This window comes from Esox lucius, chromosome 19 (genome assembly GCF_011004845.1).
Source record: "Esox lucius isolate fEsoLuc1 chromosome 19, fEsoLuc1.pri, whole genome shotgun sequence".
NCBI classification, from domain to species: Eukaryota; Metazoa; Chordata; class Actinopteri; order Esociformes; family Esocidae; genus Esox; species Esox lucius.
In genome coordinates, this window is record NC_047587.1 from 15806422 (window position 1) to 15912349 (window position 105928).

General features: G+C 40.7%; 2 protein-coding genes across 2 annotated transcripts in view; both read right to left on the reverse strand.

Annotated features, from left to right (window-relative positions):
• Positions 1-1310: 1310 nt before the first annotated feature.
• Positions 1311-72613, reverse strand: trim44 (tripartite motif containing 44). The gene is made up of 6 exons (XM_010883674.3): positions 72235-72613; positions 66446-67063; positions 63344-63421; positions 45281-45562; positions 31478-31503; positions 1311-2587 (listed from the first exon to the last, which is right to left on the reverse strand). Exons 2-6 carry the CDS (start codon positions 67019-67021, stop codon positions 2509-2511), a joined length of 1041 nt encoding a protein of 346 aa, XP_010881976.1. The 5' UTR covers positions 67022-67063; positions 72235-72613; the 3' UTR covers positions 1311-2508.
• Positions 72614-103371: 30758 nt separating this feature from the next.
• The window catches only part of fjx1 (four-jointed box kinase 1), a 3040-nt gene continuing 483 nt past the window's right edge, over positions 103372-105928 (reverse strand). The window contains exon 1 of the mRNA XM_010883673.3: positions 103372-105928. This exon is cut by the window's right edge and continues 483 nt beyond it. Coding sequence (XP_010881975.2) covers positions 104161-105462 — 1302 coding nt within the window. The 5' untranslated portion in view covers positions 105463-105928 and the 3' untranslated portion in view covers positions 103372-104160.

Genomic DNA, 105928 nt, shown 5'->3' on the forward strand with positions numbered 1-105928 from the left:
ACAAGGTTCTATTTTTTCACACTAAATTATGCCTGTTCACTCAGGCTGCCCTCCTCAGCTGAGCATGCATACCTGCATACACACACACACACACACACACACACACACACACACACACACACACGTAGGATGTGTAGTTCTATTTAAAACCTCTTGGTTCTTTGAATCAGATTAAAAAACATCTACTAAAAAGATTATATATATACCAAGTGAAGGCAATACAATAGAGACTTCTATTCCTATACCCAAGAGTGTAGTGGGGATTTCAGCTTAGAAAACAAACCAGTCACATTAATCTTTGTGCTATGTTAATAATTTAGGTATGACATGTCATTGGGACCTGAGATGATAAATCCCAAAACAGTCAAAATGTACATATGGTAATATGTAAATATTATTATTTTCCCCATAATTCATTGAAATTAATGAAAACGTTTGCTAGGTAAAAAGTTGCGAATAGGCCTACTTTAGTAAAAAAAAAAAAAAGAATCTGGCTTGATCTGGGCCTACTGTACCATGCCCAAATAAATATGACTTTGGCCCTTTCCATAAGACTGAAGTTGTCAGCTCACATGTTCAAAAGGCACATCGTTCCACCATCAAAAGAAAGTATTTTCTTTACATTTTAGAAAACAGCTGTTGATGCACATTTGGTCATTTATTCACACTGTACACGTATGAAGACTGACTGTTATCATGGTGGAAGCTAACGGAGATCCAAATGAACAAACATACATGGTCTTTTTCTCTTCATTGATTGACTGTGTCGCATTATAAAATCTTTCCTGAATGGCTGATACCATTCCATGCGTATCAAGGGATTGGTAAGGAACTTAATAGAGTGGTAAAGGGACAATAATGCTTTTTCACTTTTTTAGGCTCTATACTTAACATTTTATCTGAGGGTATTTGTGCATATGTTAATGCTCTTATCTTCGCAAGGGGAGTCTGCGCAAAGTACGAAATAATGGAGTGCTAATTCTCGTGAACAAATTTTGGGATAAAGTGTGTATTTCTTAATAAACCTTTTTTTGTTTAGTTTTTTACAATTTTACCTAAATTAAAGGTTAGATTTCTCTCATATTGGAAAATGAAGCTAGTGAGTGGAAGATAAAGCTAATAAACAAACCAAAAATTGCATAGCCAGTTTGTTCATATTTACCAAAGGTGTGACAAGAATGACATAATATTATCAATATTTACTCGTTATCATCTTAATTTCAGCAGTCACATTACATTATGACTCCTCTAAACTTATTGAGCATGTTAAATCACAAGCAATCAAAAATAATTGCAGGCCATTTTCATATAATTTTAGTAGCAATTACCTTTAGTAGACACTACTGGTGACATTATTAAAAAGCAAAGTGAATACATTCTGACGATCATCAGAGATGCATACAAGTGGTGTGCTCAGCATATCAATAAATGATGACATTGCAAAACATTTATATTTTGCAACGCCAACATTGTCCCTCATCGTAACATCTTACTGGAACTATCTTGCTACGTATCTAACATTCATTTATAAGCTTGTTTTTTGCTTTACGATTCAAGACACAATTCTTACCAAACCAGTTTGATTTAATGTATGAATTAGTTTCACTCATTCACATGCGTTCGGTATGTGATCATTGAAGGACATCATGGAATAAAACATGGTATTGCAGTTGGTCAACCGGACTGTGCTGTCTGTGGTACACTGCAGCGCGTCTCAGAATAATGAGGCATGATATTTCAGTGAATGCTGACACTGCACTGAGAGCTAGTACATAGACATTATACACTTATATTTCCAGCTAACATGTGCGCTACAGTTCTAAATCAATAAGGCGTCAACACATCAACTAATGATACATCTGTCACGCACAGAAATACACACACACACACACACACGTGAACACACACTAAACACACAAATAGGGAGGGGAGAATTTGGTGGTGAGGAAAAAGAAGAGATGATAGCTACAGTAGGGTATTCTTACATGTCAAGGCATATTTTCAAGACACTTGTGAAACATTTTCCTTTTAACAAGAACAGCCACCTTGACCTGTGCACCCTCTGCATTCCTTCTCTGATCTCAGACAATGTCACCAGAATACGTCTCCACCCACTCTTTGGTCAAGGCTGCTTCCCTAAAGAAAATAATTCATGTACTGTAGGAGAAAGATACGTTTAGCACAGAGTGTCACATTCAGGATCCATATCTGACATCTGTTGAGTTTAGGCAGACACTCAGCCGCTCCGACTCGCAGTCTTCTCTGAGCAGAGCCCCCAAGCATCGGATCTGATTGGGTGTGAAAATTGAACCAAACTAAATAATTGCGCCTCAATTAAAAAATAGTTAAAAGAGTTTTAGAAGTTCTGAAAGTAGAAAGGAGCCATCCCCTTTGTTCCATCACCATCAGCCTCATTCAAGGTCACTGCAATGTTCTGTGCAGTGCAGAGAATAATAAGACTCTCTCTGGTGTTGTTGAGATGAGTGGTAGGTGACTAGGCAACTGATGTCAGGGGGCGTGCCCCATTGAGGATCTGCTTTCTCCATGGTCCCTGGGGTCCCGAGGGTCTCGTCTCGGCTCTGGGAGTCTGAAGGAACGAGACACACAAGAATATCGGGGTGAGAAGAAGATTTGTCTTTCTCGCTTGCTTTCTTACGCTCTGTCCCACGGACAGACTACAAACATGGTACTTATCAAAAGCCTTGGCTAGTAACATTTTGAGAATGGAAGTAGATCTCCTTTCTTCTACTCAGTGGTTGCCAGTAGGGGTGTCGTGATGTACCGGTACTGACGATAACCATGATATTTAAAAACTGAAATACTGACATCATGTTAATAATACACATATGATGATATCGTATTCACTAGGCAAAAATGACTTTGTATTTCTCCTCTCGGTGTTAGGCCTTGTGGGTCTTTTGTTCATCAGATCATCTGGTTGCCTTTTCACCATCTATTAAGTGTAATTGATCATTTTATATGCTTTTTATACTTTTTATTTGTCCAGTTATAGTAACAGACTTTCTCTCCACCTCCCTGCAATCGTATTTGGAGTGTAATTCATTTGCCAAAAAAGAGAGAAAACACACAAACAAAGCTTAAGATGAATTTGACTGATAGCAGCATTTATATTTTTTCACATGTTTATAGATACCGCGATAATATTGTTATTGTGAATTCTTTCAGATAATTGTGTAGTGAAAATCTGATATCATGACAGCCATAGTTGCCAAGTGATCTAAATGAAGTGATTGCTAAATCAGCGGAGCCTATAGCAACTTGAGACAGGGTGATGTATTCCGTTCCACTGGGGACAGGCTACACTAATCATATCCCCTAATTGGACGTTCTGTGGGGGACAGAACGGCAATCCACCATGAGAGAGAAGGGGGAGCAAAAATACTTTTCCATCCTCCTCTTTCCTCACCCTGACCTAAACCAGAGCGAGAAATGACCTAAACCTGGCATGATGCATACAGTGGGGGGGAGCCAAAGCACCTCTAGAGGTGTGTGACTGTTTAATATTGGGTGTGAGTGCATAGGGAATAGTATTACTACCGTATATACTAAATACTGGGTATGACTTGTTGTCCAATTATTTGTATTGTATTTTCAGACATTTTACTACAATGGTAGGAGACTACGATTGATGTACATTGTATAGACATGGGATGCATTTGCATTGTACATCTTTCTTTTGGTTACTGTCACTTTAAGACAGGTGGTGATTGGACTTAACAGCTGTGTGTTCAACTGTAACAAAGTGGGTGCCTGGGGTTTTGGACGGCAGAGCAACAAAGCATTCTTACCATAGTTGCAGGTTCCTCACTCAAAACCTTCCTTTCCAAAATTTTTGGAAATGAAAGAAAAAAGGTGCAGTTGTCTAAGAAGATTTCTTTAATGTACTCTGTTAACTGTGAAGCAAATGGAATAAACAGCATACACTTCATAATTCGTAACTACGTGGAGTCCTGTGGAAGTCTGTTCTTTATGTTAGCATGCACACCAGTCAAGGAGCTGTTGCCAGCACGCTACCACCAAAGCCGAAGGCACCGTCAGCTCTTAGAAGTGAAATTCACTATTTGATGGAAGACTGATACCCTCTATAAGAAATGTGCTAAAGGCCAGTCTAAATGTTTTTAATGCTAAGTCTTGACTTTGTAAATCTCAACATTAATGAATAACTTAAAATAAATATAACTAAAATATACATTAACCACTTCAATTAAATAAATTAACATTATCATCTATAGAATACTATAGGATGTTTGAATTATTGAAATGGATTTAATCATTTTTCTTTTTTTCATAATAATTAAAAAATATATATATACCACAGACCCTTTGCAATTATGTCATTATGTCATTCAGCACAATGCTGCTCACCTCCTTCTGTTGGGAATAGGGCTGGTTCAGGGGGATAGACAGACAGGGAGTAGGGCTGGTTCAGGGGGATAGACAGACAGGGAGTAGGGCTGGTTCAGGGGGATAGACAGACAGGGAGTAGGGCTGGTTCAGGGGGATAGACAGACAGGGAGTAGGGCTGATTCAGGGGGATAGACAGACAGGGAGTAGGGCTGGTTCAGGGGGATGGACAGACAGGGAGTAGGGCTGGTTCAGGGGGATAGACAGACAGGGAGTAGGGCTGGTTCAGGGGGATGGACAGACAGGGAGTAGGGCTGGTTCAGGGGGATGGACAGACAGGAAGTAGGGCTGGTTCAGGGGGATGGACAGACAGGGAGTAGGGCTGGTTCAGGGGTATAGACAGACAGGAAGTAGGGCTGGTTCAGGGGGATGGACAGACAGGGAGTAGGGCTGGTTCAGGGGTATAGACAGACAGGGAGTAGGGCTGGTTCAGGGGTATAGACAGACAGGGAGTAGGGCTGGTTCAGGGGTATAGACAGACAGGGAGTAGGGCTGATTCAGGGGTATGGGCAGACAGGGAGTAGGGCTGGTTCAGGGGGATGGGGATGACATGGGTAACAGGTTAATTTCCAACACTCACGGACTACACCCACCTTCCTTTTTGAAAAATAGGGTAACATACTATCGCCCTTTCTTTTATCTCTTCTATCCTCTCTTTTTGTTTTAGGAAAACCAATTTTTCTTTAGTAAACGGAGACATCCTTGATGCCCCATCAGCACTCCTTACTCGCAATTTAGTGCTAACAAATACCATTCGCACCTGGTTTGGAGACAGGAACGAACCATTTAATGTGGAGCGGGTGTGGGGGGGTGCAGAATGCACCACACAAGGGCTCTCTGGACATTAACTTTTTGCCAAAAACAAAAAAATTGGATAGGTTAATAATTTTGTTTTAATTAATAATTTAATATTTTTATATATATATTGGTACCTAATGTTGTAATAATTGTTTTGGGCCCCTGTCAGTCAGGGGCCCTTAGAATAGTGCTTGATTGCATAATATGTACATGGTGGTCGGGGGTGTGTGAAATGGCTAAACACTCAAAAAATCTCTGCTCCAAAAACTTCCAATATTTTCCCCTCAGCCCACACCTCTTACTCTGTCACAATCCCATCATCCCCACTGCCTCTCTCCTCAATTTTCTCCCTTCTCTTCTTAGGATCAGCTCAAAGACCCTATTCCTCTGTTCTCCCCTTTAAAAAAAGACCAACTACTTATTCCTCTGGCCTCCCTCCCTCTCCTCTGGCCTGTCTCAGCCAGCAGAGCAGCACATTCATTAATCAGGAGGCAGGTATCTGTGTGCTCCTTGAGTCCTACTGAGCTTACCTCTGTGTCAGTGTGTTGATGTGTGTGTGTCTGTGGTTATGCCCAAAATTGTGTGTGTGCTCTCTTGTGTGCTAAAACAATTTGTACGTGTATGTGTGTATGTGTGTGCGGGATGCTCTCGGAGCGCTACAGAGCCCACCTCCCTGACACATTTTCTCTTCTGGCTGCAAATACAAAGATCTGCTTCCTGCACCTCCATAGGAGCACAGAACCTCAAGACACCTGACAGCCAACAAGGGCACCTAATCAAAGAGCAGACACACATGGAGACACACGCACACATACACACACAAATGTACATACTATGTGTGTGTTGCATCCATATTTTACTAGGTAGGCTACAGTACTGTATGTCACACAGAACATGTTGTCATTTACAGCACCAACACGGGGAATAGTTACATTAGAGAAGATGTGATGTCTCCAACAGAAGATGGAGGGGGTCCCTGCTTCTGCAAGAGGCTCCATATAAGACACACACACACACAAACATAGAAGCACACGCACACTGTACACAACACTCACACATTGAACACACACATTGTTCCTCGTATCTGAATTTAGGGGGAAAACCCATGCGTTGGGGGCTAACTCAAAAAGGGTATTTTGTGTAAGTCGGTTCCATCTTTCATCTCCAGTCAACCAAAACTTCTCCCTGCTGTTTGATATCACAATGTAATTACAAATATATTCACATGGCTCCTCTGCGGGAAAAATGAACTATTTCCATTGCGATAGTCCTGGCAGCCTTAGGACACATGAATGTAATAAGTATTTTATTCCACCCACAGCAGAGGTCAATACAGGACAAATGTCAGAATAACGAGAAAAACATTCCCCACGTGGTTAAAATACCTCTTCTTACTTCTCTCTCAGCAAGCACAAAAATGCAAGAAAGCACACTCACCTACCAATCCCCTCTGTCTCTCTCTCATTCTCTCTTCTTCCACCATCACATCTCTCTAACTCCACCATCACATCTCTCTAACTCCACCATCACATCTCTCTAACTCCACCATCACATCTCTCTAACTCCACCATCTCTTCCTCCACCATCACATTTTTCTAACTCCACCATCACATCTCTCTAACTCCACCATCACATCTCTCTAACTCCACCATCTCTTCCTCCACCATCACATCTCTCTAACTCCACCATCTCTTCCTCCACCATCACATCTCTCTAACTCCACCATCACATCTCTCTAACTCCACCATCACATCTCTCTAACTCTACCATCTCTTCCTCCACCGTCACATCTCTTTTCCTCCACATCTCTTTTCCTCTACCATCACATCTCTCTAACTCCACCGTCACATCTCTTTTCTTCTACCATCACATCTCTCTAACTCCACCGTCACATCTCTTTTCCTCTACCATCACATCTCTTTAACTCCACCATCACATCTCTCTAACTCTACCATCTCTTCCTCCACCGTCACATCTCTTTTCCTCTACCATCACATCTCTCTAACTCCACCGTAACATCTCTTTTCCTCTACCATCACCACTCTCTTCCCAAACCATCTGGTTGTCTTGATTGTCTCTCTCTGTCATGACCCCTCTTTATTTGCCATTCTGTAACTTGTTCTCTTCACTTCACTCTGACTGCCCTAAACAGACCACTGTGGTTATTGAGAAGTGCTCTCTTACTGAGGCCTTTCCAGGTTTTTACCAGCCATCACTTATATTATTATGGGTTTTAATGTAGTCCTTGTATAATTGATCGCCACCAATAATTTCCTCCTCCCCTGGCCCCTTACTATGTGCCATGGAAAGGGACCAGCTAAGCAGAAACTGTGGAGCTCACTGTCTGGGCTCCACAGATGATGGATGGAGGGATGGGTTCCAAATGGATTGGATGTGTATGTTTTTTGAAGAGAGAACACTGTGAAAGGGGGAGTGGAAGAAAGAGGGAGAGAAAGAGTTCTCTGGGGGAAAAGGAGCTGCAAGTTTTGAAAAAAAAATCTCTAAATAGTACTAATATCCACTGACTGGGTAAATTGGAAATGTCTCGCCAATCTCACCCTAAAACGAAGCCATTGCTCATTTTGGAAAACTACCTGACCAGAGGGTAGGATCAAGCACTGTGTTGCATTCCGTCTCTAACTTTCCTCTCTCTGCTCTTTTCAGGCCTCGCTGCTGAGGCCTAAAGAGACAGACAGAGATTGAGGGAAGGAGAAAGGCAGGAGGGGAGTGTGATGTGCCCTGATTGAATTTGAATTCCCTACTCTTGGCAGAGAAACCGCAGGGCTACTAAATCATCATCCTGAAATGTACCCATTGCACCTCAGCCTCGCTGCCTCAATCTGGCCTTACTGCTCCACGCATAATCAGACTGTGCTACTCCTGATGGGTTGAATGTGACAGGTAATGGAGAGGTTGGGGTTGATGATTAATGTAGGGGGTGACGTCGTCTGGTTCCACAGCGCCTCAGAATGTAACTTAAATGGAAGCCAATGATTGGAGCAGATGAAGCAGCTACTGGTTGTAATTGGCAGATTTTTTATAGACGTATCAAAGTTCCACCAAAACTCCCTCTCCTGCCTCAATAACCACCCCTGTTCCAAGTCCCACTCTGAAGCACAGTGTTTTAAGCCTCTACATGCTCATGCCGGGTTGACAAGGTTACATCCTTCCTGATTTAGCTGTGCTTTGGTGCTGCAGGAGACGCCAGGAGATAAGGTCTTTCATGATTAAGCGCAGAGGTTGTCTAAGGGAACACATCACCAGAGCACCAGAGCAGAGGCACTCATGGTAGTCATCTGTGTGGTAAATAAATATCCCCTATTTGCATTCCCAAACAGCGGTGATGCTGCCGAGACCTACTCCATCACATTAGCCAGGAAGAGAGGAGGGCCCATTTCTCAGCGCCCCTGGGGACTTGGAGAGGGGAGGGGCCATAATGAGAGAGGATCCTTAATAGTTATTGATAGGGCCCCCAGGACTTCCTCTTACCCTGGCTCTATAAGCACTACAGTCTGTCGCTACTTAATGAAGTAAAACTTGTAGCTTCTCCAGGGCAAGTTGATTTAACATTGCAAACAGCTCAAAGACATAGACCGATCAAGAGAGAGTGAGTGACTGATGGAGTATAATGGATGAAGAATGAGGGTTAGCGAGTGAGAGAGAGAGAGAGAGAGAGAGAGAGAGAGAGAGAGAGAAAGTTTGTCCAGATGGTGGTCCCTTGTGAGATAATCAATATGATGGATAATGTATTTGACTCATCATAGTGAACACCCTACTGGGTCTAAGTGACCATTGTCATGCAGGGTGCTCAACCCCATGCTTTCTCACCCACTTTCTGTCTTTCCCTTCCTCTCTCTGAATGTTTCCCACTCTTCTTTTGTCTCTGTCCCTCCCTCCCTCCCTCGCTCCATCTCCCTTCTCTCATCCATATCTTCCTCTTTCTCTCTCGCTCTCTCTCTTGTCTCTCTCGCTCTCTCTCCTGGTAAATGCCAGTAGATCTGTCATCCCTTTTCATCTGACAGCTGCTCTGTGTGTAATGTGTAATTTAGAAATGGCTGATGCTCATCCACCTGGTCCTGGGAGACCATGTGCCATCCCCCAGTAGTTTGTACTGCAATCATCCTGTCACAGAGGATCTGACTTGGGGATGGAATATGATCAGAGGAAATACAGGGCGCATAGAGGGGAACCAGGGTGAGAAAAGAGGGAGGAAGAGAAGGTAGGGAAGAAGAGGAGGGGGGAGGAGGGGGGAGGAGGGGGGTGGAGGGAGGGAGGGTGAAGGAAGAAGAAGACATCAGTGCATCAGCGTCTGAGCACAAAAAGCATTCTCTGTCAGAGTGATGCAGAGGAAGAAAGAGAACTACTATTATGTAAATTGGATTTTGTGTTTGTGTGTGTGTTTGAGGACTAGTCGCTATCATTTCATAGTTTAAATGGGAAGATACATTTTATTAATGTACGCTTTAACCACGATGCCTCCAGATAAGAGCTGTAAATAGTACAGTTAACTGGTTGATGGTGGATATTCTTTCTATACAATTACTGATGTTGGAGTGTCTATTATAAACTGCAGTGGCTGGCTGATGCAACCTAGCCTGACCTGAGAGGGAGTTAATGCCTGCCATGCTCGTCCACCCATCATCATCAGAATCCTTTTCACTTCATACAAGCCACCCACGCACCACAATAGAAGAATAGAGACAGAAAGAGGACAGTCTAATGAAGCAATGAAACAATGCCTCCACAGGGAGAAACCGCTGGAGTAAAGGGACTATTTTTCCATCAGAAATTATTCCCAGAATATTTTTTGAAAACAATTCCTTAGATACAGCTACCGGAAGAAGCAGATGAGGCGGGTGGAGATGGTGGAGGTGGAGGAATACGTCCTTCCACATGCTTTTCTACATCAGTCTACAGCCCTACAGCTAAGTATACAGAGAGTACATTCCCTCTCATCCATCTATCTATTACATATACAGGACTAAACTAGGGGGAAAATGGAGCCTAGTGGTCAAAAGCCTGGGGCCAGTAAACAAAGTTCCCCAAGCCAACAAAGTAAAAAAAAAAAACCTGTTGTTCTCTCCCTGAGGAATACAGTGAACCCTAGTTGCTCCCAGGTCATTGCTGTAAATAGGAATGTGTTCTTAGCATACTTGCGTAGGGATTCTTTTTTTAATAACAACTGCCAAAATACCACAGTTCCTCCACTCACAGAACGTGGCTATCATTTTTTCACAGCAAAAAGACGACACTGTCGTGCTTGAAAGATATCGACTGAGGGCAGAGAGATAGTGTTCACCAAAGGGAGATGTGACGTTACCGGCCAGAAAAAAAGCCAGGGTAGCTGATGCTTCAGAGTTTACATTGCATATGATTGATGTGAGCAAAACAGAGCTCAGCACAGTAGGGGAAGAAGAATCCATCTCATTAGTTTACTGACCCAGTGCCTCCAGCCACCCAGGTTCCAGCTCATGTTCATGAATCCCATTATGTTAAAATGTACATTATGAAAATCACAGGATACTACCACTCACCCTCAGAAATCAATGCAATCCACCCACCATGTGCACTGTAGCATACAGTACATCAGCCTGGAGATGCCTCTGTGTACTATCGGCTCTGAGATACAACATAAAAACACACAAGGGCAGCGAAGTGGAATGAAAGCAAGCAGTGACGTTCATGTAAATCAGAGTTGACGAGAGAGCCTGCGTTACAGTTTATACTGTAATCCACCTAACTTCCAGCGCGTGTTGAGTACATACGCAACCTGCCTTAATTACGGGAACGAACAAAGAGCCATTCAGATGAGCGTATTAACCATGGTAAAGAGTCAGTCTGACACAGGCTCATTTATTGCTTATACAATCACTTTTGCCACAGGGGCAATTGGAGAATTAATTGAGGAGAGTTGAATAAAGCCACGCCAACGCCACCTGCACAACCAGCAAAATAGAAAATCACTCATTAATTAGCAGTGCAGAATTTAAACTGGGGCTAAACATAAAGGCACAAAGCAGCCTCACTGTTGGCGCTTCGGGGAGGGCATCTCGTGTAACACCCCATCACGTGATGGATAATTCCCCTATAAAGCTGTTCTTCACAGAGATGTAAATAGACGAGAAACAATTAGAAATGCACTCAGCAACATCCTGGGCTCAGTCTGCCTTCTCCACTAATTAAATAGCTATTAATAAGCAATTAACCTGGATGATTGTCCTACAGAAGTAAGAAGAGGGAGAGAGAAGAACAAATTTAAGCGGAGGGACAGTTACAGAAAGAGGAAAGGCGGAAAGGAGGATAAGGCGAGATAGAAAGAGGGAGCGAGAGCAACAGATATATGGAGAGAGCAAGAGAAATAGAGAGCAAGAACAGTCATCTCCTCTAGTGGAAGTGATGGAGCAGCCTTGAAAGGCAGATAAGAGTTGTTTTATTCTCCATTGTTCTATTCAGGGCCAGATGGAGAAATGGAGCATATCATTGCCTCTAGTAATACTGTCTGTGTAATGTAGGACAATGTGTCGGGCAGGATCCCCCCCAACAAGCAGCCTGCAGAATACACCAGGCAGGAAATGGGGAAGGCTTTGCATAGTCCTGGAGACCTCTGATGCACTAAATAGACAGTGTTGCAATACCATTTGGACCTGGGTTTCATTGGTACTGAATAGTAACTCCTGGAGCAGTAGGGTACTGCAGCACTCATCACCTCTCAGATGAAGACTGCTTCCTGATAAAACTGACTGTATTTAGATTTTTTTTTTTACAGGGATGGAACAAAATCACACCCATTTAGCACTGCAGGAGTGTTGGTCATCTCTAAAATATGTATTTTGTGAGTGCAGCACTGCTGAAATGTGCGGCAGAAGGTATTATCCTTATCAGGAATTAAAATAAGGTATTTTGATGTGTTTGTGGTTTACTGTGGCATTTCAGTTTGGATAAACCTTTAATGTTTCTTTCCAGCTTTTTGAAATGGATCCAAACTTTAAACGGTTTATTTTTTTCCTACGTTTAAAAAGCCTTTTTCTTCACCGGAGTTTACAGTACATATTTAAGTACCCTTATAAAAGAAGGGATAGGAACTTTTATCTGTCCCTCTATTCAACAACACCTCTGGTGTGCTGAAATAAACATGTTGATAGCTGACGGGATAAATTACAGTGCAAGTTTCTCCTTCCCTGCTTCCCACATTTTGCTCTATTATAAAGTTTTCCCATATGAATGGCAGAATTTTTGCAGTATTTTGTTTTTGATGTTTGCACCAATGTTTGTGGAATGCACATTTAAAATAGAGATTTTGGTAGACAGAAAATCTGAGATGCTGGAAGACTGCTAGCATGTTAATGTATTGAGTAACATAACCCAGTGCTGATGAGCAAGTCTTATTCATGCAATTTTACATCAAGCTTCAGAGTCTTGTTCAGAATGGTCATGAAGTTAGACAATATCTCAAACAGTAAATTATGTTTTAAAGTTGCTAGCAAACATTTGGTTCTGAGTTTTCCGGAATCCAGCTGCCTCAGATGACACTGCACCTGCAGAAATCTCAGTTGATTATTGCCATAACATCATAGAGAAATATTTTGATCTACAACCCTGTTTCCCAAAAAGTTGGTAGGCAATAATTTTAATGTTAATGGTTAACAGAAGTTTCTGTATGGTGTGAATGCAGAGACAAAATGTTTGCTTTGTTATTGCCTAGCTTGCTTACTTCTTGAGATAACACCACTCTCTCATATGAGATGGCCCCAGAACAGATCGGAATGTGTCCCTAATTGATGAGGGGTCTATTCTTCAGGACTAGTTTTGTTATCCTTACAGTAGACAGTAGTTAATAAACCACAGTAGTCAGTAAACCAACCCCCATGCCTTTAGTTTTAGGATATAAACCAGTTCGGGGTTCAGGGAAGCTCTCTCTTGCATTTTCCTCACTTCTGCTTGCATCTTGAATCTCCGGAGAACTTTTATCCATGATACTTGTACTGTCATTGTAATACTCTCTTTATATATTGAATTAATTTGTTTAATTAATTCATTGACTATTTGGAATTAATCTAAAAGGGGTCAAAATCCAATTCCTTCACAAGCTTGAATGAGATCATGACACAAAGTAGGCTAATTAGTGTAGATATAGGCTAGTATTTAACTCTTACAATGTTTAAATTGGTATAGCAACTACATATGAAAAAAGTTTATTTGGTCTTTCCAGCTTGATTGGTTCTGGAGATACTGGCTATTTAATACAGTCATAGTCAATAAGTGTTTAACACTAAGCCAAATGCCTATGGGAATTGACATTTCAGTTTGTAATTAAAATAGAACTGCCATTTTGAAAGCTACACCCTCCTCCTTACATGAGTTTTCCTAAATGGGCGTATATTACATTGCTCCGCTGTCAGAATTCTAAACTCACAAACGGAAACCTATTTAGAGGCTATTTACCTGTTTGGTTTACCCTATTTTGCGACTTCATCAGAACTTATTTTGCGACTTACACAGAACTTAATGTTGGTACCAAGGCAGCCCGCTAACGGTACCCAGGCGCTTATCACCCCTCACTGAATGTAGGACGTCAATGGATGAATGCACGATACTCCCAGATGAAGGATAGTCTTGGTTGAATTTGAATGAACTTACAAATGATTTCCATGTCCATTCAACAAATTAATTAGGCTATTATTGAAACATAATACAAACGATTATCACCCGTTACCATTTTTCAATAGGTGATTCAACTTCTTGTGTAGGCTAATTCATCAAATACATTTCTAAAATGTTCATGTAAATATACCAGACATTCTTTACCAATAGCCACCTACCAATTCAACAAAGGTAAAACATGTTACTGTTCAACTTAGGAGACAAAGAGAAACAAAATCGCATACACATCCTATCATCTCCCTTTTAATTTTCTCTTCAGATTTTACTGAAGATTAAGATTCTACAAATGTATTACGGTATATAATTATTCACTAAACGATATATTAAATAATTATTCACGACACAAAATGCCACTGCGAAATGGTACTGTAAGTTATCCTTTGATCATCCTTTTACTCTGCTAATCGAATTTACATTTTTAAATTTCCTTATTCATGTATGTCACGGTGTGGTAAGAAAGGATCCCAGGCGCCAGATGAAAGGTGAAACAAGGGTTTACTAAGCTGAAAAGCATAATGGGTAATAGAAACAATGAAGGTAGAAACGGCTAGAACTGATAGAAAGGAACAAGCACACTAGGCGAGAAAAAAAATGAAAACACTAGGGCTGTACGATTTGGTGTTTGTGCTATTGCCATAGCTGGTTAGGCAAAGATTCTCAACCCTTGAGGTAAATTGTCTTCCACATTAATTATTTTTCTAGGCATCGACATTGAAGCTGAAACTTTCAGTAACCATACTGTTGTTTACGTGGGACAATACTGTATCTTGGTTCCTCTCGCTAGCTTGAAGCAGATGTCTTCGCTAGCAGTTTCAGTGTTAACTCAATCTAACATTGAATATAAATTAAGTATTTAAACCAAATTAGTCCAGGTATTTAAGTCATCTTCAAAAATACCTACAGCACCAGCAAGAAAAACTATTATGGACGAACAATGCATGCTCATTTCGTCGCATGAAGCGCATCTCATTCACCTTTTTTTTTTAGCTGAAAACCGGGCAAGTTGGCGTTCTGGATATTGCATATGATAATATCGCAATTTCCATCATAATTTGATTAATCGTGCTGCCCTAGAACACAAGCGGACCACGAGCAGACAATACTCCACAAAGACTCCAACAAACACAAGGGCAGTAATAGGTTGTAGTAGTGAGGTAGAGCCTGGGGTGTGGCGTGAATGCGGTGCTAGTAGAAAGAATGGAGAGTGGTGGCCAATAAGCCGCCAACACGGAGCGATGTGATCATCCTTTTACGCTGATAATCAAATCTAAAAATAAAATTAATTGAATAATACACTGCACTGTCTTGACTTGAAGAGAGGCTACATATCCTTGGATCTAAAGGAAAACTAAATTCTAATGGATTCATTTTGAATAATGTAAGTGTACATTTGTAGAGGCTAACAAACGAATGAACATACTATAGCATGTGTTCTTAGAAATAATCATTCTATGTAGTCTTATTAGTTTTTTTTCCTATGATAAGACCTTCAGTACAAACACATTCTTGTCTTTTCCAGATTCATTAACCATTTAAAACAAACAAATTCTGTAATTCACAATTTTTTTGACTATTCTATATAGTTGATGACTACCCAGTAGATGAACTGATGCTCTGGCTGGTTGGTGATGCTGTGAAGGAGAATGTGCATGCTAATAGGGCCGATTCAGATGCAAATGACGAGAAATGGCGTTTGGCTCTGGCTGATACTGTTTGTCTGAAAGGCTTGGTGGTTCTAGTGTTAACCCTAACCCTTGGTCTACAAGCATGTCAACAAGCTGGCTGGATTTGCTAAATCTCTATGAAACTTTGTGTTTGGTTCACCCAAGTAAGCGTCCTGCTTAAGACTTGAGAGTAGTTTCTAAAAAATGCAGTATAGGGATCTCTACTCCTTTCATATTTAACAAAAACATAATTACTCGTTGCTGGAAAATAATGTTTTACCTTCACAGTCATCCATCCTTTCAAGTACAACACATTTAAGAAAGGTTGGCATATAAAAGCACCCCCCCACTCTCTCTCTCACACACACACACTCACACACACACACACACACACACCAGAACACAGGCTTGCACAGCTGCTCCCTCCCTTATTTGTCTTCCTTAATGGCTGACTACTGGCTCCACTGCCATCAGAGAATCACCCAGGTGCCGAGTCAAGTTGTCTGGGAATGCTTTGGAATGCTGTGTCTGTACGTGCTGTTTCTCAAAGCAACGCTATGGACATTTCTTTCTCCCTTTCTCTCCCTCCATCATCGATGGAGAGATGGCAGACACACATGACGGAGGAGAAGGAGAGACAGACAGGAAGTGAGTAAGAGAGTGTGGGAGAAGAGACAGCCAGGCTATTAGGCAAAGCTTTCTGTCAATTGATTGCTCCCCCCCATCCAAGTCCTGTCATCTACACATATATGGCTCCAGTCTGAAGGACACACAAGAAGCCTAGAGTACAGCATTCTATATGCCTGCAAGCCTTCGTGCTGCTGTTGCCACCATATCATTTCCTAAATACAAAAAATTATCAACTGACAAAATTACAAAATGTGCCCCGAATGACTATCACTTTAATATCCTTTAGAACAAATCTAAGCATACGATTCTATCCTCATCATGAAGCAAAGTAAAAAAAACGTAATAAAAAATAAAATTATATTTGATCTGAATAGAATAAAAGGGAATAGCTCTGATAATGTGTGTATGTCGACAGTCCCTGTGGCTGTCTGTAGCGGCAGTAGACCAAATGCTGAGTTGAGAGGACCAGAAAGAGAAACGGGCAAAAACAGTGTCACTGGGGCCTGACAGTTCCACAGAGCTAGCTGCTAGCTGGATGAGTAATAAATTCTTATTTGTGTCTATGTATCTTGTAAAATGTCTGTCATGAAAGTCTCCCAGCTTCTGAAGAAAATACCCCCCCCCCCCCCCCCCCCCCCCCCCCCCATGATATTTAATCATAACACAAGACAATTTCAGCATTTGGAACACTGGCAGCCTGTCCATCTTTGCCTTTTAGGTAAAACACATCCACATCAATCAGTGATACGATGCTATTAGTGAAATTAGGACCAAGTCCACGAACCATCAAAACAACATAAATCTGTACAAATGAACAAACTACCAAGACAAGCTACTTTTCAACTATTAATAGAAAGCCAGTACATACCTTCAAAACCATGCCCCATCCAAGTGCAACTGGCATATACATTGAGGAGAACAAGCCAATTTTGCAGGTTCACACACTTACAAAGCATGTAGAAGTCTGTAATTGTTTTATCATAGGTACTCAACTGTGAGTGATGAAATCTAAAACAAAAATCCAGAAAATCACATTGTATGATTTTTAAGTAATTAATTTGCATTTTAATGCATGACATAAGTATTTGATACGTCAGAAAAGCAGAACTTAATACTTGGTACAGAAACCTTTGTTTGCAATTACAGAGATCATACGTTTCCTGTAGTTATTGACCAGGTTTGCACACACTGCAGCAGGGATTTTGGCCCACTCCTCCATACAGACCTTCTCCAGATCATTCAGGTTTCAGGGCAGTCGGTGGGCAATACGGACTTTCCACTCCCTCCGAAGATTTTCTAATTCAGGTCTGGAGACTGGCTAGGCCACTCCAGGACATTGAGATGCTTCTTACGGAGCCAATCCTTAGTTGCCCTGGCTGTGTGTTTCGGGTCGTTGTCATGCTGGAAGACCCAGCCATCTTCAATGCTCTTACTGAGGGAAGGAGGTTGTTGGCCAAGATCTTGCGATACATGGCCCCATCCATCCTCCCCTCAATACGGTGCAGTCATCCTGTCCCCTTTGCAGAAAAGCATCCCCAAAGAATGATGTTTCCACCTCCATGCTTCACAGTTGGGATGGTGTTCTGGGGGTTGTACTCATCCTTATTCTTCCTTCAAACACGGCAAGTGGAGTTTAGACCAAAAAGCTCTATTTTTGTCTCATCAGACCACATGACCTTCTCCAATTCCTACTCTGGATCATCCAGATGGTCATTGGCAAACTTCAGACGGGCCCTTGCGTGCGCTGCAGAATCCATGACGGCGTAGTGTGTTACTAATGGTTTTCTTTGAGACTGTGGTCCCAGCTCTCTTCAGGTCATTGACCAGGTCCTGCCGTGTAGTTCTGGGCTGATCCCTCACCTTCCTCATGATCATTGATGCCCCACGAGGTGAAATCTTGCATGGAGCCCCAGACTGAGGAAGATTGACCGTCATCTTGAACTTCTTCCATTTTCTAATAATTGCTCCAACAGTTGTTGCCTTCTCACCAAGCTGCTTGCCTATTGTCCTGTAGCCCATCCCAGCCTTGTGCAGGTCTACAATTTTATCCCTGATGTCCTTACACAGCTCTCTGGTCTTGACCATTGTGGAGAGGTTGGAGTCTGTCTGATGAGTGTGTGGACAGGTGTCTTTTATACAGGTAACGAGTTCAAACAGGTGCAGTTAATACAGGTAATGAGTGGAGAACAGGAGGGCTTCTTAAAGAAAAACTAACAGGTCTATGAGAGCCGGAATTCTTACTGGTTGGTAGGTGATCAAATACTTATGTCAATTAATTATTTAAATATCATACAATGTGATTTCCTGGATTTTTGTTTTATATTCCATCGCTCACAGTTGAAGTGTATCTATGATAAAAATTACAGACCTCGACATGCTTTGTAAGTAGGAAAACCTGCAAAATCGGCAGTGTATCAAATACTTGTTCTCCCCACTGTACGTGCTGATGAATGGACAGTAGTCTAAAAAGGAAAAAGCGGTGAATATGATTGGCTAATAAGAGAAGGTGTGCACACTATCACTCACAGAGAGCAGGGTAATTAAGAACTGACTCGGTCCGTCCACTCCTCCATCACTCTGTTCCATTCCTCTCTGAGTCCAGCCTCTACTCAAGGTGGCCTTCTCCCTCTGCTGACGAATACTGATGTTGAGGTGGGAGGCAGCACAACGCCATGGCGACATATAAATCGGCACGCTGACAGGGCCTGTCGGGAGGCTGCTGAATTAAACATGCCCATGACAACCTTCAGGCTGTCCCTACCTGTCAGGAGGGATGAGGGAGGGAAGGACGGAGGAAAAGAGGAGAGGAAGGACTTTGGCTGCTCCATCCCACGGAGCCAAGGGGCTGTAAACCGTGTGTAAGGGAGTCGTGTGGTGTTTTATTTTTAAAGCTCTATTGCTGCCATGTTGACAGGTTATAACGAGGCGCAGGAGTTTGATTAGGGGCTGACTCATCCGCCACTGTGCAAGCCCTCATTATTATCACCCAGCATCTCGGAGGTGACTCAGGAACCTGGGGCAGAACGCTGTGGCTGTCGGGCTGTGGTCCTGTGCAAACGGGCATTCGATTTTTTAGAAGAAAGAGGCATAGTGAACATAGTCTTCAGGAGGCTTACGAAAGGAATATTTCATATCAGCCTCCAGTAGTGTGTGTTTTTAGCACTTTTTGCACACATAATGTTTTGGACTAGGCTACTCTCTACAGAGATACAGGGTGACAGTCTGCTTTGGTAAGACCACTGGCAATCAAATGCAATGTTTCCACTGGTGCTATATCCTGACACGAGTGTGGCCCCAGTGTTTTCTGTTAATGTTGACTCCAGTGTTGTTTTGCACTAGAAGTTTGACACAGATCTACTTTTCAACCATAGCGTCCGATCGTGGATTTACACAATGGCTGAAATTTATTTTCTATATCTAGATTAAGAAAGGTAGGACTCTGAGTTCATAAAATAGCTTAAAACAAAATATTTCTATCTAAATATTACTGAAAAGATTTGCTTAATTAAAGGGTATCTTGTTCCTAATAATAGCCAGTGAAGGCCTAAATGTAAATAAGTTGAACGTCTATATAAGCTAAACTCCTATAAAACTGTGCTAGCTATAATGTATCATCCCTTCAAGCATTAGGTGAGGTGGCGAGCCCATCTTGAAATCACTTTGAAATATGCCAACAAATACTAAGTAGATTATGCTGAAATGTGGCAAAAAGTGTGTATGTCAGACTAAACTAAATGTTGATGTTTTTGGCCTAAATGCAAAGTATTCCATCTGAATGGCATATCACTCAACGACATATCTACTCTAAATCATGTTGGTGGCAGCAGGATAAAGAAAAAAAAATAAAGCATTGTACAGAAAAGTTACTGAGGAAAACCTTGAGCCATCTGGAAGAAAGCTGAAACTAGGATGGAATTTCATATTTTAAGTTCAAGCACACTTTCCATAAGCATAACATAGTATGTGTAACTAAGTTTACTGAATATCCAGTATAAACAGACTGGAAGCTGCTAGTTTGTATGCTACACGGCCAGTGCTCGGTTAGCAATTTTTGCCTATTACAGACCAACAAATCTTTTCCATTGCTTCTACGTCAGCTATGTGCCAACGTCAACAATGCCTTTTTACACTAGAGTCACACTAATACAAAGACAACAGATCTGTATTACTTCATGTGTTGTTAGCACACTCTCATTTCATCTAACTCTATGACATAGATTATTTCTCTCTAAACATACACTCATTCTGTTCAGCTCTTTGATATACTAGATCAAATATACAAAGGATCACATAAATAACAAAGTTATTCATCTAAAACTAAAAGATTCCTGGAGTGTCTTTTACGGGTTCTTCACTGTGGGGGAACCTTTACACCTTCTTCCAAGAACCCTTTGAAAGGGTTCTTCAAATAACCTATTTTTAATGGTTAATCGAAAGACCATTTGGGTTACACTTATGAGAGGGGAGGTTGTTCATATGGTTATTTAAGTAACAAGTATAAATAGCTCTTTAACATATTTACATTGTCATTCTTCAAGGTCAGACAGACTCTCCTAGTGAATTTCACATGCAAATGACAATTTATATCATACCTGGGTAACACATATGGTAAATGATATGTTGAACCAATGCTAAGCAGTTCATGGACTTGGTAGGAAATGTAATACTAATAACATAGTGGATACCACAAGGTTATCAGCAAGATTCTCACTGGGGCCAGATACAATTCAATGTGCAACACAGGAGAAGATAGCAACATGTTTATACCTTGGTACATGCTGAGGTTGGCTGTCAGACTGTGACGTATTGTGGTTGTCGTGTGCCCCAGGCCTATGAGACATAATTCACCAGGCGCGCTCCCATATTTCATGCTCTAACCCTGTCCGAGACCCTGCCCAGAAAGCTTACCCCAACTACAAATGTATATCTCTCTTCTTTACTTTCTCTACTCTGAGTTAAACGTGATGATCTCATCTTCTTGAATACTTAATTTGGTAACTGAGGGTAAATATAAATATTTTAAGTGTTGCCTTTTTGATTTCCTTGTTAAATAGTTAAAGATCTTCCTCTACTGTCTCTTTCACAATGTCAGTAGGAAACAATGATGATAAGAGTTTTAAAATGTATTACTGAGCAATAAATTTGGTTTAGGTATACATTGCTGACAAACTGACAAACACTAACAAACACATGTTGTCTATAAATAATTAATTGTTAATATCTATCAGCTTTGAAAATTATATTATATTAACCTTATTTCAATGTATTTTGATTAGCATAGATAGTCCACTCAGTAACACATGCTACAGTTTACTGAGGAGTTATTGGATTACAGACCAGGCAGTATACTAGCTGGTATTTGAAATCTGTACTTTACTCTTTTGCTCATTAAGTCCAACCAAAGTTTAAGCTTCTTAAGTTGGCATATGCTAACTATCCAAAACAAAGTTGGTTTGGTCTCTCTAACTTGAATTGTTCAGGATCATTACAGTTTAATCATCATTACATATTCAAATTTAAAGGTGCAATGAAAGTAAAAGTATAAAATATATTTTGAAAAATTTGAAAAGAAGCACACCATTGCAGACCATTCTGTACATTTTAAAGTTTGAACAGAGCATTAAACTGAGTCAGAACAGTAGTGTTCCAAATAATAAAAATAACTAAAAGAAAATATTTGAAATATTGAACCTGGGGCGTCTTGCTGCACAAGTCCCAGTAACTTGTTGAAGTTGTGTGTTGTTGCAAGTCTTCCTCTCTACAACTCAACAAAATTTAGACATATACAAGGTATATTCTGTCACAACCTTTACGAAAATACATGACTGTCGACTGCACCATCTTCTTCAGCTGCAGTAACAGAGTGTTATGATTCAGATTCTGCCATTTCAAAACCTCTATTAACCTGAAAAGCTTTCATTTTGCAGTTCACTTTCAGCAGCACTCCCCTTTCCATTTAAATGCCCACGTCTCTTCAGAATGGCTGAAGAGGGGAACGAAATACAATAGAGAACCATGATGTACAGGTTGCTATAGCAACTTCCAACATTAAATTGCGTTGGTTATCGGAAGCTTTGTTGTGGTAAAATTACCTTTTTAGTATTCAAGTGAACTCTTAAGCGATAAAACTGGCCATTAGTCATCTAGAGGAGCATGTGAAAGATCAGAAACACCTGCACACATGTATAAGATATGTATTGAAGTGATTGCCTTGTCGATTCATTTGATAGTGAACTTGTACAGCCTAAAGTATAGTGTGGGTGGTGTCCAGTATGTGTACGTTACTTTTTCAAAGAAAAATGCTTGTTTATTTGTGGCATGATATATAGTGAGTGAATGAGGGCATACATGTATATTCTTGTGTGTGTGTGTGAGATGGTGCCAAGTGTGAAGTTTGGCATTCTCTGTAATGTGAGATCCACAGACCTATTGAAGTGTGAATGAAAGAAGATTGTGAGATGGAGTTTTTAGACTATACAAGGCACCAAATGTATTGGGACAATTAGGTTGACAGGTGCTTCTGGAAAGCCAGGTATGTTCCTTCATATTATTTGCACAGGCACAAGACAGTTGTCAGCGTTAAGTCTTGTTTCTAGGCTTCCCGTTTGCCTTTGGATTCTGCTATTGGTGTCTGTTAACATGAGGACATGAGACCTCTACAGTGGATGACTGAGCAATGGTCACCATAATGAAGAAAAAATAAAACTGTCTGACAGATTAGGAACACTCTGGTAGAGGTACGAATGGATGGATCAACCACCAAAAAATTAACAGATATACCTTTGAAATAAGAAAGAAGGGGCATGTTTTGAGCGTGTATGGCTGCCACTAGGATTGGCTCACTTGTCTTCATTGATGATGTACTGTTACTGCTGACATCAGCAGCAGGATGATGTCTTAAGTGTATAGAAATATCTTCTCTACTCAAAAACAACCCAGTGCCTCAAAACCCATTTGATGGGACTTAACGTTGAAACAGGACAATTACTGTACCACATTGCTAAAGCAACCAAGTGGTTTTCAGTGCCAAAAAGTGTAATCACCAACCTGAATCAAACTGAGCTTACAACTTCAAGCATTTATCAAATGCAAAGGATTTACAACCAAGTGCCAAATGTGACAACTTGCCTGAAGATTATGTTAATTTGGAGGGTAAAGCCAAAATAAAAATTCATTTTTTTTCCCAACTGTCATAGTAATTGGGGCACACCAGTAAAAAACCTTTCTGCTGATGTTTCCAACTATAACACACACAAACACACACACACACATACTCAATTAGGTTTGGGGAATGTCGGGATGAAGGAGAGGATTGGGGGGCAGAGGGCTTGTCAGAAGTGCCTTTTCTTGTCTCTGTGGAAAGCAAATATTTCATTAAAGGAAACACAGCTCTGTGTGTTCGATCTCAGGGAGCTGTCCCATGTCCTCTAACACTTCTCCCTTCTTCGGAAGGGCAAGAGGCTCAACATGGTACAGAGTAATGTATGACTGATGAACAATGTAGTCTCTGGAATCCAGGAGGTGTTGACTGAACTGAACACCAATAGGGCTTTTCCAGTGGTCTTCCCGGTTTATTTTCCAGCATAGCTTTTCCTCACAGAAACAGAAAACAGCTAAATAACTTACATATTAACACATTCGTTATTTAGCAGAAACCTAACCCCTAACCCTTATCTAGACCAACTTATAGCAGTGAGTGCATACATTTTATTTCATACTGGCACACCAGTAACCAAGTAACTAACTTATATTTTAACATTTTAGTTATGCAGCAGACACTACTATCGAGAGCAACTTAAAAGCAGTGAGTGTCAACATTGTTTTTCATACTGCCCCACCAAGGAAATCAATCCCACCACTCTGGAATTGCAAGTGCTATGCTCTACCAAATGAGGTACAAAGGACACCATTTATAGATAAATATTGAAAACGAACAACGGTAAATTATAAGTAATGTGTCCAGGTCAACAAAACAGACCTGAGAGAGAAGCAGAGAGAGTGGGTGTGATTGTGTTTACACAAAGCCTTTGCCCTAGCCCTTAGCCAGAGTCTCGGAGGTAAGGCTACTTCAACTTTAAGTCTTATGCACGATAGTACAGATGAACTGTGTGTCTGTGTCCCCAAGTTCAATGCATGAAAATGCATAGAAAAAGCATGAGGGGATGCCAGAGGTGTTGCATGTCTTCAGAGAAAGAAAAGAGCAGATCCGTGTGACAGAGGAGGATCCTGATAGAGTCATTAGAAGTTCCAGCTTCCCAGAAAGCCTAATCATATTTGTGTAATTACATTAATGAATATTGCATTATTTATATGCTCCCTAAGCATTCCCTACCAGGAAGACTTTATGCACAATACAGACCATCAGAGAATGTGAGCAGAGTAGAGCTGTTGGAAATCCTGCTCATCGCTCGCTCGAGTGAAGGTTCAGCTCCGCTCCAAGTCATTCCCAGCGCCTTGCTCAAAACCTTTCTTCACACGCAAGAAAAAGATGCCACTCCATATTCACTCCATTCATTTTTTCTTTAGTCAGAACTCCAACTAAATCTGTCAGTTTTACAGTACAAGTAGTCTGTTGAAGAATGATTCCAGTGTGGGAAACGAAGCAGAGTACACAATTCGTAAATAAGAGGCATGTGAGCATATTGGTGGCCACATAATAGGATGACTGGCCAGACTAATAAGCTGTTGAGAATTGACATATCCAAACAGTTGCATAATCAGTCCTAGGCTGTATGCAGTTATTTCAGCATGCATTAATGCAGTCAAAAGATAAAGAGGACATCTGAACTGTTATTAACAGTACATTACTGCAGCCATGTAATTGATACCAATGATACATTCCACATTGCATTGTGTTATTTTAGTCTAAGACTGTTCTTATCTATGAAATTATTAGACTTAATATTACTTTGTGCATCTAGGAACTGAAGAGAAGAGGTCTTCATCGGTTTCACAAAATGTGTAGCCGAGCTGAACTGTGTGAAATTCTTAACCAACACCCGCAAGACCTGTCAATTATTTTCATAAAATCAATACCAAATCAGACTTGGATCCGAGGTTGGCCATATGTGACATGTTGGATCCCCCTTTTTAGGATGTCAGAACCAATTAAAAGAACATCCAAGCCTGTATATATGTTGCAAGAAGACATATTCAGTTTCCCAAAACTATGTGGAAAATTGTGGTATGGTCTGATGAGAACCCGTTGGCCCTAATTCCAAAAGATATATTGGTACAAAGCAAACACGGCTCATCATCATGTCTTGTTTGAAATCCCTACTCCTGTTCCAAAGCAACAAGTCCACCGTACCATCACATTGAGAAATGTAAATACTAAAATCCCACTGACCTCATGAGTCTGATTAACTCTTACCCTAGCCCTGTCTCACAGTCCCCCTCTGAACTCGTCACTCATTGAAGTGACCTGCTGCCCTCAAAACCCGTACAGTTTCCTTTATTCACATTGCCCCCTAGTACACTCTTGAGCTCCATCAATCAAAAGCACTTGGACAGTGCCTTGAGTAGAAATCAGGACTAGAAACTCACATTCAAGAGTACAAAGGAAACCTGTTATACTAAAGAACCGCCCTCTCATCTGCAAGAACATCCCACTACTCTGGCATAATTTACTCAGGCAAAAACTCAAAAGTCCCCTTTTCCACAGTCAAACATTTACTTCCACCTCCTGACAACCTCCCTGATGACCCCTCCCCCAAACTGTGGAAAAAAATGTTTTCAACGCCAAAATCCATAACATCCATCAACAATTACCACCTCTGTATACCCCTGCTGACAATGTGTCCCCGTATGAATACATCAAGAGGCACAGCCTATTCCACCTGCCTCTATGACTTCACCCTGCCTACTGAACGTTCACTCCATTGGAGAGGGTGGTGGCCATGAAACTGCAAAACCATCTCAACTCCAAAAACCTCCATGAACCATTCCAGTCTGGTTTGTGTTCCAAATACAGCACTGAAACAGCCCTAGTCAACATCACCAATGACCTCCTTCATGCAGTCGACTCAGGCCTGCTCTCTATCCTTGTCCTCCTCAACCTTTCGTGAGGCCTTTGATACATTTTCCCATCCAATCCTCATGGGATGTCTGGCTAGTGTTGGTGTCATGGGTGTTGCAGGTTCCTGGTTTTCCTCTTACCTTTCTGACTGTCAACAATTTGTTCTAGTAAAAAAATCACAAATCAGCATGTACATCTGTTTAACATGGGTATGATCATGAGACACCACAATGTCCCCTTTTCAACCACCATGTTCCTTATCAACTGCCTTCAATACAACTGGATTAGCATGAAGCTCCACAAACTTTACAGCGACAAGACAGAGGTCATGCTCACTGGCTCCAAATCCACCCTCATCAAACATCACAACCCTAGCATCGCCATAAGTGGTGTACCTGTCCCCCTGTCAGCAACAAAAGCCTTGGTGTCACTCTGGGCAATTCCCTCTCATTCAAATCCCACAGAAAAACCACCACCTAGAGAGCAAATTTTCACCTCCGTAACACCTCCACACTACAACCCTCACTTGGACACCCTGACACTGAAACTCTCATCCATGCCTTCGTCACTTCCCGCCTAGACAACTACAATACGCTCCGGTATCCCCAACAAACCCATAAACTGAATCCAACTGGTCCAGAACTCGGCAGCCAGAATTCTAACTGACACCAAGTCAATACAGCATATCACACCAATCCACATCAACCTACACTGACTGCCTGTGCAACAACGCATTAAGTTCAAAACACAACCATTATTTTATCCTCTTTCCATCCTTCTCTTCTAAACCTTTTGACATTGGGTTCATATCCTCTTTCCGCCCTTCTCTCCCCACATGATCTCACCTTTTTATCTGGTTCTCTGATATCTGTTTAAAATGTTTTAATGCACTAATCTTGTCTTTCTGTATTGCACTTCACAGTTTGTTGGCCCATTCTTCATGTAAGATGTCCTTTCTTGATGTCCTGTCTTGAAAAGCATCCCCCAAATAAAATATATTAATAATGATTATTGTGTTTTCCTAGAGGGGCAGAGTTGCCTCTTCACTGTTGATGTTGAGACTGGTGTTTTGTGGGTACTATTTAAAGAGACTGCCGGTTGATGACCTGTGAGGCATCTGTTTCTCAAACTAAACACTCAAATGTATATGTCCTCTTGCTCAGTTGTGCACCAGGGCCTCCCACTCCTCTTTCTATTCTGGTTATAGACAGTTTGTGCTGTTCTGTGATGGGAGTAGTATACAACGTGCAAGATCTTCAGTTTCTTGGCTATTTTTTTGCATGGAATAGTCTTCATTTCTCAGAACAAGAATAGACTGATGAGTTTCAGAAAAAAGTTATTTGCTTCTGACCATTTTGAGCCTGTATTCGAACCCACAACCACTGATGCTAGTTTAAAGGCCAGTTTTATTGCTTTCTTATTCAGCACAACCGTTTTCCTTTGTGCTAACATAATCGTCAAAGGGTTTTGTAATGATCAGTTAGCCTTTTAAAACGATTAACTTGGATTAGCAAACAACATGCCATTGGAATGGCAGGAGTGATGGTTGCTGAAAATAGGCCTCTGTTCGCTTATGTAGATATTCCATTGAAAATTGGCTGTATCCAGCTACAGTAGTCATTTACAACATCAATAATGTCTACACTGTAATTCTGGTCAATTTGATGTTATTTTACTTGACACATTTTTGCTTTCTTTCAAACACAAGGGCATTTCTAAGCGACCCCAAACATTTGAATGGTAGTGTATATATTGACAATCCACACTTAACTGCATGTGACTACTGGTAAATTTTGTAGTAGTAGTACAGCAAAAATCTTACAAATCTAACCCTAACCCAAACCATTCTTAAGTAATTCCCAACTTAAGCCTTCAATTACCAAAAAACTAGTTTTGTTACAAATGTCTTAATTGTCGGTTTTTATGATCCTGTCACGTCCTGGCCCCATTCCAGTGAAATCCAACATCCTCTTTCCTTCATTTGGAGCACAAACATCTGTATCACTCTCCCTATATAAGTTCCTTCTTGCCAAAGTGTATCTTGTCGATGATTGTTTGGATTCCGTTCCTTATTTGCAATGTTGTTCTGTTTTGTTTTTCTGTTTTGTTACTTCATAGTTCTTTTTATTAAAAGTTCTCTGTTCTCTCTGTACCTGTGTCCTGCATCTTAACTGCAATGTTATAGGTCTATCCTCTTCTTAGAAAGATATGCTAAACCAGCTTACTGACCTATTAGCCTGACAGCATCAGAATTAATTATCCTGAGAGATTTTTACTTGTGGGTTTTTGTGTAATTCTTATCCAGCTAATCACTAGGCCAAGATAGAATAAGTCATTTGATTAAATATTGAAAAATGTCCCTGATACATATGTCAAGTTCTGGTTTTGAGAGTTCCAAATCTTGCAGTGAACAACCCTTCTTACACTAGCCAAAGTACCCTTGAAAGCGTTTTTCCTACCCCAGAAACATAGCTGGGGCTAAAGTATTTAATTAGTGTGAAAGGATAATCAATGGTTCATACAGGAACACTCCAATGTTATTAACAAATGTTTTGTCACTGAGCCTTTCCACAGAAAAAGTCTGTTCACAGAAAAAGGGGTCAACAAACTTGATCCAAGTAGACTGGTTAGTGCTGCACCATTTACCTCTGGAGTTATACTGCATATTTTAATCCAACTCATTTCTGGGGTCATTTGTTAGTATGGAAACCACCCCATTACATTAGGGTGGGAACACTAGTGACCTTGACAGTTATTGTAACTATGAGAAACTGCAATTCTTATTTTTATGCCAATGACTCATCTCTTGCTCAAACATTTGCACATAAGCAGTCTGATTATCAACTACTTCAAAAGTTTACTTATGGATCTAAGGTTGGTGCTAAATGGAAATAGAGCTGAACATATGCTTGCAATAATACCCTGGACCGTACCCAAAAATAGCTTGTGTCAGATGATCATGTTTTAAAACACACAGTTGAGTTGATTGAAGAATCTGAAGATTAAAACTGGTTTCTTTTCTATAAACAAATCATGTCAAGGTAGGCGTTTGACATTACTGTAATTTCCTCTCATTGAATACCTACTTTTTGTGTCCTCCTTCATTATCTCATCCTCACCCTGCATCAGCCTCAAAACCTTAACAATAATCCCTCATTCGTGTCACCCATAATTATTTTCCACAACCCCTCTCCCCATTTTCTGAGCATGTAAGCAAGTGTTACCCATATTAGTATTAGTGAATGCCACTACTAAATACATCTTGGAAAACACTAAGCTATAAACATATAGAAAATAAAACAACCAGTATTCCCTCCTCTCTTCTTCTCTCCCTCTTCACCTATTCACTCTGTTCCCTGTCCTCCTTTTATTATGTTTGATTTCATACCCGTCTTTATCTGATGCCTTTATCCACACAGGGAGCTGGGCTAAATTCTGCAGCCACATTGTTTTATATAAACAGACAATTGTATTACATATGTGTGTTTGCGTGTGGGTGAGTGGGCATACTTTGATGTGCATGTGTGCGTTAACCTTGACCAAAGGCATTGCAGAGGCGTTATCCCACCCTGGGGTCCCAACTCGGAGCCATCTGCTCTGGGAGGGAGTAGTGAATGGTGCTTAGGTCTCAGCGTTAACTTTGGCAGGCCCATCCGTTACAGCCCCTGAGCTGGCAGTTATACCAGGCCTGTCCCATACTAGGTAAAGGCCGTTGAAAACAATTCTCTGTTTTTCACTATTCAGCAAATATCTTCAATGGTTATTGCTACAAACAGTAAGCTCCTGCATATACTTGTCACCACCGGCTGTTTCAGTCTTAATATGGATAAGATCGCAAGGTAATGTTGGCTGAGGTCAGTGTCCCCATCTTGGTTGTTGTATTTGGTTTTAAACCTTCTCACTATTCTGAAAATACGACAAAATTATAATGATAAAACAGTCTGCCTTTTACAAAGCTTTTATTTCAAAGCTTGTAGGTGTCTGTCTTTCCAGACATTGTCTAATTTAACCTTTATTCAACCAGATAGTACTTTTCAGATTAAGCATCTTTCCCAGGAGAGACAGAGGCTGACATTTGCACAACTCAGATAGGCAGACAGGGAGGTACTGCCTGTGTCAGTCCCTTACAGAGTGTGTGTATAGTTGTGTGTGTTTAGGGAGGCAGACAGACTGACATCCAGGCCTAGAGAGAGATACAACCGAAGGACTTGTCAAAGCAGGGGTGATGGGAATGCAGCTTCTCCATGCTAGCCACTTCTTTCTGAGAGACATGCTAGTGTCATGGCATTATTTATGTGTATGACTGGAAAATACTACCCTAGTCACATTCACTAACTCACTAACCTAAAACACACAAAATAAGACTTAATTTAACCCAAACCATAACCTCAGTAACATAATGTTTATGCCTAATCTTAATCCCTACACCTGACCCTTAATGCTTAAACTTAACCCCATTGCTTATTGGGATCCTAATATAGCCTTGACCTAATTCTAACCATAACCCTAAACTTAACACAATGCCTAAAAAACATATTTAAATGAGCACATTCAAAATGCATCTTCTCAAACACTAACCTACAGACAATGTCTCACACACTTAACAACACAGACCATACTCATACAAAAACATACACATATTTACATGCCAGACAGACAGTCAGAAAAGATGGATGTACAGATAGACACAAGTAGACAAGTAGACATGCAGTCATACAGGAAGACAAGACAGAGACACCTTTAACACACTCCCAACACAACTATCTTCCACACATGCTAGCTACAAAAGAGACTGTGCCATCCAAGCAGGGTTGATCCACCTCAGAGCTAGGGTTGACCCCTAAAATCAAACCACAGCTTGACCACACAGTAATGGAGAGAGTGGGTCTCCAGTGCCGGGCCAGACTCAGTGGTACTGGCAGGGGCAGGTCACTCTGTGTGGCCGTGTGATTGGAACGGGCAGGTCATCACCTCACTGAGCGTTTAATTCCAGTGAGCACAGAGATGAGAGCAGCTAATTGCCTGGCTGGGCCACGGACGTGACACACATGAATAGCAGGAGGAGAAGAGAGGGGACACGCTGTGCTGGAGGGAGAAAGAGAGTATGTGTGTATGTGTGGGGTTAGTATCTGTGAGTGCGAGCATGGATGTGTGGGTGGCATACTGATCCCCTCACCCTGTAAGCCCACTGTAAAAACCACCTTACTGTGGGAATTTTAAAGGGCCTTTTTTCTCTCCTGTGCCAGATGGTTTAACAAAGCATGTTATGGATCCATCTTACCTTGGCCTGTCCTCCATGTCACGTTTCTGAAAAACAAAAGAGAGACAACAGTTTTGATATAGGACCAAAAACAGAAAGCTGAAATCACATTTTACATACTGTACCAAACGGTACCCTCAAAGACAGCTAGCTGTAAGTTATGTTCAAGTAGTAAAATTTAGGTCAGACTTGTACCACTTCTTGTGGATGATGTTAACTACAAAAGGAGTGGGTTTACAAAACGGGTTGGGTCTGTGTGAGCGTGTCTGTGTGACTGGGATTGTAAGGATGTGCCTTAATGACAGTGTTACAGTGTGACTGGGATTGTAAGGATGTGCCTTAATGACAGTGTTACAGTGTGACTGGGATTGTAAGGATGTACCTTAATGACAGTGTTACAGTGTGACTGGGATTGTAAGAATGTGCCTTAATGACAACGTGACAGGGTTACAGTTTGACTGGGATTGTAAAGATGTGCCTTAATGACAGTGTTACAATGTGTCTGTGTGTCTGGGATTGTAAGGACGTGCCTTGATGACAGTGTTTTAGTGTGACTGTGGGTCTGGGATTGTAAGGACATGTCTTGATGACAGTGTTATAGTGTGACAGTGGGTCTGGGATTGTAAGGACATGTCTTGATGACAGTGTTATAGCGTGACTGTGTGTCTGGGATTGTAGGGACGTGCCTTGATGACAGTGTTATAGTGTGACTGTGTGTCTGGGATTGTAGGGACGTGCCTTGATGACAGTGTTATAGTGTGACTGTGTGTCTGGGATTGTAGGGACGTGCCTTGATGACAGTGTTATAGTGTGACTGTGTGTCTGGGATTGTAGGGATGTGCCTTGATGACAGTGTTATAGTGTGACTGTGGGTCTGGGCTTGTAGGGACGTGCCTTGATGACAGTGTTATAGTGTGACTGTGGGTCTGGGATTGTAAGGACGTGCCTTGATGACAGTGTTACAATGTGTTTGTGTGTCTGGGATTGTAAGGACGTGCCTTGATGACAGTGTTATAGTGTGACTGTGTGTCTGGGATTGTAGGGACGTGCCTTGATGACAGTGTTACAATGTGTTTGTGTGTCTGGGATTGTAAGGACGTGCCTTGATGACAGTGTTATAGTGTGACTGCGTGTCTGGGATTGTAGGGACGTGCCTTGATGACAGTGTTACAATGTGTTTGTGTGTCTGGGATTGTAAGGACGTGCCTTGATGACAGTGTTATAGTGTGACTGCGTGTCTGGGATTGTAGGGACGTGCCTTGATGACAGTGTTTCAGTGTGTCTGCATGACTACAAGACAGTAGCCTTGACATATCAGTGTGTCACATGAGAGGACAGTCAATGAGGCCAGTGGTGAATCTCTATTTTGACAGTAGACACTGTTCACACAGCCACCAGTCAAGCCAACAGCTATAATAGAAAAGAAACACTGAGACTAACTACACAGTACTATACTAAAGTCTCCCCTGGAGTGCCCGGCTAACTATATCTCTCTGCTCCTCTTCAATAAAACAAGACATTTTTACAGAGAATACTTTTTCTTCCAACTAAGATAGGGGGGAATGACTAGTAAAATGTTTAATGTAAATAGATGATGAATTAAAATGAAATGGTAAAGCTGGAAATATGAAGACAGTGTGATGCTGAAGTGGCAAATATGTGGTGTTTTGTCAAATATTTGAACTCAGGACTGATGGAGACTGAGTGAAAACAATGTGATGTCTGCATTGATGACAGTAATTGTTCTGGACCCAATAATTTGGTCTCAAATCAGCCTCATACCCCTCACAATTACACAAGTTAAGTGTGATTCAAAAGCAAGTCCGATACAGCTGAGTTCTAGGTCAACACGGTCAGCACACTGGGTACCTAATGAACGGCAAATGGCTGATTGGACCTTGTTGGAGACCAGGAGGGTTACACATGGTTGAACTCACTTTCTTCTCTCCTCTGCCAAACACACTCACACACACAAACACACACACATTGGTGCACTGGAGCATGTAAGGTAAATGTGCATGACTGTCTATCTGTACAGATGGGGACATCCTGTATTTATATTTTATAACTAAATATTTCAATTTTCATATTCTATAAAATTATATTATACCATGATATGCAAACATGGAAAATTTTATTTTATTTTATTTGATATCTGTTAATTAATTATGCAATAAATGGCAGTAGATATGGATACCGTGATGCTGTTTTTAGACTGATGACATTGATTGATGTGTGGCTTTGATTTGACAAATTAAAAAATTGTTCTTTAGAGATTGGTCTCATATAGCCTTGGGTAGTTGACCAGCACTGCAAGTTGTTGAGCACAGGTGTCAAAATCAGAGGGCAATTTGCCATTAAACAATAACTTGTTCAATCGAGTAGAAAAGTTGATGGAAACGTCAAACTTTTTATTTAATGTAAATAACTATGACAAAATAGTAACATTTATGTGCACCACATGTCAACACATGCTGCTTTGTAAGTAAGTTTGGTGAAAACACATCTGCAGCAAATACCTACACATCTGCATCTTTTTGAAAATCTCTCTCCATTTGGATGGAACCATAGTTTGTGTCACAGTTGGAAAATTTTATAAATATTATATATACACTCACCTAAAGGATTATTAGGAAAACCTGTTCATTTTCTCATTAATGCAATTATCTAATGAACCAATCACATGGCAGTTGCTTCAATGCATTTAGGGGTGTGGTCCTGGTCAAGACAATCTCCTGAACTCCAAACTGAATGTCAGAATGGGAAAGAAAGGTGATTTAAGCAATTTTGAGCGTGGCATGGTTGTTGGTGCCAGACGAGCCAGTCTGAGTATTTCACAATCTGCTCAGTTACTGGGATTTTCACGCACAACCATTTCTAGGGTTTACAAAGAATGGTGTGAAAAGGGAAAAACATCCAGTATGCAGCAGTCCTGTGGGCAAAAATGCCTTGTTGATGCTAGAGGTCAGAGGAGAATGGGCCGACTGACTCAAGCTGATAGAAGAGCAACTTTGACTGAAATAACCACTCGTTACAACCGAGGTAATGCAGCAAAGCATTTGTGAAGCCACAACACACACAACCTTGAGGCGGATGGGCTACAACAGCAGAAGACCCCACCGGGTACCACTCATCTACAAAAAGGAAAAAGAGGCTACAATTTGCACGAGCTCACTAAAATTGGACAGTTGAAGACTGGAAGAATGTTGCCTGGTCTGATGAGTCTCGATTTCTGTTGAGACATTCAGATGGTAGAGTCAGAATTTGGCGTAAACAGAATGAGAACATGGATCCATCATGCCTTGTTACCACTGTGCAGGAGCTCCAGTTTCAAATGTTTAATTACAAATTTTCAACCAGGTACACTTAATCTCGAGATAAAATTAGCTGCTCAACTTTCACCAGTCAAAGCAAATGAGCATTATGCTTTCTAATTGCAGCTGTTATAATCATAATGCACATGAACGATTTATTTACAGTGATAGAAGACTAGGTTCACAAACAAATACCAGGCAATTCATATGTACTAGGGCTGTCATATCACATGTCATATCACTACACGATTAGCGTGGCCAAATAATTCACAATAATGTTATTATCGCAGTATCTATAGAAGATTTGTAGACAAATAATAATAATAATGCTATCAATCAAATTAATCTTCAACTTTGTTTATAGTGTGTTTTGTCTCTTTTTTGGCAAATGAATAACACTTAAAATACAAGTGTAAGGTGGTGGAGAGAGAGTCTGTAACCATAACTGTACAAATAAAAAAATAAAAAATTGCTCGTAATGGATAGTTAAAAGGCAACATGATTAACTGATGAACAAAAGATCCTCATGGCCTAACATCGAAAGGAGTTTAGTCATTTTATCCAAGTGAATAGACAAAAAAAACAGCGCATCTTTGCGGATCTCTACCTGGGCTTCTTGTGAGGCTAATGAGTTGATTTCAAAGCCAATGTATAGGTCCATCCATATCGTATTTCTATAGGTGACTATCAAAAAATCGAAATATATATTTTTTAAATTCGTCATTTTCACCTAGTGAATAAGGTATGTGTATTATTAACATGATATTAATATAAAAAAATATATATATCACAGTTATCGTGAATAATCGTGATATTTATATCGTGACACCCCTACTATGTACTATAATTTTCACAAGGTTAATGGAAAGAAAGGCTGTGCCATGCTCAATCTGTGTAGTTCATCAAACACTTTCAGACGGTTTCCATACTAGAAAATTAGTTGGATTCAGAGCTGAGTCATATCTTATGGGGTTTGAGATGAAAAACCTGCAATATAAAAGAGTGAAAACTAATCATCCAGTAATCATACATTGTTTACCAAGGAGCAAGGCTATACCAACAAAGAGGCCAATCTGAGGTTGGTGTCGGGTAAGAGAAAAGAGATACTTTTACATTTCAATTATTTAGCAGACCCTCTTATCCAGAACAACCTTCAGGATCAATTAGGGTTAAAGAACTCCAAAAGATTCTTCAGAACGTTCTTTGAGTAACCATTAAAAAGGGATCTTTGAAGAAAAACTTTTAAGAGGGGGCTTTAAAAATATACCATACCATCCCAGCTTCTTTCGCTTATCCGGGGCCGGGTCACGGGGGGAGCAGTCTAAGCAGAGATGCCCAGACTTCCCTCTCCCTAGACACTTCCTCCAGCTCTTCCGGGGGGACACCGAGGCGTTCCCAGGCCAGCCGGGAGACATAGTCCCTCCAGCGTGTCCTAGGTCTTCCCGGGGGTCTCCTCCCGTTGGGACGGGCCCTGAACACCTTCCCAGGAAGGCGAAACAGATGCCCAAGCCACCTCAGCTGACCCCTCTCGATGTGGAGGAGCAGCGGCTCTACTCTGAGCTCCTCCCGGGTGACCGAGCTTCTCACCCTATCTCTAAGGGATCGCCCAGCCACCCTGCGGAGAAAGCTCATTTCGGCCGCCTGTATCCGGGATCTTGTCCTTTCGGTCATGACCCAAAGCTCATGACCATAGGTGAGAGTAGGAACGTAGATTGACCGGTAAATCAAGAGCTTCGCCTTGCGGCTCAGCTCTTTCTTCACCACGACAGACCGATACATCGACCGCATTACTGCAGAAGCTGCACTGATCTGTCCGTCAATCTCCCGTTCCATCCTTCCCTCACTCGTGAACAAGACCCCTAGATACTTAAACTCCTCCACTTGAAGCAGGCACTCTCCACCAACCTGAAGTGGGCAAGCCACCCTTTTCCGATTGAGGACCATGGCCTTGGATTTGGAGGTACTGATTCTCATCCCCACTGCTTCACACTCGGCTGCAAACCGTCCCAGTGCATGCTGAAGGTCTTGGTTTGAAGGGGTTTAAATATATGTTTCCCCACAGTTTTAATGAGAAGAACCCCTAAATGATCCCCATAGCATTTTCTTTTTACAGAGTAGTTACAGTTGTGCTCATAAGTTTGCACAATCTGGCAGAAGTTTAGAAATGTTGGCATTGGTTTTGAAAATATGATTGATCATGCAACAAAAAAGTATTCAATTTAAGGATAGTGATCATATGAAGCCATTTATTATCACATAGTTGTTTGGCTCTTTTTTAAATCATAGTGATAACAGAAATCACCAATTGGCCCTGATCAAAAGTTTACATACAGTACCTTTGAATGTTTGGCATCGTTACAGACACACAAGGTGACACACACGGGTGAAAATGGCAATTAAAGGTGAATTTCCCTCACCTGTGGCTTTTTAAATTGCAGTTAGTGTCTGCGTATAAATAATGAGATTGTTGACTCTCACGTAGATGCACTGAACAGGCTAGATACCACTGAGCCATGGGGAGCAGAAAACTGTCATAAGACCTGCGTAACAAGGTAATGGAACTTTATAAAGATGGAAAAGGATATAAAAAGATATCCAAAGCCTATCCAAAGCAAATGCCAATCAGTATTGTTCAATCACTTATTAAGAAGTGGAAAATTCAGGGATATCTTGATACTAATCCCAGGTCAGGTAGACCAAGAAAGATTTATACCAAAACTGCCAGATGAATTGTTCGGGATACAAAGAAAAACCCACAGGTAACCTCAGGAGAAATACAGGCTGCTCTGGAAAAAGACGGTGTGGTTGTTTAAAGGAGCACAATATGACAATACTTGAACAAAAATGAGCTGCATGGTCGAGAAAGAAGCCTTTTCTTCACCAATGCCACAAAAAAGCCTGGCTGCAATATGCCTGACAACAACCTTGACATACCTCACAGTTTCTGGCACACTGGAATTTGGAATGATGCGACCAAAAGAGCTGTATGGTCACAACCATAAGCGCTATGTTTGGAGCGGGGTCAACAAGGCCTATAGTGAACAGAATACCATCCCCACGGTGAAGTATGGTGGTGGCTCCCTGACGTTTTGGGGCTATGTGAGCTCTACAGGCACAGGGAATCTTGTGAAAATTGATGGCAAGATGAATGCAGCATGTTATCAGAAAATACTGGCAAACAATTTGCATTCTTCTGCACGAAATCTGCGCATTGGACACTCTTGGACTTTCCAGCACAACAATGAACCTAATCACAAGGCCAAGTTGACCCCCCATTGGTTACAGCAGAAAAAGGTGAAGGTTCTGGAGTGGCCATCACAGTCTCCTGACCGTAATATGATCGAGCCATGGGGAGATCTCATACGTTTGGTTCATGCAAGACGATCAAAGACATTGCATGACCTGGAGGTATTTTGCCAAGACGAATGGGCAGCTATACCACCTACAAGAATTTGGGGCATCATAGGCAATTACTAAAAAGACAGCAAAATGTCATTGATTTTAAAGGGGGCAGGCAATACTCAGTATTAAGAATTAAGGTTATGCAGACCTTTGAACAGGGTTAATTTTCTTCTTTGTTGCCATGTTTTGTTTTATAATTGGCCATTCTGCTATGACCTACAGTTGAATGTGAAACACATAAGAAATAAAAGACATGTGTTTTGCCTGCTCACTACCACTAGAATTGGTACATTACAAATTCTCCAAGGGTTTGTAAACTTTTGAGCACAACTGTAGTTGATGTGTTGGCATCTAGTAATATTCTCTGGCATACTTAAAGTTAGGGGACATAATGGACTAAACAAACTCACAAACTAATTGCCATCTGAAAACTGATGCTTTCTTTTTATGCATCAACACAGACAGTAACATAAAGTCTAGCCTCACCATGACAAAAGGTGCAAGCCAGACCTAAACATGTTGGCCTTTGTCTTTGCCATCTGACTAGAGTTAAGACCACCCTTTAGGTAATTTATGAAATAACTGTGGTAATACCTCACATCTCAAAATGGGACTACTAAATGTGAGATCAGTCCCCCTTTCAATTACATTCAAAGCAAGAGTGATACTGACTAAAGCCAAGCGTGTGTCTGCATTTCGATAGGAGGGAAAGCAATTCTAATGAAATCATGGTATCCCGCTCAAACATATCCCACATGTTTATTTACCAAAAGCAAAACTTGCCAATTTAGTTGTTTAGAGCAAACAACACACTGTTTGTCCTGGCAGCTGAAATCGTACCTACCTTCCAATCATGGATAATTACAAAAACATAGGCTACTTTTGTCAGTCAACCCACCCGCCACAAACCCCCCTTCACCCAGACAATATTTGATTACACTAAACCCACCCGACCTCTGGATACACTTTCCCTAATGCACACACGACTGTACAGAACGTTTGAAATGTGTTTGCTAAATTTAAATATATTACTATTCTAGGATGGCCCAAACACTTTCCCTCTTTGCTGTATAGCCAATATTGGACTTGACCTGAACTTCCTCCAAAATGTTTTTAACAGCCCATCAAAAATGCAATCTTGCAACAGTTTGGATCCAAGCAAATATGGTATTTACATTTCATAAAAACACAAAGGGCGCTTTAGATGCTCAATCTAATTTGTGCTGATTACTTACTTCTTTTCGACAGTCCTGATTTGTGCTCTATAAACACACTATAAAACTATAAAAGCTGACACTGTAAAAGCTGACAATGACAAAATGCTAAAGTAAATGCAGAATTTGGCTATTATTATTATTATCATTACACTCAAGGTATGCTATTCTACAGTGGGGAGAACAAGTATTTGATACACTGAAATCCAGAAAATCACATTGTATGATATTTAAATAATTAATTGACATAAGTATTTGATCACCTACCAACCAGTAAGAATTCCGGCTCTCACAGATCTGTTAGTTTTTCTTTAAGAAGCCCTCCTGTTCTCCACTCATTATCTGTATTAACTGCACCTGTTTGAACTCGTTACATGTATAAAAAACACCTGTCCACACACTCAATCCAACAGACTCCAACCTCTCCACAATGGCCAAGACCAGAGAGCTGTGTAAGGACATCAGGGACAAAATTGTAGACCTGCACAAGGCTGGGATGGGCTACAGGACAATAGGCAAGCAGCTTGGTGAGAAGGCAACAACTGTTGGCGCAATTATTAGAAAATGGAAGAAGTTCAAGATAACAGTCAATCTCCCTTGGTCTGGGGCTCCATGCAAGATCTCACCTTGTGGGGCATCAATGATCATGAGGAAGGTGAGCGATCAGCCCAGAACTACACGGCGGGACCTGGTCAATGACCTGAAGAGAGCTGGAACCACAGTCTCAAAGAAAACCATTAGTAACACACTACGCTGTCATGGATTAAAATCCTGCAGCGCACGTAAGGTCCCCCTGCTCAAGCCAGCGCATGTCCAGGCCCGTCTGAAGTTTGCCAATGACCATCTGGATGATCCAGAGGAGGAATGGGAGAAGGTCATGTGGTCTGATGAGTCAAAAATAGAGCTTTTTGGTCTAAACTCCACTTGCTGTTTTTGGAGAAAGAAGAAGGATGAGTACAACCCCAAGAACACCATCCCAACTGTGAAGCATGGAGGTGGAAACACCTTTGCTTTTCTACAAAGGGGACAGGATGACTGCACCGTATTGAGGGGAGGATGGATGGGGCCATGTATCGCAAGATCTTGGCCAACAACCTCCTTCCCTCAGTAAGAGCATTGACGATGGATCATGGCTAGGTCTTCCAGCATGACAACGACCCGAAACGCACAGCCAGGGCAACTAAGGAGTGGCTCCGTAAGAAGCATCTCAAGGTCCTGGAGTGGCCTAGCCAGTCTCCAGACCTGAACCCAATAGAAAATCTTTGGAGGGAGCTGAAAGTCTGTATTGCCCAGCAACAGCCCAGAAACCTGAAGGATCTGGAGAAGGTTTGTTTGGAGGAGTGGGCCAAAATCCCTGCTGCAGTGTGTGCAAACCTGGTCAAGAACTACAGGAAACGTATGATCTCTGTAATTGCAAACAAAGGTTTCTGTACCAAATATTAAGTTCTGCTTTTCTGATGTATCAAATACTTATGTCATGCAAGAAAATGCAAATTAATTACTTAAAAATCATACAATGGGATTTTTGGATTTTTGTTTTAGATTCCTTCACTCACATTTGAAGAATACCCCAGTTTGGGGTTAAGTAAAAAAAACAAAAAAAAACATTAGTAAGTAATCAATGCAATGTATTTCAAAAAGTCCTTCTTACATCAGAAGTTGTCAAAAAGGCCTTTTACAGATACCCAGCCTGAATTCCAAAAGAGCAACCAATAACAAGAATTGATGCACAGTGGCTAAGAAAAAGTCCTTAGTAGGGTCAGAACCTAGGAAGAAAGCCAGAGATAATTGTATTTAATGTACTGTATACTGAATAGCCCAATCATATAATAATCTGTATTGAAGTAGAAAGCAAATACTTAATGTATTCCATCCCTATATGTTGTTTACTCTTAGCAGCACAATTACATTACACCAAATACAATTCTGAGTATGTACAGAAGGTACTAATTGAAGATAATTTTGAAAGTTATCGGTTGGGAACACTCCTAACCATGAATTAAAGCAGTTATGCAAACAATCACATTGTTGGATTCTGTAATAGATAGTTACTTATATGGTAACATTCTATTTCTTCTTCTTATGCTTTTTAATTGAAAAGTAATCAAAACATATTTTTGAACAGATAACTAGTGAATCTATTTCATTTAATCACTACGTCTTACAATCCTGGTAAAGTGTTATTGTTGGTGTTAAGGTAAAATGGTTAGGAATACAGATCCATCTAAAAATAAATGAATGTTGTAGGGAAAAAAAATCTGTCATTCAAATCAAAAAGTGACACCTTCATATATTCTAGATTAATTACATATAAAGTGAAATATTTCAAGGTTTTTTGTTTCAATCTTGATGATTACGACTTACAGCACATGGAAATAAAAAATCCAGTATCTCAAAATATTTGAATAAAAAATGTATAATACAGAAATGTCGACCAGAGAAGAGCTCCTTAAGTGTAATGAATCTAGAATATATGAAGGTATCACTTTTTGATTTGAATTATGGGGAAAAAAGTAACTTTTCCACAATATTCAAAATTGTTTAGATGCACCTGTAGGTATTTATTCAGAATGGTTAAGGTAAGGATAAGATTTGAGAAGGATCTACATGAATTCAAACTCACAACATTGGGTCAAAGTCAGCAACATAACCATCCATTCAGCATCCCTGTCCAGAAGACTGGTCTGTGTGTTTACATTTGTCTGTGCAAGTGAGCATTATTTCTTATGTGCCACAGGCTGAGGGATGGTTTCCTCTGGGTTGACAGATCAACGCTCTGTAATCATGGTGGGTGGTGATTGGAAGGTAAACACAGCAGGCATACGTCTGTACAGCTGTTTACCTACCTTGAGCTACTGCCTTTACGGATTTAATGACAGGCAAGTGCCCGTGCCTGTGATAAATGTACAAGCAAATGTCAAAACAGCTGGCCAATTCTTCATCAGCCTCATCTCCAGTCAGACTAACTGCTTAGCATTGTCGGAATGCTCAAGCACACATACACAAAAGGCATTCTTCATTCAATAACCAGATTTCTCTTGTCTAGTGTGTATTTCATGAAGCATCACACCAGATCGATTTAAAATTAGACATTTTTCCAGGAGGGGAAAACGGACTTGGAAAATTGGCTACTAGGGGCAATGACGACTGTAACTGGAGTTCAACAGACAATTTCCTAAGGTTTTATTGTTTCAAACAATGGGTGTGTGGTTAAGCCACAAATTCTAATTCCAAGTGTTGCATTTTCAATCAAAGCAGCATGTAAATGAGTTATTTGTTTTAAGCCTTTTTTTTGCCTTAACCCATAACACATGGAAATTAACAAAGAAAACGAACCTTATTAAGGTTAGCTATTCACATCAATGAGAGCTGTTGAGGCAACATTTCAATGGAAATAATATTTAGGTGCAATTTAATACACACATTTGCAATGGTGACGTATTGTGTCGACTGCTAATTGGCTTAGGGCTACAAAAGCTAACTAACATAGCTGATCAAGCTAGTCCACATACCATACACAAAACCAGTACAGCACACATAAAGTTGAACATTGATACCATAATGTCAGTTAGGTGTTGTAGTTTGAAAAGGCCACTAGAACATGACAACCCTCAATTAGTACAACTCCATTTCCCCAAAAAGTTGGGACGCTAGGTAAAATGGAAATAAAAACAGAATGCAATGATGTGCAAAACATTGAAACCCTATATTCAATAGAAAATAGGACAAAGACAACAAATCAAATGTTGAAACAGAGAAATATTATTGTTTCTTGAAAAATAAATGCCCGCTTTGAATTTGATGCTAAAACATTTAATCCCTATTTTAAGGTGCTTACCAGGTGCAGTGGTTAGGTAGCAGCTCAGATTATATATTTTTGACAGAGTATGGAGTGATAAGTGTCTGGTTGGAGTTATGCAATTTGTTCTAGTCACTGGCATCAGAGAACTGAACATTTTTGAATTAAAGTGTATGGTATCTACTAGAGTACAGACATCTATTGGGTAAGCAGAAATTGTGGAGTGAGCTGGGGTTGAAGTGGTGATGAACCAAAGAGAGACTTGCAGATAGGTTGGTCCCGAGGGGCCAGGCATTGTGTACTCAGCGAGGGTCAGTTTACCAGAGCACAAAGATCACAGTGGCTAGTATTGTAGGGGGCATAGTTGACGAAGCAAATAGCGCTGTGATGAACGACATACAGTTGTGCTCATAAGTTCGCATACCCTGGCAGAAATTGTGAAATTGTGGCATTGATTTTGAAATGACTGAATGACTGACTGACCATTCAAAAACAAAACAGTATTTTATTTAAGGATAGTGATCATATGAAGCCATTTATTATCACATAGTTGTTTGGCTCCTTGGTTAAGTTACCAGAAAGAAGCCTTTACTGTGCCAACGCCACAAAAATCATGGTTAAAATATGCCTGACAACACTTTGACACACCTCACAGCTTCTGGCAGATTGTAATGTGGAGTGACGGGACAAAAATAGGTCACAACCATAAGCGCTATGTTTGGAGAGGGGTCAACAAGACCTATAGTGAACAGAATACCATCCCTACTGTGAAGCATGGCGGTGGCTCACTAATGTTTTGGGGGTGGGTGAGCTCTAAAGGCACGGGAAATCTTCTGGAAATTAATGGCAAGATGAATGCAACATGCTATCAGAAAATACTGGCAGACAATTTGCATTCTTCTGCACGAAAGCTGCGCATGGGATGCTCTTAGACTTTCCAGCACCACAATGACCCTAAGCACAAGGCCAAGTTGACCCTCCAGTGGTTACAGCAGAAAAAGTTGAAGGTTCTGGAGTGGTCATCACAGTCTCCTGACCTCAATATCATTGAGCCACTCTGGGGATATCTCTAACATGCGGTTCATACAAGACGATTTCTGCAAAAGTGTATAAATGTATAATATATTGAGGTGACTGTTAACAGAAACACAGTGAATTACAGAACATGGTGAATAATTTTTTTTCAATATGTTTCTGAATTCGATTTTAGATCAGAGGAAGGTATAGCTACACGCCACAGTCTGTCTTGCGTTGGATCAACTCTGCCAACTTGATGTAACCCAGGGACTGTAGCAATTTCTTTATCAAATTTTTCCAAAAGGAGTACCAGGCATCCTAAACAGAAGAGTTAACACCGATTCTAGGAAAGTGTTCAGAAACCATGTCATGTAGAATGTTATGCTTAAAAATAATGAGAGAAGGGCGTTTGTCTAAGTTAATATAGCCAACATAGCAGCAGGAAGAAGGGCTGCTTGGGCTGCTGTAGCCCCTGCTGATGAGATTCAAAAAGCCACATTTAGTTTGTATTGTCTGATATGTGTACTACCAATTTGCTTTTTTCCGAAGCCACACTGCCGGAATAGGTGTAATGCGCTCACGAAACAAACATTGTGCCAAGTTGACATATCTGGTACGAATCTGAGTTGTGTGTGGTTAAAGCTAAAAAATGCTTCATTTAATTGGTTCTACTGTAGCTAAGGTCCACTAGCTAATTCACCTATCTCCTACACAGTTAGAGTGGAGGGTCAACCGGGGGACTTCTCAGATTATCCGACAGAAATTAAACAGGCACAAATTCTAACATTGTTACATATTTTACAAGTTACTGTATTGTTGTTATCCTTTATTTTTAATACTGCACTATAGTTTAAACAAGCTGGTTCCCAATTAAATGTTTGCTTGTTTAAATTCAACTGATCCCAATGATACTTTTCAAATATCCTACTGTGATGATGAGGGTAGGATGAAATGACCTCTGATATACAGCAGGGACAGTTGGAAGGGCAGTGCTACATTAACCCTCAATGACTGAATTTTGAGATCAGGTCCTTCAACTTTGCCATCATTCATAGTCTACAGGAGATAGAAGCCTCACCGCTTGGCCTGGTGCTCCTCCCTGGGCTACAGCTGCCAGTCCTGCCCCAGGCTGCTCCTCGACCTGGTCTAGTTGGCCCAGTTGTTGTGTAATGCAGGCCATCTCCTCTTGGAGCCTCTCGGTGTGGACAGTGATCTCCGCAATCTTCTCTGCAGCGGCAGCAGTAAGGAAGGCTTCCTTCAGGTCCACCAGATGGAGGGTCCTTTTCTCTTCCAGACGAACCAGTCGGTGAAGTTCATCAAACTGACTGTTTACATACGCCTCCAACTGCTCTGTTGACATCTGGAGGGGAAAAAGTAAAGGATATATGGCGACAGCGAGAAATCATAAATGTTTTGGTTTAAAAAATAGTTATTCTGGAGAGGTCAAGTGCAGTTTATAAATATTTTGATAGTGACAAAAGTTTTGGGACATGGGCATCTTCACCACTTTGTTGCATCCCCTCTTCCTTTAACTAGTGATGGCCATTCGAGGCTTCATTAACGTTATTTTAGCAGCAGGATATTATGCTGGCAGCACTTAGATTTTCTTTATCACAGCCATCATTGAAATGTATAAGGCAATGTAGTTAACAATCTAGTCTGTGAAAAAGAACAGACAAGAATAACATTGGAACGGACATCAAACATAAAATGTACAGACTTGATTGTTAACTATATTACCTTATATATTTCAAAGAGGGCTTTTATTTTGAAAAATTAAATCTGAGTTAGCACTGCTAGCATAATATCCTGCTGCTTGAAGAATGGTAATGAAGCCTCGAACGGCCATCACTACTTTTACTCTGTAAGCGTTTGGGAGCTGAGGAGACTAATTGCTGTAGTTTTGAAAGTGCTATGTTTTCCCATTCTTGCTTGTTATAGGATGGCAGCTATTCAACAGTTCAGGGTCTCCTTTGTCGTATTTTTCATTTCATAATGCGTCAAATGTTTTCAATAAGTGACAGGTCTGGACCCAGACTCTTTTACTATGGTGCCCATGCTGTTGTAATATGTGAAGAACGTGGTTTGGCATTGACTAGCTGAAATAAGCATGGCCTTCCCTGAAAAAGACGTCACCTGGACGGCAGCATATGTTGCTCCAAAACCTGTTTATATTGTTAAGCATTAATGGTGCCTTCACAAATGTGCACTTTGCAAGTCACCAATACCATCACAGAGGTGTCTTTTGAACTGTGCGCTAATAACAAGCCGAATGGTCCCTCTCCTCTCTAGTTTGGAGGATGCGGCATCCATGATTCCCAAAAATGTGATTCATCAGACCAAAGGACAGTTTTCCAATTTGCCTCAGTTCATCTTAAATGAGCTTGGGCTGCAGCGTTTCTGGATCTTACTTATATAATGGATTCGTCTTTGCATCTTAGAGCATTAACTTGAATTTGTGGATACAGTGAGGTACAGTGTTCACAGAGTTATTGTTTCATATTAAATATAATGTGCTGGAGTACAGAGCCAAAACAACAGAACTTGTTTCAATGTCCAAATACTTAACTGCAATGATGTGAGAAAAGCTGAAGAGATGAGAGGAGTGAAGAATGAAAGGTTGCAACAGTTGCACTGCCATTCTATAGAGCGGGGGTATTCAACTCTTACTCTGCACGGTCAGGAGCCTACTGTTCTACCTGATTAGAGGACTGCATTGAAAAAATGGATTGGAACTGCTCTCAAGGTCTAGAGTTGAATTTAAGGGCTAATGACAATCAACGTTGATAAAAAGTGTTGTTTTGTGTTGTTGTTTTGGCCAATTACATTTGCTCCACAGACTCCACAGACTATAAAGCACCCCTAAGATGCAGCCGAACGTGATAGAGTTAGTGTGCCAGTAATATAAAATAAGACAGGAAGAAGATAATAGATGGAGAAGGAAATAAAGAAAGAAAGCGAGAGGGTTCAGTAAGGTGAGGAGATAATGAACTTGAAGGAACTACCCTTGTGGGATATGAATCATTAAGATATAGACATAAAACTCAGGAACAGAAACAGAGATGGAAAGACTGAGTGCATAAATGTAGAAGTAAAAAATAGATGAGAAGACTATAAAAGAACAGAGGAGGATGGTGTATAAGACTACAGCCAAAGGTGACACAGAGGAGGAAGAGGAGAAAGTGAGAGAGGAATGGGTTAATTGCCTTAAACTTAAACCTCATAGTGTTAAGTCTCTCTCCCTCTCTTTCTCACCCTCTCTTCCTCTCCCTGAGATTAATGATCTTTCCCTCTTTATGTGCCATATGGTTGCTGCGTGGCTCCAGCCTGGCTTGTTGGTGCTCCTCCCCAGGCCCTCCTCCACAGCTCCAGTCTGCAGATAGAGACCTCAGAGGCCCTCTGCATCGCCGCTATACCATCTGTTTGGCTTTCAGGACAATTGAACTGCTTTCTGAGATTCACTTTTAATCCATTTCCTAGCTCTCCAGGCCGCCAGGCGCTCTTTAGCTACGACTCATTAGAACATGACACATCCACTAACAGGCCCCTAGCTGGGATGCCTCCGCCTACATCACAACACGCCAGGGCCGCCAGTGAAGTGTTGAGGAGTGCTGCCCGACCTGGGGTCAAAGTTCTCTGTCACTCCCACCCCGGGTGAATACCCTCACATCACTTCCCCTCATCACTTGGCCTCGCTTTTGTTCCTTCCGCTCTCCGCTAAACTTCTCCAAGGAAGCTGATTCACAAAAGTCGGCATAGCTGGGGCCATTGGAGACCAACGTCTTGTCAGTTCGAATTTCTGCCCAAAGCAGTCAGATTCTCCGAATTACCCCTAATTTGAACATTTTCAGAAAAATGCACATGACTCATTCAGATTCCAGGTAAATCAAATATAAGTAAATTAGTGAATTTGATGCCAGCAACACATTTCAAAATATCAGTTAATCAGTAAAGTAGATGTATCCAATGGATGTATCCAATGGATAGATAAAAGGGTAAGGTACTTCCTTCAGCTTCAGAAAAACAACAATTACTGAAAGACTTTAAATTATTTAATATCTCACCCATACAGGTATGGAGATACAACTTTCTATTTACATTTGCAAATTGAAAATATTGCGCAGAGTAAGAATTTTGGGGAAAACTAGGTAAAGATTATATACGCTAACGTGAAAAATATTGGGGTCACTTAGAAATGTCCTTGTTTTTGAAAGAAAAGCAAATTTTTGTCCATTAAAATACAACCCCATTTCCAAAAAGTTGGGAAGCTGTATGGAATGTTAAGAAAACAGAGTGCAATTATGTGCAAATCATTGAAACCCTATATTCAATAAAAAATAGTACAAAGACAACATTGGCTCCTGTAAATGTATTGTGTTATTAAACAAACCTATACTTTTCTATATATATTTTTGTTGTTAAAGCTTATATATAACATTTTCTAATAGGTTCCTATAGAGATGACATGTACAGCTAAAACCACTTTTCGGTCATTGCCCTTTAGATTTGCTCTTTTACATTTCGGTGATTATATGAGAATTGATCCTTCTATACCAGAGGTGTCCAACTGGTTCCACGGAGGGAGGAGTGTTTGCAGGTTTTCGCTCTCACCTTGTACTTGATTGATTATTTAGGTCAGTAATTGGTAAGTTTCTACCCTCACCTGGTTGTTTAGGTCTGAACTGGGAACCAATTTATAGGAAAAACCTGCTTGGCCCTCCGTGGAACCAGTTTGACAGCCCTGCTATAGTGTATTCAGAAAATGCTTGCACTGAAACCAGACATTTATTTAATTTAATCCATTTGCCTAGTTGGAGGCATTGATCACAGTGCCTCTTACCCTGTGGACCTACTTGCAATGATTATTTTTCTCCAGCGGTTAATGCTATATACTGATGGAATTAATAAAACACAATTATGTTAACAGTCCTCACCTACAAATGATTTTCCCATTGTAGCTTTTGTTTATATTTCATTGTCACATTTCACTTAGTAGTTATAAATGTGAAACTCTGCTATGGGCGTGGGTTCGAGCCCCGGTCAAGCCACTGCCGATTGTGGCCGGGGCGTCCGGTAGGATTGTGCATATTGGGCTGGTGTCGCCTTGGGGAAGGTAATCGGCATAGGGGATTTCCTTGTGCTAACACGTTCCAGCAACGTCTCTGGCGGGGTGGGCACCTCTGACCTGGCCATGCATATAAGGCAATGTGAGCGAGCGTTCCCTCCAATGTGTTGGCTCACACTGAAATTGTTAAATGAGGAGGTGTTAAGAAGGAGACCGGCTGATTGGACAGGTTTCTGAGGAAGCCTGTGGCGATCTACGACTTTCCTGACTCCACTGGGACTGTTGTAGTGGTGGCACATTGTTGTACAGTGGGGTTGGGAGAAAAAGGTGGTAAAATATAAACTTTATAAAGAAAATAATAATAAAAATAATATGTGAAACTCAGAACATCATTCTTATTAGCATATTATTTACTATTTGTTTATTATGATATTTGTCCAGTTTCAATCTGGGGTGATAAGGGTGGGAATGGTCAGTAATTAGATTTATTGTCCGATTTCTAGCCAAAGAGTTATGCGAAAGCCCTTGATGGATGGCACGTGGAATCTGAGGACCCTTACTGTGGACACTCCGCCTCCACTCTTTGGTCTGTGTTTAATTCCAAGTTATTTTGACTGCAGTAGGTATACATACAGTGGGGAGAACAAGTATTTGATACACTGCCGATTTTACAGGTTTTCACACTTACAAAGCATGTAGAAGTCTGTAATTTTTATCATAGGTACTCTTCAAATGTGAGTGACAGAATCTAAAACAAAAATCAAGAAAATCACATTGTATGATTTTTAAGTAATTAATTTGTATTTTAATTAATTACATAAATATTTGATACATCAGAAAAGCAGAACTTAATATTTGGTACAGAAACCTTTGTTTGCAATTACAGAGATCATACGTTTCCTGTAGTTCTTGACCAGATTTGCACACACTGCAGCAGGGATTTTGGCCCACTCCTCCATACAGACCTTCTCCAGATCCTTTCGGGGCTGTCGCTGGGCAATACGGACTTTCAGCTCCCTCCAAAGATTTTTTATTAGGTTCAAGTCTGGAGACTGGCTCAGCCACTCCAGGACCTTGAGATGCTTCTTATGGAGCCACTCCTTAGTTGCCCTGGCTGTGTGTTTCGGGCCGTTGTCATGCTGGAAGACCCAGCCATGACCCATCTTCAATGCTCTTACTGAGGGAAGGAGGTTGTTGGCCAAGATCTCGCGATACATGGCCCCATCCATCCTCCCCTCAATACGCTGCAGTCGTCCTGTCCCCTTTGCAGAAAAGCATCCCCAAAGAATGATGTTTCCACCTCTGTGCCTCACGGTTGGGATGGTGTTTTTGGATTTGTACTCATCCTTCTCCTTCCTCCAAACACGGTGAGTGGAGTTTAGACCAAAAAGCTCTATATTTGTCTCATCAGACCAGATGACCTTCTCCCATTCCTCCTCTGGATCATCCAGATGTCATTGGCAAACATCAGACGGGCCTGGACATGCGCTGGCTTGAGCAGGGGGACCTTGCGTGCGCTGCAGGATTTTAATCCATGACGGCATAGTGTGTTACTAATGGTTTTCTTTGAGACTGTGGTCCCAGCTCTCTTCAGGTCATTGACCAGGTCCTGCCGTGTAGTTCTGGGCTGATCCCTCACCTTCCTCATGATCATTGATTCCCCACGAGGTGAGATCTTGCATGGAGCCCCAGACTGAGGGAGATTGACCGTCATCTTGAACAGTTGTTGCCTTCTCACCAAGCTGCTTGCCTATTGTCCTGTAGCCCATCCCAGCCTTGTGCAGGTCTACAATTGTATCCCTGATGTCCTTACACAGCTCTCTGGTCTTGGCCATTGTGGAGAGGTTGGAGTCTGTTTGATTGAGTGCGTGGACAGGTGTCTTTTATACAGGAAACAAGTTCAAACAGGTGCAGTTAATACAGGTAATGAGTGGAGAACAGGAGGGCTTCTTAAAGAAAAACTAACAGGCCTGTGAGAGCTGGAATTCTTACTGGTTGGTAGGTGATCAAATACTTATGTCATGCAATAAAATGCAAATTAATTATTTAAAAATCATACAATGTGATTTTCTGGATCTTTGTTTTAGATTCCGTCTCTCACAGTTGAAGTGTACCTATGATAAAAATTACAGACTTCTACATGCTTTGTAAGTAGGAAAACTTGAAAAATCGGCAGTGTATCAAATACTTGTTCTCCCCACGGTATCTAATTCTCCAATTGCTTTTCTATTCAATAAATGTTGACACCACAGCTACCTTTGGTGGATCCTATCGTTATGTCACCTGCACATTAACATTACATTTTTTTTAAAAATGGGAATGGGAATATGCTGTCACGGTTGAAGGAAGGCAGGACACGAGGAGCCGAGGAATAGCTGGGTAACATCCTTTTAACTGTAACAACATAACAACAAAAGGAGAGGCAAACTGCAAACTAATGCACAACACAACTGGCGAAAACTATGATCCACAACAGGAAGCAAAAAGGCCAACTTATATAGGGTCCCCAATAAGGGCCACACCCAGCCAGGACCTGTCACCGCTCCACTCATCATCAAAATCTTCATCTTTTGATGTGAAATAGAACAAGAACAAACATGAACATTAAGAAAAACATTACAGTTAAGTCAATCATTTATTGTTGTAGTAAAAATGGCCACAGTTATTTTAAGTAGTTGTGTTATGTAAATATTGCACAAATATTGGTATAAAAATGAAAAGGTCACTGAGATAAATTCACTGAGATTGAAAATGGAAAATATAAGGGGTGTACTCTTGACAAAGAAAGAAGGTTAATGAACAAAATGCAAGTGTTTTAATAGGTACAGGTCATCTGGATTAGAAGCTATTTAAACAGTTTGTTAACTAGGTAATGGAGTTGTAATAATATATGATTTTTTTAAAAAGTAATGATAATAGGAGATGTACCCTTAAGAAGAGAAATAATCGAACACCCCATACTTATTTGTAGATCTTTAGCTCATATGAGTAGTGTGCTATTAAAAGAATAGCTGTAAAGAAGGATACATTCTTGTAAATTTACCAAATTTGAAAATGGAAATTCTAAGGGGCATAGCATACTCTTGACAAGGGTGGTCAGTGAACACAATACACTCTTTCAGAGAGATAAAGGTACACAACAGACTTTGGTAATATAGTTGTATTGATTCATAAATGTTTTATACAAAATACAGAGAATTGACTGTAGGTGGGGTACCTTTGAGAGAATAGGTACAGCAACACACCAAACTTGGTTTAGCCTATTTGTGTTTTATATATTTTTCAGTAAAAACAAATAATAACACCTTTTATTGTTGTAAATGTGGATAAAAAATAAATGGAACTTTGCACGAAGAAACAAAATGTCTAAACAATGATTTCTGCCGAATGAACTTTGAGACGGTCCCTTAGCCTCATATACATATGATTCCTCCACTGAAAGTAACGTAATGTTTTGAAAACAAGTAATTTTTAGAAAACAGATCGAAACCGACAAACCAACGGGAGTACCTTGCTCTCTACTTTCACCTGATTCAATATAAATCACTGTTATCTTTGTAGGACGATTTTTGGAACATTCTGCAATGGCAAGTCAATCACCTGATCTCAACATGATCGAGCATGCATTTCACTTGCTGAAGACAAAACTTAAGATAAAAAGACCCATGAACAAACAAGAACAAAAAACAACTGTGTATGAAAATGGTTGCAATTTCTAAACAGTACAATATTTTTGTTCAACCCCTTGAATTAAAGCTGAAAGTCTGCACTTCAATTTCATCTCAGTTGTTTCATTTCAAATCCATTGTGGTGGCATACAGAGCCAAAATCATGAAAATTGTGTCAGTGTCCAAATATTCCCGGACCTTACTGTATAAACACACACACACACACACACATTTTTAATTGGAAGACATTTCTAATAATAAGACACCAATTTTTGTAATCATGGGTTACTGGGTGTAAATTGATGGCAAAACATAAATATGTATTTAATCAACTATAAATGCAGTAAACATCACAAAAAGATGTGGATGAAGCAAAGGGGTCAGACTTCTTTCCACAGGTACTGTGATATACAATACAACCATTTAGTTAAAATGACATAAAAAAGATAGTTGTCTGTCTGACTCGCTTATCACCATATTGGCGAATCCATTCTTAAATTATGTAGAAGCTATAAATATACTAAAGTGGATAAGCAGATGCAATGTGAAATTAGAGCAGGACAAAACTGTGTGGGTGCGGGTTTGAGCAGGATGAAACTGTGGGTTGGAGCTGGATAAAACGGTGTGGGTGTGGGTTGGAGCAGGATAAAACTGTGTGGGTGTGGGTTGGAGCAGGATGAAACTGTTTGGGTGTGGGTTGGAGCAGGATAAAACTGTGTGGGTGTGGGTTGGAGCAGGATGAAACTGTGTGGGTGTCAGGTGGAGCAGGATGAAACTGTGTGGGTGTGGGTTGGAGCAGGATGAAACTGTGTGGGTGTCGGATGGAGCAGGATGCAACTTTAGGTGTGGGTTGGAGTGGGATGAAACTGTGTGGGTGTGGGATGGAGCAGGATGAAACTGTGTGGATGTGGTTTGGAGCAGGATGAAACTGTTTGGGTGTGGGTTGGAGCAGGATGAAACTGTTTGGGTGTGGGTTGGAGCTGGATGAAACTGTGTGGGTGTGGTTTGGAGCAGGATGAAACTGTTTGGGTGTGGGTTGGAGCAGGATGAAACTGTTTGGGTGTGGGTTGGAGCAGGATGAAACTGTGTGGGTGTGGGTTGGAGCAGGATGAAACTGTGTGGGTGTGGGTTGGAGCAGGATGAAACTGTGTGGGTGTCAGGTGGAGCAGGATGAAACTGTGTGGGTGTGGGTTGGAGCAGGATGAAACTGTGTGGGTGTCGGATGGAGCAGGATGCAACTCTAGGTGTGGTTTGGAGTGGGATGAAACTGTGTGGGTGTGGGATGGAGCAGGATGAAACTGTGTGGGTGTGGTTTGGAGCAGGATGAAACTGTTTGGGTGTGGGTTGGAGCAGGATGAAACTGTTTGGGTGTGGGTTGGAGCAGGATGAAACTGTGTGGGTGTGGGTTGGAGCAGGATGAAACTGTGTGGGTGTGGGTTGGAGCAGGATGAAACTGTGTGGGTGTCAGGTGGAGCAGGATGAAACTGTGTGGGTGTGGGTTGGAGCAGGATTAAACTGTGTGGGTGTCGGATGGAGCAGGATGCAACTCTAGGTGTGGGTTGGAGTGGGATGAAACTGTGTGGGTGTGGGATGGAGCAGGATGAAACTGTGTGGATGTGGTTTGGAGCAGGATGAAACTGTTTGGGTGTGGGTTGGAGCAGGATGAAACTGTTTGGGTGTGGGTTGGAGCAGGATGAAACTGTTTGGGTGTGGGTTGGAGCAGGATGAAACTGTGTGGGTGTGGGTTGGAGCAGGATGAAACTGGGTGTTGGTTGCAGCGGGATGAAACTGGGTGTTGGTTGCAGCGGGATGAAACTCTGTGGGTGTGGGATGGAGCAGGATGAAACTGTGGGTGTCGGATGGAGCAGAATGCAACTCTAGGTGTGGGTTGGAGTGGGATGAAACTGTATGGGTGTGGGTTGGAGCGAATGAAACTGTGTGGGTGTGGGTTGGAGCAGGATGAAACCATGTGGGTGTCAGGTGGAGCAGGATGAAACTGTAGGTGTGGGTTGGAGCAGGATGAAATTGTGTGGGTGTGGGTTGGAGCAGGATGAAGAAATCTGTCTCACGCAGATTTCTCTCCCTGGGATGGAATTTAACTGAGCATCTGTCTTGATAGTGAGAGGAGAGGCAACCATGCGTGCTAATCTTAATTTACAGTGGAGCAGGCTGAGGCCTCACGCCAAGGCCACCAGAGAGAGAGAGGGTATAGGACTCAGTGAAGAGGGAGAGAAAGGAATAGAGCGAGGACACCGGGAAGGGCGTGGAAGTTATGCCAATCGCCCCCGAAGCTCCACAAAAAAGAAAACTGTTTGACATCAAAATGTTACAATGGAGAGTTGTGATCTGGGATCTGAGAGAGAGGGGGAATGAAATTGAGATGGTGAATAGACCAAGAACTCCTCGCACATTAATGGAATGAACATTTGACAGGCAGTTGTTTCTTTGGGGTTGGATATTCAAAAGGTGGTGTTACCAATTTTCGTTAAAAGTTTTAAAGTTTAATTACACAACCCTTTTGGACCAGAAATGATCAAACCACAATGCACAGCCAGTGACTCGTGTCATATACATATTAGGAACAAGGAAAACATCATATACTCGGACCCAAATAGTTTACCTTTCTTCAAGGCCCACCGTCTTGAACTCACAGTCATGCATTAATAAGAAATGTTTAGCATATATACTATACAACATAAGCGCTAAAGAAAATAATGTAGCATTGTACATATAAGGTCTTTACAGGGAGTATATAAGGAGTGTACATCTTGCTGGTTCTTGCCCTAAGACCCAGCCTCTTTGGAATGTTTTTTAAAGAACTAAAAGAATTAATGGAACATTAGGAGTAAATGGCTTTGAACTGTCCCTCAGTCCCTTAGGCAACAGTGGCCCCAGGCCAAACTAACACTTTTCTAGGAAGATCCAAAGCCCTCTTTTGCTCTCTCTTTCCTCCCTTCCTCTCCCTTGCTCCATTATCAGTGTTTCTCTGCCAGCAATCAGATTCTCTAAATTACCCACTAACTCAACAGAGGAAAGGTCACATTTTTAATTTTGCTTTCATCTTTTTTCCCTTTAAAATAATGTATAAGGGGGGAAAGCGGGAGTGGGAGTAAGGAAGGCTGTGTCATTCTAATGGCATGAGATTCAATGTCCTACGTCTTTCATCGGCTGTGAAGGAACATCAGCTACAGAGAGCTCCTGGGTAATGATACATACGGTAATTAAATTAAAATGCTGTGAAGGAGGATAAAGACAGAGGAATGGAGGGAGAGATAGATATGCTATATACAGAATTCAGCAAAACATATCCTCAGATTACTATGCAAACACCCCAAAAATTCATAAAGAGCAGAATAAGAACTATACCTGCTAATTATCAAAATACAGAAAAGACATTTAAAGTTTTCAAGGACCTCAGTACAGAGGAAAAAAGCCACATGGTGTTGCATCTTGTTGTAATCCACAAGAGAACAAACTATTAAAATATTGTCTTGAAGCATAATATATTTTATAACCACATTCCGGAAAGCTGGACTGCGAGAAGATTAACCTAGGAATGTCACCTCAGTCAGCAGGTTTTGGGGCTCTTTTAAAAAAACACAAATCCCACAGAGTGACAGTCCTGAAACACAATAGATGCAGTAAAATGCTAATGGAATTCAACTAAAACAACATACAGCTCCGCAAAAAATTAAGAGACCACTGCACCTTTATCTTTCCTTTCCAAAAAAGTCGAAAAGGAAGGTTTTGAGTGAGGAACAGAAGGGTTCAAATTAAGAGACCACTGCAAATTGAACGCTTCTGTTCCTCACTCAAAACCTTTATTTTCAACTTTTTTGGAGAGGAAAAAAAAAAGGTGCAGTGGTCTCTTAATTCTTTCCGGAGCTGTAAATTCCATGGAAAAATCTGGAGGACACATGCTTTGGCTAAAAGATCTTAAATGTCCTCATTTCCAAGAGAAAATCTTGTCTACATTTAAGTTCATGTTTGTTTGTGTTTCACATGCTCTGGGAAAAGTCAGATACTGATGTTCCTGTAATCACCTATCAGCTGCATTCTTGTTACAAGAAACGTTCACTATAACCATTGACTTCGGTGTGCTAGCTATGATACCAGCTTATAGGAATGAGAGATAGTATTTAGCCCAAGTTAATTGTTTTACCTTGCTCATAATATAGATCATTTTGCAATTTCAATTCATGTTTTAAAAACCATGTTGTTAAAAGAAAATACATAACCAAGTATGCAGTGTGAAGTCTGATTTTAGGAAGCATTTGTAAAAAGCAAAGTAGAGAGTAAATACTTTTGTATTTATTAGATTTTTTCGACTGATTTAATAATTTTTTCAACTGACTGGTTCTTATTTACTAGTTATTTGCGTGTGCAAAATGCCGCAAGCATCCTTGTCAATTTGCAATGCCAGAGATTTTAGAAGTAAATCTCACAGCTTGTTTTTTTGGGGTGGGGCATTGATTATTTTTTGCTACATTTGAAATAGGGATATCAAACCAGTGGTGCACATCCTCTTCATTATCAATACCTTTTGCACACAACATCAAAACTAACTTTCCAGACTCGGAAATCAAATGGACTTTGTGTCAGGTGTCAGCCAGGCTAAAAATAGAGAGCATTTTGGACTCAATTTATACAGATTGTTTGAGTTAGGCCTTTAACAATGGCCGTCTATTTTTAACTTCTGTGTGTCAGAACCAGAGGCAAATAGTTGATTGTTAAATTCGGCCCTTGACTGTCTGATTGCCTGATAGTTTTTTAAATGTTTGGTACTGAAGTGATTGTCTATCATTATAAAAGAGAAAGGAATGGGGCATTGGGTGTGCATTATTTGTGACCATGAAAACTAAACAAAGAAAAGCACTCATTTAGGTGACTAACGTAACTACAGCCTTACAGTAGTGATACTCATAAACTCAACAGCCCAGACTAGTTTGAAATAACTAGCCTACCAGCAGTACTGATAGGTTGGAGAGTCGCCGGTTATATAAACGCCAACACCTGTAGCCAACACCTGCTAAAGTAACGCCTGCGCCTGTTAGATTAACGCCTACGCCTGTTAGATTAAACCCTGCGCCTGTTAATCTAACGCCTACACCGGTTTCCAACGCCTTCTAGATAAACGCTTACAGGTGCCTGATAAACCTTTGTCTGATTTCATAAGCTCCACCTTTTGATATGTAAATATAGTACTCACTCTTTACTATTCATGACTCTGAAGAAAGCTAGCTAGTTTGCTAGTCTTCTGAGAAAAAAAACGAGACGATTCAACTCTGTTACAGTAGCTAGTGTCTATTAGTATTATCCAGATAACAGCATTACGTTTATTAGGTAGCCTATTTTAGGTTATTTTGATTAATACATAATAAATTAAATAAACTGAATGGAAATGTGATCAATAACATATAATAAACTTTACCTTAAATACTGTTTAAATGGTTAAAGACCAATTATACTCATTTGTTTAATTTAATGTTATTTCTGCAAAAGGGATGTAGACTACAATTATCCCAGTCCCAAAAACACGATAGAAGTGACAGAATAAGATGTGTCTTTAGACAGCTGTCATTCATTCACTGGCAACGCCTACACCACTTGGTCCTCTGCATAGATGATGCATGCATCAACCAAGTTTGTCATGCCACCAGATATCAACTGTTAAATTTTTATAACACCTTTCCAGACTGTAAAATCTATCATGTCCATCATGTTAGAATGCCCACAGGTTGAACAAGGCCTTAAAGTATGTTTTATCTTTCACTTTCCATCCCATTTCTTGGGGATGTTAGTTGGGGTGGGTGTTTGATGTTATGGATTTTAATGGTCACATTTAGCATAGAATAGAAATTCATTGATCCGCGAGGGGACCTTTCTTAGAAGCATCAGCATAGCACAATTTACATTTACATTTTGCATTACATTTTGGTCAATTAGCAGATGCTCCTATCCAGAGCGACATAGGTGCATAGATTTAAGAGAAGCTAGGTGAAACAATGACAAATCAGTAGTAAGAGCATTCAATATTTGGACAGTGAATGGGCAAAAGTAGTGCTGGAAAGATCATACAAAAAGGCACAACACAGCTTTTTAACACAACAAAGATGGTGGATGTAGTCTAATATAGGAACTCATTGAAGAGGAAGGTTTTCAGATGTTTCCTGAAAATGGGTAGGGACTCTGCCATTCTAGCCTCCAGTGAAACCTCGTTCCACAATTGAGGAACCAGGACAGAGAAGTCTTGACTGCGTGGATTGGGAGGTGGCTTCCCAAAGGCGTGGGATGGCCAGGAGCCCAGATAAGGCCGAACAAAGAGCATGTATAGGGATGTAGGGTTTTAACATTGCAATATAATATTTAAACTATATGTATTTTGTTTTATCAAACATTTATTTTCATTACACATCTTCATGGCTTTAATCACTTATAGTAATTAAGATCAAACTTGATCTATCTTACCAGATATTGGTTTACCCTGTCCCCCCTGCAATTATCTGAATAGTAATGTTTTAATTTTGGCTTTATGTTTCAAAAACTGTGAAAAAAAGAAAATGGTTTCTATAAAGTTAATCTATAGATTGTGCTTTTTTATAAATAATATCAGGACACCAACTGTATTGGTATGAAATCATATACATTAATAATGATAATAACCTTTATCTATATAGCACCTATCATACAGGGAACGCAGCTCAAAGTGTTTTACATTAATAAAAGTCAAGTACAGTGAAAGACATATAAAACAATGAAATCAGACATTTGCATCAATACAAATAAAATGACCAAAATATTAAGCATGTTGTTTCAGAATTTCTTAATCTTGCCTACGGGGTAACCTAGAAACTTGAACTAATTTGGTTTCAGAGGATCCACAGCGGAAGAGAACTGTGGTGCCTCAAAGCCATTGTGGTATATGACAGATGAGACAAGAAACTTGGCCCCAATGACCTGAACCCTCCCAACCCAACACGCCATTCCAGCAGGAATTCCACCAGATGCATCTCCCAGTCGGTTCCTGGCCTCTGCCACAGAGGCATTCCCCTTTTCTGCCTATAAGAACTTTGGGTCAAACGTTCTCTAGTTAATTTGATAGCCTGCACTAGCCTGTACAGTATCAGCTTCCTTGTAATTCCTTGTATATTCAATAAAATAAACGTTTTTGGACTGCTGTCATCTTACGTATGTTTCGTATTTGGTATCTTATCCTTTGCATGAAATAAGTCCCCAAAAAATTGTCACACAATTAACCTCATCATCCCTAGGTTCCCCATATACGTGGTACTCCTCCCCCAATCTCAAACAATGACGTATGGTGTTTAAATGTGTGAATACCTGAATGTGATACACTACTGGAAGGAGAAGCGTCTCAACTGTGAATCAATCAAAACTGTTGCTGCCCAAATATATAAGCACAATGTACAATGACCAACGTTATTTCGCTAGTTCGCCCACAGACACACCCACAAGTATGCTACAGGCTAAGCACACTCGGTGATGCTAGCGTTGCTGCTTCCACGCGCAGCTAATGTTGCTAACGTCGGTCTATGTTGTTTACCATTAAGAAATAGCCTACTGAGAATGCCAGCTTTGTGGTTATCGTAATTTTTTTAACGACATCATAGATTTAGCCTTTGTGTGTGATAAAGAGTGGAAAAAAACCTTGCATTACATGAAATGAGATAAGAGCATTCAGTATGATTTCATAAGTCCCGTTTGTCCGTTTAATGGCTTGCAAACATAAACGTCTGCGTTTAGAATCAAATGGCGTCTTCGACTACGGTATTCTGTAAAAATGAAGGCCATCTTTTTTGAATTCCTATGCTGGCATCCCAAAATAATGTGTATTCACTTTAGTCCGAGGATCTCGCCCGTTTCCCTACATTCGTTCCCGCAATTTTCCAGTTTTCTGCCACCACAAAACTGCAGTGAAGTAACCCTGACGTCCGCTAGGAATTGGTCTATTGTTTTGACAATATTATGAAAACTATCTGGTGCTTGGATTTTAATGGAGATGGGATGCTTCTCAGGGACCTAACCAAACCTGTGCTTTCGGGGCTCTAGTTATTCCATATATCTCTGTTTCTGGCCTCAATGTGAGAGCTTTAATATGTCTGCTACTCTTTGTAAATTTTCTGAACTCTCCCCAACCCCTCCTCCAAAGCAGTGTGCCACCGACAACATTATGCAGAGGAGACAGTAAATAAATTAAGAGACAGAAGTAAATATGCTGACTACCTGCTGCCCTGATATGAACCTCCTGGTATACACGAAGAACATAGATGCACACACAGCTGTAAAGCTTCAGGCATTTTTTTTTGTTGTTGAGGGATGACTAGGTAGGCAGGTAGGTAGGGAAACAGGCTGTTAGGTAGGCAAGCAGCCTGTTAGGCGAGGAAGCAGGCTGTTAGGTAGGGAAGAAGGCGGTAAGGTAGGGAACCAGGCAGTTAGGTAGGAAAGCAGTTTGGCAGGCATGGGCAGAACTCCATGTTATCCTAACCCCTGGTTACAAATTAATATGTATGGACTGAGTCTCAGCATTTTGTATTATATTCCATTCTCCCTGCAGGTTCGTGTGTGTGTGTGTGCGCACGTTGTTCATACCCCTGAGGTGCATGGAGATATGAGCTCAAAGAGGTGCAGATTAAAATTCCCATACCTGAGGCAGAGTACATAATTAAGTAGAGAGAGTTTAATAAGTAAACAACAGCTAGGGGTTAAACCTTTTCATCCACTCACCCCGACGCGCGTGCGCGCACATGCACGCACGCAGACAAATGTACACATACACTCACACTCACACGCGTCTCTTAAAAATTCCCTTCCAACACCCCTCATTCCAACAGCTAGCAGTCATGCATAATGAGAAGCTATGACATTTGAGCGGTTGGAGAGGACACAGACAAATCCACCTAATGGATGCTGACATGTCAGCCTGTGAGTGGGAAGGGAAGTGGATCCTCCTGAACACGCGACACCTCTCTGGTGAGGAGACAAGAGGTCCAGAAAGGCCTGGGGGCAGCATTGGTATTTCAGTATCATAATGTGACTGGGCTCTGGCACAGCTCTGCTTTCCAGTAAGGGTATTACCTTTTCACAGGGTGTTCAAATTAACCTGCTACATTATGGTGCTTGGCTGCAGGTCAGCTCTCAGAGGTGGCGGAGATATACAGTTCCTCTCACACAGACAGAGTTTTGGAATGACACAGCGGAGCTTTCGGGCAGCAGGGTTCACTGGAGGACCAGGTACCAGACAGTATGGTAAATAAATTAGACTATAGTCGGATACTATAAAGAAAGCTAGACCTAGGAGGCTTCTATATAGTTAGTCAGCTTCAGTTATGTTTACATTCCCAGTCAGGCTTCAATTCATGCTACAATGGCAGATATTCCTTGTCTGCCTGCTGCAAACTTTAGCTGGCTTGTAAATGCATGTCTCACATTGCTAGTCAAACACCAAAATCTGAAGAGTCAATGCAAAATCAATCCAAATGTACAAAGTCACTGTAAAATGTAATCATTACTACATCTTTACAGACACTGAACAAACAAGAGGTGTAAAACAAGGCTTCGCTTTATTGTGATACATATGTATTATGGCAGTTAAATTACTAATGATGATAAGTAGAGCTAATGATAACACTGAAGTCCTAAAGATGAACTGACCTGGCCAAAGGCATATCAATTGCAAAAAAAATCAACAACACAAATTTTCAAAGGAATAGGCAAATAATCTATAAAACACACCATATGACGTGATATCTACATACAGATGGATAACGTGCATATCTGCTCACCTGTATACATATATACAAGTGAATAAGGTCATTAGCAGGTGCAGTGGTCAAGTAGCAGCAGTAAAGAGTGATAAAAGTATTAATTTTTTGTCTTTTGCAATTTGTTCCAGTCATTGGCAGCACAGAACTGAAAAGAATAACGGCCACAGTGTCGCCCGGACCAGATATTTCTTGGCTTCTAAGTCACACCTAATGATTAAAAGGGACTGTTTTCCTTTGTTATCCCTGTCTTTCCAGTACGGCTCAACAGAGCCATGGACACACACTGATGTCCATCTGAGAAAAGATGAAGGTAGAGTTTGATGTAGATGTTATAAATCTCTAGGTTCTTAGACAGGTATGTCCCTCCAGGGAGCCAGCTGGAAACCCTGCCAGTGAGAGAATAATTGGCTTCCATGTATGTATACTTCCTCTGTCTCATACAGGATGTAATCTCTTTCTAATCCATCTTTAGCTCACACAAGACTGCTGTGTGTCATATTGCCACTGATTGTTTTTGTTTTTCTTGAATTAGGAATCATGTGCAAAGCAGTGTTACAAAGTAAGAACACTGTCTGGTGTTCGCCATATTGGCCTGTTAGCTCTAATAGCGTGCCTGTACTGACCTCAGGGTTGGTCCACTTTGTCTTGATGTGGTCAGCCATATCCTGTGTGCAGCCAAGCAGGTCGTAACCCTCTCTGCTCTGGAGGAGAACAAAGACACATCACAGAGACACACAGTTGGAAGACAGATTGTTTTTGCATGTCGTCAAATTCCACCATCATCAGGCTAAATCTTCCTTCTAAATATTCGTGCAGATGCAAAGTTATGATGATGATAATACCACTTGGTTCATTGCTAATTCATCCTACAATGATAATGTGTTAATCGTCACCATCATCCTGATAGTGTTCAGATAATGTATACTTGAGTGTAAATGGGGCAGTGATAATGTTCTCTTTTTTCCCTAGGTAGTGATGATTATGTAAATTCTGATGCTGATGATGTGTCATTCCCTCTCCTGCACATTACCCATGATATCTCCCCTGCCCACAGAGAGCTGTTAGTGAGTCATGGGACAGGAGGGGACAGGCTGTAAAGTACCTGCAATAAAAAGCCATCTGGAGGGATGGGAAACCACAATGCAACAGAGAATTGATCCCCAGCCCAATGGACACTGGAATATGTTATTCAAATTCAACATCCTTTTTCCATATGATTTCCATACAAATTATTAATAGAACTGGATAATTGGGGGAGTTTGTTCTGTGTTACACATTCAGGAAGATATATTAGTATTATTACGGTGTTAAACATAATAAAGATGTTCTGTTAGATTATTTTAATGCCGTGTTGACTTAACACACTGTATGTGTGCCTCAGTGCTATTAGTGTATTACTGTCAAATAACATTAGAGATGCAGACACACTGCATAAACCTTATTGATTGTAATTTTTCTCTTAGGGGATGTATTGTGCATGTTATGCAGGTCATATACAGCAGAGGGCATATAATGAGTCAAATGCAGCCGGTACTGTACACTCTCTCTACAAGAACAATAGTTATGCAATTCAACTTATCAAGGACAGAAGATTTCATGCTAATAGTATCAGGCATGGGTGCCAATATGAATAAATAATATTTTGAAATTACAAAAGCACAAAATCTCCAAATTTAAGAATACACACTGCTGTAGGTTTCACATTTTCAGTTGAGTGACTTTTATTTTATATAAGCTTTCACTTTAGTTGAAATGTCCATGTTACAAACATTTAAACCACTCAGAAATAAATTAAAATGTTTCTTAAAGCATTCTGTAGGGTTGACAATCCACAAATCACATTGGGCTAACCATTAACTAGATCACAAACTAACAATTCTAAACTAGGACTTTGATGTTGCCCCAAAAATCTCAACTGTATTTGTGAGAATTTGTGATAATACCTACTGATTACCCCTAATCTTGTTTCCTCAATGCTCACAAAGTGCATTTTCCACAGACTGGATATGCATGTTTCTCTACTACGAGGCCTGCAATTTGAATGTGACGTACACCCATGATATAAACACTGGAACTGTGCTTTCATCAGTTATAAACACTGGGACTCTGTTTGGATCTATGTTAAAAACATTGGGACTGTTCTTGTATCTTTTGTTGTAAACACTGGAACTGTTCTTGTACCTATGTTATAAAAATTGGGACTCTGATTGTAACTGTTATTAACATTGGGACTGTTCTTATATTCATGCTATAAATGTAGGGACTGCAATATCTATAACGGGGTGGCACTGTGTTTGTAATTAGGTAATACATGTGCTTATACCATAAATGTGTTCCTAAAGTCTATGTTTTAAATGCGAAACCATGTAATATTTGTTTTACAAACATGTAAATATGCTCCTATCTATGATTTACTGAACATGTTGCACGGAGCAATATGTATTTATTTAATACAATGAAACTATTTTAACTATTATTAGGGTTTTAACTATTATAATAATGAAATAGATTTGTTATAAAAGTGATGGTACCGTACATGTTATAAACACCCGCCAAATCCCAAATGTGGGTAGATTTTATGTTTGAGGATTAAATCTCAGAAGGCTATTCGCTACAGTGGCTGGTAAATGTTTGTAACCAATGTTTCCCTCTTATTGCAATCGTGGTGCCGCAACAGAAAAACAGAATATTTTTATGACATATGTTTTTTTTGCCGGACTGCGTGAGTGGAGCCAGCCAAGAAGAACGAATGTCTCTTCGTAAGTGAGTTAGTGAGTGACACTTGTTAAATATTGTAGTAGTTAGCGACGTGGACTGCCAAGCAAAACGACCGGCGTTCAAGGCTCGTCACAGTCAAAACTATTTATGCAAAAGGAATTTTTTCAGGATAGACCAAAACTTTGCTGGCTACAACCTTCAGTAGCTACGTTATAGTTATGAAAGTTGTTACGAAAGTTGACAAAGAAGAGAGACTGTTGTAAAGAGAGGAAGTTTTGTGAGAAATTGAGGTTTGGAGATGGAGGAGTTTCAAAAGACCAGCTACAGTATGATGTCCAGGTTGTGGTTACAAGTTCTATGTTTGGCCAGTATGCTAAAGATAAAAGCCGGAACAACTAATATGTCATTAGAAGTAAAAAGTTAGTATTCAGCATAATAAATTATTATCTCAATGAAATGTACTGAAAATAAAGTATACGTGATACAAAAAGGCTATTTATTATTTTGGCCGGTATAATATATGCGTTGCTGGTGGAATTTTCCCCTTGGCAGGTGAGCATAAAAGTTAATTTCGGACACTGTATACTACTTTGTTAGACATTCAGTAAAACTATTTAAACAAGCTTACTGACCCGTCAGTAATTGAGAATGACTCTATATTACTTCATTATTTAACATAATGGTTATTCCGTCATAATGGTTCATTTATTGGAGGGGAGAAATTACTTGGATTTAGATTGGATGAATGTTATCTCAACGTTCATTATGTTCAGATAATAAACTTATGATTAGTTTATACGCATACTGTTGATCTGTTCAAAACTTGTTGTCATTGCTAAAATGTTTACCCAGTATGGATAAAAGTATCCTAAAACAAAGGCTTACATCCTGCATTTTAATTTGATTTCAAACAAAATGTGCTGGAGTATAGAGCCCAAACAACAAACAGTCTTCCACTGTCCAAACAATTTAGAACCTTAATGTATGTGTGAACAAGTGCAACTCACCTTTTGCCAGACGTAGGCTTCATGTAGGGTAAGGATCTCATGCTGACGGTGCTCCCCCTGGACAGCACACACCACACATATGACCTTCTCATCTGCCTTGCAGTAGAGAGTGCCCTCCTGGCCATGCTCCTTACAGCGCAACCTCTCTACTGTCACTGGTGCCGCCAACTCCTTTTCATGAATATCATCAACCTTCCCATCCACTTGGTCATACTTCCCTCCACATGCCCCACTGTCTTCTCCAACACCTCCATTGCTTGGCCCACGGTCCCCTGCTCCTCCCCCGGGCCCCACTCCCTGTGCTCTTTCCTCCCCTGTGTATCCGTCCCTGAGTGGCCTTTGGGACTTGGTGGGGTGTTGTACTCCTTCCTGGCTGTAGGACACCACCGGATGTCTTGTGCTACGGGTGTGTTTCTCAGCATGGGCAGTACAAAAAGCAAAGCTGCAGCTGTGACACACCTGGGTCGCTGGCTGGGCCTCATCAGGCTCGCATGCGTCGCATGATCCGTCCATCTGTGGGAGCTCCTCCTCCTCAAGTTCGGTACTTCGACTCCCGAATTGATTTTGGTCTGTCATTGTCCTTCCTGAGTGTGACTAGGGGGTTAAGAGAAGAAGAACCTGTGCGAGAGAGTAGTATAGGACATTGTTAATTAATTGTGACAATCAGAGGGCGCATACCATGGCTAGGAAACATAGCAAAACAGTGTTTTCATTGAATTGCCCTTCAATTTTTTACCATTATTTTACCAGATAAGCTGGCTGTAATTGCTATCAAAGGGCTGTATTTGCTAGTAAATGTGCCTCGATTAAATATTGAATAAATTCAGTGAATGCTTGTGCAAAAAATGATTTTCTGTTTCATATTTGTTATTAATTTACAACAATTTGAATAATTTAATTTCACTTGGACATTTGGAACACTTTTTTTGTGGCAAATACTCCTGACAAAATCCATTTAGAATTAATTTTGCAACACAATAAAATGTAGAACAGTCAAAGGCGGGTGAATACTTTTGACGGTCCCTGTATTTATTATTTAAGCAAGCAAAAAGGCACAAGGGGGTGTGGCGTATCACACAGCTAAGAGCTGTTTATGGGCACAACCCATCATGGATATACACTCACCTAAAGGATTATTAGGAACACTTATTCAATTTCTCATTAATGCAATTATCTAATCAACCAATCACATGGCAGTGCTTCAATGCATTTAGGGGTGTGGTCCTGGTCAAGACAATTTCCTGAACTCCAAAATGTCAGAATGGGAAAGAAAGGTGATTTAAGCAATTTCGAGCGTGGCATGGTTGTTGGTGCCAGACGGGCCGGTCTGAGTATTTCACAATCTGCTCAGTTACTGGGATTTTCACGCACAACCATTTCTAAGGTTTATAAAGAATGGTGTGAAAAGGGAAAAACATCCAGTATGCGGCAGTCCTGTGGGCGAAAATGCCTTGTTTATGCTAGAGGTCAGAGGAGAATGGTCCGACTGATTCAAGCTGATAGAAGAGCAACTTTGACTGAAATAACCACTCGTTACAACCGAGGTATGTAGCAAAGCATTTGTGAAGCCACAACACGCACAACTTTGTGGCGGATGGGCTACAACAGCAGAAGACCCCACCGGGTACCACTCATCTCCACTACAAATAGGAAAAAGAGGCTACAGTTGAAGACTGGAAGAATGTTGCCTGGTCTGATGAGTCTCGATTTCTGTTGAGACATTCAGATGGTAGAGTCAGAATTTGGCGTAAACAGAATGAGAACATGGATCCATCATGCCTTGTTACCACTGTGCAGACTGCTGGTGGTGGTGTAATGGTGTGGGGGATGTTTTCTTGGCACACTTTAGGCCCCTTAGTGCCAATTGGGCATCGTTTAAAGGCCACGGCCTACCTGAGAATTGTTTCTGACCATGTCCATCCCTTTATGACCACCATGTACCCATTCTCTGATGGCTACTTCCAGCAGGATAATGCACCATCTCACAAAGCTCAAATCATTTCAAATTGGTTTCTTGAACATGACAATGAGTTCACTGTACTGAAATGGCCCCCACAGTCACCAGATCTCAACCCAATAGAGCATCTTTGGGATGTGGTGGAAAGGGAGCTTCGTGCCCTGGATGTGCATCCCACAAATCTCCATCAACTGCAAGATGCTATCCTATCAATATGGGCCAACATTTCTTGTTGAATCAATACCACGTAGAATTAAGGCAGTTCTGAAGGCGAAAGGGGGTCAAACAAGGTATTAGTATGGTGTTCCTAATAATCCTTTATGTGAGTGTAGTTACCAGCGCTATTCATAAGACTTTGTTCCAGAACTCTACAGGCACTTTTTAGTAGACTGTAACCTGGCTGTTCTTTTCATGAGAGATAATGATGTTTTGTATCTTGTGGTGTGCCCTTTGAATTTCTGTTGATATACTCCTCTGTTCATGATCTTTGACACAGCTATATCTGCTTCCTGTAAAATGTTCCGGATTTGTTAGATTGTTGCTACTTTTTTTCTTTCTTTTCAAGTCATCCACTATTGTGGCTTTCTTTGGACTACTTGGTCGCTTGCCATTGTTGAGCTGTGCATTCTTAATGTTATTGTACCAAACAAGTGATTTGGGCATTGCCTAATGATTTTGTTATGTCTCTGATAAATATACCATTTACCTGCTTCACGAATTTGACTTCTATTTGGCATCTTTGGGCCTTCCAGACACCAGCCACAGACTCCAAATACAAATACTATAATCAAGACTATACATTGACATTTCTCTCATGCATGCACTAACGATGAAAACAAAACACCTGGCATTATAAGCAACTGTTATGAAGCAAATTATCCATAAACTTGTAGTAACCTAAAACGTATCTATGTATAATATGTCCTGCAATTTCTAAGTGGATAATCTGATATAGATGAAAATACCCTAACATTATTTACCCTAATAATTTCAAATCAAAAGGTGCTGAAACGCAGAGGCAAAAAACTAACTTTGGTTTAACTTTCATTATAAAATTAGTTCTGAGATATCTACTATCTGATTGGTTTAAATAGGGCCCCAGGCCTTCAACAATTCCCTTAACTGCACTGTCAGAAATGGGCTAATCACACTGTAGTAGTATGTGGTGTATAAGTATCCATAGGCCACCTCTGAAGAAAGTAAAATACATTGTGGGCAATTTGATTTGCCTCAAGTCAGCAACACCAATTGTTCTAAAAACTAAAAGTTGAATCTGACATTCACTCGCACCAATAACATTGCTAGTTACATGATTTGAGTTACATCATACATTTTACAATAGTGTATTTTCATCACAATGTTGATAGCTTGCTATTGTTAATACAGTAAGTAAAACACAAATATGATCTGGCTCATAACCAGAAACTTTATTTCAAACTCAATTTATTATTTTATAAGATCAGAAGCCCAAAATAATATTACTGCACAACAATTACACTGTCATATGCAGGATTGCTAACTAGCTATATAAAGTTTAACTCAGTCAACAATCTAAATAAATATCAAACGGACCAGTAAAGCGCATTGCTATAGTAGGCTACAGTTGCCATAAAAAACAAGATTTGTTTTCATATATTGATAGTTTGTGATGTAACGGCATATGGGAACTTTGCGTGGTAAAACAAAGTCTCCTTCCATTGCCCACCATCGACAACTTGTCAACTTTTAATGGTTATATTTAAAAATACCAGATAGTTGCAGTTCCATTGGATGCGCTAACCGCATATACAGCTCCTGAAAAATTAACAGACCACTGCACCTTTTTCTTTCCTTTCCAATAGAATTGTTAAGGAAAGTTTTGAGTGAGGAACAGAAGCATTCAATTTGCAGTGGTCTCTTTATTTTAACCCTTCTGTCCCTGCACAGATGTTGGTTTATTGTTTTAGCCATACAGTATCGCATACACAAGGAATAAAAAATGACAGCCAGCATTGCAAAACAAACATGAGAAAGCATTAAAAAGAAATTACTAAAGCAGACTTGGAAATGCCAATTTATTGAAAATAATTGTAATAAAATCTCACGCAATCAACATAAGGACTACTTGTTATATGTGCCGTAGTAACAGCACTCTTACAACCATTTCATTTATACAGACATACTAATGTATCTATACATTTTTTTAATCACGAGTATAATGTTGGCATCTGATTTATAATTGCATTAAAACACTCCAGACTTTGTGTTGCCAGAGAATACTCGCATACCCTCAGGGTTAAAGTCACAACTGAGGTGTGCGGATATTCCTGTATTGTGTTAATGCTTTCTTGTTCATGTCATAGGACTTAACATTAAGTTGATATCCTACTAAGTTTTAATTTGTCTAATGGAGGTAAATAGGTCATTTATCGACTTCCCCCACAATCAGATGGGGAAGGCAGGGAAGGCCGTCAGGTAGCCAGCAGCCAATACATACAGGTCCAAGTCATTCAATTCTGCGAGTGGAAAGTATGCAATTGTTTTAAGATGAAATTTGCATATATCATTTAGCATTTTGATATGGAGTTGTAGCACTTATGTAGCTAGAAACATTTATGGAAAATGATATACCTTTAGTGTTAAAGTTCATTAAAGTAGATTCTACAAAATGTACCAGGTTTTCCATTACTTTGCAAAAAACGAAGTCTTGTTCCACAGACGCTACTGAATATAAGCAATATTTATTTATTTTTTATTTCAATTTATTTGCATGTGCAACCGATGAGGGTGATTTTCCACTCATTAGCTTAGCTTTTGGTTGACAACACATTGCAATTGCCTATGTGATAAGACAACCGCTACTGGAGGCTCTAAGTTTCTGTGTGTCTGAGCAGAAAATGTCTGACCAGCACATTCCCCTGCCTCTCACCTTTCAATTGATTAATGCCCCACATGACGTATGTGTAGTTAGGACACCCCTCCATTTACTGCTGAACACAGTAAATGGAAAATGGCAAGACTAGAACCAACATAACAGAATCAGACGACACATAAAGACATAACCAAATTCAATCATGCCTGTGTGATAACAGATTCATATGGGTTAAAGCATATTAATAACTGAAAACCTGAACTATCCCTTTAACAGCAAACGTCTTGCATCCCTTTAATGCAAACATACTCTAATTTCATTACACATCCTCTGTTTCTGACCCACATACAGATACACACCTGCTGAGAGTTCATACTCAGTATACAGAAAATACACACACAGACACAACAGTGTGTTCATTTTGCATGGCCTGGTGCCATGGGTGAACGCAGCATGCACATTTTAGACCATTCCCTTGATTCATTGAAGTGAAATCTCCATGCACCCAGGGAACATGCCATGAAAAAAAACACATTTTGCCACTATGTCTCCTAGCTCCTACTCCTTCTGTCCAGCGTCAGGCCATGAACTTTTAATGCTTCACTCATTTTTGTCTTTCTCTCCTTTCCAACTTCCTTTCATTTCACTCAGCAGGGGAACATTTAAAGAATGGAGACTAACAGCGCTGCCTGTCTGACAGCCACAGCATGCCTTTAGTTGCATACAAACCCTTTTTCATCGCCTCTCTTAGTCTTCCAAACTACTTTTCTCCCTCCATTTATTTCCTATTCAATGGGGCATACCCCTCTTGATAACTAGGTTAGGATGCTAAGGTACTCTCTGCTTCCTGACATGAACAACCAATACAAACTCGGCCATAGTCACTAAACATAATACATGCCCCTTATTTCTTTCTGGCTACTTTGCACTCAGACTTGGTTCCAAAAGCTTGGTTCCAAAGCGCACCCGAAGTGTACTCACTGGTATTTCTGTTGGGCAGGAAGTGTAATCTCAGTCTCTTTCTGTCGGTCTCTGTTTCTCTCCTCGGGTGAACTGTCAGTTTTGAAGCTAGCTAGTTGCTAGCTAACACTTCCTTAGCAGAGCTGCCCTGCTCTGTTGTGATCTTTCTCTTCACAGCTTTAGCGCAGGCTCCACTGAATTCACTTCCTTGTTTTCTTTTGCTGATTTTTTTTCTCACATTTTCTCTTTACTTCCTGGTTCTCGAGTGGCAGCCAGAGAGAGACACACGGAGGAGTAAGAAACCGGCTTGACAACCACAACACAGACCAGCCCTCTAATGAACACAAACAATGCAGCAGGATTAGTAGGCTTAAGAGAGAGGAAACCAAAATGCTCCTTTACTGTTCTCTTCAGAGAGACCAAAGAGGCTATTGAGCTAGGCTCAATATAAGCAGCAGTGTTTGGTGTTTGCTGCTCTGTCATAAACTATAAACACATTTTACACTCTAAGATAAAATTGTAGTCTGAGTGGACCTTGCTGTTGCAGGTGTTGTTTTATCAATTGAGCGGCGGTTGGACCAATTTAGTAATAAGGAGCCATATGTTCTTCTTTTAAAAGACCAGAGCTGGATATACCTCTGCATAGACAATAATAATTAAAGTTTTAGCTTTTTGTTTGGATTTTCTAGCATGATTTAGAACCAATCCTTTAGGATTCTTCTGGAACTAATCCTATAAGATTTCTACTGGATTTCCTTTAAGGATTTTCATAAGAACACATCCTTCAATATAACAACTCCAATAAGAATCTTATAGGGTATTTTCAAATTATAATATATATATATATATATATATATATATCATCATAATAAAGATGAAAGTACTTACAGTGATAAAAAAAAAAAAAACATCTAACAGCTACACATAATTTACCAGTACTGTCTCTCATTAAATCTCTCATTGGTTCCACAATCACCCCAAAAATACCGCAACAGAGAAAAGCTCTGCTCTAATGCAGTAACTGCCATTATAGCCAGTGAGGTAATTCAATAAACATTTAGTCACCAGTGTTCAGGTCATGAGTTGAGTCACGGGTTCCAATGGCTTAGTCTCAGGTCTCACATCCTGAGTGTTGTTCTTCATACCAAGCTAGATCTACAAAGGCTTTTAATAAATGTGACAGCTAACAGAACATTCCAGCTTCCAGCTCAAGCTTTGGTACTAAGGATGCATATTGCTTGTCTGTCAATCTCTAGCCTTTAAATACGCGAGCACATATAGGGGCTTCATTTCTAATCAGACACTAGAGCAATTAGCACCTCTCTCAGTCCCGATTAGCGATCATCGCATTCACACTAGCCATTCTTAGCAGTGAATGCCCTTGTTGACCCCCTTATTGACTTTTACTAGTGGTTTCTTCTCCCGTTTTCTAAAGCTCAGAGGTCGCGATTAGCGTCAATCGATTGAACGTGTCCAATCACTTAATGCCAAGGACTAGCTGTGGGTGATCAACAAAACACAGTATGAGCGCAGCTTAGGGTGAATTAGTGATCAGAAGTAGGTGACTGCAAGGCCAATAATTCATGCAGTGAGCCTCCACCTTTAGATCAGGCCCTGCTACTAGGCCTGGCAAATATGTTGAAGATATTTGTTCTAAGGGTGGAAACACCAGTGTCAGTCAGTAACGCCTTGCAACATCTCAATCTAGCCAAATACCTTGCTTCGTTGGCGCTACAATACAAAAGGTTCTCTCAAATGATAAACATAGTCGCCTACAAACAACTACTACTTTTGTCTCCCTATTCTTACACCATTTAAATAAACTTGTCCAGAAAGACGCAAATGGACATAAAATATTTGACTGCAACTGAAGTAGCTAGATTACTGGCATAAAAGGATATTTTATCCTAGATTCATTTTTGGGGGAAAAAAACATTTTGCTTGAGTTGTTCTTGAAGGCCCTTTGAGTAATTTTTCAAGACAAGCCTTTATTTGCATCTACCCCAGCCTGGAATTAGCATTATTAGCAACGTCCAAATTCATGAATTTAAACTGTGTCTCCCGTGAAACAAAATTTTTTCCCTAGGTAACGCAACTAAGAAAATTGAGTCATCCATCTTTTTTAAGAAAAAAAACAGATTCATTAAAGTAAACCTTATGCTTTATTGATACATTAACCTAATATCAATGTTTAATGTATAATACACTACAAACATAAACTTGGTGAGTGCAGATGACATCACAGAACTTCCTTTTGAGAATCAGTTTATACTAGTAGCAAAGTTGTTCATCTGCTAAACGTTTTATATCCAGGGAACATTCTGTTCCTCACTCAAAACCTTCCTTTCCAACTTTTTTGGAAAGGAAAGAAAAAGGTGCAGTGGTTTCTTAATTTTTTCCAGATCTGCATATGTATGACATCAGAGGTTTTTCCGCTACTGAGGGCCTAGCTCCAACAGTCAATGTTCACCACTGTGAAAAAGATAGTCCATTCAAACTTTTTTAAATAGTTACAAAGGTTTCCACACCTTCAAGGAGGCATGATAATTTGGAGGCATGACATTGTATTTTGAATTGTGCACAATTCCAAATGAAATAAAATATATCTTGCAATTTGGCTGGTTATGATTATTGAAATTTGCATTGGTATACATTTTACTCATTTTAACGAACAAATAATGTCATGGGTTAACTCCATGGAGTGGGCTGAGTCTGCTTTTCAAACAGATGAATGCTCCAGAGAGGGTCAGTGCTTGTCCGTACTCTGAAACTTGCTTTAACAATTTTAAATGTAAACATAAATTTAGGGACTTCATAGTTGGGATGTAAGTTCTGTTCTTTCCATTCTTAGATCACATTTATTTCTGCCTTCTGGGAAGATCTGCTTCCATTACATGTTTGAGTAAGTAAGAATCCCAACTCTAAGCAGTGCCGGCTTACTTTTATTGCCAATCGTTAATGTGGTATTTAATGTGCTTTGGTATACACACCAGCATCGATCAAATAATTGTGTGGTCAAAGAAAACTTGTTACTGTGCATTAACTTTAAAAAGTATCTCGTTATTACTGAATTTGCAATGAGATAAGCAAGGTTATATTGGGCCAGGCCACACTGGCTGAGCTCCGGCACCTATGGACCAAACCAGAGACAGATCTCAAGTTACATCTTCAGTTGTGAGAGTTCTGCCAAGGAAAATAACTGATCATGAGTACAATCTGCTAATCAAACATATTCAACATTGTAAAAAAAAAAAAAAAGTGTTTTATTGGTCCACTCTAGGACACATAAATGTGGATAATGTCTTTTCTGAAAACAAGTTTTTCTGAAAACAAAAATATTTACTTGCGGGACTATAAATGCAAGCTGGGAAAGACTGTCACATACTAAAATACAGTCGCATGAAAATTAAATGCCAAGAAATCTACAGATAACTACACAGCGTTTTAATGTTATTGCACACAAATTTACGAATTTACTTAAAGACGGGTAATAGGCTATATCTCCAAATTGCATTGTGTTTCAACAACAACAGCAAAAGGTTGCCATGGCTGAAATTAAGCAGAGATGACGCATACACAACAAGGCTACATGTAGTTTCAGTTAATGTGTTCTAATATGCGAGATGTTGAGAAATCTTTCTGATCCAATAATTGGTAATGTGAACAATCAAGTCAACTATTTCACCAATATAAGAACAGAATTAGGTGTAAATACAGCCTGTTTACACAACCTGCCATTTGAGTAGCTAATGTTTAATGTGATAGCGTTTATTTAAACTAATTTATAAAATGTTTCTCTATATCATAATTTCCTATAGTAGGTTAATATTCTAGAAAATGCCAATATCCCATATAAACACCCTATTGACACCTTAAATTCCTTCTTCTTAAAAATACATTAAAATCATTCCACATCGAGGATTGAAGAAATTAAAAGAAATTCATTTCTCATTTGTATCGATGTCTTACCGTGTTTTTTCACTTGTTTATGTCATTTCCAGCCAGAAGAAACCTTTTGGTCAAATAAAAATTCACTATGGCTCAAAATTTTGCATGGGTATGAATACTTTTGGGCTTAACTGTATATAGTTGTGTGACAGCTATAGAAGGACAGAGTGAATAAAGATAGCTGAGAAATAGAAATTGGGAAGTCATGGGGGAAATTGAACCAGGGTGAAAATATTAAGTTTACCAAAGTACAATGTGGACAACAGAACATTTATTAATGGAACCAAAGTGTACTCTGAATCCCAAACAAGCACTCTGAATCCACTGCCCAATGCACTTTATTTGAGTGCTCTCCATAGCCATTTGTTGTTAATGAAGCTCTGAAGGGACATCTATGTGTTGATTTGGGATTTAAAAAAAATTTGCCTGGAAATGGTGGAGGGTGATTTGGGTGTGAACTTTGGTTGTCCAACAGGGAAACATGACTGGTTATCGTTGAGCGTTCACAGCTGGTGATTTGCATAATCATGATGTTGTTGCAGTAGTTAACTGCTTCCCAAGCCTGAGTGGTGCAGCTAATTGTTGATCAGCACAGATCACTTGTAAAAACTCTGCGTTCGGTTCTAGAGAGAATCTCGTCTTGATGGGCACAGTGTAAATCAGGATAAGGCAGTCTTTGAATGTTTTGCCCAGTTTAGGGTACACTTAACTGAAGTCCCTTGTGAAGACTTTGAGAAAAGTTTTTAAGTTTTAGAAGCATGACAGTTCTTCCAGTAATTTGGCAGGTGGCCAATTGTTTTACAGGTTTTTCATTTTTGGGGGGCCAAAAGTTGCAAGTGGAAGCACTGATCTGTGTATGCATCTTGGTTAAACTAAGAGGTACAGAATATATTTTCCTGTCTCCTCTCTGATTTCAAAGCAGGTCAGTTCCTGGGCTTTTCCCTCCCAAACAGGGTGCACCCTGGGTCTGTTATACAACTGTGTCAAATCAAGTAGAATCACAGAGGTGGGAAGTGTATCAGCACCTCAGTACAATTATAAAGTATTTTCAAGCATGAGCAGCACCTTTGAGGCCATCTGCATGTTTAAGTACTGTAGTCAATTATAACATCATTAAACACTGATTCCTCCTGATGACCCAGTTGGAGTTGTGATCACCTGACCAATTGGCTCATCAGAAAAGATAAAAAAGTTTGCAAGTCCCACCCAAATGACTGCTTTAAAATGGCGGATGTCCTCTGCGATGTAAATGAAAGGAAACGTTTTATTCCAGTTTACACCAAAGGGGGAAATTGCCTATGATGCCACAAGAATTTGCCTGTAGGGTTTCTTCTGCATGTTACTGCAGAGTTTTAACTGGCATGGGTGGATGCAGCGACATACTGTGTTCACAGACAATGGTTTTCTAAAGTGTTCCTGAGCCCATGCAGTGATGTCCACTACAGAAACGTATATGTGTTTAATGCAGTGCTGCCTGAGGGCCCCAAGATCATGGCCCTCCAATATTGTTTTTTGGCCTTGTCCCTTACATGCAAAGATTTCTCTGGATTCTCTGAATCTTTTAATGATATTATGGACCATAGATGATGAGATCACCAAACTCTTTGCAATTTTTCGTTGAGTAAAGTTATTCTTAAATTGTTGCACTATTAGCCTGCACAGTCTTTCAAAGAGTGGCGAACCCCTCCCCATCCTCACTTCTGACAGAATCTCCTCTCTGGAATGATCTTTTAATACCCAATCATGTTACTGACCTGTTTCCAACTGACCTACTTAGTTGTGTGATATTCCACCAGGTTTAGTTTTTTAGCATTACACAACTTTTCCAGTCTTTTGTTGCCTCAGTGTTTTTGGCTTCGAATTCAAAGTGGGCATAATATTTTTCAAGAAACTATAAAATGTTTCAATCTCAACACTTGATATGTTGCCTTTGATTTCTGTTGAATATAGGGTTTGAGTGATTTGCACAATGCATTCTGATTTTGTTTACGTTTTACACAGCGTCCCAACATTTTTGGAAACAGGGTTGTATTATGTACATACTACACCTATCCATCCAAAACAAAAAGCCCCTGATGCAAGGTTGAGCCTGGTGTGGAGAGGAGGTGGGGAGATAGCAGAAAGAGAGAGTTTCTCCTTCAAACGATGATGGATAGATGAAACATACTGTATGTGGGCGTATGTTCGTGTGTACTGTAGTGTTAGGCCAGTCAGGATGCATCACCCAGCTCTGATGTTTTGATCAGAAATGTTTGTTATTTCACATTACTTAATTTTTAACTAACAACTTTCATGCTATTTTATGAGACTGAGAAATCTTTTTCTATACTTTCCCTATGTCTTCCCTTCTAGTGTTACGGTATTTATACCCACAATTGGTGCATGCTTTCTAAGAAAAAGTTATTAAATAAATAATCTTCTGAGCCAGTGCTGTTGCTTTTTTGATATTAAGTGAAGTTCGCCTCTCACCAGAATATTTCTTCCACTACCATTATGCATATTAATATACTGTATGTTATAAACTGGGAGGTACAATCCAGAATTCTCATAGGCTGATTTCAGTGGTATATGAGACCATATGCCACAGTTTTGACATCACATCACTTTTACTGCTCTTATTTTTCAGTTATGTGTCCAAGGCAGGGCTAGCAGCGTGATCGTCTGACCACTGCATTTAGAATGTTAACCATCAAATTCACTGTAGCTGAAAAGGGAAGGCATGGGAGAAACACTGACCTGAGAAATGCATGCCATCATGAGATCTTGCTAACAAGATGTATCTTATTCCTGCTAACCACATGTACATTTTCCCTTGTTAATTATGCATTGTTTTCTTGCATTGTTCGTGCAAACAAAGTGTTTGTCAAGTATTGTCTTCACGTCCAACAACATAGGTTACCGCCAACTAGTTAGCTAGTTATATTTACACCATGCACATGGAATGGAAGAACATCTACAAGCTTCTTCAATATGTTTAACTACTTCACCCATGCCAGTTAGCTGGTTGGTCAAGTGTATAGTATGTATGATAGAGTTATGCAAGGGATAAACTCCCCCAAACATTCATGGGCCTCCCCCGGATGGGTCTCAGCCCCAAGGTCTTACGCTGCTATATTATTGTGCCGGGGGAGTGGGGTCAGTTCTCCTTCTCCTATAAATCCTCGTAGATCTAAGGAATGCATTTTCAATATTTCCTCTTTCTCCTTTCCTGTTTTAAACTTAGGAGGACATGAGGTCTTGGCCCACACCTCCGGAGTACCAGGCTTGAAAGAGTCATTGCTGTCCATGTCCAAAGTCCTCCTGGTTGTGTAGCAGATCAAGACGATACCTGATGATTTTAGCTGCCACTCTGCTGACCCCTCTCCCCCCCAAAGTTATCCTTGTCCTTGTCCATCTGGTCTTGATTCCGACCTAGACTAGGTTTAAATAAACTCTGGACTCCCACATGCATTTATTAATTATAAAAATGTGTACTCTTAATATGTTCACCCGGCACAACCAGAAGAGGACTGGTCACCCCTCTGAGCCTGGTCCCTCTCTAGGATTCTTCCTAAATTTCCGCCTTCTTAAGGAGTTTTTCCTAGCCACTGAAATTCAACACTATTGTTGTTTGCTCCTTTGGGTTAAAGGCTTGGTGTTTTGTAAAAGCACTGTGACAACTACTGATGTAAAAAGGGCTTTATAAATACATTTGATTGATTGATTAACAAAAATTTTCAGTCTAAGACAGTGGTTACCAACTACGGTCCTCAATGTAAACATTTTCATTGTAGCCCCAGCCAAGCACAGCAGATTCAACTTGTCAACTAATTATCAGACTCTCTTGAGTTGAATTGGGTGTGCTTGTCCAGGGCTACAACAAAAATGTGTGCTGTTGGGGGTACTCGAGGACTGGAGTTGGGAACCACTGGTCTAAGATAAGCAAACATTTACTAGCCAAAACTACGTGTGAGATACAGGTATATTAGATTCCAGTTAAGTCTTCGGTAGACATACAAGGCAGATAACCATGATGTAAATGCATGTAGACTACTGATAACTTTTCTATCACAGGCAAAACTGAGCATTGTACCTAGTTATGGATGTATTTAATCCTCCTATTGTGTTCGAAAAGGGTTTATACCCTTAGTGTTCGCAGGTCAAATTTGTCCAAAATGTGTGTGTATTTATTCATGTATGTATGTGTTCATGTTAATATGCATGATGGGCAGCATGTGAATGTTTGGGTGTGTGCCTTGCAAATGGATTTTTAACATTTGTGTCAAAAGGTGCTGGTCTTGGTGTCCTTGTTAGGGCGGCACTGGCATCTCTATCTCGTTTCCAGTTGGCACAGCTGAATGCGTAGGTACAGTAGCATCCTTGGCTTGAAGCTGCATCACCACGTTGGCAGAGGCAGGTGTTCAGGGTAGACATCGCTGTTGTTCAATATGAGGGCTCACCAGAGATCTTCCTAGTTCCTCCAGAAAGAGCCTCCTTTTGTATGGCTTTGCAGAGTTCCTTCCAGGATTAATTTCAGTCCACACTATAAATGCATTGTAAGACCAATCATGCAGGATGTTGTGAAAGACGACCAATGGCCACCTAGCTGTCATCCGTTTGTAAGTGTAGGTGCCAGTGACCTCCTCCTTTTACTCCTGTGGAGTGTGCTCATCAGCATCACCTCTTGGGACAGTATGACACAACTGTGGTGTCTTCAGTAAAGGCAAACTTTGAGGAGAGCGAGAGAAAGCTCCAGCGTATATACTGCTGTACAGCTGGGGGACAGGAGCTGTGTGTGCGTGTGTGTGAGTGACTGAAAGAGAGTGGGTGTGTGTGCGTGGGATTATATTTGTTGCGTGCCACTCTACAATTGATTTCAAGTCAATACAGTGTCTTGGCATGAAACTAGGTTTAATATTATAACACAATATTATTGTACTATTGTTATAGGACTTTATTGCTATAATTCATGTTTTGTTGTAATTTTTGTTATTCATGGTGTTTTGGCAACATTTACTATGTATTTCTCTGCATAAACAACCTGTAATTACTACCTGGTCAAATTTGCCCCATTACACCACGGATGTAAAAAAATTTATACAGGCGTTCAAATAAAAAAAAAAACTGTCAAAATGTGTTGTTTTGTATTAAGTAAGCCATTGTTGAGGATGTAATGGCTTGTTTTAATTAAGGCATGTTTCACATATCTAAACATGAAAACAGGTCAAACCTGAACACAATAGGAGCATTAAATGAATGTCATTAGAAAAAATGCTTTAAAAATGCTAATTTGGAGACTATGCTGTTTTTCTTCCTATTTTACATATGTTGGAATATTTAGGACAAACGACTAGGTTGCCTCCACAATGAATGAACAGATTGGTCACATCCTTAGCAACCAAAACATGAAAAAGCATAAACAAAGGCATTATTAATGCAGACTGAGGCTATTTTATATAGTCATGCTACAAACGATTAGCAGAATGGGGACTTGTTCTATATGGCGTAGTAACATGGCACCATTGCAAGAAGAGGTAGGGGATATCGTCAATGTCAGACAGTAACCTCACTCTGGCGACCAATTTTAATTTTAATTTACAGTAAATATTCACAATTCTGGCATCTGTTTCATAAGCACATTAACACAGTCCACACCAGTCTGTTGTGTGTACATGCTTACTTGTACCACAGTGTTGTTAATACTTAAAACATATCGTTGGACAGAGGGTGCAACAATAATCAGTTTATGGATTATTTATTGTCATAAAAAACACACATTTATCCAACCTGAAACAACACAGAGATTCTACTCAAGATTTGTATGCATTCCAGAACAGGATCACTAATCCAGTTGCACCTGTAATTAAAACTCTTTGTAGTCAGTCACAAGTGTACCTTTTAGTTAAAAACTTTTTTAAGTCTCAGTTGCAAATGACAGAAAAGCCTCCTATGTAGAATGTTCATGTTGCTTGAGATTTAAAATCCTGAATTCTCATTGGCTGGGTAAAGGGGTACTCTAGGCATTACTGGCTTAATGAATTTAGTTGAATGGTCTGTTCTTTTCACTGAAAGACCAGAGAAGGTCAGAGTCAATAAACATAGTGGAACATCCCATCACTACTGAGGAGTAGAGGGAACTGTTCAAAGTAGACACGAAGTATGATACTTTCATGAAGACTTGGAACTTGGAAAAGAAGGATGTCAAACATCACTGTCCTTTAGATTGGAAAGTATAAACTGAAGATGTTGCCCGAGTTTCGCACTTGGAATTAACAATAAATGATCATTCTGTATACGAGGTGTGAGTTCTGAATTTTCATGAAAGTACTAGTGTAAGTTGAAGGTCAAACTGAGTTCCCAGTTTTGGCAGTAGTCTGGTCTAGATAGTCTAGATAAAAGTTTTACATTTTAGGCCTAGTTTTTGGCAGAAATGTAATTATTCTCAGCCTTCAATCATTACACATTTTATAGAAACGCTAACTGTCAATACACATTGTAATTTTCTAGTAAAAGGAAATCTGAAGACACTTTAAACCAAGTTTAACAAAAAATTGTGAAGTTGATAGTATTCACTGTTGTAAATGATTCTGCATAGCACAGGTTTCTACAATATCTTTAGTCTTTTATTAAACGTGTGCAAGAGGTCACTGTTGTGCTTAGTTGAAACCAAAACCATAAAGAAAGTCTGTGGTATTGTTGAAAGCTTTTGAAGAGTTGTTGCATTAAAACAATAGGTAAGTCCAGTAAAGCAACTCACTGTTCCAGCCTGCTCTTCATTTCTATTCAGTTCAACATGCAATACATTCTGCGTCTCAAGTGTGTCTGAGGACAGCTTGGCAAGAAGTTACAGGTCTAAACACACTGGCTTTCATACATTTTTTATACAAACCTTGATTCTCTGCCCTTAACATCAACCAAAATGCTTCCTAATTCACTATGATTTCCACAGTCGATCAGTTGAAAACAATTTGAAGTGGAGATGTACAGTATGGCACATCAATATGTGACAGTGGCTGAGTTGACATTGGCATCCATTTGACTGACAAAACAATTTGCAGATCAAACTTTTGTGATTGAATTAATAATTCACTATGATTCATTTCATATTTACAGTACAATAATGTAGACTTTAGCTTCTGTGACTATGTGGCTCGGATAAAAATTGTTTCCCTGTATGCTGTCAAATTCTGACACCCACCCAGCTGTCTGGAGACCAAAACTGAAAAGAGATGCAAGCTGGTAAACATCACCACTGTCATTAGCCTTATCAAAGCCGTTTTATATCAATCACTTTACGCGATCAAAGCTAATCAACTGGTCTTCTGGTCCCAAATCAACTCCAAGACAGGGAACACTCACTCATTTGTCCCCTAAGGCACTGTGATGATTTTTCTGTCCAAAGGGGTTGAAAATAAACCAGTCAGCCATGCTTCCCGATGACGTCAAATAACAATCCCTTTTCCTCATGTTGCATCTCTTATCCTCTCAGTTCTAGACAAGCTCTACTGACCCGTAAACAAGATGCTATTGATTCAACTACAGTATAGATCCTGTTCCACGTTTATCAGTCAGTCAGTCAGACTGATGCAAAGACACATTAATAATCAGATGAATTGGTGACACACCATCAAAGCCATGGTGAACGTGTCACTGTCCTGCCGCTTCGTTCCATCCCGCTCAATCCAAATGACTACCTCTTATCAGCTCCTTGCACACAAGCCATCCCCACGGTAACCGTCTTCCAACACCAATCCGCGGGCAGTGATGTGCATCCGTCAGTTTCCAGCAGGGTCAGCCAGCTTGCTTTTGCTCACTGCTGCATGCTAACGTCTGTCTATCTGCGGAAACAAGAGAGAGTTATTTAAAGCCAAAGTAAGCACTCAGCTAATATTATGACATTCGTTTTGCCCTCTAATATGTGCTTGTCTTGGATATCCATTTGGGCTCAGTCTCCAGAAATAGAGACATTTTCAGCTTACACTGCCAACTTTATTTGAAAAGGAAAGGTTGGGCATCAACCCCTTAAAGACTTTCAACAAAATACCTACCAAATACTTGGAGTTGCAGTTAGTTTATTGTAGCCTCTGGGCTTGGTAAGGCCTTATGATCCACAGGGAGCAAAGAAATTTAGCTTTAGTAAGCAAACACTGTCGCATACATTGTAAAATTGTTTTACTAATACAACTTTTAATCCAGTTTAGATCAGCGGAATAGAGACAGAAACACTGCTTCATCTACCAGGAAAAGCAGGGTATACAACCCAAACACAATGGCGGCCACGTCTTAGAATAGTGAACGGGAGGCGCCTGCTGCTCTACTGTATCAGGGATTCATCTGAGGATGGCAAGTCTCTACCTGTTTCCTGAGTGCTGCTCTACTCTGCTTCACTTCAGAGAGCGAGACATTTCAGGACAACACAGACACAGATATCTCTCTCTCTCTCTCTCAACAGACACTCTTTGATCCCAGTGTTCTGGCACTACACCATAACGGTGCCACTGAAGGCAAGTGTGGACAAAGACGATAAAGATTCAGAAAGGGCATTCACACACACATCACACTCAGGCATTTACCATGATCATATTTATTGTTCCTTCTCTGCTGAGCCTGTGCTGTGGGTACCTCCCCTAACAGTGCCCATACTGTTCTAAGGCACTTCGAATAGTCAGTCTTTTCTATTTTCACATGCTGTCTGACTACAACTGAAACGCTCACAGTGATAACATCATAACAGAGGAGACAGAACAGATTCTCTGATGTCTCAGAACAAAAACACCCAGTGTTCCCCCTTTCACCCGGGCCCTACACGTTGGCACAGAGCCTAAAATTGCCCTCTGTGCTTACTGCCCTACCATATGCCATCCTGGCTCTGTTCTGGCCCATGGGAGGCTCCCAGAACTGTTTGTGCAGCCCCAGAGGCAGACCATGTCAGAACCACCACTGGCCCCTACCCTGGGGTTGCCTTCTTCCCACTTCGAACCCCTTTGGCTCTAAGCCCGGATGTGACTGAATGGGTGAGAGAGAGGGCAGGTGAGTGAATGAGAAAGGCGAGGGAGCATTAGGGGTAGAGTAGAAAATAAAAAGTAAGGAAGAAGATTGAATTTCATTCACCCAAACAAAAGGATAAAAAAGGACAACCTGCCTCTTTTCTCTGTCAGGGCTCTCCCCCTTTCTTTCACTCTCCCTCATCCATTCTTTCCATCTGCATCTCTCCATTTCATTGTGTCAGTGTGGAATATCAACTTCGAAAACAATTATTGAACTGCCGTAGGGGAGCAGAGCGCGGAGTCAGCAAACAGACCTGGGAAGAGTACCTGTCACAGAGAGAAAGACAGAATAGAGGAAGGGGGAAAGAAAGGATAGTTGGAGGAGTGGGAAGAACAGGAGAATCCTCATAAAAATGAGATTTAATGAAAATGGAATTGAGTGTGTGAGTGTATGTGTGTGTGTGTGTGTGTGGGGTGTCTAGCTGTATGTTAGGTGGTTTTGGGAGAATAAACTATTGAAGGCAAAAGCTGATTATGAGATTTAGTGATGTACCCTGAGAATATAAATGAATAAACATATACTGAACATATATTAATGCTCGAGTGGAATGGGTTGGAAATCTCTGCAAAAGCACGTGTTTTTGTACAGGTAAAATAAACAAAGAAAAATCGACCATGTAGGGACACCACTTTCCATGAGGAACAAGGATATCATGTGCTTAAGGGTTAGGTTTTAGGCACAAATTAGATTAAATTAGGGGTTATAAGATTGAGTTTAGGGTTAACATTAGATGTTTGTGTTTAGGGTCAGGTTGAAGGTCAGGGTAAGATTGCGAATTAGGGTTTTGGGAAAACAGGATTTTGAATGGGAATGAATGTTTTGGTCCCCACATAGATGGTACAGCGTAAACATGTGTCTGTAATGTTGATTTGGTGATGGCATCTGGGAGAGATGGAAAATGAATCTCTTCATCAGTTGGTTTAGTAATCGCCTCCAAGCTAGAGATTTACCTGCAGAGCCTCTGCCTGCAATGACTTTGCCTTTCTGCTCTTATTTAAGTGTAGCTGAGCACTGACTGGCCAAGCCTGCCAGCCAGCGGTCAAACCAATCTGGGATAATAAAGTCTAATAAATCTCCCACGTTATTGGGGCTCAGCTCTTATTTTTTGTAACACTCAACTGCTAATAACACCAACAGTAGTATAATCATACAAATGTATTGGTCTTGTTCTGTTATGATACTGGTAGTATTTCAATGGCATAAGAAAGGTCTCATGGCCTTAATTACAGTCTTACAGTCTTACACATAGATGGTAGTATAGTAAACCAAACACAGCAGACTTAAAGTGCACGTGTGTTTGCGTGCACTGTATGTGGAAATAGTTAGGAGCACTCAACACCCAACATATGGCAAATGTAATGGGTTGTTTGATCGTGTGTGTGTGTATCTGTGTGTGTGTGTGTGTGTGTGCATGTGCGTGAGTGTGAGAAAGAGCAGAGTGCAAAAAGAGAAAAGTGCATCAGAGAGAGAATGAGAGATGGCAAGGGAGAGAGAGGGAGAGGGAGAGAGGGAGTGAGAGGGAAAGAGAGGGAGAGAGAGGGAAAGAGAGGGAGAGAGATGAAAGATGCGAGTGAGAGAGGAGTTTAGAGGCACCCCAACAGCAGATGCCACATTCTGTCTGGCACAATGATCTGTGAGGCTGCACTATTTATATCCCTATCTCTGTCACCACACAGCCAAACACACACACACACACACACACACTACTGTGAGTCCGTCAGTGTGCTTTTCTCCAACACAAGGTGGGTATTTTGTAAAAGAGAGACAAAATCTAGAAAACAGTAAGATAGATAGAAAGAGGGAGATACAGCTTGACAGATGAAGGATGGGTAGGTTCACAAGCATGCAGAGGAAGCAGTGGTGGCCCTTATATTATGGCATTAGGGGTGACCTGTTCGTGATAGAAAAAATATATACAAATTGAGTTCATTTTCTTATCGATTTTTACAAATTTTAAGACAAGTTTGGTATATGTGTTTACATTTATTTAAGCTTTTCTGTTATCTACCACTCTGTCAGCAGCAGTTCCGAACATTGAGTCGTACACCCAGTGCTCAGACTTTCAAGTTAATTCCTTGCCTATAGGGAGAGCTGCACCAATGAGATACTAGGGATTTCATCACGTCTTTTACAGCACACTGTTATTGGACTAATTTGGGGAATTGAAATTACCACATCACTGTTGAAATCTGCCATTGAAACAACCGAGTCTTTATGTATTGTTGAAAGTAGTTCTCTATGTCTGGTATTGCCTAGATGGTGCCAAAGAGCAAGCAATAAGTCACTCTATTAGCTCTAACTCTGACTATTAGTTCATTTTAGCTATTAGTAAAACTGTTAGACAAAACTAACACAGGACAGAACCTAAACTGGACTAAAGCTGGACTGTATTCTAGCCATAATGCAAGGTAGACATTTAATTGATTATATTCTGAGTTTTGAGAAATATCTTGCAGCATATTTTGATGAGTTAAATGCTTTTGTTGAACTGCAGTCATAATGCAAAAAATGTACACCCATGTTTCTTGAAAGACCACCTGTTTCAGCAAAAGTATTTAATTAGCGGATCAGTAGAAGAACATAATGTCTAAAAAAGAACTAGTCACATGTTGTTTTCTAATGCATAATCATAAATAGCTTCTGAAATTATTATTAGAAATTACCAAGGCATCCTCGTCAACAATGATGAACAAGGGATGGATAGATTAATCCTTTAAAAACGTTCCTATCTTCATTGTTACTTCTGGTTAGTTGAGGAATGTCAGTAACAGAAAGGTTTGATTTTAAAATAATATACACATATATATATTAAGGGAACACTTAAAGAAAAGGTTTGCTATTTTTGAAGGTGGGGCCTTTTTTCTGATTATATGGCTTAATCCTGGACTGTGGAGACAATCTTTTTTGAATTAATACAGTTTTGAGACTTTACAATTTTTTAAAGAAAGACTACCCTGGCTACAATGAAAGTGAACAGGGCAACAGATATAGCGTGTGAAATTATGTGATACAATAGATTTTCCAAAATGGGAAGGCCATGGTTTATTGTTATGCCAAAATGCCAAAAGTTTGCATACCCTTGGAGAATTGCTAATATATGTACCATTTGTATTTATACACAGACAGTAATTGCAATTTAAAAAGCCACAGGTGTGGGAAATTCACCTTTAATTGACATTTTCACCTGTGTGTGTCACCTTGTGTGTCTGTAACAAGGCCAAACATTCAAGGGTATGTAAACATTTGATCAGGGACATTTGGGTGATTTCTGTTATCATCATGATTTAAAAAGGAGCAAAAACAACTATGTGATAATAAATGGCTTTATATGATGACTATCCTTAAATAAAGTACAACCGCTGGATGTTTCACAATTTCTGCCAGGGTATGGTAACTTGTGAGCAGAACTGTATGCTAAGAACAGATGAATACATACAGTAACAACCTGGGAGCAATTGTGGTTAACTCAAGGGTTTTCGGTGAGTCTGTTCAATGAAAAAAGGTCCTTGATTCATTGTTATTTATAGACACTAAATAAACCACAGATGCTGATATGTTAGATCCAGGCTTATTGACTAGTGCTGCTCCATTATCTTTGGAGCTGTAATGCATATATTTAATATAACCTTACTTTCGGAGGTTCTCCCTAAAGCCTGGAAAATCTCTCATGTGATCCCACTGCATCCCACCAATGTCCTTGAGAACCATCACCCTCTATCTGACAATCTTTAAATTGTCATCCCTTGTAAAATCCTGGAGGCATTGGTAAATGAACAGTTACAGAAAACTGCATTTTGAGCTGATTTCAATCTGGTTTTAGACCTGGGACCAGTACTATCACAGCATCTAAAATATTGTAAATTATACTGTCAAAGCCTTAGGTATGAAATTAAGTTTTGTTGCTTTGTTTGTTGACCCGTCAAAAGAGATCGATACAGTAGATCACACAATCTTATTGAAAAAGCTGTCTTCATTGGGCCTGGCCAAGGACACTTGCCTCTGGTTTCAAAATTACCTTTGTGACAGAACACAGGTTATTCTAGCTGATGGAATTGTAGCCCTCAAAGACATTCGACAGTATTCAATTTTGGATCAGATATTTTTCACTATGAATTAATTAAATCTCTTGCTCTAAGAAATAAATCTGTAATTCTAAGAAAAGACAATCCCCAAAAAGGGAATGTTTTTGCAGGTGGTGGCCACATTCAGTCAGGAAGGATAAGGAGAGCATGATAGTTTCTTCTCAAGTTTTGTGTTTTGCTAGTGTCCTTGTCACTACTGGTAGCATGAGGTGGTATCTGCAACCTATTCAAGTTGTATTTTTTATCTGCACAGGTAGTCCAGCTCCTCCAGGATGGCACATCCATACGTACTGTTGCAAGAAGGTTTACTGTGTCTCCCCGTACAGTCTCAAGAGCATGGAGGAGATACCAGGAGATGGGCTGTTACACAAGGTGAGCTGGACAGGGCCGTAGAAGGACATCAACCCAGCAGCTGGACCAGTATCTGCTCCTTTCTGCGAGGAGGAACAGGAGGAGCACTGCCAGAGCCCTACAAAATGACCTCCACTGGGCTACTGGTGTGCATGTTTCTGACCAAGCTGTCAGAAACAGACTCCTCTAGTGGGACCTGTGCTCACAGCCCAGCATTGTGCAGCTCGATTTGCATTCGCCAGAGAACATCAACATTGGCAGGTCCACCATTGGTGCCCCATTCTCTTCACAGATGAGAGTAGCTTAACAATGAGCACATGTGACAGGCATGAAAGAGTCTGGAGATGTCGTGGTGAACATTATGCTTCCTGCAACATCATCCAGCATGATCAGTTTGGCGGTGGGTCAGTGATGGTCTGGGGAGGCATATCCTTGGAGGGTCACAGACCTCCATGTGCTAGCCAACAGTACCCTGACTGCTGTTAGGAACTGGGATGAAATCCTCAGACCCATTGTCAGACCTTACGCTGGTGCAGTGGGCCCTGAGTTCCTCCTGGTGCAGGACAATGACTGGCCCTCACGTTCCCCAGACCTGAATCCAATTGAGAACCTCTGGGACGTTATGTATCGGTGCATCCAACACCGCCAAATAGCACCACAGACTGTACAGGAGCTCACTGATGCCCTGATCCAGGTCTGGGAGGAGATCCCCCAGGACACCATCCGCCATCTCATCAGGAGCATGCCCAGACATTGTCAGGAGTGCATACAGGCACGTGGGGGCCATACACACTACTGAGTCACATTGTGAGTTGCCGTAATGAAATTCACGCAAGTTGGAACAGCCTGCGATTTCAAATGTTTACTTAAATTTTTGGTGTGAGTTTGAATCCAGCCCTCAGTCGTTTGGTGATATTGGTTTACATTGACCGCTGGTTGTCAACGATTTACACAATGTACAGTAAATATTTTGATCTGGAATATTTCCTTCATCGAGTACCAGTTTGTGATTTAAGAGTTCCCCTAAGTTTTATATGTATTTTTTATCTGCATTTAATCAGCCCAGCTAATTTTTGCACTCATCACTGTGTATAATATGCTTCCGTTGGCTGGGAGTCACTGACATCCAGAAGGGTCAGACATGATGTTATTGATGTAATTATAAGGTTCATATAAGGCTGCCATGCAAACATTTCATGAATATCTAACAGACAAAATTACAATGGTTGGAAGAACAGTAGTTACCAAAAACGTTCTCCTGACTGGATAGTGCTGGAGATACCGTGGACCTATTCAGAACTGGGTAAAACATGGAAGTCATGGAAATCCATTCAGAGTGATCTTAAGGGTTCGAGTGCCTATAAGACATTTTACATTTCTTATAAATGTATGTGTTTTTATTGTTGTAATACAGGGCTCAGCTGTAGAAGAGACAATGGTCTCAGTTGATTTCTCTGTTCAAATAAAGGTAAATAAATAAATAACTGCTCAGAGACAGCACCACATTGTTTTTACTTAGGGATGAGAGCCAACTATCTTTCATGTACTGGCCCAATGCTCTTGGCTACTAGGCTACCCTGCCACCCCTGTTATGCTACTTTAGTTGAATTCACTGACTGTAAGCAGCTTTGAAAAAGTTGAATATACTGGAAATGTTTTATATTAGCTCCAAGAATTTAGCTCCTGAACAATATGGCACTTCTATTACAAAAGTATTTTAAACAAAGATGCAAAGTATCTTGGTTAAAACAATGGACTTTAGTTTTGTCAAGTGAAGTACAAGTTACTAAAGTCTCAAAAGTAATACCCCAAAGTAATTCCAATACGTGTCATATACAATGTTGCACAAATAAAGCCAATTTCTGGTAGGGGAGAGATCAGATAGAGGGAGAATAAATGTGAAATTGATAACGCAGCAAATCCTCTTTAATTTCTACTCACACATAACAACAGTGTAGGAGGTGATGTGTTGGGACCCCCACTATATTCTAGCAGATCATATTGGGTCCAAGATGTAATGGCAGGCAACAAGCAGCACGGCCCCTTTCCCTTGACTTGGACTGCTCTTCTTCTTATGTGGGTGGAACAATAACCTGACTACAAAACTCTTTTCATTTAACATGCTGTGCAATGTGGACTAAAGGATTGTGGGGATTTTCTGTCTCTCTCTCTCTGTCTTCCTCATTCTATCTCTCTCTCTCCCTCTCTCTTGCTTCCTGTCATTTGTCTCTGAAGCTGTGTCGCAGTCTTAACGGTAGGCCAACCGCTGCATGTTAAACGCTCTTTGTTTGTAATCAATCAGCACAAATGTTACAAGAGCAGAACAGGGTTCATTACACCAGCGGTTCAGAGGAATGACACCAACCTGCACATATATCAACTTCACACCATAGGGACCTGCAATACAACACTCCCTATTCACCAACAAGGGCACATATCACGGCCGTGGGTGTCCTATAGCATGGCAGGCAAAGTCACACAAAACTAATTTCAAACTTCGAAGAAGATGGTTGTCTAAGAGACAGTGAAATATCTTATACAGGTGGAAAATAGAAAGGCTGGAATGGCAATCTGTCAAATGTCACCTTTTCCGTCGTTTGAAATAACTGCAAAGCCCTATCACTAACATCCGTCTGAGCAAGAAACCGATCAGAGCATAACATTTTTTCCCAGTAATATGGTGCATCGTCTTGTGGATCCCTGACCGTACCACAGTGAACCCGCTGAGACCGAACAGAGCTGTCAAATGCATAGGCGGAGAGAAAGAGAAAGACAGAGACTTTGAAGTAGCCCGCATCAGCTTCTCTCCTTTCTCACATTAGCAAGTCATAAATATGTCTCATCGTGCTGGGATGTCTCTGCCTCTGAAGTTCAGGAATGTCTTCTCTGGATCTAAAGTCCTGTGAGCTATTGGAGCACCTGGAAGTGGGGGAGAAAATGAGAGGAGAAAGAGGGAGGGTATGGGAGGGTTGGTCATTTACCCTGTCATCCTAACACCTAAATAAGGCACGTTGTTGACAGGGAAGGAGCTTGATGGATTGGTTCTGCTAGTGGGCCATGTCTAGTTTGGAAGAGGAGTGTTTGAACTTTACCATGAGCATGGAAATATGACCTTGTCCAGCAGTGACATCAGACACGGAAGGGGGAAAGTTTGAGTGACAGCATGGGCGTGTTTTAGGGGGGTGGAGGTTATAAAAACTGAACATGGGCGAGGTCAAATCCTGTCCTGACGTTCTTGCACAGCAAGCATGCATTCCACAAGTCTGCACGTGCCTGAGTTATCCATCGGCCTGCTTTCAACTCATGGCAGCCTGCACGGCTCAAAACACACCAGGCAGATGTGTACGTATGTGTGTGTGTGTGAGAGAGAGAGTGAGAAAAAGAGATAGCGGTTATTGACGGAGGTAAACATAGGTGCCTGTGTTTGTTTAAATGCTTGTGTATGGGTCTATTTGTGCTTTAGGGTCTGGAGTGAAGCCATGAGTGTGTCAAGGAGGCAAACCCCTGTTGCTCCGCGAAGCCAGTATGACAGCAGAATGGACTGTACATAAATCAATGGCTGAATGGATAAATCACATTTACGGCTGTTTTTGTCCCAGCAGGGATGTCTATTTTTCTCTCCATGTCTCCCACTACCTAAATGTACGCCATCTCCCTTTTCTGATGTGAGAATATAAATATAACCATTAAAACAATTGGCTCCTATAGCAAATCTCCAGGTCACAGAGTCCCCGGGTAGAATGCTACTATCTGAAAATCGAAGGAGGAAGTAAACTTAAGAAGTGGTAAAATGGAGGGAATTCATCCCATTAGCAGTGTTCCAGGTCCACTGCAGAGAGAAAGAGACAGAGTGGTGAGTCAGATTTAAATTCTGTTTCAGTGGCATCTTTGTAACCAGCCTGCATGATTAGTCCCCCACAACCAATGGCTCCATGGAGGATCTCTCATTGGCAATATTTGCATAGGCCTAACGAGCTTGGGAAATTATTATGAGATGGGGAAGATGGAGAAAGAGATAGAAGGGGAGAAAACGGAGCATAGTGAGTGAGAGAACAAGAGAAAGAATAAATAAGAGAGAAAGAGAGAGAGAGAGAGGATTAAGACGGGAATTGCTGGTGTGCTGTTATTCTCTCGGTGACACTCCAGCCCCTCTTGGATGCCTCCCTCAGCCTCTATAGATACCTATTAGGTGTTAATTTAGTCAAGAGGACAAAATAAAGTGTAGTTGTTATGTGGAGTGGTCGACATACAGAGCGTCTGCAAAAAAGCAATTGCCATTTTTTCCCCTCTCTTGTGTTTAGGTAAAGTGAGGGTGTTTGAAGATGTGAAGAGTTCTCAGCAGACAGGATGGAGGCCTGAGCCCTGTAATTGTCTCAACAAGGGATTCCTGTGGGGCGGACTCAGACTGGCTGTCAGACCCATCATTTGAGGTGAGTCAGAGTCCCGGGTTATTGTAGATCTCAGGTGACCTTCATCATATACAAATCCCCTCACCTTTATAGTTGATGGTGTGCTCATTCCCTTTGTGTTGACGTTACATGTCCACCTCTCCTTCAGTGTGGCATGCCCCAGCTCGTTTTAAAACACTGATACAGACAGGCTCAGCCCACAATTCTTCACGTGGTTTTTACAATAAACTACAGCAATCCCCTGGATCTCTCACAAAAGGCACATGGATCTTAACCCGACTGACTGACAGACATGGCGACTACACAGAGCTGTAATCACGTCAGTGTAACACTGCACCATTACTGGCCGGGGCGAGCGGTAGCATTTGTGGGCTACAACAGCCTTGTACGGCACAAAGCACAATTTACATAGAAATGACCAAATTACCGAGCACAGGCACCAGCAAATGGTGCCATCATTCAAAGTGACTGGAAAAGAGTAACCACACATACCTCTAATAAGCTGAAAGCCGCAAGCTAACACTAACATTCAGAAAGGCCATGGTCAGCTACGGAGGGAGGAGGGGGGAAGAGCTGAATCAGCAATGTGCTGGTATTTAGTCATCAAGTGCCACATATCCTCTAGCTCTTCTTTGTGTATCGATTCTCTCAGTGCTCTTGCAAAGGCCGCCGCGCTGCTCAGACTGTACACCTTTCTACACTGTCCAGCCACCCCACACGGGGGCTTGACCCGCAGGTCTTCTGCTTTGAACAACACGCAAAAACCTTTCATCGGGCCTATTAACCTGCGCCTGAAAACATGGACACAAGGCTGTTTTTGGTTTACACATCTCTGTGTGCTACACTTGGCAGCAATGTGGAGAAAGGAGTGAGTTCACAGTCAGGGTACACATAAGCACAAGTTCCCACCAATCATACCCAAATGTTGTTGGAATTGACAATTTCCTTTTCAAGCCATCCTCATGGTCTGACTGTAGCTGGCGTGGTTGCAGATGTGCTGCCTGTTGTATTTTGATAGGTCACAGCCTCCCGGGAGTTATGCAAGCAGAACCATTTGTCCATCCAATTCATTTAGACCAGCCACATGTCCAATGCTGCCTTGCTTTGCATCATGCTAATCCGTACACACGCTGCGCTGCATAAGCATAGAAATATCTTCATTAAGCCCGTTGGCTCTGATTGTGTCTCACTTAAAAGCCAAATGATTAGTGTCTATCAATGCGATCAATTATTCTTCCCCCTTAAAAAATTATTGTGTAATTTCCAAAACAAAATTATTCGCATTTACATAGAACCTTATGCTAGCAAGCCAAATCCTGTGTGCTTTGTAGAAGTGTCTGGCAGCCCTTTGTGGAGGTGTCAGCTTCGGGGCTATAACAAGATTAAACAAATCTGTCAATCAGGAGCAAGAAAGTGTTTTTTTATTAAAACCTTTCAAAGAGGGTTTTTACACTAAAATTATTTCATAGAAACCAACTTCAACATTAATATAACATTTTATAAAATGTTCATATATAACATAAATACAATTTCCGTATTAACAACAAGTTATGCTTGCTGTGCCTTGGAGCGAAACACATGAACGTGCAATGCATTGCCAGACCACTAACAGGAAGGCTTAAAAGGTCTGGCAGAGTTGTTTACCTGGTAACTAACATGCTGCCGTTTACAGTAGATGTTTGTACAAACCCGATTCCAAAAAAGTTGGGACACTGTACAATTGCAAATAAAAACAGAATGCAATGATGTGGACGTTTCAAATTTCTATATTTTATTCAGAATACAACATGGATGACATATCAAATGTTTAAACTGAATTTCATGGCATCAACACATCTCAAAAAAGTTGGGAAAAGGCCATGTTTACCACTGTGTGGCATCCCCTCTTCTTTTTATAACAGACTGCAAATGTCTGGGGACTGAGGAGACAAGTTTATAAATAGGAATGTTGTCCCATTCTTGTCTAATACAGGCTTCTAGTTGCTCAACTGTCTTAGGTCTTCTTTGTCGCACCTTCCTCTTTATGATGCACCAAATGTTTTCTATGGGTGAAAGATCTGGACTGCAGGCTGGCCATTTCAGTACCTGGATCCTTCTTCTATGCAGCCATGACACTGTAATTGATGCAGTATGTGGTCTGGCATTGTCATGTTGGAAAATGCAAGGTCTTCCCTGCGTCGTGTCGTCGTTGAAATTAACTTCAAATTTTGATTAGTCTGACTACAGAACACTTTTCCACTTTGCCACAGTCCATTTTAAATGATCCTTGGCCCAGAGAAAACGCCTGCGCTTCTGGATCCTGTTTAGATACAGCTTATATTTTGACCTATAGAGTTTTAGCCGGCAACGGTGAATGGCACGGTGGATTGTGTTCACCGACAATGTTTTCTGGAAGTATTCCTGAGCCCATGTTGTGATTTCCATTACAGTATCATTCCTGTATGTGATACAGTGCCGTTTGAGGGCCCGAAGATCACGGGCATCCAGTATGGTTTTCCGGCCTTGACCCTTACGCACAGAGATTGTTCCAGATTCTCTGAATCTTTGGATGATATTATGCACTGTAGATGATGATAACTTAAAATTCTTTGCAATTTTTCTTTGAGAAACTCCTTTCTGATATTGCTCCACTATTTTTCGCCGCAGCATTGGGGGAATTGGTGATGCCAATTGACATAATAAGTTGCAAATTGGTCCTCCAGCTGTTCCTCTGTACATTTAAATTTTCCGGCCTCTTATTGCTACCTGTCCCAACTTTTTTGGAATGTGTAGCTCTCAAGAAATCCAGAATGAGCCAATATTTGGCATGATATTACAAAATGTCTCACTTTCAACATTCGATATGTTATCTATATTATATTGTGAATTAAATATAAGTTTATGAGATTTGTAAATTATTCCATTCCTTTTTTACTCACAATTTGTACAGTGTCCCAACTTTTTTGGAATCGGGTTTGTAGTTGGTTCCCAACAACACGAAAAAAAAAGATTATCTTTATGGAGCTGGAAGGACATACAGAATCAGATTTCCTGTGAAGAGTCAGTCATTCCTCTCCAATACACATTGAGCAAGATGTGGTCTTTAGACCTCAGTAAGGTGTATCGTTCAGAAAAGTATCGTCCCACCTCACTAGAAGCTGATGTTCGACAATTGCCATTTTCAGCTATTTAAACTTTAAAAAAATTATTAATCTGTCTTGATTTGTATCTCAGACACAAATCTGGCATTTATTAATCAAAATAAAACTACTTTAGTGTAAAAACTTTCCAAGTCAACCAAACCCATTCAACCTAAATTAAGTGGCCTTACACAAGGCTCCAGGGAGCAAGAGCCAATTACTTTAAGACATAAGGGCTACCTATAATAGTAGCCTTATAGTCTTTAATTAAGTATGCACATTCCATTGTTGTTTTCCATCCTCAAACGTAAAGGAAAGGTTATACAGTTGTTTTATTAGGGATAAGATCATTCTGTAAATGGTTTATGTAGCCCAACCATTATTTGTCCCTAAATCATTAACATTCTACTGAAGTCCAACATCATTGTTGTCCACCTCATTATGACAGACTTATGGTCTTGATGAGAAGCCAAAAGATACTAATTTAAAGAAACTGTAGGAGGTACAATGGAGTGGCATCTAAATCCCCTGAAACAAGTCCCCACAGAGGGTACTAGTTGTTAAAGTTAGCTAACGTTGCTGTAGCTATCTAGCTGGCTATTCATCACAGAGGAGCTTTTATCCTGACATGGAGGAGCTAATGTCATGCTTGGCTAGCTCAGGGAAGTAGATAAACAAGTCAGGATGTTAATACACAAAAGATTTGTAATTGCAAGACATAAACATTTTTACATTCATGGCTTGAGAGAGGAAAAGCCACTCATCTACTGGAACCAGCGGGTAATTTGTAAGGTATGAAAGCAAAACGTGAGTAAGGGAGAGAGACATGAGATAACCTACAGAAGTGTGCAGAGAATACTTATATTTTAAACACTATTCCTCTCCCATAGGCAAGTATGTAGTATACCAATACAGTATTGGCACCTTTTCCCTTTCTTAAAATATCGCACATTATACCAAGAAATACATTGAAATTGACAAAAATATTTGGTCTCCACAATTATTTTTTTCACTGTTAATATTCCAGAACCTATGTTTTTATGCCAAACTTATAGCCCAGCAATTTGGCCCACTCTTCATGTGCGAACTGATCCAGTTCACCGATATTTGAAGGGTGCCTACCAGTAGCTGTTTTCAGATTTGTGAATGAGGGATTTTCATAGTACAGGCACATGCAACTCACCATAAGTGAGTTCAATTCAAAAGTAAAGGAGAATCACATGCTTGAAATGTTATTATTTCCAATCACTTCAAGAAGGGGCGAATAATATTATCTGGGCTATTTTAGGATATCAAAGAAGCTAAGATTAAGTAAATTATTCACATATAATTGGTTAATTTTAAAATGTCAAGAGTTTTCTTTAACTCTGCATTATTTGAATAAAGGGAAATGGTGCCAATACTTTTGGCCATGACTATATATAACATCTAAATGCATTTCACCTGAAAATGATAGGTCACATTTAAAGGTCAGCATGTTTTACAGACTATTTACTTTGACAGTGCTTTGTAAGCCATGCAGTGCTTCTACTGGCTGCAGACCTGTCTATTACACTTTATATTCATCAACACAATGCATTGCCCTGAAACACATTACATTACAAATACATTGGATTATGCATTTGGATTTGTTTATTTACTCCTATCTGACTGCTATAAAGCTGGGAGACGAATTGTTTATTCTTCTTTACAGTACAATGTGCCAAAAACATATATATTAAAACAGTGTCACTCATGTAAGAAAATACCAGTTGACACATATAAGCACCAAAATAAATGCATCATGAAGCATATTTGCTACGGATTACTGTCATTAGATACATTCACTTTTTAAAGTGAATACTGACGGATAATAAAAGAAAGAATGCCCTGCTAGTAAATGGTTGGAGGATGTAGCCTAGTAGTCTTTGCCCATGATTGAATGAGAAAGATGCTGGAAAACAATAAGAGCAGCAGAGCTGTTTGATGGAAGAGGACAGGGTGGATATAATCTTTTCCATAATAATAGAGTACAGCAGGCAGGGCAGGCAGTAAGAGGATGGACAACAGCTGGAGATAAATACATGAATCTTCCCCAGTGAATGATTTACTCTGACAGAGCCCTGCACAAACCAATTCTTTCACTCATTCCATTCAACCTTGCAGCGATCCCAGTTGCCCTGCTCTGTGCCGAACAGTCATCAGAGCAAAGGGAACTCTGCTATTCTAGAGGGAAGACCTCTTATATAGGTTTTTATATTTTAGTTTATCTTTCTATCATAGACAGAATCACACAGAGAAATGTAAAAACAGAGCCACATAATACAGATTATAATAGAGTTGGGTCCCAGATAACCCTCTGTGATACTAAACAAAAAAGATTTCAATGTGTCTCGACCTTTTACGTTTCCCCCTCTACAACTCAAGTAATCATGTTACATAAACAGCATAACAATAAACATATCACTCTACTCAACCCTTTGCGTTTGGGGTTCAACTGAATGTGAATATATTTAAATCTTAAAATTAAATTGGACATACTAAGCTGAATAAGAATAAAGTCAATGTGAAGTGCATTTTAAATACACAGTAACTAACATTGCACTTCATATTCATGTCTAGCTGCCTCTGTACCTTCCTGGAATTGTCTCAGCATGCTGGGCTTAACAGAGTAAACCCCAAGACACTGACCCTGCTCTGGACTACAGGCACAATGCCAGCTTGGCTGCCTAGCAGACCACATAGCCCTCTCCCTTCCCTCTACACCTCCAGTCCTTCAGGTCAGGCGCCGGCCTGTGCCACTCTTGACTTTCTTTCTCTGCCTCAGCCATGCCTCCTGGGCCCCTGTCAGGCTCTCCTACCCATTACTTTTGGTTTTGTTATGCCATTATCCCCTACAGTTCCTTCGTTTCACTGACACCCCCCTTGTCCTCTCTCAGTTTGTCTCGCCAGTCAGAACCCCTTGATTTGACCCAGTCCTGTCTCACTTTGGTCCCCCAGTCTATACACTCCAACCAATCAGTAACTCTGCTGCGGCTGGCGTCCAGTCACCTGCGACTGAGTGACTCTGCTCTCCCTCCAGAATGCACCCAGCATTACAATGAAGCCTCTCACTGATACACACCAACAGGAAGTGACCTGCACTGGGCAGCCATGAAGGAATGCCAGTGGTCCACCCACTACCCTCTCTGAGGCTGAACTTGGCTTGACAGTCCTCTAAGATGTAATGACTCAGTCCGTTGTTGCTTTCTGTGGGGTTTTCTTCTTTTTTTTTTAGAAATGTTCCACCACATTGACACTTAGACATCTTTTAGAGAACTTTCACAGTATTCTTATTTGTATTTTGAAATGAATCTTTAAATACAAATTTTTATGACAACCTGACCTGCTTCACAACAAGGAACATTATCTGAATCGGTGCCCTTGAACCAATAGACCATTCAAGAAATAAGTGAAAACCTCACTGCCGCCCGCTGAGCGTAAACACACGGCTGCATCCCCTGCCTGCAGGGATCTGGGCTGTGTGTGTGGGGAGATTGACCCTTGCCTCCTTAGGAATGTCTGCAACGTAGTAGCATCTGGATAGCAGACCAGAGACAGAGGATGTGTGTGTTGACCTAGTCCACAGGCCCAGAGCCATCCAGAAACAACCTTACTATCCCCAAGAAAGTTTGGTTAGGATTCCTTCTTTCTTTCTTTACCGTTATTGGCTGTGTGTCCAAAATGTTTTAATCAGAAACAAAGATGTTTTTTGATCACCCAAACTCAGCAACATTGCCGGATTGCTTTGTTATTTTGATAACTTTGCCCTGAAGGGGCATTAGGAGAAATATCCATGAAACACGTTTTTTGTGTCATCATTAGTGGTCTCTCTTAAACAGGTGCCTTATTTCAAAGTGAAAAACAGGCGCCTTATTTCACATTTCAGTCAAAACTGTTACCTAAAAAAAATTACATTTGTACACTGCAAATTGACCACAACTAATCCAAAAAACACTGAAAAATAAGAATTGCATACAGCAACCACATTTAGACAGTGTCACACATTAATGAGGATGCTTGGGAACTGATTTGCTTAAACTACCACATTATTTCCTGAATTCCTGGTGATTTGAGTATTTGCTTAATGTGTGGGGATGTGTCACCAACTGGCAATTTGTCAACAAAAAGAAATATATATATATTTATTTTTTTTATTAAAATGATGGGGGTAAGGGGTGGAATAAATAAATATATTAAATGAATCCCAGGCTGCCTGTTGTTGCTGAGCCCTGGTATGTATGTGGCTTCCTGTGCCTGCCTGGCTCTCTGGTCGTCCTGTGACACTGACAGAGCATGAACAGGCCCAGAGAATGGCCCCAAATGTCCCTACTCCATGCAAGGCTAACAGTACACATCCAGGTGGCTAGAATAAAAAACACTATTAGTGGCCAATGAGAAGTTGGCATGAAAAATTGGGAGGGGATGTTGGGGGGTTGTAGAGTTCACTGCCTCAGAGCAGACAGTGGGACAGAGAGGAGTGGGCAGTAAGTTTTGATAGTTTGTGTAGAGTCAACAAAAGACATTCAGAGGGCAATGCTAACACATGCAATGTGTTAGGGGTGGTTCTGACTGCAGGCTTTGATTTGCGCCGCTAGTGTGATCAGAAGTGGAATGAGCCATAGTAAAAAAAAAAAAAAAAGAAACAGAAGAAAAATAATTTACTAAATAAATCTTTCTTTTTCCATTAAGCTATGCCCTGTAGACAGATGCTAGCCTGGTGGCAGAAGGGGCATAGGAGTGAGGAGTGAAGGTCCGCCTTTCATCCTGTGTCCGTCGTAATTCTTCCATCATGTTGGCCATCAACAGACACCTTAGAGCAAGATGCCCAACCACACTGAGACAGACTCACTGCACTGCAATCTCCTGCCTACCTCCTCTACACACCCCTTTCCCAGACAACTGTTAATATGACTTGCTTTCACTCTACTTAGCAGTGAGAAGTCAGTACACCTATTGATCCAAAAAGTCCCTACCACCCAAACAACCAACAGGGCAGGAAAGCAGGAAGCTAGCCCTACTAAAGCCTCCAACAGCACAGGCTCAAATCCTATCAGCTCAAGCCTCTAATTTCTATTAGGGAGAAAAACACAGATCAATGACCAGCACAGTAGACTAGACACCACACCACAAGGATGTGTTCACAAGAGTCCGAATAGGATACCTCATAGAGCCTAAACCCTCTCATCGTTATTCTCTTACCTCTGGCCCCCTCGCTTCCCCTGACCCACATCTGCTTGGAACAGGATGAACTTTACTGGAGCGCCCTGCAGCTAGCTATTAACAGAAAGGTGTAAGAGGAACCAGACGACATGAGGGATATAGGGAAAGAATGGATGGATGGAGAGAGGAAGGTCTGGAAACCATTAGCCATTCAAAGGCTTATCAATGACATCTAATATGAGCCTTTTGCAGGTCTGGTACAGGAGATCACAGAAGCCGGAGAGGCTGCTATGGAACTAATGAGAAAGTTTTAGTTTGTTAAAACAGGCAAATGCTGTGCTTCCAAGATGTGACAGTTTATAAAACAGTTAAAAAAAAAAATCCTTGACCTTGTCTGACAATAAAATTAACCATTGAAATAGGCTAATGAGAAGTAAAACATTTTAGTATTAAAAAAAAACCATCCCAATGGTCTAGGGAATCAAAATAAAAAGGCGTCAGGGAAATAGATTGGTTCTGAGGAGTGTGTCTAAATCCTGTGTCTAATTCTAAAATGAACCATTTAACAACCCTTTTAATAAAAACATATACATGAGGCTAAACTCAAAATGGTGATTTCAGGTATTCACAATATTCCACTGTAACAGATTTACTGTGGCACCACCAACACAAAACCTTTATATGGGTGTTATTAGGTGAGACGGTTTTATTTTATTTACTTATTTGATAAATGTATCTGTTATTCAATCAAATCAAATAAAGTCTTAATTCAAATGGAAGGTTGGAGCTGGTGTATGGCAAAGAGAATTGAGTTGGCCCTGCCTAACCGTCTGCCAGTAAGAGGGAGAAAGAACTCAGAATCCCAGGGTAACAGGCTCTGAGAGAACTGCATTTTAACAGCACAATGGGTGTACTTGTTATGGACAAGGATGGGACAGGGCACTTATATGAAAACCTCCAGGATGGTACACACAGAACGGGAAACTAATTTGAACTGCCATTCAAACCACACGGAAGGACTGAATACCAAACACATGGTCGGACAACTTAAATTACAATATATTTAGCAAAAGACAAGATTGGAATGTTACAATGCACATTGAATTAGGGAAGTAGGATTTCAATTGTGAACATCAAAAACAGGTTAACAGATACAGTATTCACTTACAGCATGTACAACCAATATGAATGGGTCATAATGGCATTAAGGATGAGGATAAAATAAAAAATAACCAGGTACAAAGTGTGCACTTTGTCGAATGAGTGTACAGTAGACTAGATCTTAAATAAAAGGAATAAGACAGGTGACAAATTCTACATCACAAATGTATGCACTAACAAACACTATTTAGGAGTAACCTTAAGGCTTGGTTCTCATCATGTGAGTGATCAAGATTCTTGCAGAGAATATTGAACAGGATGCAACTTGCACATACAAGCTAAACCAAAGTAGTTAACGTTAACCGCATGACACAATTGTTTGTTTGTACCATTTAACAGAACTATGTATCAAACTGCAGAGACTGGAGGCTCACAGTTAAACCTAAATAGATACAAAGATGCATTGGCTCATCACATTATATTGCAGCTATATTTTGAGGCTGTGTGAAAATGAAGTAGCCTATAGCATTGCCTAACCTGCACAAAGCAAAAAAGGCCATATTAATGTTTATCAAATTAGGCAATACTGTTTTCACAAGAGGTAGTTCATCGAGATATTTAAAACGGTAATCTTGCACGTACAGATGTGTGACTACTGGTTAGTGTCACACGTCAGTCTGTGGAGCAGGTGCAGATCCAGATCCTAAGAGTAGTCTAAACAGTAGATGCTCACAGCTGGTGGTACATCCCTTTGCAATGAGTAATGTGTTTGTATACTCGGTCTATTCGGGTCTGTAGTACTCCCGCGTGTTCGTCTGAGAAAAAGCCTAGTTCGGGAGACAATGGTTCGCTGTCTCTGTACAGCTCGAGTAGCCGAGTCCTGGTGTCCCTGCGCCGGTGCAGTTCAATCACGCGCTGCGCTGTCCTCTTTCTAAACACGCAAACAGAGCCCAATATGGTACTGTGATACTTCTCCCACATATCCAGCACACGGAAACCGTGCACAAGCCCTGCCTCGTTGTCTATAAAAACAAGGTTGCCGCGGGGCGTTCTGAGCAGGTTGTTAGTCTCCCTTTCCATCACGCGCGAGTCCCATTGCAAGCTAAACAGGTTACTAACAAGCCTGTCGAAGTTGGCAGACAAGTAGTCCAATATTATCAGGTCAGTCCACTGCATTAGCTCAACCAGCTCTTCCGTCGTTTGGTTCCTCAGTTCACCCGGCAAAGGAAGCAATCCCTTGCTCTTCTGGCGGAGAGGTTCAGGTGTGACTACCCCGGTCAGGTTGGCGACCCACTCCGTGAGTGAGACCACAGCCCGCTCACTCCACTGTAAACTGAAAATCTTTCTCCTCACGTAATCCCATTGTTCACTGTCCACGTTTAGCTGGGAGAGAATGAGAGGTGGTATATTTGTAATACCCAGCAAACCAGCCAGATAATAAGTCAAAGTTTCCCCCTGCACCTGGTCGGCGTTTATTCCATAACGCACGCAAGCTTTAGTTCCGTCCAAAAACGTGGCAAGTTGATTCGATATTCTACCACAACCCGGCTCTAGTTTAACTATCCGCTGTCCCCGGGCTCTCTCTCTCCATGCCCGGGCATGTTTCTCGCTGAAGCTGACGGGAAGCCGATCCTCCAGCCATTCACTCCAGAAAATCCCTTCTTCAACCAGAGAGACAAAATTGGACTCCGGGACCCCCTTCTGTGCTGACTCCTTGTTATCTACATTAATATGGTAATCTCTGCTTCCTAAAGAGCCCGTTTGATCCCTTACACCAGTGAGATTGTGGACATACTGCCTGCCATCCCCAAAGTGCAGTCTCTGCGCCGCTGGAACGGTGAGTAGAGCCCGGAAAGTTTTAACGGGAAGGTCCGAGGGTGGCCCGGGGTGAAGGGTCCCCCAACTCGCTGACTGTAGTCCCCGCGTGTATCTCTCGAGCCGACTCACCTCCAAACTATTCCAGACGTAGAAAACACAGGCACAAGTGCAGAAAAGGAGCAATGCAAGTAAGTTCGCAGACACAGCCCTCATTGTTAGTGATAACTGCCCTTCCGTTGTTGCGCTTCGCACAACACCAGCGGCTTAAATTTATATTATAAACAAGTGTATGAAATGAGAAGTAATAATCCAAGTCTCGTTAAACCGCAGAGCGCCGGAGTGTAATAAATGCCTAATACAGGCGCTTCGTCCGGTGCCCCATAAAACAACCCTAAGCTCCGCTTACGGGCGGAGTTGGACTCTTTGGATAACCGAGGGATCCGCTAAGCAACGAGGTTCGCGTCTCGGTAGCGGTTGTCTGAATTAAAATCCATCTCCGTCAATTATGAAAGTATTTTACTAAACGGGTCATGTTTTTTCCGAGTCTCTTGTTCCCGACAGCGAAAAGATTTTTCTCTCGCTTCATTCGTCTCCATCTCTGTACGATCTCCACTGAGTGCTGTTTGAGTTTGATTTGTGTGGCTTCGACACAGAAACTAGGCGGGGGACACGTGACTTG

Bases quoted from the DNA above. Each gene is read 5' to 3' on its own strand.
- trim44 (XM_010883674.3), bottom strand. From the start codon at position 67,021: ATGACAGACCAAAATCAATTCGGGAGTCGAAGTACCGAACTTGAGGAG. The intron at 63,422-66,445 runs GTGAGTTGCACT...GTTCTCCTCCAG, and splicing joins AAGCCTACGTCTGGCAAAAG to AGCAGAGAGGGTTACGACCT. The intron at 45,563-63,343 runs GTCAGTACAGGC...TTTCCCCTCCAG, and splicing joins CAAAGTGGACCAACCCTGAG to ATGTCAACAGAGCAGTTGGA.